This window comes from Girardinichthys multiradiatus, chromosome 2 (genome assembly GCF_021462225.1).
Source record: "Girardinichthys multiradiatus isolate DD_20200921_A chromosome 2, DD_fGirMul_XY1, whole genome shotgun sequence".
Lineage (NCBI taxonomy): Eukaryota > Metazoa > Chordata > Actinopteri > Cyprinodontiformes > Goodeidae > Girardinichthys > Girardinichthys multiradiatus.
Window position 1 is genome coordinate 22,171,749 of NC_061795.1, and position 118,821 is coordinate 22,290,569.

General features: G+C 39.7%; 2 protein-coding genes and 1 long non-coding RNA gene across 4 annotated transcripts; all 3 read left to right on the forward strand.

Annotated features, from left to right (window-relative positions):
• The first annotated feature begins 1,329 nt into the window (after positions 1-1,329).
• LOC124861557 lies at positions 1,330-6,686 on the forward strand. Its single transcript, XR_007036666.1, has 3 exons — positions 1,330-1,387; positions 3,573-3,600; positions 5,409-6,686. It is a non-coding gene; the product is annotated as an uncharacterized LOC124861557 (long non-coding RNA).
• Positions 6,687-11,316: 4,630 nt separating this feature from the next.
• On the forward strand, positions 11,317-23,494 carry si:dkey-29p10.4 (E3 ubiquitin/ISG15 ligase TRIM25). Its single transcript, XM_047355339.1, has 7 exons — positions 11,317-11,620; positions 15,096-16,039; positions 18,196-18,291; positions 18,660-18,908; positions 19,001-19,023; positions 22,302-22,456; positions 22,568-23,494. The coding sequence occupies exons 1-7, from the start codon at positions 11,371-11,373 to the stop codon at positions 23,110-23,112; spliced, it is 2,262 nt and encodes a 753-aa protein (XP_047211295.1). The 5' UTR covers positions 11,317-11,370; the 3' UTR covers positions 23,113-23,494.
• Positions 23,495-53,528: 30,034 nt separating this feature from the next.
• On the forward strand, positions 53,529-111,807 carry LOC124859917 (tumor protein p53-inducible protein 11-like). Of its 2 annotated transcripts, none has more exons than XM_047352817.1 (7): positions 53,529-53,678; positions 94,991-95,128; positions 104,810-104,868; positions 104,987-105,035; positions 105,379-105,475; positions 108,425-108,526; positions 110,581-111,807. In XM_047352817.1, exons 2-7 carry the CDS (start codon positions 95,000-95,002, stop codon positions 110,712-110,714), a joined length of 570 nt encoding a protein of 189 aa, XP_047208773.1. In that variant the 5' UTR covers positions 53,529-53,678; positions 94,991-94,999; the 3' UTR covers positions 110,715-111,807. The 2 variants fall into 2 exon arrangements, with proteins under 2 accessions (XP_047208773.1, XP_047208783.1); XM_047352827.1 differs by having other exon boundaries at positions 110,555-110,684.
• The last annotated feature ends 7,014 nt before the right edge of the window (positions 111,808-118,821 follow it).

A 118,821-nucleotide genomic window follows, 5' to 3' on the forward strand; every position in this document is an offset into this window, starting at 1 on the left:
GTCAAGTACCCACAGTCAGTGATGGTCTGAGGTGCCGTGTCAGCTGCTGGTGTTGGTCCACTGTGTTTTATCAAGGGCAGGGTCATTGCAGCTAGCTATCAGGAGATTTTGGAGCACTTCATGCTTCCATCTGCTGAAAAGCTTTATGGAGATGAAGATTTCATTTATCAGCACGACCTGGCACCTGCTCACAGTGCCAAAACCACTGGTAAATGGTTTACTGACCATGGTATCACTGTGCTCAATTGGCCTGCCAACTCTCCTGACCTGAACCCCATAGAGAATCTGTGGGATATTGTGAAGAGAACGTTGAGAGACTCAAGACCCAACACTCTGGATGAGCTAAAGGCCGCTATCGAAGCATCCTGGGCCTCCATAAGACCTCAGCAGTGCCACAGGCTGATTGCCTCCATGCCACGCCGCATTGAAGCAGTCATTTCTGCAAAAGGATTCCCGACCAAGTATTGAGTGCATAACTGTACATGATTATTTGAAGGTTGACGTTTTTTGTATTAAAAACACTTTTCTTTTATTGGTCGGATGAAATATGCTAATTTTGTGAGATAGGAGTTTTGGGTTTTCATGAGCTGTATGCCAAAATCATCCGTATTAAGACAATAAAAGACCTGAAATATTTCAGTTAGTGTGCAATGAATCTAAAATATATGAATGTTACATTTTCATCATTACATTATGGAAAATAATGAACTTTATCACAATATGCTAATATTTTGAGAAGGACCTGTATAACCTAATACAACAAAATCCATGTTTTCATGGGTTTCAGACACGTTTACTCCATGACCCCTCAGCTCTTGTATTTTGGTGTGAGTGTTGTTGTTCACTGGCTCTCCCAATTTTTCACCCGCTGCCAAAAGGTGGGAACAAAAATCAGTGTGATAAATGCAATATAACACAAGGAAAGTAGAAGCTCCATGGAGCAGATTACCCCAGAAGACATTTCCTAAACACTTGAGATAATCCTTCCTCTTCTGCTACTCAGTTTTCCAACTAAATATTATCTATAAAATCAGTTATCAGGCAATCCATGTAATTTAACTAGTTAGCATGTTTTATTTGTCTTATTTTTTCTTTACTCCTCATGCCCTAATGTTATCACCTCAATCTTCTCTCTGCCTTCCACTGTAAGGTGTCTGTCTTGTACTGGGTTGTATGATCTACCCCGATGGCTGGGACAGCGAAGAGGTTCGGCGGATGTGCGGAGAGCAGACAGACAAATACAGCCTGGGAGCTTGTTCAATGCGTTGGGCTTACATCTTGGCAATCATGGGCATTCTGGACGCCCTCATCCTCTCCTTCCTGGCCTTCGTCTTGGGGAACCGTCAGGATGGACTGATGACGGAGGAGCTGCTGGCTGAAAGCAAGGGTAAAGATGCATATGACTGATGTGATGAAATTTGATGCTTTATCTCTTTTAGGAAAAGGATATCTAGTGGTAGGAAAATATTTGGCTTCTGTTACTCTGTTGAAGACAAAATCACAGAAGGAGAAGTGATCTTCAAAAGGTATAAAAATTACATACGTTAAGCAATTTTATAAGCAAGTCTGGAAGGAGAGCACATAACAGCACTGAAACTACAATAATCAGGAAAATATAGGACCTCCCTGCTTCAGCAGATAATGAGTTTGTCTTCTGAGATCTTATGCCTGCGTTCGACACTAAAGATCAAAGCATCTTCATCTGCAAAACATAATGTGTCAAAGTTAGGTGAATCTTGACTCAAACTGAAGCAGAAAAACTGGCACATGCATTTATGACCTGCAGACTTGACTACTGCAATGCAGTTATTGGTGGTTGTCCATACGGTTCCATTTAAGTCCTTCAGTTGATACAGTGTTGCAGCGAGAGTTCTTACACGACCCGCAAAAAGGTAATGTTTCAAATGTCTCCTTTAAGTATCATCACTACTCTTGTAGTACAAAATACTTCTAAATACATACAAACCCCTACATGGTTTAGTGCCATCATAAGACTTTCTTATTGCCTACTGCTCCAAGATGCAGGTTTATTTGTCATTCCCTGAATGTCCTACGCTAGAGTAGAAGGCAGATCTTTTAGTTTTCAGGCCCCTTTTCTCTGGAATCAGCTCCATCCTTTGGTACTGACATGCTCCAAAGTTTCAAGCATCTTTTTTATGTCGTGGGTTTTATGTTGTGGGTTTGCAGCAATTTTATTTATGTTTGAAACATGCAATAGATATAAATGATAAAAAATAATTATGGGGATCCAGTACAACCCATACTTTCTCAGAACCAAGAGGTTATGTCCGAAACCTTCTTTCATTATAAGAAAGTAACCTCCAAGTTCTTGGACACCAGGGGCTGTAGTATGTTGAGCTACAACATTTTTAAGTAAATTTCACTATTACATGTTTGTATAATGTTTAAGCTAGTCTGATGCAGTTTAGAAATGAATGCTGTGGACTTATTAAAAAAGCAAAAAACAAAAAAATGTTTCAGCCACAAATAACAACTGTATACTCGGAGGGAAAAAGGATTAAGAATTTTATTAAATAAAATGTATTGTTAAGTTCAAAGTGGACTTTTATTCCAATTGCATAATATCTGAAATACCCTTTAAAAGTGATAGCAATCAGAATGTTTTGACCCAATAACAAATAAAAACAGTCATAACCTCAAAAAGTGAACACATATTAAAATTTTCTACAAGTTTAGACAAGGATAAATATTTTAAAAAACAACATTTTTCACAGCAAATTGTGAACATTCCTTAGCTGGGATATCAACTGACTCAACACTTGCTAATTGTGCTTGTCAGGGACTCATTAGCACAACTTCCAGATAAGTTGAAAGCCTTGGTTAGATGTTGAGAGTTCACTGAGTGCTATTCAGTGAGGTAATATGAAGCCAGTCAAAGACAAAAGCATAGCCTTATCTTAAATGTGGTTGTAATTGCTGCTTGTGTAGGGACATAAATAGGCGAGAAAAAAGACAGCAGTGTTGTTTGTATTGATTTCAGCTCCACACAGAACGGCTCCGGTCACCGACACTGGTGTTGATCAGAGGAGAGTTTATAAGTAGCTAACATACAAGAAGTTAAGACTGACAAAAGCATATACACTCAGAGGAAGCAAGAATATTTCAAATCATGCATTAAGACTAGTCTTTTGATTTATTAAAACTTATGCGGCTTTCATCAGACTAAAAATGGAAAGTACATACAAATCAGAAAAGAAATAAAACATTAAGCAGTCTGCCAAATAGACTCAGTGAGCTGAACCATAAAATATATGGTGCTATTTTGTTTTTATGAGCTACAAAGCAAACCATGCAGCCTCTAAAAAAGTCTATTTTAATTTAGAGAAGGTTAAAAGTTTCATTTAAAACGAATTAAGGGAAACACACAATTTGTACATGTTTTTTTTTTTCATTTACCCCTAAAACAAGACCATCTCTGCCTAAGACAGTTCTCATGAATCAAATTCAATGCTGCATTTACAATTACATCGAAATCGAATCGAAAGTATCCCTCAAAATCTAGCAATAACCCTTATTGTTCTAATTTTCTCTGTATTTCTGCTTTTTCACAGAGGGAGGAAATGCCTAACAGATGCTTAGGTAAGTTTAAGGGTAACGTTATTTATCAGGTAGACAGAAATGTGTTACAGCATGTTACAGCATGTATTCTTAATCTGTTTAGTGCACATAAATAGGTAGATTTAGGCATCTAAAGTACTAAGGACATTTTTCAGTTCAATGTGAGCAACACCTACAACCGCATCCATTTATTTCTCATACAATAATATGTGGTGCAACATTCTGAGCTATTGTATAAAGAGATATTTTTAAAACTCAGAGAGAAAATTATACAGAGCATTGCAACATGTTTTCAAAATCTGTAACTTTGCATAATGACGAGGCAGAAGGGGAACAATACGTGGTTTGCAAAATATTTTTACAAATAACAATCTGTAGTGTTGCATCCATTTGTATTTAGTCCCCCAAAATGATGTTTTGAAAACCACTCCCCAATGGAAAATGAAATCAACATCTCCTTAGAGCTTGTGAGCAGAAGAAAGCACGAAGTGTTCTAAAATTTGCTAGTAGATGGCTGTGTTGACTGTGGAAAACACAGTGGACCAACACCAGAAGTGACACGGTTTAAATGGATTTTGGTTGACAATCCTCCCAAGTCATTCCTGTTGCTGGTCAACCTTTTCCTACAACACATTTTCCTTCCACTTAGTGATGTATGAGTATGCTTGGAGACGGCACTCTGTGTACAACCACCTTCTTTAGCCATAACATTTTGTGACTTACCCTCCTCATAGAGGGTGTCAATGGCTGTCCTTTGGACATCTGCCTTTGGACAGTCTTACCCATGGTTGTGTAGCCCACTGACCCAGACTGAGAGATCATTAAGAGGCTCAGGAAACCCTGGTAGGTGTTTTGAGTTAATTAGCTGATTAGGATGTGACACCAGGAGTTTTCAATATTTCACTTTTTCACAGTATTCTAATTTTTTCTGTGACACTGAATTTTGGCTTTTTGTTATCTGTAAGCCATAATCATCAAAATTACAAGAAATAAAGGCTTGAAATATTTCACTCTGTGTGTAATGACTCCATATAGTATATGAGTTTCACTTTTTGAAATGAGTGACATAAAATACTGAACTTTTTGAAGATATTCTAATATTCTTTGGGATGTTCTTGTCGAGACTTAAATGTTTGGCCAGTATTTTTTCCAAAAATTCTTGCCACAAATTTTTTATTAGATTTTGGTCTGCACTTTCACTGGGCATTTCTGGGCAACATGTTTTGATCCATTACACAATATAGCCAGAGCTGCAACCCATTGTGAGCGCGCAACCCCCCCCCCCCCCCCCCAAAATCACAAAAATCACAGTCACACATTCCTACCCTCACGCATAAACATAAAAACACTCACACCCACACATCCAATGTAAAGACAAACAACAATGGATGTTGTACGCTCACTCACACTCCCCATACATACTCTAATTTTGGCATCATCCTGACAAATCTGCTGTGTTCCTTGGTCTTTTTGAAAATGATTGTTCATTAAAGTTCTCTAACAAACCCATAAGAGTTGGATTTCTACTAAGAATAAATGACACACAGTTATACTTCATTTACTATTTAGGTGACATCTGAACACAAGTTAGTGTGCTGGATTTTATTTAGAGGAATCAGCACAAAGGCTGAACTAAATGCATACATATAACACACTTCCACTTCATAATTATGGTACAATGGCATAATTCAGGTACCTTGTGTGAATCTATCACATCAATTCCCGATAAAATAAAATCAATAGAAATAAAAAGTAGGATTAAAGCGCTTCAGTAAATAATGTCCCCAACTCAGTAAAACAAATCTTGCTCTTTCTCTTGTTTCTTGCAGGTTCCCTAAGTTCCGATTGTCCTTTCCTATAAAGTACCAGTCATTCAACATCTTATTTGAGGAAAGCTGACCGACTCAAGGATGAAGTGGGACTCTGTAGAACCCGTCAGACTTCCTTTTCACCAGTGTAACCTATCTTTGAAGTTCATCCATCCTTCCTACAGCCTCCCTTCATTGTTTCCAGCACATAGACGGAGCCCAGAGCACCGTCTTCGACTTACCGTACATCTAAGGAGCTAACCCTTGCACAGCAATGCACAGACCATGGCAAGGGCAGAGACTGTTATTCTGTGGAGAAGAACAGATATATGTATGAAATATCCTTTATCTAACTACCTGAGAAACGTTGACACTGACACACTTTCAACGCAACCACACATCTTCCAACTATCACACAGGTCTACACTAATAGTAGTACATTCAGATGAAAGACTTATAAATAAAGTTGTGTAACTACATGTATTAACCTATGTTAACACCAAAATGTGTTTCACCGTCAGAATGAGTATCTTGTTTTGTTTGTGAAAAGAAAAAGAAAAAAACATTATATCGGATTAATCTGTAGTGTTTAGGTAAAACAAAGTTAAGGTTTTACTTTATTCTCTGCTCATATGCTACTTTCTTTCCCCGAAAAATATATTTAAAAGTGTTTTATAGTTATAATAGTATGCAACAGAGACAACTAAAATTACAAACTGTGTACAGAGAATATTTAATAAATAGAAATATTTAAAAGTGATCTATAAGGATTTTAACTAAACCCATTAAAACACCCTATTTACTACCCAACTTTGCACAGTGTTCAGGTTTGAGAGGGGACCTAATATTTTGTAGTGTATCTACACTGTGATGGTGGCTATCAGAACTGCCAGCTGCAGGACTCTTAGCTGCTACATGAGTTTGACTCTGTATGTAAGTGTGTTCCAGTGAGAGCATGCACACACAGCATTGCTGTAAGTGTGTTGTGTGTAATAGTTTGCCAGCCTCACACAGCTGTCCTCTTGTGAATCTTATATCTGTCTTTGTCTCTAGGTGGGTCTTTCTTTGATGACCTTGCTCTCTTTGTTTCTTTGGGACGTACAGGGTAACCTGATGGAGCAACAGGCGTGTCTGACATCTGAACTCAAGTGAAGATGAACTTTTATAGCCTGTCCCAGCCTCACTCATACACGTTATTGTGTAAATAGATATTCTGTAGATATTGATAAGTCAGTACATTAGAGCAACTAAAGAGATTCCTTTAAGAATATGTACACTTAATAAAGGTTTTCACTGTAAGTCTCAGCTGTGCTTCTATGCTTATCTTAACAAAAAGAGGGTTATTCTACCGGCTTTGTTGATTTTAATAGACATTATAGTGCCGCAAACACGCATGGCAACCAATGCTGAAGATATGCAAAAAAAAGTGTTACATTTTTAAGTTGATCAGGGAGTCTAGAAATTTCCAATTGGTATTTCAAGACTTTCTTTCCCTGCATGAGGTATAAATATGATGTGACACAGAAGCCCATTCCTTTTAGCCAGTAACCTCAGCAAGGATCCAATCAAGCAGGATAATCTGATGTCTACAAGCTAAGTAGCTGCTTTGGGGTGTTGAGAGTAAGATTCAACGTTTTAGCAAAAACATTCCATGTGGTTGTTGTGTCAATCAAAGAATAAATATGTTGTAAAGTATGGAGGAGGATCTGTGATGCTGTGGTCCCATTTATCTTCCAAACCCCCAGAGAGCCTTGTCGGTATACATAACGTTTTGAAATAAGAGGGGATTTTAAACAAATATCTGATTAACTCTACCAGAAAAGGGGATGCTTTTGTGTCTTGCAGCACTACAATGATCCAAAAGTTATGGCCATATCAAAACATAGGTGAGACATGTTTTATCTGACACAAAACCATATTTGTTGGTGATCACAATCCCCAGATCTAAATCCTATAAAAACTTTGGGTCACGGACACACACTCATTCACACACCTAAGGGCAATTTAGGGAGACCAAGCCAGAGTGCCCGGTGAGAACCCACACATGCACGGGGAGAACATGCAAACTCCATGCAGAAAGACGCCTGGCCAGGAGTCAAACCCAGGACCTTCTTGCTGCAAGGCAACAGTGCTACCAACTGCACCACCGTGCAGCCCCCCCTCACTAAACATATTTCCTGTCAGGTTTTAAGTGTTGAGAGTTCGACCAAACTGCAGATAGGAACTTTGGACAAGCATTGTGACATTTTAATAACAATAAAAAAGAAAATGTATGCAAATTGCACAATGAGAAACAGGATATTAAGCATGGACTGAGTAATAGACTGTTTATACAGTGAAATGGAAGAATCTGGCAGTGAACAATGAGAAAACAGGCGCTTAAATAAAGAGGTAAGAGCAGAAGATGACAAAGGAACCAAATGAACTGATCAGAGGAAATGTGGAGCAGCTGAGGCAGAATGAAAGCAGGGAAGCTGAGGAAGATAGACTATTTAACATTAATTGAACCGATATACAAGGAAACACTTCACCAAGGGGAAAGATAAATACAAACCTAAAGGAATAAGCTGGAATACACAGGCAACAGAATACGAGAAACTAAATACGGGATAAACTAAACACCTAACTGACAAAAATAAACACAGACAATTTAACTGAATACGGCAGGACTATATAGAACATAACACAGAAATGGTGAGAACACAAGTGAAAACCAAAACCTTACACCATCATAAAAACAGCTGGACAAACAAGACGGCTCTGGAAAACATGGTTGCAATGGCTTAAAGAGTCCTCAGGGTTCACCAACCTTTTTTGGAAAAAAGTTCAAGATGATATTGATGCTATTGAATATAAACCTTTTATAGCAAAAAATGTAAATTTGAGAAAATGTTTAAAACACATCTTAATGTTTCTTAATGTAAATTCATCCTGTTCACACAATTATTTTAATAGTTCTCACTACGTAATTACTAACAGAACCATGGAGACATCTGAAGGGTGATCAAGAGACATCATTCTCTCAAGAAAACAAAAATGACTAAAATTCAGATTTCTGCCTAATAGTGATGATGAGCAGAAAGAACACCATCATCACCATGATGTTAGAAATTCCTTCCACGTGCTTTTTAATCTCCTGCCATCTGGAGGATGATATCACTTTCCATCAGGACATGATCAGCCCGAAATAAATAAAATCTATGCAGTAGAATTCTGCGTTAATGCATATATTCATTTGCCCTGATTTAATTTTAATTCATTCTTAACACTGATAATATGAAAACACGCTTGAACTTCATTGTGAGCTTAAAATTTCCCCATAAATTTAATCACAATTTAATTAGTGATGAATTCCCCCCTAGTGTGTTTTTACAAAGAATTGTTTTGCAGTTTTCCATGTTCATAGGCCAACAAAAGCTTGTTTTAGCCTAATTCAGTGTAGGAATTGCATGAGGACTGATGACAATCTTTCTATTTTGGGAAACGTTTAGTACAATATGGAAAATATGGAAAAAATGGAAGACAGTAAAAGAAAAACAAAAATAACATTCATCAGCAATGATTTCCTTGTCTGGATGTTTGAAACTGTGTGTAATGGAGAGACAGAACACAGAACCAAAGGGAACCAAACAAAGGTGAAGTCCAATGTAGAGTAACCAGTTATCATAAAAGTCATGCTTTTGGACTGAGAGCATGCAAACTTCATGCAAAAAGAGCCCGCAGGCCGGGCTTTAAACCAGGCCCTTGATGCAAGAAACCATTTAACCTGCACACTACACTGCTTTAATCTGACAAATTAAATGGCAATGTAACTCTCTTCTTACGAATACCATGCATTATGATGCTTTAAAAATTAAAGTGATTAACATTAAGTTAAACTTAAAAAAGATCCACTGATATGTTCTCATAATAGTGTATATGATCTGATCTGACCAGTGATTTATAGAAGATTAACTTTCCTTTCACCCAAAACGACATTTTCTACTTCGAGTGATTATTTGGGTTTCATTGTTGTTTTTACACATTCTAAATGAGATACTGCTAAATTCTCACATCTTAGCAGATTTTTCATGAGTAGACCTCTACACTGTTTTGCTCATCGGAAAATTGCTTTCCACTCCGAAATATACAGTTTTCCCCATTATAATGCCCTGGTTTATACTCTGTCTACTCAGAGGAGGAGAAAAAGACAACTTAAAAAAAATAAACTGATTTCTCTCCAGAATTTCAGCTTTTGTATCCTTCTTTGTACCCTCAGTGGTAAAAATTTTGCCATACTGTCTTTCTTAAAAACAACAACTGTTGTTTATGTTTTTCTTCTTCTGCTAATGATCGTTTTCTTTATCTGATGTTTGTTTGATGAGACCCTCTGACTGAGAATACTATTTTTCCTGACAGCACAAACAGTCACAGCAGGTGGGCTTCTGCCAAGTCCTGGCAGACCCTAAAATGCAGGTACAGATGGCACACTGGCTTTTCTGTCTAATGGATTAGGAGGTATGAATTAGGCCTAAGGAGGGCCAAGTTGCTCCAGTAACGAGCTTCAGCTCGTCTGAGAATACTCCATAGACTGTCTTTGTCAGGCGTGTTTGCTGGCAAGTCAAGCAGAGTGGCACCATCAATTTCCATAAACCAGGTGTTACTACATTTAGTAAAGTGGGTAGGTGCCAAGCCCAGCTGGAAAATTAAATCTGTATCTTCCTTAAAGCTTCTCAACCAGAGGCGCCACGTGATCTTCCAGAGTCCTTCTGATCTGAGTAAATCATTGCTCAACAGATTTAGACAAGTTGAGACTGGTGCACAATAACTTCGCTTGTATTAAAAGCACTGAATGGGATTGAAAAGCCTGCATGAAGATTATGACATAGAGCAAATCCTTCATCTCTAGTACATTAAAAAAAGTTAAACTTTTTGAATTAATTTACTGAAGTATATTATTCCAATTAACTGAAATGCCCGCTTAACCCAAACTTTTTAACTGTGCATCCATCTCTTTGAAATCAGCCTGAGAGTATATTTATCTATGTTCAGCTTAAGAAGCAAACAAACCAATCTTATTATTTCACCCCCGATGTTCTGCACATAACTCTACGTGTTACTTATTTCTTATTTCGCCTTAAGGCAGGAGAAAACCTTATTTGTGTTGTATGTCTTTTTTTACCAGTTCATAAGCACTTTTTCTCGAAGGCCATAAACATAAATAAGTATTACATACTTACCATATATGCACAAATAGGTAGGGACCTCAGAACACATGATCCTGAGCTATTAATATGTTGTCTTTTATGTATTTAATGTTTATTTTTACATTTGTGTTTATACACATCAAGAAGTTGCAAACAGTGGCAGACACACATATTCAAACCAGAACATTTTCAACATAATTTTCAACCAAATGTACAAAACGTTACTTTTTTCACCACCACAACTACATGTTCAAATGACAGCGCAGTATGTTAGACATAATTTTAGTCTTAAAATAATTAATGAGACGCTGTCCATTTAATTGAAGAGTAGGCAGTCATAGTGAAGCAGTAGAATCAAGCTGCCCTTCCTACTTTTGGCCACCAGATGCCACCAAATAAATCTTCCTTTTAAAACAACTTGCTGGGCATTAGGCTTAAATTTTATTTTCTACAAGTATTACTGCTTCTTCTTCCGTACTTCTTGAGACATATTTCAAACGTTTTACCAGAAATTTTCTTTCTTTCTTTTTTTTTTTTTCTGGTTTTTTATTATTATTATTATTATTGTTATTTTTGTTGTTTTGCTTCAGGATAACAACAACAACAAAAATAATTCAAACCAGCCAATGAAAAATGTAAACAGGATGCGAAAAAATGAACGAGCTCATTCTGAGACGTCTCATGTGGACTGTACCTTTAAGACTCGTACGCACGGAGAGCGGGATTCAAACCTTGACTCCGCCCCCATTTCTCTTCTGTCATCGCGGAAACAGAAATTAAACATTAGCCAAAACAAAATGGGGTCAGCTCTGGATACTCCAGCGAAGTGTCGTCTCTGCGATGTTATGACCGCTAATCCCGTCACCCTGAAATGTAATCACCGGTTCTGCCAAAGATGCATTGGAGACTTGTGGAGCATTAGCCCGTCCGGACCGTACCACTGTCCTGAGTCGAGGTGTAAAGTTGTATACCAGACCCTTCCGTTCGATAAGAGTTTCATAAGGCCGACTACCCCGAGTCGACAGCCGCCTCCACGCAGTGCTGCAGGTAAACTGGATAAACGTATGATCGGTGACCGGACAACACCCCATAATATTGCTAGTCTGCTGTGTTTTACCGGTAACTAAAAGAAGCTAACCTAGCTAACGTTCGAGGTCTTCCGCTCACATCCTGCTGTTCGTTAACATGTTGGGATTGCTTTGACATTCTTATTACCAGCTTGTAACACAACGTTCCTGGGCAGCTCTACATTAAACAAAGTTAAATGTAGAGCTGTTGGTGTTAAAACGAGTTGACTTGAGTTCCTTAGCGGTAGAAACCAACAAATTAATTTAGACAAACCATTCTTCGTAGTTCATTGATAGTTTCAGCAGAATGGTAGGCAAACTGAAGGAGCAATAAAGCACAAAAGCTAATCACTGATCTAACCATTATTTTAATGCTTAGCATTGTTTTGTTTTTTTTTTGTTTTTTTTTCAAAGTACCTTATCAGTTGTTGTTTTTTTATGTGAAACGTTTGTAGCTGATTTTGTCATAGACGCGTTGAAGACATATAAACACAGAAATTACATAAAATCTGGATTTTAACCAGAAAACATGTTGGGGAGAAATGAGATTACTGAAAACAGCAAATTCATTTACATTGTTAAATATACGTGAAATCCTTGGCATAAATCAATCTTTTATTGCAATGACATAATCTGACATTGAAAATGTTAGAAAAATCTAACTTTTGACTTGAGTAATTTGGTAGGAAATAAAATCCAGTTTTAAAATGTTTTTGGTTAAATAATAATAATAATGAGTACAACAGTTTTTAGCAACAACCTATAAATAATACAATAATAAGCAACTTTAAAAATTGTTAATGTAACTTTCAGTCAGTTGATGATTTTTTTGTTCCTACGGGGTCCAAAATGATGTAGCACAAAAGCTAATTTATTTTAAAGGTCTACAAAATGGGAAAGACCAGAGAGCATGCCCGTTGTATTTGGCACTTTGCATTTTGTGGACCTCGCTGCATCTGTTTTGCACTGTGCTGAGAAAAGTGCGAGAGGGACGACCTCCTCCTCGGCAGAGGCTTTGATTGCGGTCTGCTGTGACTCATACTCTCGTTCAGTTGAGACAGGTTAGCTGTCAAACTGCTCATGTAGCCAGTCGAAGTAACACCAGAGCTCATTCACAAGCCTTCACGCTGCTCTCTGGATCATATCATGCATCACAGTTGTTTCTGTTTGCTGTTTCTCTTCTGGTTTGTATTATTATAGCAGGAGTTAAGTTGTTGATTTTACCACAAGGCAGCAGGTAGCACAGCAGCTGTGCACTGAAAACATCTCTATATTGTGTTTAGTTTAAACGCTCCACCTCTTCTCTACTGCTGTGTTATAAAGAGTTTACTGCTGACTCCCCATGCTGAGCTCAGACAGTCAGTCATTTTCTACCGCTTCTTTCATCGCGGGGAAGCTGGTGCCTAGCAGGGCAACACAGACTCGTGTCTCGTGTAGGTGTGAACGCGCACTCGTTCACACCTAAGGGCAATTTTAGAGAGACTAATTAACCTAACAGACATGTTTTTTGGACTGTGGGAGGAAGCTGGAGTACCTGGAGAGAACCCACACATGGACGGGGAGAACATGCAAACTCCATGCAGCGAGACCCACGGCCAGGAGTCGAACCCTGGACCTTCTTGCGGCAAGGCAACAGTGCTACCAACTGCGCCTGTAAACATGCCCGTGTCTACAGTCAGAGCAATGATTATAAAGCTTAAAACAACTGGAACAGTGACAAACAGGGCCGGACAAGGACCCAAGTTCATGTTGTCATCACACAGTCAGGAGGACAGGAAGGGGGGTTATAAGAGTTGTCAGTTTTGCAGATATGCTACGATATACTGCAGGAAGAAACTGCATTATTTTAAGGCTTTTTATCTTTAGCAGGTGTGGCAGGTATTGTGGATGTTGTACATATATTTCATTTAAATGTAAATATGCTGCAGACTCGATACAAGACAAATGTACTTAAACCAAGACTACTTCTAAAGTATAATACACAAATTATCGTATTTTATTAATAGCAGACAGGCTGAGAGAAGCTAATCAACTGGAAAACAGCCTTACATATACCTCAACCTGCTTTCCTGCTCTTTAAATATTACTCATTAATCATTGAAAAGTCCTTATCTGACAAAAGCGAATCTTATCCACAACCAAAGCCTGTTTTGCAATAGTTGCTCCATGAAATGTCGTCTGTTCCCCGTTAAAAGCTAAATACATCATGACAGGCCTTTCTTTTCTCTTTATATAATAAAAAAAAATGACTACCTACACATACATGTACATTCAGCTCTTTCATTCTTGTTTTTGTTTTATCTAAAGTTTATATTTATATAATTAATGTCAGTACGATGTAAGCACTGGCAACAGAAGTCAAATTACATGTTTGTGCACACAAACCTGGCCAATGAAGCCTTTTGCTGATTCTGGTGTAGATAAACTGTGAGTATCACCAGTCCCTTTCTAAAGCGCCAAGAAAACTAAGGACGTAAAGATTATTTGTTCAAAAGAGCATTAAGTGCAAATGAGTTTGACCTGAAATAATTTCAAAATAATTGCTCGATTGCAATTGTTTGAGCTGGCTTTGAAGTTGTTCACATGATCTGCTGACCTACATGTGCACAGCTAGATTAAATAGTTTAAATAGTCAAAGTGTGTGTCCTTGGTCCTTAATCCATTTAACTGAGTTGAACCCTCTACAGGAACAGGAGTTGAAACAGTGTTATGAAAAATAATTTGTCCCATTGCATATGTCTTCTGTTTTTGCTTTTTTTGTCACACTGATCATCAAACAAATCTTTATATTAGACAAAGATAAAAGTAGATACGATAATACTTTGATTTATTAAGGAAAGAAAAGCTATCCAAACCAACCTGACCCATGTGAAAAAGCAGTTGCCCTCCTTGTTAAATCTTGAATTGACTGATTATTTGTCATTTATGAGAAAGCTGGGTTTAATTTCTCTAGCCACACCCTGCTACTTTACTACTGACCCATATAATGAAGAAATTGGTTAAATAACTGACTGAAGTAGGCTAAAATATCCAAAGAAAAAGTCATTTCCAAGGCTTTGGAACTGCAGCGAACCACAGAGGGCGCCAGTATACCACAAATGGAGAAAACATGGCACTGTGGTGAATCTTCCCAGGGGCGCTAGGTGACAAAAAATACTCCAAGAGTGCATCGATGACTCATCCAGGAGGTCACACTTCACGATTGAACAGGGTGGTTGTCTACTGTTTCATACAAGACCATGTTGGTTTGGACCCTTAAAAATAGAATTCATCATTTAAAAACGGCTTTCTGTGCTTACTCAAGTGTCTGATATTGAAATGTGTTTCATGGATTAGAAACTTGTAAGCAGAAACAGTTTTTCCTCAGACTGCAGTCGTTTATATTTTGTTTAAGTTTCCTTTAGTCAGCCCTATTTCTAAACAGTGTTGTCTTGCTTGCATTGTATTTGGTACAGGGACATCATCTAGTCAAAATGAACAAAGTACATCTGCCTCCGGCTTGAAGAGAACCTCACTGACCAGCCGGCTCCTTGGGAAGAGAAAGGCCAGCACTCCTGTTTCAGAGGAACATGTCACAAAGCGAACAGCTGTGGAGTCTCCATATGACCGGTCCAGAACCACTGAGACTCCCACCACCTCCTTATCAGATGAGCCCGGGCATTCAACTGTGGGGATGTCCACAAATGACGTGGACCCAGAATCCACACTGTCTGCTAGGGGTGATAGCAAATCCCCCCCCAAGAACTCTGACAGCAAAGTAGCCGAAAACGATGTGCCTCAAGATGTCCCGGTGAAGCAGAACCAGCAAAAAATAGAATCATCGGATGATTCTGACAGCTCCAGTGAAGTGGATCTCTGTTATGCTCCAATTACTGCCACTCCCAAGAGGGATGCAAGCACGGCAGGAATTTACATCTCGCCAAGGAAACCTGCCTCACCTGCAGTCTCCGATAGCCGTCCTGCGGGCTTAAATCCAGGGAAGGAATCAGCTCCTGTCAACAGGACACCTTTGATAGCCACTAAAAGCCCTGCACCTGCTTCGGGTTCCTCAAACCATTTCGGGCTCTTCTTCAAACCAGAGAAGACAAGCACCAGCCCAGTCCCCTGTCATTACTGCCCTAAAACCGGGTACCAGCCGGCTGTAAAGACCTGCCTGGTGTGCGGGGCATCCATGTGTAAAGAGCACCTTCGTCCTCATCTGGAATCGCCGGTGTTCCAGAACCACACCCTGGTTTCTCCCGTGGAAGACATTTCCCTCTGGAGATGCCAAGAGCACCACGAGATAAACCGCATCTACTGCAAACAGTGTGCGGCGTGCGTGTGTACTGTGTGCACGGTGATTGGCTCCCACCGCGACCATGCGTGTATCAGCATCAGGGAGGCGGAGAGAGAGCTCAGGGTGAGTGCGGTTCAGCAGGTTTACTTGGAGTTCTAAAAAGTTTCTGAGACCAAAACTAGGTGTGGGCCGGGTATGAAATTCTCTCAGTATGATGGACTTGACTAAAACTACCTCAGTTTTAAAATATCACAGTATGTACACAAAAAGAATCTGTTTTAGTTCCTTTTATTTAAAACAGAAAACAACGACTATTCCTACGGCTCCTGAAGTACTTTTATGTTTTGTCTTTTTTATGATTTTGATGCATAGACCTAAACATAAATTTAGAAATAAACACATGCTAAGTTTAGTCAGGTTTCAAGTGCTTGTTGCTCAGAATGTTTTACCTTTTTACAGTTCTACTCTTCGCAGAGTCGAGGTCTGCACGTACTCTGCAAGAACAGAAAAGGTTGCTCCAGAACAATGTTCTTTCTGGTCTGGCCTCACAAGAACTCCTGGGAAGTCCTCATAAGGTCTCTCCCACAGCATCATTTGTCAGAGTAGTAACCCGACCTACTTCAAATTTCTGACCAGTCGCACTATATTTGTCCCAAACCAGGGCTTCAAGAACATAATGATGTCAATTTGTCTTAAAGCCCTGAACAAATATCACCATGTTGAGGCCCTATCACAATTTCTTTTCTGTTTTTTTTTTTTTTTTTTTTTTTTGTCACCCATCAATGTTTCAGATCATTAAAACAAATTTTAATCAAGCAATCACTAAAACAGAATCTGTCTGACAACATGAAGTCGGCTAAAAGTAAAAAGCTCCTTATACCCAACACTGGAGACATTCAAGAACATTTAAGAATTAGTTTAACCGGTTGTTAGGAAGTTGTTTAGGAAAATGATGCAGAGCAGGTTAGTCCAATCTGCTGAAATGTCAGCGCAGCAACCCTAAATGGTACTCAGTAGTTTGTATGGCTCCCACGTGCTTGTATGCATGCCTGACAACATCAGGGCATGCTCCTCATGAGATGATGGATGGTGTCCTGGGGTACCTCCTCCCAGATCCTGACCAGGGCATCACTGACCTCCTGGACAGTCTAGATCTAAACATGATATCCCAGAGATGTTCTATTGGATTTAGGTCTGACGAGCATGGAGGCCAGTCAGTGATATCAATTCCTTCATCTTCCTGGAACTACCTGCATACTCTTGCCACATGAGGCGGGGCAGGAGGCACCCAGGACCCAGTGCACCAGCGAAGGATCTAACAATGGCTCTAAGGATTTCATCCCGATATCTATTGGCAGTCAGGGTGCCATCATTTATCCTGTGCAGATTTGTGCTTCCTTCCATGGATGTGCCTCCCCAGACCAACGGTGACACACCACCAAACCGATCATGATGAACAATGTTGCAGGCAGAATTTATCACCGCAGCTCCTGCAGACGTCACGTCTGTCACCTGAGCTCACAGTGAACCTGCTCTCATCTGTCAAAAGAACAGGTTGCCAGTGCCGAACCTGTTTTCTTGTGAATGCTGGTCAAGCCAGCCAGTGAGCACAGGGCCTACTAGAGGACGTCAGGCCGCCCTCATGAAGTCTATTTCTAATGGTTTGGTCCAACACATTCACGTCACTTTGTAAGGCTCCAACAGTTCTCATCCTGTCCCTCCTTGCACAAAGGAGCAGATACTGGTCCTGCTGATGAGTTAAGGACCTCCGACGGCCCCGTCCAGCTCTCCTAGTCTCCTAGTATCTCCTCCGTGTTCTGTAGACTCTGGTGGGAGACACGGCAAACCTTCAGCCAATGGAATGTACTCAACCTTAACCCTCTGTCATTGCAACCTTTGTAAGGTCAAGGTATCGCCTCATGCTACCAGTAGTGACACTGACCCTGGTTGAATGCAAAAACTACTAAATGCAGTCAAAAAAATTAGAAGGGAAAAATATCTGGGGCCTCCACTTGCAAAACCATTCCTGTTTCTAGGGTCGTCTGATTGTTGCTTCGTCAGTGCACCTGTTAAAACAAAAACACTGATTAACCCCCTTTACTACTTTTACTGACTAGATCTATATTCAGGTTTACCTTATTAGATTTCATACCCTGAATGAAAGGTGTTCCTTTCATTTGTTTGAGCAGGGTATATCTATGTGTATGTGTATTTAGAGTTGCATGGTGGTGCAATAAATTCTTTATTAGTTTTTAACCCTGGTGGCTGTGGTTTTCCAGGCAAGCCTGAAAGAAGAGATCAAACATCTGCAGGAGGCTGAACAGCAAGTGAAGAACAGAGTGGCTGAACTCACAGAGAAGAAAGAGACTTTCAGAGTAAGAAGAAACTTCTGCTTTTAATAATTTATCATAGGCATAAATGTCATATATCATTCTTGTGGCATTAGAACCAGTCTACAGTCTCCTTGCTTTCTGAGCTAAGAATTCTGGCTATATGTAATTTTGACTAAATGTTTATTAAACCCCTGTAGTTTAATACACTTAACAGATATGTCATTGGCAGAAACATGCGAGTCTTCACCATCAGTGTCTGGTGTCCTTTATGAAACGATCTCGGCTCAATAGTTCCCTGATTCTCAGTCAGTCCTTTGCATCCGGCTTGGAGGAGTTTTCCATTGCACAGACAAGCTTTAACTCAGGACTGCTCGATTACATGACGCTGCTGTATTTGTTTCCTTGTCCAGGTGGTTTTAACTGAGGCACTAGACGGAGTAAAGCAGCAGTACAGAACCATTAGAGAGGCTTTAGAACAAGAGGAACAATCAGCTCTTTGCTGTGTGATGAAGGAGGAAAGCAGGGTACTGGGGGGTCTGGCGAAAAAACTCTGCATCCTCCAGAGCTCACTGCAATCCATCCAAAATGGCCTCCACACACTGGAGGGTCTGGCTGATGCCAGGGCGGACACACGTGTTCAGGACCAGGCCTTCATTATGGTCAGTTGAAATTCTCTGTGTTAGAATGCCAAATACTTGCCACTTTTATTTAGAATAACACAAGAAATGTTTTATTCTCTTTGACTTTGCAGGAGTACAGCCGGATTTCTCAGCTGTAAGTGATTTGACTTCTGCTTTTTCTTGTGTTTGAAAGTGATTGTTATCTTGCTTAACATGCGAATGGCAATAGTTCCATTAGATATACGAAAGGTTTAGGAGATCTCATCAGGACATGTGCTTTTACACAGTGACCCTGTCGCAGTATACAGGTCCTTCTCAAAATATTAGCATATTGTGATAAAGTTCATTATTTTCCATAAATTTAACATTCATATATTTTAGATTCATTGCACACTAACTGAAATATTTCAGGTCTTTTATTGTCTTAATACGGATGATTTTGGCATACAGCTCATGAAAACCCAAAATTCCTATCTCACAAAATTAGCATATCATTAAAAGGGTCTCTAAACGAGCTATGAACCTAATCATCTGAATCAACGAGTTAACTCTAAACACCTGCAAAAGATTCCTGAGGCCTTTAAAACTCCCAGCCTGGTTCATCACTCAAAACCCCAATCATGGGTAAGACTGCCGACCTGACTGCTGTCCAGAAGGCCACTATTGACACCCTCAAGCAAGAGGGTAAGACACAGAAAGAAATTTCTGAACGAATAGGCTGTTCCCAGAGTGCTGTATCAAGGCACCTCAGTGGGAAGTCTGTGGGAAGGGAAAAGTGTGGCAGAAAACGCTGCACAACGAGAAGAGGTGACCGGACCCTGAGGAAGATTGTGGAGAAGGGCTGATTCCAGACCTTGGGGGACCTGCAGAAGCAGTGGACTGAGTCTGGAGTAGAAACATCCAGAGCCACCGTGCACAGGGGTGTGCAGGAAATGGGCTACAGGTGCCTCATTCCCCAGGTCAAGCCACTTTTGAACCAGAAACAGCAGCAGAAGCGCCTAACCTGGGCTACAGAGAAGCAGCACTGGACTGTTGCTCAGTGGTCCAAAGTACTTTTTTCGGATGAAAGCAAATTCTGCATGTCATTCGGAAATCAAGGTGCCAGAGTCTGGAGGAAGACTGGGGAGAAGGAAATGCCAAAATGCCAGAAGTCCAGTGTCAAGTACCCACAGTCAGTGATGGTCTGGGGTGCCGTGTCAGCTGCTGGTGTTGGTCCACTGTGTTTTATCAAGGGCAGGGTCAATGCAGCTAGCTATCAGGAGATTTTGGAGCACTTCATGCTTCCATCTGCTGAAAAGCTTTATGGAGATGAAGATTTCATTTTTCAGCACAACCTGGCACCTGCTCACAGTGCCAAAACCACTGGTAAATGGTTTACTGACCATGGTATCACTGTGCTCAATTGGCCTGCCAACTCTCCTGACCTGAACCCCATAGAGAATCTGTGGGATATTGTGAAGAGAACGTTGAGAGACTCAAGATCCAACACTCTGGATGAGCTAAAGGCCGCTATCGAAGCATCCTGGGCCTCCATAAGACCTCAGCAGTGCCACAGGCTGATTGCCTCCATGCCACGCCGCATTGAAGCAGTCATTTCTGCAAAAGGATTCCCGACCAAGTATTGAGTGCATAACTGTACATGATTATTTGAAGGTTGACGTTTTTTGTATTAAAAACACTTTTCTTTTATTGGTCGGATGAAATATGCTAATTTTGTGAGATGGGAATTTTGGGTTTTCATGAGCTGTATGCCAAAATCATCCATATTAAGACAATAAAAGACCTGAAATATTTCAGTTAGTGTGCAATGAATCTAAAATATATGAATGTTAAATTTTCATTACATTATGGAAAATAATGAACTTTATCACAATATGCTAATATTTTGAGAAGGACCTGTATATTCCAGAGACTCAACCGTCTCAAAGAAAGTATTCGTATCCTTATTTTTCAACTACAGACTTCAGTGTGTTTTAGTACGGTTTTACATGACGGACCAAATCAAAGTGGCGCATAATTATGAAGTGGAAGGAAACTGATTCAGTGTTTTAAAAATCATTAACAAGTAAAATACTTTAAAAGATTGTCATGCATTTTTTTTTTTTTTTTTTCAATTACTGCTGCAAGTCTATCAGGGCATATATCTACTAGCTTTGTACATCTACAGACTGAAGTTTTAGCAAGCAAACATTATCAAAACAGCTTAAACTCAGTCCATTTGAATGGAGAGCTACAGTTTACAAGTCTTGCCACAGATTCTCAATTGGACTTTGACTAGGTCAGTCTAACACGTGACTATTCTTTCCTCCATTACGGCCTTGGCTGCGTGTTTGGCGTTTTGCAACAGCGAACTTGTTTGAGCAGCAAGTAAAATTTTTGTCTCATCTGACAAGAGCGCCTTCTACATGTTTAATCAGGCCTTTACATGGCTTGTGGCAAACTTTAAATGAGATTTATTTAAACTACGGCTTTCTGTTTTCTACTTTTCCATAAGCGCCAGATTTGTGGAGAGCACAACTTATAGTTGTGTCCACAGATTTTTCCCTTCTGAGCTGTGGATCTCTGCAGCTTTTCCAGAATCACCGTGGGCCACTTGACTTCTTCTCCGATTAATGCTCTCCTTTGCCCAGCCTGTCATATTAGGTGAACCGCCATGGCTTGGTAGGTTTGCAGTTGTCACATTCTCTCTATTTTTGGACGGTGGTTCTCACTTTGCTCTATGAGATGTTCAACCTAACCCACCCTAAACGTCTTTACATTGACCCGTCTGCGGTGTTCCTTGGTCTTCATGATGCTGTTTGTTCACTCATGTCCTCTAACACGCCTCTGAGGCCTTCACAGAACAACTGCATTTGTACTAATAGAAAATTAGGCATACGTGGACTCTGTTTACTAATTAGCTAACTTCCAAGGGAAACTGGTTGCACTGGACTCTTATCAGAGTAAAGGAGGAGGAATTCTAATGCTTGTTTTTCTATACTTAAAATGTGTTGAAAAATACGTGTCCTTATCCTGTCACATAAAATCCCGCTCAAATAAATGGAAGTTTGATTGCTTTAACAAAACAAAAGCTGAAGAAGTTTAAGGGGTTTGAATGCTTTCCTAAGGCACTGCATCTGGAACTATAAGTGCTATCTGTGTGTCATTACATGCATTAACAAGACTGCTGTTTCTTTATAGTTAATCATCACAAGACTGTGATTTTCCTTTTTAAATTATGAAGCAATTATTCAGCTTTATTATGATCACAATTAAAGATATTTGGGATTTTATGCTGGACTCAAGCTGGCACTATGAAGCTTATTTTTTTATGTGTACATTTCCGTCCTTTTTTGTTGGGTTTACCTCTGTTTGTAAAGCCTCTGGTTGTAGTTTTTTTTTTTATTGGCCCAGTTGTTGTAATCCTCTGTACTGACTGCTCTTCCCCACCAGCACCAGTGACATGGGGAACTGTGTTGAACAGTTTGAGCCCCCAGAAGAAGTGGACCATGACCGTTTGAGCTGCCTGCAGAAGTGGACAGAGAAACGACTGGACTCCGTCATCATCACCATGCCAGGAAAAGACAGAGATCTCTACAGGCTGCTGTGTAAGAAAGACAACTGTTGCTTAAGCACTTCTCACTAGGGAATGACTGCTAATTAATTAAGGATAGAAAGAGCATCCTGAAACAAAAAACAATCTTCACTTCTGTGTACAGATGGCACCATTCCAGCCATGGATGCAGATACGGCTCATCTGAAGCTGCAGCTTACTGATGACAACAGGAAGGTGGCCTACAGCGAATCCCCGCAGGCCTACACAGAGCACGAGGCTCGCTTCAGCTCCTTCCCACAAGTCCTAGCGTCTTTCGCCCTGGAGCAGGGCCGCTGGTACTGGGAGGTGTCTGTGTCCATGGACGACGGCCGCTGGAAGGTGGGTCTGTGCGAGGGTCAAATTGAAAGGAAGGGCCAAAAGGACAGCTCTCGACTGGGCTTCAACAGCTACTCCTGGTGCCTGGCCTGCGACAAGAGGAAGCTGGAGGCTGTTCACAACAAGGAGACGGTTCCTTTAAGGGCAGAGGGGCTGCAAAGGGTGGGAGTGTTCCTTGACTTCGAAGAGGGCAGCTTGTCATTTTTTAATGTGACACTAGGGGGCAGTCTTGCTTTATTGCATTCTTACAAGCACAATTTTTCTGAGCCTCTTTACCCTGCTCTTTCTGTGTCTAAAACCCAGCTGACCATCTGTGATCTGTTCCATTCATAAATCAAGCAGCAGTGGCATCTCCGCTCTGTTGAAGGTCCTACAACGTTTGTTATAGCTCGTGCCTTTTTATAGAACTTTGAATATTTTTATTCTCATTTAAATGTGACACTTCTTAATATCGTTAAGATGATGATTCTATATTTTGCTAAACCCAAAAAATGCTTGGGTGTGATTTCTAAATGATTTGTTAACACTGGAACTGAACCAAGGTGACCTACACTTTTGACAAGTTGTAATATTTTCTTTTTGTCTGAGATTTTACCTAAAAGGCAGACCATGCATGCACAAACTTGGAATCAAATTTGTATTTAATTGCATCTTATTTTCCATCTTCAACCTGCTGTGCTTCTGTGAAATAAAATGCCGGCTTCAAAGACCAAAATCAAGCCTTCATTGCTGGGATTCTTCCCATTTTGAGTTCAAATAAAAACACAGGTGTGGGTGGTATGTTTTTCCTTGAGCAGGTGCTAACTTTGAAACCCCGCTTCCCCCGCAGCCTTGCTGAAAACAAACGCCGCCTTTGGCTTAAACTCGTCATGGTGTCACAGATCTAAACAGATGTGAAATTGTCCTTTTCCTTGAAGTATTTGGCTCATTTATTCTGACCTGGGGGGGTCCGCACAGCTGACGTCATTAAGCAGGGTAAGAGTGTTTACCAGAACCCCTGGATGTTAAGTTGAGATTCAGAAAGGCTCCTGTTTGTGTCCAGCTGTTCCTGGATCACAGCGAAGTCAAGCTTATTACAGTAATATAGTTGAAAAGGACTTCATGAAAAGTCTTTTGTGCCTGCACAATAGGTCTCATGGGAATGGAGCCTAGTAAATTGTAACCACCAGTAACTAATCACCCCAAAATGACTACCTCCTCCTTGTATTTGGCATAATTCCAAACAGTTATTCAGGCTTTCGTGCACACAGGTGCACCATTCAACTGTAACAATAATTTCACACATGGAGCCTCTCGATCCTCAGGTAATCACAAACCTTTTGCTTTCTGTTCCCCCACCTCCCCCATCAGCTGGCAGACGAAAGCAGGAGGAGGAGGAAGGGGGTCGGAGGGCTTTAACGGAAAGTTAATTAAATTTTGCTTTTCCTTCTCATCCTGTGGCTCTCTGAGTCAGCCAGGCCCTCTCTCATAAGGAGTTTTTTTTAGACTTGTTGCTCATAGTGTGCTGGCAGAGGAAAAAGTTGGACAGGTAGCTGTGATGGAAAGGGGAGGTGGATGTGTAAAGATGATGTAGTAAAAGCTCTAGACAGCTCCACGGTAAATCAGTGAGGCATCACTAAGTGAAAGGACAAGGTCTTCATTAGAGGACTTGTTCATCTCCAATAAGGGCTCATAACCTCCCACTACCCTGTAATATGTCTAACTTCTGTGGCGAAATCAAATCATGCAATCAATTATTTAAAATTATTTAAAATTATTTAAATGTCCTCTGCATTCATTTTCACCATATGTCTAAGCTAATGTAGTCACTGTTGTTGTTGTTGATTTAAATGGCTCCTAATTGTTAATATAAAGGAAGCAGACCAGAAGAGGAAATATTAGCTGTTCATAATAATATTTATTTAAGACAGCCATTAAAATAGCCCCCCTTTGTCTCTAGATGGAAATGTTTTTTGTCTTCAGGTAGCAGGCTGAAGTGATTAAATGAGTGGGTTGAAAGTGGACTTTCTTGTAAAGCGCTCTCTCTTAGATTACGTGCTTTTACCTCTAATCACAGGAAAGAAAGTGGAATGGTGTGAAATTAGCAGGGATCAGACGGTTCACAGCAAAGCTTCATCTTCCAAATGACACAGAAAGTCACTTCGGCTTCACTCTGACTCTTTGATGGGGATGTTGTGCTAATTTGATCTGAAGTTAGATAACTTTGAATCGACGTCTAAGGTTTGGACACCAGCCAATAAAGTCTAATTAATTTGTACCTTAAGTGATTCTAATAATGTCCAGTGTCAATTAGAATGAAATCCTGGACTAGTGAAAACACCATATTAGCTAGGCTATCTGCTCTGGTAGCCATCTTGCAGTCAGACAAGCCCCTCATACCTTGCCAACTGTAGTTTTAAATTAGTGCTGCCCAGTGAAGAATGAAGCTCCTTTTGTTCTGTCACCATGACTGACAGTACTTTTTGTGACCTACAATATTTCCAAAGATCTGAAACTCTTTCCTGATAGTGAGGGAACATTCCAGTTTATTTATACAGCGGCGATTCAAAACATATGTCATCTCAAGGCACTTTAAAGACACACAGATCCAGTTGATATACAGACATACATAATCAAATGAATCAGATAGACAGATTTACATTCAATTAAAGGCATTCAAATTCAATCCAGAACAAAACAAATGGTGCAGGGGGACAAGGGAGGCTCGCCCAGGGGGCTATTTATCCAAGAACCGCCAATGCCAGTCTGTCACTTTGTATTTCAACTGTTCATCCAACATATGTTTGTAAATCAGGCCAACTCTAAGTAACTAACTGGGGGTGTGGCAGCAGATTTACTTCTAGTGAAACCTAAGCACTTATTCTCGCAGTACTATCAGCCAACTTAGTTTGGTATTAGTGCAACAAATGATTGCATTATTTGTCAAACGAGGATGGTTTAAATATGGCCATGAACACAGTTATGTTTAATATGCCGCATATTACTGCTGCAAAACCAGCAATATAGTTGAATATTTTAGCAAAACGTTTTAAACATAGTGTTGCAAGGTCATATAATTCAAACTTTCGATTGAATGACGCCAGAATAATTGAAGCAGTTCATACAAAAAGAGCAGAATACAGGCCAGTAGAGCAGGATGGGTGGGTAGGTTTTCTTCTCAGATGTTTTGAAACAATAGAGTCTATATAACATTGAGCTATTAGCTTGATTTTACCACTGCAGTGGGTGTTTTCAGGGACTTTGTAATGTGGGAAACCGCTTTCTTTCAAGACCTTATTTTCTATGCATGTGTACCTAGGGGCTGCCACAGTGTCAACATGCACCTATATGGCCGTGTCATGTGTTGGCATGACAACAGTTGGCGAGCTCAGGTGAGTTATGAGTCTCACATATCTGACCCGGTCACCTGCCAGACCTGGCACCATCCAGGAGAAATCAGAGACACAATAAGAGATCAGCCTTTTGTTGGCTTATGTGCCCATTCTTTTGCTTCGGTTTCTCCAGAAGTAAATCATTTCCATCTTATCTCTGTACTCCAAGAGTCGTGGTTGCACGGATAAAATATGAGCTGATTAAAAACCATTTTTCACACATCTGCAGGTTTTCCATCAAGGGCTTACAGTTCTTCATGTACTTCCATGAGCCTATGATGAATTCATCTTTTATTGCAGATAACTGATCTCATGCTGAACATTTTACAATTATAAAAGCAATTTTAGTTTGACTACATTCATATAGTAGGAAAAGGTCCAACATTACAAAATAATTTAGTTTTTTCCTAAATCACCAGACAATCAATCAGTCAACTGGAAACACTACAAGCAAAGAAGGATGTGGACCCAAGTTTATTTGCCAAATATCCCAGTGAGGAGAATGATATGAGAGGTGAAAATAGAGAATATCCAAAGCTCACTGTAAGAGAACTGCAGACAAAATGGGTAGTTTGGAGTCACCAAGTCTTCATAACAACTAATACAGACTGAATGCATCCCTTCTGGTTGTTTGGGAGCAGTGGGAGAAAAAAGCCCTTTCTGTCCTTCCATCACCAACATGTGGAGTTCTGCTGGGACCATGAGCTATGGTTACATAAAACTAAGATTGTGCTTTTCAGAAAACGCTCCAGGTGGGTTTGGGGTGAAATGAAGGAAAAATATGTGGAAAGACACCTCTACCTGTTAAGTATGGTGGAGGCCAAGTAAAGCCATGGGCCTGTTTCTTTTCTAAAGGTTCTAGGGTCTTAAGGTGCATGGGCTCTTTGAAGTACTCTAAGATTTTGAATAAAAACTTGCAATCTCAGCTAAAGAATGACAAAATAGCTTAACGTCCTGATAACCAAATCTAAACAGAAATGGTTTATTAAACAAAAAAAAAATAACCTTGTTCCATGGCTACCTTAGCCTCTAGATCTAAACCATGTAGAAAACCTGTAGGCTGAGCTGGAATAACGGTGAGAGGAGTGAAGAGAGAATGACCAAGCTTTTGAATAATTTAGAACGTTTGTGAAATGACTTCTGGGATGCCAACTGTTCTTCTACTTGTGATTTTGTTCTAAACAATTCATTCTTAGCATAGGATTATTTTTATTTTATGCTTGAATAAATATTCTGAACTTATATGCAGATTTTTTCAAAAATGCTTTTAATCGGGTTATGCTATTTCAATTAAGGGTGATTTTTCTTCCCTAAGGCATCTTTACTAGAGATTCCAACAAATTTGTTCATGTTTGTTATTCTGCCATCCTCTGTTGACTTTCTACCCTGAGCTCAGCATTGCCCTTCAACCATTCACATGTCAGCATATTTTCAGGGAATTGTTTTTCACAATCTCTGCTGTCACCTTTGGTGCCTGTCTGTCTTCTCTTTCCCAAACACTTTCCTAGTCTCCTGATAACTGCCCAGATAATCAGCGGTAGCTTTAACATTATGTATTTATATTTCTGTCCTTGTGCTCTTTTTACTTGGCATCTCTGCAGGGAGGTTATAGTGCAAGTCAGTGTCAAACAAACCTCAAGATGTGATGGGAAGTCATTGTCTGGGACAAAAATGTGTTGAAAGAATTACGGCTCTCATGAAAGACCTATATTTAATTTACCCTACAATGGGACTTTTTCCTAAATTCTGTTTCTTGTTATTTAATTTTATTTAAGTTTTAGTTTTTTTAATCTAATTTATGAAATGCTAAATGCTAAAGGAAAAGTAGATAACAGGACTACTGCTCTATTGCATTTTGTTTTTCTCAACAATTGAGATGGATACGGGTCATATGAAAAACATTAGGAGACCTTATTAAATATCCATCCATCCATTCATTTTCTTCCGTACAAGGCCGCGGGTATCTCTATCTATCTCCAGCGGTCTACGTGCGAGAGGCAGGGTATACCCTGGGCAGGTCACCAGTCCATCGCAGGGTAACACAGAGACACACAGCACAAACAATCATGTACAGACTCAGTCACATCTAAGGGCAATTTTAGAGAGACTAATTTACCTAACAGTCATGTTTTTGGAGTGTGTGAGGAAGCCGGAGTACCCGGAGGGAACCCATGCATGCACGGGGAGAAAAGGCAAACTCCATGCAGAAAGACCCCTGGCCAGGAGTCGATACCAGGATCTTCTTGCTGCAAGGCAACAGTGCTACCAACTGTCCCACTGTGCACCCTCATTAAATATTTCCTTCTTTATTAAAAGAGTTTCACAATTTATTGTGTAGTCTTATTTTTAGTCTTTTGGATCCAACATCCAAAAGATTAACTTTGTTTTACTCACTAAACAAAAGGTAATAACAAAAGTGTGTATTTTGAGGAGGAAATAAGGACACCCTACCGTCTTATCACTAGTATTACCCCTTAAGGCTGAAATAATGAGATACTTGTTGTAGCTGTCTACCAATCTTTAATGTCTGTGGAAAGTCTGTGCCACTTCTCACCTTTAGCTGTAGAGAGGTTTCTTACATGCACACCCTGTTTCAAGTCACCCCACAACATCTTAACAAGACTGAGATATGGGCTTTGGACTCAGGCCAGGCCTTTCCATTTCTACGTTTTCAGCCAGTATGTTTTGGGTTATTGTCATATCCTATGGTTCAATTTTGCATTAGCATCAAATTTTTTTTATTTAGTTAATACCAAATGTGTTCTATTTCGGTGTCCTGATATATCATTTTACCCATTTAACCATCATTTGGACCCTCATCTGTCTAAACAACATAATTCCAGAAGTCTTGGACTTTTTGTTGTGTCTGGCAAACTTTAGTCTTTTTTTTGGTAAACAAATAGCTTTTTTTTATTACATGTAATGAATCTTTATAGAAATGTCTTTCTTCAGTCTTTATAGCTTATTTACATCACATTCATTTTTAGTATCATATTAAATATCCATATCCCCAGATAAATTGTAAAACCACTCGGTGATGATCTTTAGGATGTTGGTTTTTTATTTGCTATATTTTGACTATTTTTGATTTTGTCAGGTGTGGTATTCTATATACAGACTCTAATTTCCATTATTTTTAGCCTTTCTTTGAGCCGATCTTTTCATGCTCTGTTCAGTTTCCTTCTGTATTATGTATCTGTATTTTATCCTTGTCATTTTCTCTCAGTTGAGTCCAAAACCTGAAACTGAAGAATAAGATTTTAACTTGAAAACAGCGAATTTTAATATGAAAACTTAAAATCTTAAAACTGAAACATAAAAAAACATTTTAAATAGGAAATTGTATAAAAAAAATTTAGCTGAATTTAATCTTCATTCAAATTGGGAAAAAAAATTGTTTTAATTCTTTTTATTTGAAATATATTTCTGTACTTCAGACTTCAAGATCAAAATTTGACATTCAGTTTCAACTTTTCTTTTCGGTTCACTGTATCTTCTGTTTTTCAAATATACAGAGAAAATAGTCCGTTTTAAGCTCCATCTGCATGTTGCCCTTATGGCAGACATTCATTCTGCTAATTAGACCCATTTGTGTTCACTCTAACAATCACCCTCCCCGATATTTAAATCTTTCAGCCTCCCTCATTCACAGCTGGTTGTGCCTGCCCTGGTTTCCTGGTTCCTCTGTGTCTGTAGGTTCCTCTGTTGTCACCCTTAACCTGTTACTCCACCACGCACCTGCTGCTCTCCTGCTTACATCTGGCTCCTCTCCAAACTTCAAATGAGACACACACTTTTGAAGGGTGTCCTATTTTTTTACACAAGCCCTACCAAGTTTAAAACTTCTTTCTTGAAATGGGGAGCTGTGTAGCTGTGACTATTTATATTCTAGCAGTCAGTGGGTGTGGATAATTATTGTATTTGTTTAAAAGTATTCTTGCATATACTGTGTACTTGCTTCTCATTTTGATTTCTTTATCGCATATTCTTTGGAGAACATTCAAGGTAGAAATCTATAGCACATTAGAAAAGCCTGATCTAACCTATTGTGTTTAATGCTTAGGTTGTTGGCATTATGAACATTTACTTTGAAAATCTACAATTGCACTTGATTTTAACACGAAATCCCATTTTCTTTGTTTATTAAGAGCTGTAGGCCATGTTTCATGAATAAAAGACAGAAATGTTTTTTTTTTTTTATTACATCTTATTCACATTGCAGCAGTCTTTCTCCAGTCTGTTTAGGAGTCCCTATAGATGTGTGTCTGAAATATAAAACTATTGATCACACAAAAACAGAATAGTTATTAACATGGCAGAGCTCTGTGTTTACATGTATTACATTTCTGATGTCAATACTATCCAGATGTTCAAAAGCAAGAAAACATGGTGGCTCAAAAGGAAGGACAGAAGGACTTGAGGCTGATTGTAAGGGGTTTTGCTCTGACTGAAAACTAAAACTTGTCAGGAGGCTGATGACTGATGTAGCCCAGCTGGGAGAGTAGTCACTGAGATATGGAGTCAGGGCAAGCATGACTGCAGATGACGAGAAAACTGTCTGAATCATGGAAAACAAACATTAACCAAAAGCTTTGACTAGACCAATGTTTTTCTTACATGCAATAAGTATAGTTTAGCAAAGTGGAGTTGGTGTAAATTCAGATTATTGGGATTAGATAAACTTGCGGATGTCTTACTTTGGATCCAAAGAACAGCCTCTAGTTCTGCAGCTGAGCACATCGACACTTGCCACACACAGACAGAGAATTTGCCAGTTAAGGTGCGAAAACAAGTCAGACTGACCCAGAAGCAGATAGAGCCAGTGAATAATCCATAAAACTCGCATGAGTATGTCAAATTTAGTTTACTGTTGTTTAATAAACCTACGTTTTTAAAAGGAAAATTTATAAAATCCTGATTGAAACATCTATTGCATGGGGATTTTTCTTCGAGAAATGTCACACATATCCAAACCAAAATTCAAAGTGTCGGTTTTACACATAAACAGTGATTAGAGCTACATCTAGTTTGGATGCCATACATGAAAACTGCAGCAAAACAGCAATGCAACTTCTCTAAGGAAAGCACCTAATTTGCACAATTAAGCATATGAATCCCATTGTAAAGATACAATATAGGAGAAGGAAATAAGGCCGTGGGAAAGGGAAAAGTGAGTAAAAACGAGCTTAAAATATATTTAAAACAACAAATTAACTTTTTTTTCTCTAATTTCCCTGTCTGCAAAATTGGCCCAAAAGAGACAATATGATAAAAAATAGTAAAAAGAAACCTGGGTTGGTTTGTTACCCTTATGGTACACACACACTCAACATAAACAATTTAAATGGATCAAAAAGAGACAACCGAAATGCAGTGATTTTTTTTGGAAAATGTAACATTTAGAGCCACACCCCCTCAGCCATGACTTGTCCTTCACACATAGCCAGTCTGAACGACTAAGATGGGCCATATTTCTGAGACTGTTTTCAGACACACGAGGAGTCTACGACACTACTCACTGCTCATTGAGAAGAGTACGAAAGATACCTTCTTTGACATCAGAGTTTCCAAAGGCTCTCAAAAAACCACAAAAAATCCCCTAAATTTGTCATTTTTTCGAAAAAGAGTTTTTGAAAGGGGTGGGAAAACTCGCTAAATAAAGCGAAAAATTTTCCAAGCTGGCCACACTGAGGGAAAGTTGCGGATATAAACAGTTTTTTGTTTTGCAAAGTTTTTATCTCCGCTGAGTCTTACAACTTTGCTTTGTGAACATGTTCTCGTACTCGTACTTGTACTCGTCGTCTTCCGTTTTATCCGGGACCGGGTCACGGGGGCAGCAGATTCAGCAGAAACGACCAGACGTCCCTCTCCCCAGACATTTCCTCCAACTCCTTCGGGGGGAGCCCAAGGCGTTCCCAGGCGAGCCGAGAGACATAGTCCCTTCCGCGTGTCCTGGGCCGTCCCCTGAGCCTCCTCCTGGTGGGACGTGCCTGGAACACCTCCTGAGGAAGGAGTCCAGGAGGCATCCGATAGAGATGCCCGAGCCATCTCAACTGGCTCCTCTCGATGTGGAGGAGCAGCGGCTCTACTCCCGGATGGCCAAGCTCCTCACCCTATCTCTAAGGGAGGAAGCTCATTTCAGCCGCTTGTATCCGGGATCTCGTTCTTTCGGTCATGACCCAAAGTTCATGGCCATAGGTGAGGGTAGGAACGTAGACCGACCGTTAAATCGAGAGCTTGGTTTTTCGGCTCAGCTCTCTCTTCACCACAACGGACCGGCACAGTGCCCCCATTACTGCGGCAGTCGCATCGATCTGTCTGTCGATCTCCCGCTCCATTCTTCCCTCACTTGTGAACAAGACCCCGAGATACTTGAACTCCTCCACTTGAGGCAGGAACTCCCCTCCAACCTGAAGAGGACAAGCCACCCTTTTCCGGTCAAGAACCATGGCCTCGGACTTAGAGGAGCTGATCTTCATCCCAGCCGCTTCACACTCGGCTGTGAACCGCCCCAGCGCATGCTGTAGGTCTTGGCTAGAGGGGGCCAGCAGGACAACGTCATCTGCAAAAAGAATAGACGAAATCCTCTGGTCCCCAAATCAGATCCCCTTCGGCCCTTGGCCGCGTCTAGAAATCCTGTCCATAAAAGTTATGAACAGGACCGGCGACAAAGGGCAGCCCTGCCGGAGTCCAACATGCACCGGGAACAGGTCCGACTTAGTGCCGGCAATGCGGACCAAACTCCTGCTCCGCTCGTACAGGGACCGGATGGCCCCTAATAAAGGGCCCCCGATTCCATACTCCTGGAGTATGGAATCGGGGGCCCCCACAGGGCATCACGAGGGACACAGTCAAATGCCTTCTCCAGGTCCACAAAACACATGTGAACCGGTTGGGCAAATTCCCATGAACCCTCAAGCACCCTGTAGAGGGTATAGAGCTGGTCCAGTGTTCCACGGCCGGGACAAAAACCACACTGCTCCTCCTGAAGCCGAGGTTCGACTATCGGTCGGACTCTCCTCTCCAATACCCTGGCGTAGGCCTTACCAGGGAGGCTGAGGAGTGTGATCCCCCTGTAGTTGGAACACACCCTCCCACCACACCACCCCAGTCTGCCACTCCAGAGGCTTTTTAGCCACCTCTGTGACTTCAGCCTGGGTGATGAAAGAGTCTAACCCCGAGTCCCCAGCCTCTGTTTCCACCAGGGAATGCGTGATGGCAGGATTGAGGAGATCCTCGAAGTACTCCTTCCACCGCCTGATAATGTCCCAGTCGAGGTCAGCAGCCTCCCACCCCCACTGGCAACAGTGTTGGCGATGCACTGCTTCTCCCTCCTGAGGCGCTGTTGTTGTTGTAGCTCATATTATGCAGGTTTCTTCAAAGAGCGGTTGTAGATGCTGATGGCTGTGGGCAGGAAGGGTCTCCTGTAGAGGTCTGTCTTACAGCAGATCTGAAGAAGCCTCTGACTGAAGGCACTCTGTTGTTGTACAACAGCCTCATGAAGAGGATATTCAGGGTTCTCCATAATGTTCTTCATTTTATGAGGAATCCTTCTTTGCACAATGATCTCCAGCCTTTTTTATCAGCTTGTTGAGCTTTTTTAAGTCCCTGGCTCTGATGCTGCTATCCCAGCAGATGATGGCAGAATATATCACACTCTCCACAGTAGACTTATGAGTTTGTTTGCAGATAGTCTTTCTTTTTAGGGCTGCAATCAGTGATTATTACAAATGTTCAAAAAATAGTATGAAAGCAAAGCAGAGAGGAAAAAGCTTCAGAAAGTTGTGTAGGGCTCTGACTGATGGACTTAAACCTCATTAATCAGTATAATGAAATGCAAATTGTCTGTTAATACAGTATGTTGCTTTTAAACAGCAGACTTTTTTTCCAAATCCCTCCTAGTTTTGCATAAAAAGTAATAAGGTATTACCCAAAATGTCTGATTTAAAATAATTTTATAGCTGCATAAAAAACTGGATCAATAATAGGCACAGATGTCCAGTTTATTAGTAAACAACACAGTGTACTTGTATCCGCAGCCAACCATTAGCAGGCAACTGCAGTTTAATTTTAAATGTATGTGGAAGTCATTTATTAAAGGCAGCCATAAAGAACAGTCTTAGAAAGATCTTTATTTGTTGCAGTTAATAAGTAAACTATGGTAAATCAAAACAATAACTCATTTATTAGATGACAAAATAATAGCTAATGGTGAATCTCGGAGATATTTCATCACAGTTATCTTCCAGTTGCAATATGAAAGTATATTTTCAGCTGTTTGAAGGTAAGGTAAGGTAAGGTAAGGTATGGTAAGGTACGGTACGGTACGGTACGGTACGGTACGGTACGGTACGGTACGGTACGGTACGGTACGGTAAGGTAAGGTAAGTTCATTTATATAGCGTTTTCAGTAACGAGACACTCAAAGCGCTGTACATACAATTGCAATACAATCACAAAGAACACAGAAAAACAAATCAAATGCTAAGAAATCTAAAAATCTATGAATCCTTCTGAGAAATCTAATAGTCTCATCATTCCACTGAATTCTTACTAGGGAAGCTGAGTCACTGGTACAAAACAGTTTTAATCCACATTTTCAGGTGCTAATATTATATTGCTTTTACTGGTACTGAAGTTGAACTAAGTAATAACAGTCCATTGTAGTCTAATTAAGAAAGCTGGGTCATTGGTGTAAGAGCAGCTAAAGTCCAAATTACTAATAATATTTGGTTTTCACTGGTAATCCTTCTAATAAAACTAAAAATCAATGAAAAAGTAATGATAGGAGGAAAGATAGGAGGGAAAAAAATCATATTTCAGACTCTATTCTTAGCAGAATAGAGTCTGAAATAGTACAAAAAACCTCAGCAGGGGGTAAGCAGCACACACATAAGTAAAGATTTAGCAAGGGTACGGTGGAAACTTGAGGGTGCGAACATATAAGTCTGAGTGTGTTTGCAAGAATTAGACTGTCAACGCTGATAGAAGTGCCATTGTCCTTGAGAAGAGAGGTGGAAGTTTTATCAATCGGCCTCATAGTCCTAAGTTGCCAAGGCCACATTGGGGAGCCAGATTTAGAAAAACAATAAACGTTGTGGTTCAGGCAGTTGTAAATTTCCATCTACCTTAAGAGTTGGAAACCTTGAATAGTTTTCCTTTGCTGATGGAGGTGAGGGATGGGTTTGCCAGTTTGGAGGTAATTGTTATGCTGCAATGTGCGCCTTGCTACAGAAATGTTACGCATGCATCAAGACATTCTGCCGTTTTTTTGTTTTTTTTTATGAAGGCCAATAACACCAGTAGTTGACCTATTTATTCGAGCCATCTCAGTGATGCCATTTCTTTATTATGTGCCGAATTGTCCCATCTCTGTGAGGAGTAGGCTATTATATGTGGCATGTGCAATAATGTCAAATATGTTTGTGCTATTTTCTCTTTTCCCCTGCCTCCCAGCAGAACCATCCTCATTAAACTGAAATCCTTGCCCTCCTCACAGTTCATTCCCTTTGCTGCTTGAACTCTGTTATGCTTTTTGCCCATAATAAATTATCTCAATTCATGCTCTCCATCTTCCTCTCACACTCTGTAATCTATCTCCTTGGAGCTTTTGCTGACTTGGGTGATTTGTTCACATCTCAAATTTAGTTTGGTGGTGAAATGTGAATGGCCTCTCACAGCTGAATACATTTTGAGCCCACGTTCTTCCGTCCCTGCCTGTCATTTTAAAATGACTGAAAGTGATCACAAAGAATATGTAGGGCCCTGACTAATGTTAGACAGCCTTACATATCACACCCAGATCTCACCCATGCTGGTTTTGCGGGCATATGTTGAGCAAACCTTTAGCCACTGAAGTTCCTTAAGTGCATTATGTAAAAACAGTATATATTTCATAATACTATTTTAAAGCAAAACCTGAATTGAATCACACCTTAAGGTACATGACTGAAAGGCATTTATAAGGGATTCATAAAGTTATGAGGAGGTAGATGGCAGTGTTTTTTAAGGGGTCAGTCTGATAACAGAGACATTTTTATGTGCTATGTTAGATTTACAGCAGACCACCTCAGTTTGAAGTGCTGTATGGAAGCATTTCATTTATATATCATTGCCAAACAGCTGATTAAAAGTTTCTATTGATGCCAGAAGAGAACCCAGGAGTCCTCAGAGTGATTCATGCCATGTTGTTAGTTTGAAAAATGATTTCAGTAACACAGTAATATAGACAAAAAAGTAATCTACATGTCATGTTTGTCACACAGCACTTAGGGAGGGAGCTGCACTTGTTATATGTTTTGATGCCCAAACAGCAGAGAAACTTGTCTAGGCAGTCAGTGTGCCTCCTAAAAGTTAGCAGTGTCTCAACCCCAACATACAGGGGTTGGACAATGAAACTGAAACGCCTGTCATTTTAGTGTGGGAGGTTTCATGACTAAATTGGACCAGCCTGGTAGTCAGTCTTCATTGATTGCACATTGCACCAGTAAGAGCAGAGTGTGAAGGTTCAATTAGCAGGGTAAGAGCACAGTTTTGCTCAAAATATTGAAATGCACACAACATTATGAGAGTTCAAAAGAGGACAAATTGTTGGTGCACGTCTTGCTGGCGCATCTGTGACCAAGACAGCAAATCTTTGTGATGTATCAAGAGCCACGGTATCCATGGTAATGTCAGCATACCACCAAGAAGGATGAACCACATCCAACAGGATTAACTGTGGAAGCAAGAGGAAGCTGTCTGAAAGGGATGTTCGGGTGCTAACCCGGATTTTATCCAAAAAACATAAAACCACGGCTGCCCAAATCACGGCAGAATTAAATGTGCACCTCAACTCTCCTGTTTCCACCAGAACTGTCCGTCAGGAGCTCCACAGGATCAATATACACGGCCGGGCTGCTATAGCCAAACCTTTGGTCACTCATGCCAATGTCAAACGTCGGTTTCAGTGTTGCAAGGAGCGCACATCTTGGGCTGTGGTCAATGTAAAACATGTATTGTTCTCTGATGAGTCCACCTTTACTGTTTTCCCCACATCTGGGAGAGTTACGGTGTGGAAACGTCCCAAAGAAGCGTACCACCCAGACTGTTGCATGCCCAGAGTGAAGCATGGGGGTGGATCAGTGATGGTTTGGGCTGCCATATCATGGCATTCCCTTGGTCCAATACTTGTGCTAGATGGGCGCGTCACTGCCAAGGACTACCGAACCATTCTTGAGGACCATGTGCATCCAATGGTTCAAACATTGTATCCTCAAGGCGGTGCCGTGTATCAGGATCACAATGCACCAATACACACACCAAGACTGGTGAAAGATTGGTTTGATGAACATGAAAGTGAAGTTGAACATCTCCCATGGCCTGCACAGTCACCAGATCTAAATATTATTGAGCCACTTTGGGGTGTTTTGGAGGAGCGAGTCAGGAAACATTTTCCTCCACCAGTATCACGTAGTGACCTGGCCACTATCCTGCAAGAAGAATGGCTTAAAATCCCTCTGACCACTGTGCAGGACTTGTATATGTCATTCCCAAGACGAATTGATGCTGTATTGGCCGCAAAAGGAGGCCCTACACCATACTAATAAATTATTGTGCTCTAAAACCAGGTGAAGGTAAGGTAAGGTAAGGTAAAAGGTAAGGTAAAAGGTAAGGTAAAAGGTAAGGTAAAAGGTAAGGTAAAAGGTAAGGTAAGGTGGGGTAAGGTAAGGTAAGGTAAGAGGTAAGGTAAGAGGTAAGGTAAGGTGGGGTAAGGTAAGGTAAGGTAAGGTAAGAGGTAAGGTAAGGTAAGGTAAGGTAAGGTAAGGTAAGGTAAGGTAAGAGGTAAGGTAAGGTAAGGTAAGGTAAGGTAAGGTAAGGTAAAGTAAGGTAAGGTAAGGTAAGAGGTAAGGTAAGGTAAGGTAAGGTAAGGTAAGGTAAGGTAAGGTAACACAGAAAAACAAATCAAATGCTAAGAAATCTAAAAATCTATGAATCCTTCTGAGAAATATAAAAATCTCTGGTCAATATTACAATGATACAGATAACATTAATAATCCTTTGGGTTTTACTGGTAAGAGCTGGTTCTAAACCAATCTTTCTAAAGAGGTATTTATATCATTAAGTCCTCTATGTAGGGGAAAGCATCTTGTGCTAAGAAGTCTCATCATTCCACTGAATTCTAACTAGTGAAGTTGAGTCACTGGTACAAAAAAGCTTTAATCCACATTTTCAGGTGCTAATAATATATTGCTTTTACTGGTGCTGAAGTTGAACTAAGTAATCTAATTAAGAAAGCTGGGTCATTGGTGTAAGAGCAGCTAAAGTCCAAGTTACTAATAATGTTTGGTTTTCGCTGGTAAAATCTATGAAAAGTAATGAAATCACACATTTAGGTAAAGTAAGATAGGAGGGTAAAAAAATCATATTTCAGACTCTGTTCTGCTAAGAATAGAGTCTGAAATAAGGGTAGAAGCGCCATTGTCCTTGGGAAGAGAGTTGGAAGTTTTGTCAATCGGCCACATAGTATCAGCACACAGCTGGTAGGGGAGTGCTGGGGAAGAGCATTGTGTTTATATAACATCCAGGAGATATTTTGTCCATAGTCAGTTAGTAGAAGTTGCCAAGGCCACATTGGGGCGCTGGATTTAGAAAAACAATAAATGTTGTGGTTCAGGCAGTTGTGAATTTCCAACTACCTTAAGAGTTTTACTGGTATGTCTCAATTGCGAATCCAAATAGCCATATTTCTGGTATTTTCCGCAGATCTGGAGCGTACAACTTCTCCAAGATTATATCCTTTAACCTCTGAGTCCAAATGCTGTCGGGCTGCGATTCTGTTCAAGAATCGTGTCCAGCTTGCAATTCTGCTCTCTTAATATTTCAGTCTGAGTGTTGATCGCTCTACAGACTCCATCCAACATCGCAGGCAGCTTTGGAACGCTTTGAACAGCCGCCTACGTTTTGCGAATCACTCGATAAGCCAGGTAACGACCAACTCCAAAAAGCAGATATCCTGTTATCAAAAATCCAAATATGTACACATTTTCTACGTCCTTGACTGACATCGTAGTCAGGCACACAATCTTCCACTGCTGCCAAGAATCCATTGTGTTTCTAGAGAAGAACGGCCCGCCTGGACAAGAGGGTCTTACCCTGTCTTCCCGTAGGAAAAAAAAATAATTGACCAATTACGTTGAGAGTCCAGCTGACCAAATCCATAATTTACAAGTTTGGAGGATATGCAAAGCGAGGCTCTGAGAAAAATACAGACAAAAGCAGAAGCAGGGATCAGCAGGGAGAGAGGGAGAGAAAATGCTTGTGTCTTCCACCGAGAGCAAGATAAAAAATAAAAAAAAAGACACTGTTGTTGTAGGACAGTCTCATGAAGAGGATGCTCAGGGTTCTCCATAATGTTCTTCATTTTATGAAGAATCCTTCTTTCCACAATGATCTCCAGAGGTTCCAGAGGAGTCCCCAGAACAGAGCCAGCCTTCTTTATCAGCTTGTTGAGCTTTTTTAAGTCCCTGGTTCTGATGCTGCTTCCCCAGCAGATGATGGCAGAAGAGATCACACTTTCCACAACAGACTTATAGAAGATATGCAGCATCTTGCTGCAAACACCAAAAGACCTAAGCTTCCTCAAGAAGTACAGTCTGCTCTGTCCCTTCTTGTCACGTTCAAAATGAGATGATTGTTTCCACACCATGCCCCAAAGCGGTCCACCACCTTCCTGTACTCAGCTTCTTGTCCATCTCTGATCCACCCCACGACTGCAGAATCATCCGAGTATTTCTGCAGATGACAGGAGTCTGTCCAGGTGTTTCAGTTTCATTGTCCAACCCTGTATGTCCACAGTCTCCATGGCAACCAATTGCTATATTAGCCTTACCGTAGTAGTGATAGTTACTAGCTCTTTCAATACAGCTTCAGGTCTTAGCTCAGAGTTACTTTGCAGACACAGGTCAGGTCATGCAGCAGACTCTCTCTCATAGGGATGGCAGGAGAGGTTGATGGCCTGCACTTGATAGAAATCAAGGGCAGGCATAGAAGGAAGGGCCTGGTAGGTGCTAGGGTAGGAGATGCTCGCTGTAGAGCTGGGTCGTTAAAGGTTTCTTAAGATAGATAGGGATGTTCCTGCACTGGTAGCCCTTGGTTGTCGTAATGGGTTGTCGAACGGAGCCGGAGTGCAGAAAAATGCTTGGAAGCAGCATGGTAAGTTTTAGAATCTCTCTTTTAATTACAAAAATAGTAGAACTTACACGGGTCTCCAAAAACCTTTGACAACTACATGGAGCAGGAAAAACAGCAGGGAAGTAAACAGGAGGACCAAGCGAAGAACAATGACAACAACCAAACATATATACTGAGGGAAGTGGAGTGTGAGCCAATGAGAGAGAAGGAGTAATCAGAGGAAAATGGGCAACAGGTGTGGACCGAGTAGCAGGGAACTGAGGGCAAGTGACTAATTACAACAAATGAGATTGGGCTGCTGAGGGAGAAAACAAACATGAGGACTGAACTAAAGAAATAATACAAAATGACAAACCCAGGGAACACAGATCTAAAAGAACTAAAATGAACACAAGAAGCTAGAAAGTAATAACTAACAGAAGTAAACAACAAAACACCTAACAACGAAAAAGGTAAACAAAACATAACTCCAAAAAAGGCAGAGCATGACATTGGTAGGTCATTCCACCATCATTGAACGACACATAAAAAAGAGTCTAGATTGTCCTCAGCGTGGTGTAATGTAGCGATAATCCTTCAATGACTGGAGTGACCGAGTCGCAAAGGCATATGTTTGATGTTAAATGTTTTCGTTGTCCGATGAGCTAACCCCTCCCACCTACTTCCCCATGTCTAAAGGGATTGCTCAATCCAGCTCTCCATCCAACGGGTCCGGACTTCCCCAAACCTGAAAGGTCTTATTAAGCAGGTTTACTGAAAGTTCTGTTTAAGCTGGTGTCAGGAAATGACTCGCCTAGCCTCTGACAGCCTTCATCCAAACGTCTCGCCCTTCTATTTTGACAATGTTGAAATCTAACATATCTTTCCTTTGACTTCAACAATCAGTCATAATTTTCTAGTATTTACCAGTTTGCTCCTGCTTTAGCTTTCTGGCATGTTATTAATGCTTAGGAGACTGACTACCGTCAAATATATATACCGATATTCAGCACCCCACTCCATCAGCCCTTACCAGCAGAGGGACTGAGCTTTGATCTCTGTTTCATGACCAAAGGAGTTTTTTGCCTATTTCCTCAAACTTAGGTTTATGCACCTCTCCCTAGATTAACTGATGGAAATGTGAACACAAAGCTACTGGGTCCTGTATGTGAGAATATAGAAATGTGACCAAACAGGTTTAGATCTTTTGGAAAATTCCTTCCTTTTCACAATCTAGTGATTTCAAAAAAAAACATTTGCTGTAAAATGAGAAATAGTTAAGTGAGTATTATTTTAAAATACAAACATTGAAGGGCTGGTCACACTGGCTACCTCAAAGGAGAGATGCCTGACCCACAAATGGAGAACTGGACAGAGAAGAGTGAAGTATCAGGGTGTCAGGGAAGTTGTATATCTCATTCCATCCTTTGAAAGCTGCTATGTTTTATTGGTAGCCTGGGATTCATATCCCCTGCTGATAAAGGGGAAAAGCACAATACAGTACCCCCAGTACTCACCTGTCCTCATAAATACAGAAACTGACCTTTTTCAGCAGGATGCAGGACAAATCAATGTGGGCCTTTGCATGAGAACGTCTTTGATGAAGAGAGGAGCTGATAAATATGAAGCAGTAGAGGAGATGGCCTAAATCCAACTCCTCACTCAGCACTTTTATTAACTTGGCAATTTGTTCATGTGCAGAAACAAGACTGGTTTATGACCAATAAAACTGAGAGTATTTTTTCTTTGAGAGTTGCAATAAAATAATGCTGCTCCATTGCCCACCACTCAGCTCTAACTCTTCAAACCTGTTATTTTTCACTCTGACAACTTTCTTTCATCCCATTACAAGACTTAGCTTACATTGTGCTGCACACTTGCACCTCCTCTGGCTATTACTTATTGAATAAACAATATTATAAACTTTTACGGTCTCATAATAGTTTTTATTTTACTTCACTTCAAGGAGAAAGAAATATAGTTTTACTTTTTCAAGCAATAAATTGACGCTAGCAAAGTAGCATTTTCTATTTTCCTTCCTGCACACAATAGATTTCAAAAAATGTTGTTGACAGTTTAGGCTTTTAACAAATTTAATAAAAGACAGATAATAATGTTGACATTAAACTATAAGTAAAACATAAACCAACAAAAGAATCTTTTAAAACAACAACCCAGCAATATCAGAGGATCATCAAAGCCGGTAAGGGACAAAAACTTGTTGAGACCATGAATTTCTATAGAAAAGGGTTTTTTGGTCCATAGCACTCCTAATGCTGACATTTTTCCTTTAATAATTCAACCTGCTGGAAGCAGTAGAAGGGAATCACTATTTGAAGAACCATATATATGTTTTATAATAGCCTGTAGTGGCTTAATGGTTGGTGGCTTTTGCTTCCCAGCAAAAAAGGTTCCTGGTCTCAATCCCATATGACTTGACCTTTATGTGCAGAGTTTATGTGCAAGTTCTTCCTGTGCTGGGATGAATTTCTTGATGCCTTCTCCTACTTTCATCCACAGAGATAAGCTTTATAATTTAAAAGAGGAATTTATCCAATGCTGAAACTGATTAATCCTTTTTTTCTGAAAGGTATTCATTTTATGATTTCATGCCAGCAACATATTATTATATTCTGCAAAGGTGTTCTTCTTTAAACGACACTGCATTCTTTAGTTCAACAGTTCACAAAATGTGTTTAAGGATAGAAGCTGGGCACATTTCTTGATTGGGTTCCCTGTCCCTGTTGAATAACAGAATTCCCACAGCATCATGCTGCAACCACAGTGTTTCTTATTGCATGTAGGCCAAAAAGTTTTTAGTTTTGGCCAGAGCACCTTGCTGTGTCCCTGACAAGCCTAACATAACCTGACAAGCAGCAAAATAAAATGGTTGTGGCTTTTTTTTAACCATGGCTATCTTTTCTGAATTTCCCCATAAAAGCAGGATTTGTTGAGCCTACACCTAAGAGTTATCCTGTCAACAGATTTTCCAACCTACACTATGGATCTCTGCAGCTCCTCCAGAGTTACCAAGTACCTCTTGGTTTGGTTGACTTTATTTGCAAATTTTGCTATGTTTAAAAGCAATTTGTTAAATACCATTTAAATGTTTTAGAGTTTCTGTTTGTAAGGTGAAAAAATAAGAAAGGGTTCAGAAGGTATGATCATGTTTGCATGACACTGTACTTCTAAATTCTTCTAAATATATTGAAAAGAAAGATCTTTTCTATATATTTCACTATTTACAGTATGAACCTGCAACAATAATTGGATTAAGTGTTAGTTTGGCCACTATAGCATAGTTTCAGATTCAGATTAATTTACTGCACACATAGTACTGTTCAGCCCAATACAATATAATACAGTCAAATTCAGATGATCATAAGTTGCAAAAACAGTTGTAATACAAACAAAACACATTTTCTTTATTTCACTCCATACTGCAGAGTGTGTGCTTCTCCACATTTCTTTGTGAAGGATGGGGCGAAAGTAGCCTGCACATTATTCAACCCTTACAGCAGGCATCTTTCTTCAGCAAAAATGTATAAGCAACTAAGTGGGAAAAGAATATATATTAATTTTAGAACATAAGTAGAGACTTGATCAATGTGAGAAATACCTCCCTGCCTTTGAGTGATACCTTGTGTGATGCACAACAAATGCTCCAGGTTTCTGTTTGATCAATTACAGTTACTTTTATTGGTATAAAAGGTTTGAGCACCATTTTTCTCTCCCTGTATTTGTACACCTATTGAGTTGATGGCACAGTCAGCAACTCTTGCCATTTCAAACCAGAATCAATCTTTTGTTTATCTGTTTTCAGTAGCATCATTTGCATTTCTTACAGCCTTACAGTCTGGATTGTTATTTAATGCTTTGTTCCACAGATCAGTGCAAGATCAGATAAAAAAAAAGAATTATTCTGAAAGGGAAATTATTATTTGTGGAATTGATTTACTGGCTATGCAAATCCCCAAGCTGGTAGAAGTCAGGTCAATAGAGGTGCAGACAGAAAAAGGGGATGGGGAGAGACGAGGCCTGGCTCAGATCTGCCTTTGACTAATAACTGAACCTTGCCTTTTGAGCAACTGTGGAGCCTCATGGCAGATTGGAACTAGCAAGCAGACAAATGAGATGCACTGCTGACTACTGTTTGTTGTGCACCCTCCAGCTCCCACTTTTCTCCTCACCAACCCCCACATTTGTGTTTACATTTGCTAAGAACTGAGGCCACCAGGGCAACTGTTCTCCCAACACAGTAAACTATATAAATAACAGCAAAGTGCTTTGAAAAGATCCTCATCCTCCTTGAACTTTTTCAAGTTTTGTAATGCTACAACTACAGACAATATATTCTATTGAGATTTTAAGTGATCGATCAGCACACCTGAAATTAGCACATATTGTCATGTGAAGGAAAATGATACATTGTAAACCTTTAAACCTTTTTCAACAAAAAACATTGCTTAAGCTCTCATCCGACACTGGAACGGTGGTGGCAACATTATGGTGTTGGATGTTTTTTTGAAGCAGCAGGAATATAGAAGCTAGAGTAATAGGAAGATGGAACAAGCTTAGCTGCAGTGCATTCTCTGTAGAAACTGTTGGAGGCTGCAAAGGCCTTGGTGGAGAAAAGGTTAATCGGCAGGGCAACAACCCTAAACATACAACCAGAGCTACAGTGGAATGGTTCAGATCAAAACACATCTATGTATTGAAATGGCCCACTCAAAGTCGAGACCTAAATCCGATTGAAATTATGTGACAAGTCTTAAAAACTGAATGTATCACAACCTCTCCATCCAACTTGACTAAGGTTGGGCAATTTTGCCAAAAGGATGGATAAAACATTCAGTCTGTAAACATGCAAGGTGTCATGCATTGCTGAGGTTTGGTAGGACCAAAGTGAAGACAAGAGGATGGTAGTCGCATGGTGAGTCAAAGAGTATTTAATAATAACTTAACAAAGAACTTACAGAACTGAACATAAGCTGAGTTACAAGCAGGAACATGGAAACATGAAACAAGGAGGTAAGCAGGGTACTATATAGGGTAGACATCAGGAGGAACCAGTGGCAAACAATGAAAATAGGGGAATATATGTAAGTACTGAGGAAGGGAGAAGAATGAACCAAAGAACAAAGGGGGTTATTGAGAGGGAATCGGGGACAGCTGGTGGAAGAGGAACTGAAGAGAACTGAATGAGAGGGACTAATTAACACAAATGAGTATGGAGTGCAAGGAGGTAACAGGAAACATCTGAATAAACAGAAATAAGTAAACAAACAACAAGACTAACTAAACATAACCTGGGAGGAATCTGATCTATAAGGAAATATAAACTAACACATCTAACAGGAATCCAGGGAAATAACAAAAACCAAACAGAATGAATCTAATAAACCTGAATGAACTGAAATGGAACAAGTGAAAAACATGGCAGTGCAAAGAATGTAAACAGAACTCAAACCCAAAACCTAACATGGGTAGATTATGACACAAGGATGCTAGAGACATACCCCACAATACTTTTCAGTTCTAATTGCAGCAAGTATTGAGTCAGCAGGACTAAATACATGTTCATGCCACACTTTCTAGATTGTTCTTCCACTACACAATGATGCACTTCTTTGTGTTGGTCAGGCAAAAACACTCCTAATAAATTACACTGAAATGTGAGGTTGTAATGTGACACAAATATGAAAGAGTGATGGTCAGGAATACTAATGCAAGACAATTTATGTTCCTTTGACAACTGAAAATGTGGGGGACAACTTTCAGGCTATTTCAACAGGGTTTATCAGCTGTGAATAGTATTGGCTGATTCTTCCTCTTTTCCATGTTGTTATTGATCTTTTTCCCAGTGTGGCTGTTAGGAAGACTGCTGCCCTCAAAGTGAAAGAAATCTCACATGTAGTTCTGCTCTATCCTCCTGTCTTGATGGAAATAAAGCGGTCTCCTCTTTAGAGCTAAGAGCTTATAAAGGGTTTGCAGGAAATCGCTTGTATTTTTAAATAGATTAAGAAGCGGGGGAAAAAATTTTAACAAAAGACATGAAAGCTGTTTACTATGATTGGCTGAGGAGGCGGGATGTCTGGAAGGGAGCTGATAACAAGACCTTGGTGACACTGAGAGGTGTTTTAGTTATGTAACTAGTGACCCACGACATTCCCAAAGGCTTTGCTGAGTAGGGTGTTTAGTCCTCCTGTCTTGTTCCTACTGTCTTTGAGTAACAAACAGCATAACACTGGCTTGAATTCATTCACAGAGGCAGCATTTTGTTTTCAGATTTAATTGACTGTTCAGTACCTTGATTCCCCTGACTTTCTGTAAATAATCGTCCATAGTATGGAAATGACAAGTGATAACAAGCTCTTTTAGGAAAAGGAGGCATGCATCATTTTCTATTATCGCCACTTTCTTCACTTATAAAAGAAATGAATGACAAAACACAAAATGGGATTTAGAGATTCCTGTCTTTAAACAAAGTAGAGAAACACCTTGTTCCAGACAGTCCCAGTGGGATGGGAAGATGGGAGAAATTGGATTTTGTTACGCTGACACCTGATTGGTTGAATTGTGATGGGGGTGGACGAAGAGTGACGTTCATTTGACAGGTCTGAGTGAAGACAAAGCACACATGCCTCCCCCATACATGCAAGCACCACCACTCCTCTCTTAGAGCCCACATCTACTTATTTATTGCACAAATTCCACAAAGCATGCGCACACAACGATAGTCCTGCAAAAAAAAAATAAATAAATGCTGTGGCTCAAAACATCACATCTTTTTCTTTCTTCTGTTCATTCTTATTTTGTCCACTCACACCTGTCCACCAGCCAACAGCAATCTCTACAATGTCCTGCTTTTCCTATGCCCTGAAACACCCCCATTATCTTACAGCATTACCTACCTCCATCATTTCTTCAGCTTAAATGTCACAGTTTCCCATGAGTGGCCTGTAACCTGGCAAACAGAGAGATGACTGTCATAATAATGCATGTGAAGAAACATGTCATGCATTTTAATGTTCAGTGGTCTCAGTATTGCCACAGCAAAATTACAGAAGAGCTTTTGTGAGAAGTGCAAGTAGATGCTTACAGACAACATGTTAAGCAATTCCTTAAAGAAGACTAATCTGGTAATGCACAAACTTGGGTGCATTATTATGACTGCTGCAAATACAGTGTGCTAACAGTGCAAAATGTATCAATTGGAAAAAATCCCAACTGTCTAAATCCCCCACAAAAACCTAAATCTAAATTATAATAGACAGTGCTTTGCAAAAGTCTTTGAACATTTGAACATGTTTACATTTTGTAACATTACCACTAGAAACCAGTTTATTTCTCTAGGAAAGAAGAAAGAACAGACAGATCATGTAAGTAAGTTTACAGCTGAGGCAGCTTATAAAACAGTATCCAAAGCTTTGAACATCTCAAGGAGCACTGGTCAGCCAATCCAGCCAAAAATGGAAAGAGTTTGTCTAGACATTAAGTATACCAAGAAATGGCCATCATCACAGATTAACCTGCTATCAACTCAGAAGGAAGAATATGTCGAGAGGACAACTATTAGCTGTGCACTCCTCATATCCTGCATTCATAGAAAAATGGCAAAATAAAGCCATTGCTGAAAGGAAGCAAGGAAAACAAAACATTTGCATTTTTTCATATTTTTTCACAAGTTATGTTGGAGACACAGCAAATAGGTGGAAGAAAGTGACTGGTCATCACTCAGGACACAGTTGCCCAAGAGAGACACGGTAGTGGCAGCATCATGTTCTGGGGATCCTCCCGTTTAACAGGGACAGGAAAACTGGTCAGGGCTGTTGGTAAGGTGGAGGGAGCTAAACAGAAGGCAATCCTGATGAACACCACTACAGTGCAATGTAGTTTAGCATGTTCTTTGTTAGAATGGCCCAATCAAAGTCCAGACCTAAATCCAATTGAGAATCTGCGGCAAAATATGAATACTAATGTCCAGAGACACACTTCATGCAATCTGACTAATCTTGAGCTTTTTTTGAGCTCCAGTTTAATTAGATCTGAAGAGTGAGCAAAAAAAGGTTTTGTAGACTTACTAAGCTCATAGTCACATGCCATGAGGTGTAATTATGCTGGATACAAATGCACTCCTTCTCTTTTTTATTGTCATTTTTATTTTTAGTACAACAAATGTAAAAACCGTGGATCCTTTCCCTTATCACTTCACAGATCTTGACTTTGTGTTGGTCTTTCACATAAAATCACAATAAAATACTTTAAAGTTTGAGATTGTAATGTGACAAAATGCGATAAAGTTAAAGAGCGTGAATACTGTTAAATATTAACCAAAACAAATCATTCCATCAAAGCTGCTGTGTGTCAAAGCTAATTTTGCAATGCAAAATGTTCAACTCAGGGTATTCCCATTTTACAATTTCACTTTTATTGTTATTTAAATCTGGTTTTAATCATCTTAACACATCGATCAGATGAAACATTTATCCATCTTCTCACCTTCTAGTTTTCCCTGCATTACAGCAGAAATTCTAAAATGAACCAGCTCCTGCTCGTCCTTGTACTGAAAATGTTTGTTAGAAATATTGCACAAATGGTAATATTGTTAGAGCAGCATTCAGGTTCGGCCCACTCAGCCACAATTCAGAAAAACGATCCTGCATCTTCATCTGAGAACAGCCTCCATATATTATAAATGACAAACAAGTGAAAGACGTCAGAGAGCAAACTAGGATACTAAGTGATTTCCTTCGGGTCATCGCATCAAAAAAGATCTGAAAACATACATGAGCAAAAAATAAAACAAGATTTTTTCCCACCTCCACCTGCAATTAAAAATATACAGAGATGTTAGAATTGTTTTGCCCAGAGAAATCTGTTTATGTTGCCATAGAGCTGTTCTATTTAATGTGAGCTACTTCATCCTGCTGCCAACATCCAGCAAATCCTCAGTGGTATTTTCTCCAACAGTAAACCAGCACCTCTTTGTAAAGCGGGGAAGCTTGTTTTATTAACACCTGGATGAGGACTCTAGATGCGGTTACAAACACAGGAGATCACAGACAAATAACCCTTCGTGTTTCGTTGCAAAACCTATTTTCCTTTTTAATGTTGCTTCAATGCCTTACAAAAGTATACATATCCTTCACCCTTTTTTCACATTTTTTAGGTTACAACCCAGAAAATCCCTTGTAAACTGTTAAAGTATATGGTTGTCCAACATTTCTAGAGTTAAGTTATTGCTAGGTTGATTTTTCTTCAATTCATAAAAGTTGCAAGAACACCTTGAACCAAAGATCCTTAGATCAGTCTGGAGGGCGTGTGACATAATTAACAAGCGAAAAATATTGTCGTGTTCAATTATCTGAGGTGGACCCACAAGTCCTTCCTGGACAGCATACAGACGCTCCTTTATACTTCAAACATTACGGCAGATATTTATACTGTGATTTCGTTCATTGTGGATTGGAGCAGTGGCTGTACATTCACTTCAGAGTCTCACTGTGATATGGCGGTGTGCAGAACTACAGGGGTTGGACAATGAAACTGAACCACCTGGTTTTAGACTACAATAATTTATTAGTATGGTGTAGGGCCTCCTTTTGCGGCCAATACAGCATCAGTTCGTCTTGGGAATGACATATACAAGTCCTGCACAGTGGTCAGAGGGATTTTAAGCCATTCTTCTTGCAGGATAGTGGCCAGGTCACTACATGATACTGGTGGAGGAAAACGTTTCCTGACTCGCTCCTCCAAAACACCCCAAAGTGGCTCAATAATATTTAGATCTGGTGACTGTGCAGGCCATGGGAGATGTTCAACTTCACTTTCATGATCATATAACCAATCTTTCACCAGTCTTGCTGTGTGTATTGGTGCATTGTCATCCTGATACACGGCACCGCGTTCAGGATACAATGTTTGAACCATTGGATGCACATGGTCCTCAAGAATGGTTCGGTAGTCCTTGGCAGTGACGCGCCCATCTAGCACAAGTATTGGGCCAAGGGAATGCCATTATATGGCAGCCCAAACCATCACTGATCCACCCCCATGCTTCACTCTGGGAATGCAACAGTCTGGGTGGTACGCTTCTTTGGGGCTTCTCCACACCGTAACTCTCCTGGATGTGGGGAAAACAGTAAAGGTGGACTCATCATAGAACAATACATGTTTCACATTGTCCACAGCCCAAGATTTGCGCTCCTTGCACCATTGAAACCAACGTTTGGCATTGGCATGAGTGACCAAAGGTTTGGCTATAGCAGCCCGGCCGTGTATATTGATCCTGTGGAGCTCCCGACGGACAGTTCTGGTGGAAACAGGAGAGTTGAGGTGCACATTTAATTCTGCCGTAATTTGGGCAGCCGTGGTTTTATGTTTTTTGGATACAATCCGGGTTAGCACCTGAACATCCCTTTCAGACAGCTTCCTCTTGCGTCCACAGTTAATCCTGTTGGATGTGGTTCGTCCTTCTTGGTGGTATGCTGACATTACCCTGGATACCGTGGCTCTTGATACATCACAAAGACTTGCTGTCTTGGTCACAGATGCGCCAGCAAGACGTGCACCAACAATTTGTCCTCTTTTGAACTCTGGTATGTCACCCATAATGTTGTGTGCATTTCAATATTTTGAGCAAAACTGTGCTCTTATCCTGCTAATTGAACCTTCACACTCTGCTCTTACTGGTGCAATGTGCAATCAATGAAGACTGGCTACCAGGCTGGTCCAATTTAGTCATGAAACCTCCCACACTAAAATGACAGGTGTTTCAGTTTCATTGTCCAACCCCTGTACCTTTTCTGCCACATGTAGCGTTTTATATGCAGATTAACTGTTTATTTTTGGCCCAATCTGACCAGAGCACCTTCTTCTGAATGTTTTATGCGCCACCAAGTTGTGGCTACCTGGCAATCAAATGTGACTTTTCATGGTGGGCTGCACAGTTTCACAGTTGCTAGCACTGTGGCCTTGCAGCATGAATCCCAGCCTGAGATGGTTATCACTGTGCATTAATGGGTACTCCAGCTTCCTCCCATAGTGGAAAAACATGAGTGTTCAGTCAGATGATTACTTGAAATTGAAGTATGAGTGTCTGCATGCATGGCTGTCAGTCCTGTTTGCCTCTGTGTTGTCATGTGATGCACTGGAGACCTGTCCAGGCCATACCCTGCATTTTGCCCAATGACTGCATGAGATAGGCACCAGCCTCCCTGTGATCCAGAGGGGACAAGTGGGTGTGGATGATGGATGGATGATTCTTCTTATGGCTTTGTTTCAGTTATAGATTTGCTCTGCTGGGAAAATTTGTTTTAAAAAATAACACTGCTTTAAACGTCTTCATAACTTTACCCCTGATCTTTCTGGTGTCTTGGCTGGTCTTCATGAAGCTGTTTTTTTGCCAGTATTGTCTAAAAAAAACTTCTAAGACTTTTACAGGTCCTTCTCAAAATATTAGCATATTGTGATAAAGTTTATTATTTTCCATAATGTCATGATGAAAATTTTACATTCATATATTTTAGATTCATTGCACACTAACTGAAATATTTCAGGTCTTTTATTGTCTTAATATGGATGATTTTGGCATACAGCTCATGAAAACCCAAAATTCCTATCTCACAAAATTAGCATATCATTAAAAGGGTCTCTAAACGAGCTATGAACCTAATCATCTGAATCAACGAGTTAACTCTAAACACCTGCAAAAGATTCCTGAGGCCTTTAAAACTCCCAGCCTGGTTCATCACTCAAAACCCCAATCATGGGTAAGACTGCCGACCTGACTGCTGTCCAGAAGGCCACTATTGACACCCTCAAGCAAGAGGGTAAGACACAGAAAGAAATTTCTGAACGAATAGGCTGTTCCCAGAGTGCTGTATCAAGGCACCTCTGTGGGAAGTCTGTGGGAAGGAAAAAGTGTGGCAGAAAACGCTGCACAACGAGAAGAGGTGACCGGACCCTGAGGAAGATTGTGGAGAAGGGCCGATTCCAGACCTTGGGGGACCTGCGGAAGCAGTGGACTGAGTCTGAAGTAGAAACATCCAGAGCCACTGTGCTCAGGCGTGTGCAGGAAATGGGCTACAGGTGCCGCATTCCCCAGGTCAAGCCACTTTTGAACCAGAAACAGCGGCAGAAGCGCCTGACCTGGGCTACAGAGAAGCAGCACTGGACTGTTGCTCAGTGGTCCAAAGTACTTTTTTCGGATAAAAGCAAATTCTGCATGTCATTCGGAAATCAAGGTGCCAGAGTCTGGAGGAAGACTGGGGAGAAGGAAATGCCAAAATGCCAGAAGTCCAGTGTCAAGTACCCACAGTCAGTGATGGTCTGGGGTGCCGTGTCAGCTGGGTGCCAAAACCACTGGTAAATGGTTTACTGACCATGGTATCACTGTGCTCAATTGGCCTGCCAACTCTCCTGACCTGAACCCCATAGAGAATCTGTGGGATATTGTGAAGAGAACGTTGAGAGACTCAAGACCCAACACTCTGGATGAGCTAAAGGCCGCTATTGAAGCATCCTGGGCCTCCATAAGACCTCAGCAGTGCCACAGGCTGATTGCCTCCATGCCACGCCGCATTGAAGCAGTCATTTCTGCCAAAGGATTCCCGACCAAGTATTGAGTGCATAACTGTACATGATTATTTGAAGGTTGACGTTTTTTGTATTAAAAACACTTTTCTTTTATTGGTCGGATGAAATATGCTAATTTTGTGAGATAGGAATTTTGGGTTTTCATGAGCTGTATGCCAAAATCATCCGTATTAAGACAATAAAAGACCTGAAATATTTCAGTTACTGTGCAATGAATCTAAAATATATGAATGTTAAATTTTCATCATTACATTATGGAAAATAATTAACTTTATCACAATATGCTAATATTTTGAGAAGGACTTGTACAGCTGTATAATGAAATAAAATTACACACAGGTGGAGTCTATTTACTAATATGGTGGATTCTGAAGGCACTGTATTTTATTTAAGAACAACAGAGTAAAAATGGGTGAATACAAATGCTCACCACACTTTTCAGATCTGGAAATAAAAAAAAGAAAACATTGCAAACTATTATTTTTCTTCTTTAACAAGCGTCCAATACAACAAATTAAAGTTTGTGATTTCTTTTTATTCATAGATTTGAGCACTTCTCCTTTTTACACGTTTTTTCCTGTGCGAACTCGCTCGGATATTACGGTAACAGCAGGCAGGCGTGCTTCTCCATCCTCGTTGCTGTGGTGTATTACGCTACGGCATCCGTGAAAGCACCGAGCGCCTCTACGAGCTTCCCCACAAACCGCTCACCGCACTCCCAGCGAGCACGGCTAACGTCCCCTCAAGCAAACTCTGGATCCCGCTCCGCTCCCCGCTGTAAGTTACTTCTTTTTCACGCTCTGCCGGTTTTCGCCGTGTTCGTCGGTCTCTATACATCCAACCGCACTTTTAATTTATGATGCTTCACGCTTTGTTTTCGTGTCCGTCCACATCTTTGTACGTGGGGTGGGTTAAATATTAAACTGCTAGCTTACAATGTAACTAATTCGTGGCCAGGAAATCGTTGAAAGGAGGCTTTATTTGTATCAGGTGCTGAAGTTGTTCAGAGGGCTTTATTTATTTATCTGTGTTAATTTTCTTTCTTGAAAGTATCCCAGAGTAACACAGCTGGGTGACAGAACTTAAGCGAAAGCGGCAGGGCTGTTTGGTTTGTCTGGCTATCAGGAGCGCAGATTAACGCTCGGTACCGTGAACACATCGCGAAGCGTGTTCTCTGCGGTTCTATTTTTATAGCTTTGCTCCGAATAAACGCCGGAGCCGCTACCCCCACCCAACAAGTGTGAAGTTGCAATAGAGCCGAGACAAAAATGTTACCGAGGAACTATTCATTTTTATGCCTAAGTTAAGGTTCCTGTCGTTTCCTTAATTTCTTACACATTCTTTGATTCTTTCAGAAATTAGTAGTTGGAAAGGAAAAAATAACATTTCCTGCTTAGAAAGTAAATTATTCGATTTGCTAGTGCAGTGAAAACTAAAAAACAAAAGAAAAATCAGTTTTTAAATATTTATCTGATTCATTGAACCAGTTAGCGGGGCTGCATTTTTATTTTTAAATTTTTTTTTTTTATGCTGCCACACCAGCAGGAAGAGGGAAGCTGTGCTTATCAGTGTGCTGCAGTGTTTGTGTTAAAATGACATGACCTGTGTGTATATTCCTGCCACTTCGCATGCTGCGCTCCCCCCTAAACTTAAGATGATCATTAAATCAGCCAAGGCTATATATGCTGCTGTGGGTTTGAGAGAGGTAGATCAGGCTGTTTGTGCGAGTGTGCACCAGTTTCTTCTCAAGCCTTCGGTTTGTCAAGACTTGTTCTCATTTTGTCTCATGTTGTCAGGGAAGACGAGCTCTGATCTGTTTCTCATGGGGCGATCTCTCTTATGAGGGTTGTATTTTATGTGTTTCCTCCTGAATTTGTTGTTTGTTTTAGTGAATGGGCGGTTTTGTATTACTTTCACTCAGTGTACTCTTTAGCACCTGCTTGTGTTTTGACATGTCCATGTTTGTAGCGCCAGCCCGCAGTTGATCACATAACGAATATGGAAGCAAATCTTCCATATTATTACCATATTTCAAATGAAAAAGCATTTTCAGAAATGCTTTTTCATTTTAAGAATGTGGGTGCATTGTTTGACTCATAAATGAAATTAGTAATCAATAATCCTATTTGCATTTTAATTTTCTTCTTCAAGACTGCTCATTCTTTAACTAAATTAAAATGAAAAAGACATTTGAGATTTATTATTCAAAATGTACCCCAGCAAACAGATACCACAATTCAATTTGAAATGTAAAATTTGAAAATGAAAACGCATTTGCTGAAATGCCTTTTCATTTTAAGAATGTGGCTGCATTATTTGACCCATAAATAAAATTAGTAATCAATCATCCCATTTGCATTTTCTTCTTCACGACGGCACATTTTATGCCATAATCACAAAGAAAACAAAGCAGACATTGCTTTTTCGTTTTCGTGGTCTGCCCGCAAAGTACTGCCCAGAACTCGAAAACGAAAAAGCATCCCGAGCTGCGGGCGCAGAAGAGTGACGTCAGCAGCCGCTCTTCCTCAGCTCCCTGCTGACCGAGCTACCCATCTTGTTCAGTAGGGGGCGCTGTGCACGTCTGCATTGCATTACATTGAAACGATTGAATTGCAGCAGGGCCGAGCTCAGTTTGTGGCAAATTTTATTTATGGGTCAAATAATGCAGCCAAATTCTTAAAATGAAAAAGCATTTCTGAAAATGAGTTTTCATTTGAAATATGGTAACAATTTGCTTCCATAAATGAAACCTAACCTGAGATGCCGGTCTAGGTCAGACACATGTGGATAAGGTGATCCAAGCAGGGTTAAAGGGAAATGCATGTGGAAAGAAAAACGCAATGCAAGATTTCACATTCAGTAAAGCCAAAGTAAAAAAAAATAAAATGACAATGATAAAAGGTGGGGAGCAGCCAATTTTCCCTTAATCCCCTCCGAAAGGAGATCAGCAGGTCAAACACTGAAAAATCTGATTTTTTTGTATTATTTTACCAGTTCATTAAATGCATCCACACTAAAAACACCCATAATTTATTGTGTCTAACGCATCAACTAACAGCATGTACTTTGACAGACTTTTTGGGTAAATATTTAGATAAGGATTAGAAATGGAGTTGCATAATATATTCAATTGCAGTCGTCAAATAAAGCAGTTTGTGGAATATCACAGTTTTCAGCAGTTTTCTGCTTGGATCCAATATTTGGTAGGATATTAACATTTTGAGTGTCAGACATTAACGCTTGGCATTTTTTGCCAGTTTGATAAACTCTAACTGCTCTTAATGCCTACACCTGATTTATATATTTAGTGGGTGAGATGCTCAAACATGGGTTAATCATGAAAAATATTGTCAGTGCAATTTTCAGCAGCAGTATCATAAACAAATATTTTTCTTATGCAGCCAGTTTTTAGTAGCATATGCCAAAAAAAATGGACACAGACTTACAATTCCTTCATTTTCTATCGGATTCTCTCAGAGAAGCTGCTGTAATTTTTGTTTCTGTTTCATGTGTCATAGTTCTGAGAGGAAAACATTAGCAGTCACTAGGTCAGACATGAAATAACACTAGAAATCAGTATTGGCCTGATTGGTGTAACCTCTAGTAATATACCGTACATGCTAGTGCATAAAGAGAGCGGAGAACTTTATTTTGTGACTTCTGCATAACTGAATTTGGTTGCTATGTTCTAGATGTTCCCTTGTTTCGGTGTTACAGCACACCCACCTCTTTATGCGGTTGTTGATAACGTACCTTGGATCACTATTATCATTTAGACATGGACGTCTTACTGGCCCAGGCTGAAATGATGGTAGTGGTTTAGGCTGTACTGCAGATGGAAGCATGGTGGGGCTCACTGGTTTGACCCAGCCCACTGTCAGTCTGTCGTCTTAGAGATCCCTCTTGGGAGCTGTGGTGGATATGTTCAACCAGTGTATGTAGTTGGTTCTTAAGAATCTAATCTCGGCGCTCCAGTGTGCCCTGCTCCCTCTTCACAAACTGCATCCATGTCTGGTTTGTTGCCAGGTTATCAGGAAACCTACATAATGTTCCCACTTACCACTCATGGGATGTTGTTGTAGGTGTATAGATTACGAGTAAGCACCATTAAAGAACAATTTTCAGTTAAAAACTAAATCGTTGTACTTTGGGCGTACTAGCGTACTACCTAACAGTACTCCGTTCTGTACACTAATGCCATCTCTGTCGTCTCTGGGCAACGTACACAGAAGGTAGAAGTCTGTTTGCTGTTAGAGTGTAGTTTATCCAGTAAAACAAAAACGAAACTGCAAAGCAAATTTGAATTCTGTTTTATAGAGGACAAGCAACATGTGTTCAATTGATTTTAAAGCCCAGTTGAGCCAGTAAGCTGAAAACAGTTTAAAATGAAGAAGGATAAAATTTAGTTTATAAGTTCACATTTTAGCATCAGTTCCCTGTTTGTATTTCCTTCATTTCTCATGTCTTATTCTCATGGTAGCAGTAACACCTTGTTCCTCCAGTGAAGAATCAGCATAAGATCCAGGTTGTGTGGGTGAGCAGGAGTTTCTAATTGGCAGAAGAACCAGGAGCTTCCATCTCTGCTCTCTCTACCAACAGAAACAAAGTTCTGAGCTCTTTAAAAACATCAAAAAGTAGCTGTAGAGCAAGCTGCTGATTATTGTGCTTCATGTGTTGACTTAGCCATCAGCCATTTCTTTGGCTTGGATATTTCAAAGGCCTCTCTGTCCTTTTAGCTATTTTAACCACCAAACCATTTTATGTTTACATTGTTTAAAAAGCGGTGTTGTCAAAGGTGGGAACACTAAAAGGTCTGGTAAAGTTATCAGACTGGACTTGGTGATGACATTTTTGACCTTTTTCTCTCTGAGGTTCGGGTCATCAAAGACACGTTTTGTCACCTTCGGAAACCCTTCAAAGAACCATTCAGCTTTTATTCCAAGTTTCCCTCTAATGGCTCCAATGTTGAACAGGCCTGTGTTACCTATGCGTGCTAGACAAATGGAAATGTATCATGACCTCACATTTGCTGCACAAAGTATTGCAGCTGGGCATTGCACCACTCCAGATTGAGGGTTAGGCCTATTGAGGTGGGCTGTGAGGCAGAAGTACTCCTCAGGGAGTTACAGTAGCCCATAGATGATGGTTGTGTGTCTGTTTAGTTTTGTCAGAACCCATTGAGGCAGCCTTTAGGACTGAATACAGCGTCGGGGGGGTCTCAGGGGTCCGTCACACTCTTTGTTTGCTATGTGTTGGATGACTAAAGCTGATGATAATCCCCTTTTTAAATATAACTCCCTTTTTAGATTATCACAGTCCACTAACAACTCAGCAAACCGACTATGTCTTAATTTTAATGCACGCTCTAAAGATGAGCATAAATACGTTTGCAGGCCTTTGCACGCAGAGATTCTTCATGCAGAATGAGGTGTTATTCTTGGACTTACACTGCAAGTCAGAGGTTTACATTCACTCACCATTGGCATGAACGGTATATACAAGTTTCTGATAATCCAGACACTTGTTGAAGGCATTTCAAAGTCCTTGCATGGTTCTGACTGAATACAGGTCCTTCTCAAAATATTAGCATATTGTGATAAAGTTCATTATTTTCCATAATGTCATGATGAAAATTTAACATTCATATATTTTAGATTCATTGCACACTAACTGAAATATTTCAGGTCTTTTATTGTCTTAATACGGATGATTTTGGCATACAGCTCATGAAAACCCAAAATTCCTATCTCACAAAATTAGCATATTTCATCCGACCAATAAAAGAAAAGTGTTTTTAATACAAAAAACGTCAACCTTCAAATAATCATGTACAGTTATGCACTCAATACTTGGTCGGGAATCCTTTGGCAGAAATGACTGCTTCCATGCGGCGTGGCATGGAGGCAATCAGCCTGTGGCACTGCTGAGGTCTTATGGAGGCCCAGGATGCTTCGATAGCGGCCTTTAGCTCATCCAGAGTGTTGGGTCTTGAGTCTCTCAGTCCGAAAAAAGTACTTTGGACCACTGAGCAACAATCCAGTGCTGCTTCTCTGTAGCCCAGGTCAGGCGCTTCTGCCGCTGATTCTGGTTCAAAAGTGGCTTGAATAAGGGTGGCTGCCTTGCTGAGGTCTCTGCTTTTAGTTTCCCTCTCTCAGCTATGACACTGAGTTAGCTATAGTTCTAAGTAGTGAATCTCCAGCAGGCATACCTCTGTTTATTCCCCATAGAGAATGTTTGACAGGTTGAGTCCATATGTTGCATTTTAGCCTTGGCTGAATTATTGCATTTAAAATGCATGAGGATGCAGAAAAGCTTTTAATGCATACATGTGGCAGATTATCTGTCAGTGCATCTGTCCTTTTTATTTAACAATTAAAAATCTCATTTTGGATTCATTATATTTGAGCTCTTGACATTAATTCATAACATTTAAAGCATGGTTCCTTTTTTTTTTTTTTTTTTGCCCACATCCTCTTGTTTTACATGTATTTTAATAAATAAAGAAACAATTTAAAAGTAGTTTTTTAAAAGGCTTACAACCATTTTAAAATGAGCAGTATGCAGGCAGAATTGGATGGCTGTGTATTGGAGAGTGCCGGGGCTGTTTTCAGTCGGTTTGTTTTCTTATTTACGGAGGAATATTGTCATTGTTTTGGCTGCTGGCTTGTGTTTGCCTCTTCCAGAGCTCATGCTGGATTTGTTCCTGTAAAAACTCTGTTGTGTGTTTTCATTTGTCACTCAAATGATTTGATTTTTTATAGATCTTTTTTCAAAACTGTTAAATGTTTCTTATCATTTTACCAAAAAATAAGAGTTCCTACCCGATCAGGAGTGGTATAGGAGTTGATTGTTTTGGTTTGGATAAGTATGGAAAAAACAAATCGTGTAGAGAAAATACAAATTTAATTCCTGATCCATCCTTCCTCTATGCAGTAGTTTTTCCACCCAGCCCACCATCTGTTTACATTTCCATTCATCCAACAATCTATTAATCTATATATTTATCCATCCATCTATTCATCTATTTGTAGATGAATAGTAGGGTGCTGTCTATCCAACCCACCATTCATGTGCTTGTTTATTTGTCAATCCATCCATTTGTCTACATCCATCCATCCATCCATCCATCCATGTAAAATATGTAGGAACCCTGTAGATGAAGTTTATAGGTCAACGGTGGATGATTTAAAAACACAGTTTAAAAAAACCATACAGGTGAATGTAAACAGTGCAATATTACAGTTAAACTTGAATAACAATTTACATGAAGATCATTAACTTTGCTGATGTCATAAAGCCTCACCTGAGCTCAAACGTTCCTCTGAAGGCTGGAACCCCCACCCTGCTGCTACAGTGGGGTCTTATGCACCACTAAGCCCATCGTTTTGTACTCGGGGCACCTTTCTCCCAGTGAAGACGTGATCAAGAGTCTGGTTAAAAGAAAATCTGAATTTTGAAAGCATTTGTCTCATTATGAGAAAATCCGACTATATGCGCTCCCTCAGAGTCTCAGACAGCGGCATAGTGATCACAGACCTACAATTTCTAACACTTCAGAGCGCTGTCAGCAATGGGATATGGAGATTATTAGAGAAAATGGTATTAAGGTCAGTGAATTTGCACTTGCTCTGGAAGGATCCATATCTTGACATATTGTTATAACACTTGCAATGCAGTCCCCAAATTTATTACAAATGACCTCCATATCTGTCTTTGCAAAACCCCCGAACATTGAAATTTCCACCATCAAATAAAAAAAACAAAACCTAGACATTAAGTAGACGTTAACGCAGACTTGCCGTCAAGAGGAGAGGAGGTCTAAAACATATACATGAGTGATCATTGACAACGTAGGACGTTACACAGCAGTTTATTAATACACCTTAATCAATAAACTATAAATTTCAATATAATTTATTTGCCTTTTTAGTAATTGACTAACTGAAAGTAGTGCATAGCAGTGATGTGGAATAAAATGACAGATGGTTTTCTAAGTTCTTTATAGAAAAAAGTATGGAATTCAACACTCTTTAGTCTCATATCCCTAAATAAAGGCCAGTGTAGTCAGTTGCCTTCAAAAGCCACCTAGAAACCAAGGAACAAACTGATCAGGTTAAGGACAGTGGAAAGATGATGACACAACTGAAAACCTACCAAGACATGGCAGTCCACCTAGACTATTAGGCAGTGTGAGGAGAAAACTGATCTGAGAAAGAACCAATAAGCCCCAGGTAACGTTGGAGGAGCTGCAGAGATCCATTGATTAGTCCCCTCTGCGTCTATTTGGGGGAAGAAGGGGCTCTCGTCAGAAAACACTCTGAACATACCAACCCCTCCATGAAGCATGCTGTTGGGCTGCTTTTCTTTAGTAAAATCAGTGATGCTGGTCATAGTTGAAACAGAGGGTGATACTGAGAGAACACCTGTTAGATGCTGCAAAAGCCTTGACTGACTGGGGTGGACTGTTTCATTCCAGCAGGACAACAAACCTAACCCTCCGCCCCACAGTTACCATCGACTGGGTTATTGACTGGAACGTCCTTGACCTAAATCTGACTGAGAATATGTGGCAGGACTTGAAAATTGCTCTCTATCCAATCTGACTTCGGATGAGGTAGTTGGCAAAGAAGAATTAAATGTTTGCAGATGTAATTACAACGGAAGGTGGGTGCTCAAAGTGTAGACTGAGTGAATATAAGTTAGAGGGGTATTAATACTTTTGTAATTTGCTGTACTTGCCCACATAAAGAAACAATATGGTAAATGGAGGTTAATGCGACCTCTGCCCTCAACAGTGATAATTTTGTTGTCAATAGTTTCACCTTTCCTTTGTGTCATTTGGATAAAATATGTTTCTTCTGCACTACTCTTTAATAAGGCATAGCATTCTAAATATTTATCTTGCATACTTGGTTAGCTGACTTCGGGGCAAATTTTACAGAAAGTTTCAGACAGACGCAAAATATGAAGGAAATATGTCTGCTGTTAAATGTTGAAACTTCAGACAGTAGTTTCATCTCCCAGTGAGGTACACTCTGTCTACTCGGTGTGTACTTGCACATGTAGCTGAAATCTTTATTTTTCACTGATTTAGTTTTCAAAAGGAATACCTTGATGTTTTCAGTGTCTTTTGTTTAAGAACATTTAGTTCCCACTGAACCCACAACTTTAACTGGTTTCCTCTTTGACTGTTTGCCTAAAATCTGTATTTTATTAAATGTTTCTCTTAAGTAGTTTCCTTCTGATTGACCTAGAAGACTGCATATTTAAAGTGAAAAGTGGAAAAATCAATCACAGTTTCTTGTGTGTGATGTGTGACCATGCACTAATCTGCTCTTGGTCTACACAGAAATTGGATGTGCCAGATTACAATTTGTTTAAGAGAGATTTTCAAGAAGGGCTTGTTCCCTGACAACAGGATGAGCTCGGGGAGGTCATTGCTTTTCAATCCAACATAGAACCAGTTGCTAACCTGACCAGCTGGAACTGAGACTCTGAAAATCTGTAATTAGTGAATTAACTTTAAGAATTAAGTGCTTGTTGCTGCAGAATAGTTACAGGTTAATGGGTTACGAGCGAGGCTCATAGGATAACAAAAACATAAGATTACTGTGGATTATAAATCAGTTATTCTTAGAATAAATGAGTTATAAATTAGCATTGGATACACACAATTATGCTTCATGCTGTTAAATGGTGAGTGGGCTACTGCCTTTTGTTTAAAAGCTTGTCTTCTAAGACTTAAAAAGTCCAAATAATTTATAAAGAGCATTTTACAAGAAAGGATGTTTACCTCATAATGGAAATTACCTAAAATAAAAACTTTGGGGATTGTTGAACATCAGATTCAGTAGAGTCAATGTTACTATTGTTGTGGTTGCAGAACTGCCAGGAGGAAACGTTCATGGGGGTTTTAATGGGTTGGACTGTGAGAGTATAATGTGCGGGAGTCGCTTTTACTTGCTCTCCAGTCCCTTGTATAAAGCAAGAGCTGTATGTGGATTCTTAGCACAAAGTCAATCTTGTTTCTAGCAAGATCTCAACCAGTGCTGCTTCTCGTCACTGATCCTGTTTGTGGTGTTCTTATGCATTCATTTTTTCCTTTAGTACATTGCGATTGGACCTGCAGGAAAAGTATGTGATTTAGAATAATGAGTAATGTGTTTTCTCTTCCTTATTCCTAGATCATTACCCTTGACAAACGTTTTTGGCTCAGACTTTTCAGTGTCAAAAGATTGGTTCTTCCATAATATGTGCGGTACATTTAATTATATAAACATTCTGTCAGTTTGCATATAAATTACACCTGAATAATAATAAAAAAAACACTTACCAAATTTGACAATGCTAAATTCTCAAAGTTGCTCATAGTTAAAAATCCACCAAAAAGTGCTCTTTGGATATAATTATTTTGGACTCTTGAGTAATAATATTATTTTAATTATTACGTTCTGTTTATTAGTCGGTGTTAACTGATCACTTTTGAACTCGTGATGGAAGGATATAGTTCTTTTTTCTGCCTGTCAGCTTCTTGTATGTAGCCATGTGAAGCCATTGTTTGCTAAATTTTCCCTGGTCCTGTCCAATCAGGTAAAGAATACTTGAGACATGAGCTCTACTAAATGTAAATTAAGGAAAAGTGGGTAATGAGCACATAAACTCTGACACTTTACTGATCCCATTTTCATTCAGTCTCTCATCCAACATCCAGACTATTATACACATAATTCACACCAGTGCAAAATGTGCTCTAATAAATAAGCAGCTAACCTGATATTCAGATAATTGAAGGTATTTTTCAGAAATACCATTGTTTAACAAACAATGATAAAGCAATGTGAGTCTGTTCTGCTGTGACTATCTCATAGTTGATGTGTCTTTGATTATTTTCCTATGTACAGAAACGGTGCGTTTCACTTCTTGAACTTCTTTTTGGCTACAGTGCTTTAATCCACTGATATGACTGCTGCTTGGTTTTTTGTATTGATTTATCTGATAGAAAGCTATTCTATGACTGCATCTCTTCACTACTGCTTTGGGGCCATTGTCTTGTTCCCCTCGTTTAGCAGTAGTTTGTTGCGTTTTTATTCAATATTCCAAATATGATTTATTTACTTTTTAGATGCTACGCTGGTAAAAGTCTCTACTAATATTAAGTGTTTGTTTAAATGAATATTGGTCAGGTGGTGCTCATCTGGCCTGCTTAGTATTAAATAGCTCTTACAAGAGCTGTCTTCTGTTTTAATCAAAAATAAGCTATGTGAATGTTTTCAACCCACAATTCTTGGAGCAAAGAAGTTGTCATTTGGTGGCGTGGCTCTTTAATTGAGACTTGGTTGCAGTTGAGTGTCCAAGCTGCCATTTTCACAAATATTCATGTGATCACATGAGTTTGTTTAGACCAATGTGATTCTCACTGTGTATAGTAAATCTCTCCTAGAAGTTCATCATATGATCTCTCGGTACAATTTCCAGAAGGCTGTCTGTGTTGCGGCTTTAGGCTGTTGATAAAGATTAATTCTGTCTGTGATTTTTAGAAACCTTTTCTGTTGATTTGTTTAACAGATTCACTTCTACATTATTATCTATAAATATCTTAGATAATTAAGTGGAATACTTTAGTCTTTATTAGGTTAGTACGCAGTTCTTAAGCATGAAAGAAAAATTCTTGGCTTTTTCTGGTAAACCTGTTTTGTGTCATTCACACAGTAAATATGCTGAGGGTTTTTTTTTTTTTTTTTTTCAACCAAACATAAACAGACAGTAATATAAGTCGTATGTGCTTTCTCGTGACACAAGGTTTTTAGAGCCAAAGCCTCTAAAGGAACTAAATGAGGACGAAAATACATTCAGGCTGAAATGAGCCGCAGCCTTTTTCCTGATTAAATGTATGCTTCTTGGGGCTGTTGCACCAGCCAACCTGTTCAGGCATTGATATGCCACTGGCTAAGGTTGATTGCTTCATTTGTTTCTGTGTAAACTCTGCATGACATTTGTGCTGCTTGGTAAAAACCTGATTAGCAAGCTCTCATTTACCAAGAAGTGCCTCTGGAATGTCCGAAGATAAGTTCACTAAATAATTTGTGATCAGGGACGTAGGAGAGATCCGAGAACATTGATTTTTTTTTGTTATCTGAGGACAGAACATTCAGAACATAACAGAACTGCCATACGTTTACCTTTCAGCAATAACCCAGGCAAGATTACATTTCCAACTTAAATGAGTGTGCATTTATGTGTTGGTTAGGGCTGGGCATTAATATAGTACAGTACCTCGGAATGTGCACAAATACCAACAGTATAGTTCTGAATTCGTCATTAAAATCTCTGCAGCAATTTTAAGATCCAGCTGTTAGCAAATGAGTTAAAACTTACATACATGTGTGTATGAAGGTAGTATTTCCTGTACAGCTCTTCCTCTGCAGCAGCTTTTTGTTACTTTCAAAACCTGCTGTAAAAAGGGAGGGACTGTGATAACTGTAACAAACGCGTATAAACAATAACTTCACTATATTGATGCTGCAACTCACCATTTTATAGCTTGTTACAAGTACTTAAATGTTTATGTTGGCAGAACTTTCTGAAACTGACTCAAATCTATCAGAACAAGAAGAGGTAGCTGCATCATTTCCTTTGCACTGTTTGCGCTTGCCAGGGCCTGTTGGTCTTATTGTGTTGGTCATGATTATTTGCCTAATGTCACACCGGTGGTGGTTTAATGATTCATACTTAATTTTTGAAGAGGCCTATTACAGATAAAAATTAAGATGTACCGAAAGAAAAACCATAGCTTTAAACTTTCTCTCTGAAATCTGTTAACTGGTCATACTTGGCTGATTCAGCTCCATAGTGTACATAGTTAGTTGAATTTATACCTGAAATAACCTAAAGGCAAATTTGCACTGTCTACTACGGACATTTCATACCGACCATGCCACAGTCATCTGCATGGGCGGTTTGTCAAACCTGCTTTGAAAACTGATGATTTCAAGAAACATTTCGCACTCCACTCAGATTTTGACCAAATTCCCTTCCAGTAGTACACTATCGTATTTCATTAGACTGTTTAACGGTCCTTACAGGGAAGATGTGTCAGAATTAATGGAAAATAGGGGTAAAGCACATATTATACAATTACATTATATGTGAGATTTGAGCATTTTTAAGACTTTATTTCTATAATTCATGAAAATACTTTAAGAATGCTAAACTGATATCCAATAGCTTAAGTACATCGGTGTGAAATATCCTTTAACATGTAGGAAATGGGCTGCAAAGAAGGGCCAATGTGTTGTTACAAAACAAGAGATTTTGACCAAAGTATTTTATGTTTTCATACATTCTAACTGAAAGCAGATTGCTATATATCAGAATCAGAATCAGAAAAGCTTTATTGCCAAGTACGTTTTTGGACATACAAGGAATTTGTTTTGGCGTAGTCGGTGCAATACAGTACAAATTAAACAGTATAAACATATCTACAATATAATATAAATATATGTGCACAGTTTTAAGTGAGTGAGAGTAAATATAGAGCAGTATAAGATGCAAGAGCAATCCAACAGTGCAGGTGATCATTGTGCAAGTATGGCAGTGCAAGTAAAGCAGTGCAAGTAAAGCAGGAGTCCAAGCTGAGCATTAATGTAACGCATAGAGTTACAGGTTACAGGTGTCCTGTCAGCAAAAAAGGGGGGGTGTGGGGGAAAGGGAGAATGTCAGGGTGGTTTCCGGGCTTTGTTAACCAGGCTAGTGGCAGATGGGAAAAAACTGTTCTTGTGGCGTGAGGTTTTGGTCCAGATGGACCGCAGCCTCCTGCCAGAGGGGAGAGTCTCAAAGAGTCTGTGACCGGGGTGGGAGGGATCAGCCAGAATCTTCCCTGCCCGCTTCAGGGTCCTGGAGGTGTACAGTTCCTGGAGCGACAGTAGACTGCAGCCAATCACCTTCTCAGCAGACCGAATGACACGCTGCAGCCTTCCCTTATCCTTGGCTGTAGCAGCGGCGTACCAGATGGTGATGGAGGAGGTGAGGATGGACTCAATGATGGCTGTGTAGAAGTGCACCATCATAGTCTTTGGCAGGTTGAATTTCTTCAGCTGCCGCAGGAAGAACATCCTCTGGTGGGCTTTCTTGATGAGGGAGCTGATGTTAGGCTCCCACTTGAGATCCTGGGAGATGATGGTTCCCAGGAAGCGGAAAGATTCCACAGTGTCAATTGTGGAGTCACAGAGGTTGATGGGGGCAGGTGGGGCTGGGTTCTGCCTGAAGTCCACAACCATCTCCACTGTCTTTAGAGCGTTGAGCTCAAGGTTGTTCTGGCTGCACCAGTCCAACAGATGGTCCACCTCCCATCTGTACGCAGACTCGTCACCATCAGAGATGAGTCCGATGAGGGTGGTGTCGTCCGCAAACTTCAGAAGCTTGACAGACTGGTGACTGGAGGTGCAGCTGTTGGTGTTACAGGGAGAAGAGCAGAGGAGAGAGAACACAGCCTTGGGGGGAATCGGTGCTGATGGTCAGGGAGTCAGAGACGTGCTTCCCCAGCCTCACGCGCTGCTTCCTGTCAGACAGGAAGTCAGTGATCCACCTGCAGGTGGAGTCGGGCACACTCAGCTGGGAGAGCTTCTCCTGTAGCAGAACTGGGACGATGGTGTTGAAGGCAGAGCTGAAATCCACAAACAGGATCCTGGCACAGGTTCCTGTGGAGTCCGGGTGCCGGAGGATGAAGTGAAGGGCTAGGTTGACTGCATCATCTACAGACCTGTTGGCTCTGTAGGCAAACTGCAGGGGGTCCAGGAGGGGGTCGGTGATGTCTTTTAGGTGTGAGAGCACAAGGCGCTCAAAGGACTTCATCACCAATGAGGTCAGGGCGACGGGTCTGAAGTCATTAAGCCCTGTGGTCCTTGACTTCTTGGGAACAGGGACGATGGTGGAGGACTTGAAGCAGGCTGGCACATGACATGTCTCCAGTGAGGTGTTAAATATGTCTGTGAAGACTGGAGACAGCTGATCAGCGCAGTGCTTCAGGCTGGCTGGTGAGACAGAATCCGGACCAGCAGCCGGGGGTTCTGTCTCCTGAAGAGTTTGTTGACGTCCCTCTCCTGGATTCCTGGATGGAAAGAGCCGTCCTCGGCGTGGGTAGGGGGCTGGTGGGTGGGAACTTCAGGGTGGGGGTTGGAGGTGCCAAGGCCCCTCTTGAGGTTGGGGTGGTGGATTGTGGCGGATTGTGGCTGCAGCTGTTGGGGGGCGTTGTGGGGGATGGTTGCAGGACTGTCCCTTTGTCTTTCAAAGCGGCAGTAGAACTTGTTCAAGTCGTTGGCGAGGCGTCGGTCGTTGATGGAGTGGGGGGCTTTCGGCTTGTAGTTGGTGATTTGCTTGAGCCCTTTCCAGACAGACGCAGAGTCGTTGGCTGAGAACTGGTTTTGGAGCTTCTCAGAGTACAGTCGTTTGGCCTCTTTCACTGCCTTGCCAAACTTGTACTTCGTCTCTCTGTATATGTCTTTGTCCCCACTCCTGATGGCCTCTTCCTTATCCAGTCTTAACCTTCTGAGTTTAGCTGTGAACCAGGGTTTGTCGTTGTTGTAACTCACCCTGGTGCATGATGGTACACAGCTGTCCTCACAGAAGCTGATGTAGGAAGTCACAGCCTCTGTGTACTCGTCCAGACTGTTGGTAGTAGTCCTGAACACATCCCAGTCTGTACAGCCTAAACACGCCTGGAGATTCTCCACAGCCTCACTGCTCCACTTCCTTGTCGTCCTCACAACAGGTTTGCAGAGCTTTAGTTTCTGCCTGTATGCAGGAATCAGGTGGACCATGATGTGGTCGGATTGGCCCAGTGCAGCACGTGGGACGGCGTGATAAGCGTCTCTGATGGTGGTGTAACAGTGATCCAGAATGTTGTCCTCTCTGGTCGGACTATCCTTCCTAAACTAATGGCCTAAGTAATTTTTTCAAGTTTTTCAGTTAACACAAAAAAACTTCACTAAATATATATGTAATATTTTTTTTAACAATTTCACCCCAAAATGTAATAACAAGTGAGTGAGGTGAGTGTTGACATAGCCATTTCTTATGGTCCTTTTTATTAAGCTACATATCTTTCTCAATTAGACAATATAATGTGGAAAATTAAAAGAAAAACAGTTGATGAAGTAATCTTTAAAAAGAAAGAAAAGAGTTGACAAAAGAAACGATTACTGGTTACAGCCACAGGTTCTGGAGCTCTTCCACTCTTTGCTCAATGCTAGCTTTATGAATGTAGCTACTTTGTGGACAAAAGTGCTGACTGAAGGACAGAATTATTAATTATTAATGCTAAATATCTATGAGATTTAATGCCTAGCCTATATTGCAGTAATCCTCATCACTTTCTAATAGGTGATGAGCCCTGAATTATGGAAATGGCTTCGGTGGCTGAGTAGATTTTGGTTTTTCCTGAAGTGGTCACCATTTTGAAAAGCCTGTAAAACTGTCTAAGTCACAATCTTCACATAGGCCATTATACAACAGGCATGGAATTGCATAACTTCCTTAACTGAGGATTTAGACAATTTTACAAGAGGTGGCTAGCATCATGAGATGATTTAGGCAAAAACAAAATTTTTTTTTGCAAACAGTGTCTTAGGCTGTTATTTTTAGGAAGGTGACGATGTTATGGAGCGTACATCTAAACGTGCAGACATATTAAATCTCTCGTAAATAATTATAGAGATTGAAAAGCGGATGTTACCATGTCAACCTCGGGAGATGCTGGAGTTGTGTAGCTCTCTGGTTGCTCAGAGTGGGACTGCTCTTCCCCTGTAGCTGCTGCTACATATTTGCAACTCAAAAGCCTTCAAAACTCATCTTACTTTATTGCCAGCTTGTCGCTTGAGATGTTGGTACTTAACCTGCTGCTGTATCTGAGCTGTGGATGCAGCAGGAGGTGGGCTACACGGGGCGTGTCGGCTCATGCCTATTATAAGAAATCTGTAAGAGGGTTAATCCCTATTTTATTGCACAGTAGATGTGCCATGTTTTGAAGAAAGCAAAAAAAAAAACCCTGATAGTACCTGATAGATGCAGTAAAAAGGTATTTTGATAAATAACTCTGTCATAATATTATTTTATTTTGTAAACCAATGGCACTATGACCTTTTGCTTAATTTGGCCTATAGGATATATTGAAAGTTATGTTTGTAAATAAATAATTAAATAAATTTGTCTTACTGTGTTGACAGCTCTCATATCCCATATGCTTATGTGTCAACAAACCTCTTCTAATGACATCACAGTGACAACTTTGCTTTAGAAATGGCAAAAATCAACCTGCCAATCTGTCAGTTAACCTCCACCTTGTTCTCGTATAGGTTCCTCTCCTTTAGGTTATCATTACCAATTAATGTTCAGTGTAAAGGTTTTACTGTCCTCAATAAGATTAATGCAAACATCACTTCTACTCAAATGTTTTGTTCTGACCCCAATTATCTTCTGCTTTTTAAATATTTTTTTCCTCTCAAAGTGAAAGGAAAAGTGATTGAGTTAGCTTCAGTCTTCACACACTGCTGGGGTTATAGGCTGCTGAGCAAAGTCTCTTCACAATTAAACTAAGTGGCTGTTCTTTTCTGGCCCTTTATTCGGGCTTGAATGCTCCATGACATTCCTACTTGAATGGCATCACACATGTACGAACTTCAGTTCACATGAGGTCCTCAAGCCTTTTTGAAAAGCTGGTGAGGTTTGGGAGTCTGGTGGGTCTTTTGCTGCAAGTTTTAGGCAACTCAAGTACCCTTTGATGAACAAAGCTTGCGTTTATGCCCATCGGCTCACTTGAAAAGCGGCTTGTCTCCACTACCTCTGGAAAGCTCTAGGCTATGTTCCATTTCCTGTGTACATACAGGACCAACAGAAATGTACAATTAATTGTTGCCACTAACTACAAGCTTGGTTGTCATCGTATGGCATGATGCTGGCATGCGCTTGTCATAGGTAAAGACTCAGCAGAGAAAGGCAGAAGAATTTTAAGCTGATTATAACTAGCACAGATCCAAGTATTGATTTTCTGTCAAAGAGAATTGTTCTTGTTTGCACTCTGTCGGCTGTGGAGCAGTGGATGACCAACCAATCACTTTAAATTTCAACAGGATGGGTGGGTGAGCATGCTAACATGGATGGAGCTGCTGTATTTGTATTAAGTTAATGGAAGCAGCCTTGAAAAACTATTGATATTGGATCAGGGCTGTATTACAAGGAAACAATTTTGTTCCATGAAGTATTACAATTATTTAATAAACAAACTTAGGAATCTAATTAATTTAGAGCACTTTAGGGAATTTCTGATAAAAAAGTTTAGCCAGTGTGAGTAATCCAGGATCAAGTAGCTGCACAAATACAGTCTCGGTGACTGGCAAAAATATTCAAATTTTTCGCATATTGTGACATTACAGTCCCAAAGTTCATTGTATTTCATTAGGATTTTATGTGTTAGACCAACACAAAGTAGCACACAATTGTAAAGTATAAGAATAATGAAACATGGTGTTTAAAAACCTTTTAGAAATAGAAATGTGGGGTACGCTCATGTATAGCTCCCCCTAAGCTAAAACATTTTCAATCCACCGTTCTTTCAAGACTGTTCTATATTTAGCTGAATCAGTCTTCCTATCAAATATTAGAGACTTCCCTGTTCCTGCTCAACACATTCCCACAGCAAAAATAAGTAAATTATGGTGTCTTCTGACCCTAGTATGTTCTTACACATTGGCAGTGTATATCATTTATAATCAAGTCTGAGGTGGTAATGTGACAAAATGTGAAAAGGTTTAGAAGTTGTGAACACTTTTGAAAAAGCTCTGTATTGCACAACTGCCGGAACATTAAAAGTTATTAAAATCAGTGCCAATGAGTTGGCCTCAACTAGCCACAGTGTCTGTGATCCTGCGCTATAAGAGAAACGCCTTGTGCCAAACCAGCTGGAAGGCGTCAGATGTGGTCTTTGCTATGAAGAATCCACCATCAACCTTTGCTTTAATCATGTTTCTGACATTATCACAGACACTAAAACAGACATGCTGCTTGTCTCCTTTTCATCTGCTGAGCATCTGCTGATTTAAGTACCAGTTTCCTCTGTTTTTACTCGCTCTGCTCCGCGAGATCCACAGAACTGCTGGGCATGCAGCAGTTCATGCTTTCAGCCAATGAAGAGATGAAGAGTCAATTCAGTGTGCACTCAGGTTAAGTAATGACATCGGACAAGGGTTAGAACTGCAAATGGCTGTACTAAAACCAATCCCAGTTTTATGTGGTAATATGCCTTTTGGGAGGCAACAACATTTTTTACATAGCTGAGGTTGCGGCGTGTTAAATGTGCAAGGTTAAATAATGGTACATCTGCGCTGTGTCGGCTGAGGGAAATTAAACGTTTTGGTTAAAATTCAGCTGACGTATGAAATGAATAGTGTTAAAAGAGACTCTGCCTCTATTCCCCACCATAATATGAAATCCTGGAATTGTTTTGAATTTTATAATAAATTGAGGAAACTTTATTAGTTAGAATTTAAATTTAGGTGAAAGACAACTGAACAAGTCTCTGGATGTTGTAGGGCTGTCATGGTTGACACGCCTCTTCAACATTGCGTGGCGGTCGGGGACAATGCCTCTGGACTGGCAGACTGGGGTGGTGGTCCCCCTTCATAAGAAGGAGGACCGGAGGGTGTGTTCCAACTACAGGGGGATCACACTCCTCAGCCTCCCTGGTAAGGCCTACGCCAGGGTATTGGAGAGGAGAGTCCGACCGATAGTCGAACCTCGGCTTCAGGAGGAGCAGTGTGGTTTTTGTCCCGGCCGTGGAACACTGGACCAGCTCTATACCCTCTACAGGGTGCTCGAGGGTTCATGGGAATTTGCCCAACCGGTTCACATGTGTTTTGTGGACCTGGAGAAGGCATTCAACTGTGTCCCTCGTGATGCCCTGTGGGGGCCCCCGATTCCATACTCCTGGAGTATGGAATCGGGGGCCCTTTATTAGGGGCCATCCGGTCCCTGTACGAGCGGAGCAGGAGTTTGGTCCGCATTGCCGGCACTAAGTCGGACCTGTTCCCGGTGCATGTTGGACTCCGGCAGGGCTGCCCTTTGTCACCGGTCCTGTTCATAACTTTTATGGACAGGATTACTAGACGCAGCCAAGGGCCGGAGGGGGTCTGGTTTGGGGACCAGTGGATTTCGTCTCTTCTTTTTGTGGATGACGTGGTCCTGCTGGCCCCCTCTAGCCAAGACCTACAGCATGTGCTGTGGCGGCTCGCAGCCGAGTGTGAAGCGGCTGGGATGAGGATCAGCTCCTCCAAGTCCGAGGCCATGGTACTCGACCGGAAAAGGGTGGCTTGTCCTCTTCAGGTTGGAGGGGAGTTCCTGCCTCAAGTGGAGGAGTTTAAGTATCTCGGGGTCTTGTTCACGAGTCAGGGAAGAATGGAACGGGAGATCGACAGACAGATCGGTGCGGCTACCACAGTAATGGGGGCGCTGTGCCGGTCCGTTGTGGTGAAGAGAGAGCTGAGCCGAAAAGCAAAGCTCTCAATTTACCGGTCGGTCTACGTTCCTACCCTCACCTATGGCCATGAACTTTGGGTCATGACCGAAAGAACGAGATCCCGGATACAAGCTTCTGAAATGAGCTTCCTCCGTAGGGTGGCCGGGCACTCCCTTAGAGATAGGGTGAGGAGCTCGGCCATCCGGGAGGGGCTCGGAGTAGAGCCGCTGCTCCTCCACATTGAGAGGAGCCAGTTGAGGTGGCTCGGGCATCTATACCGGATGCCTCCTGGACGCCTTCCTCCGGAGGTGTTCCAGGCACGTCCCACCAGGAGGAGGCTCAGGGGACGGCCCAGGATATGCGGGAGGGACTATGTCTCTCGGCTCGCCAGGGAATGCCTTGGGCTCCCCCCGAAGAAGCTGGAGGAAATGTCTGGGGAGAGGGACGTCTGGGCGTCTCTGCTGAGTCTGCTGTCCCCGCAACCCGGTCCCGGATAAGCGGAAGACGACGAGTACGAGTACAACTGAACAAATATATAGTTACCAGCAGTTGACAATTGCATTTTCCATAGCCCTTAGTGTAAGTCATGGCTATAAGATTAAAAAAATAATTCTTTTTTTTTTCTCCCAACTGTATTAAACACAACATTAAATAATAAATAATAAAAAAGTGTTCAGTCTAATTAACTCAAATGATACTGTTAGGTTTGTCAATGTAATATTTGTTTCTTAATTAATAATAATAACATATTCTTCAAAAGCTGTTACATTTTTGAGTATATGTAGTAAGGGTAGGTGATATTGCAAAAATATTACACATTTATTTAATGTGTAATGTAATGTTTACATCAGAGATCTGATTTGTCCATATGTTCCTAACAGAGCACTTCGTTCTCAGACTGCAGGTTTACTGGTGGTTCCTAGAGTCTCTAGAAGTAGAATGGGAGGCAGATATTTTAGTTATCAGGCTCCTCTCCTGTGGAACCAGCTCCCAGCTTTAGTCCGTGAGGCAGACACCCTGTCTACTTTTAAGGCTAGGCTTAAAACTTTCCTTTTTGATAAAGCTTATAGTTAGTGGCTTAGTTTATCAGGGAGGGAGCCTTCCTCCCTTCCTGTTGGATGGAGTAAGGGGGAGTCAGGTTTAGCTTAAACCGGCTCAGTTATGGTTGAGGTGCAAACACACCCTCCATTTCTGCTACCTGTGTGACCCCTTCTCTTTTCCAATGGTTATAATCAGTCTGACAGAGGGAGGTATCCCAATCCTTGTGGTTTTTAGTATAACAATGACCATCAGTGGGACCCTTTGTGAGGTTCCTTGAGACGACATTGTTGTAAATTAGCGCCGTTTAACTAAATCATCTGAACTGAAACTATCTGTGTAGTTATGCTGCTATAGGCTTAGGCTGCTGGAGGACATAATGACCACTTTCACCCTCTTTGTTACATTCTCACACTACTCTCCAATTTTCCATTATTTGCTGTTATTTCAGCTTTTAACTTTGTTCTCTCTATTCTCTTCCTAGAAGCTACACCTGGCCTGGCTCTGTGTCTACCTGTGACACCTTTCTGGAGAGGGGCATCATCCAAGCTTCTGCGGGCAACAACTTAATGCTCACCCTCTACCGATGATTCACATGGCTGTCTTTTAGTGTTTAACCAATTCTCTCCTAGACATGGCTACTGACTGAGCTTCTACTGTAACAAACTCTATGTGCTCTCTTTCAGACTCTAACCTTGAAAACTGCCTCAGAGTTTATCTGTTCTTTCTTTCTAGATGAAATGACTAAAGGAGCTACATCCATTAACATTTACTTTTCCTTCCCATAGAAAGTACTCCTGGATCAGTGCTTCTTTGTTCTCTTTGTGTCTCTGCTCTGTTCTCTCAAACCCCCAGTCGGTCGTGGCAGATGGCCGCTCACACTGAGCCTGGTTCTGCTGGAGGTTTCTTCCTGTTAAAAAGGGAGTTTTTCCTCTCCACTGTCGCTACATGCATGCTCAGTATGAGGGATGCTGCAAAGTCAACGCCAGTGACGGTCCACTGTCTCTACATGCTCATCCGGGAGGAGTGAATGCTGCAAGTCACTGACTGGATGCAATCTGCTGGGTTTCCTTAGATAGAAAAACTTTTTATCCAATTTGAATAAATAACTGAATCTTCTGCACTGTTCAATGGTTAGGATTAATTGGAATGTATGAACCTGACTGTTGTGAAGTGCCTTGAGACAACATGTGTTGTGAATTGGCGCTATATAAATAAAACTGAATTGAATTAATGTTACATTTATTCACAATATCAACACAATTTCCCTCCATAGCCTTGAAAGAAAAACATCTGAAAGCATTTAGGATGGAGAACATTTTTAAACACAACTAAATATGATGAGACAGGAATGACTTGAAGTAGAGCCGGTCTCAGAATGTTTATCCAAACTCAAGAAAGATTCTTTCATTTAAATAAACTTAAAAATTAAGCGATGACACCACCACTCACGTATGAAGCAGTCTAGTGACGTTAAAGTCTGTGAAAGTAAAAGAAAATAGATGCACAAGAGAATAGAACAGCATCTACTTCCCCATTCTGGGGTGATCCAAATAACAGTCCACTTTCATGCAACTGTTTTAACACAAGCTGTTTACATTTAGTAGGACAAACTGTTTAAAAAAAGAATGGGTGGAAAAATCAGAACGCGATCAGTAAAAATATTTTTATTAATAAATTGTCCTTAACCAGCTTTTCTTCTACAGTCATGTCTGTAGAGTTTAGTTGTTTTTGTAAAATGAGGTCTTTGTTCAAAGTTTGAAAGTCCAACACAACCAATTAAATTTCTTCCTTCTAGCAGTGAACGTTAACACTATTGTGACTATATTGGCTTTCCTCTTGAAGTTGCAGCAATGACTTGACCAGACCTAATTAGTTCTTGGCTAGTTGATGAGTTGTTGATCTGTTCTAATTTGGTACAAGTTAGTGATTAGAAAAGGGCTGACAGCAACTGGCTCCATCACCAAAAATTACAAGTGTTAAAAAAATACAGAATGAAGAAGCTTGCATCAAATGCACTGTAGTTTTAATATCTTAAGCAGATATCCACAATAATTTGTCTTTTGCATTGCATAGTGAAGCAACAGGACCACCAGTGGCACCAACACAACCAAGAGCTACCTGCACCTCAGATTTCTGCACAAGACGGTTCTAAAGTGTCTGCAAGACTGTGGTCTGTAGAGCATCATGTGCAAGATGCTAATGCCCTTGTAGAGCATCTGTGAAAATGTGCAGTTTTGGGGATTATATCTAGATGCATCAGTTTTCACATCGTTGCGTCAGTGGTGTAAAGATGCTTTATGTCTGTATGGTGTTTGAATTTTTTAGCTTGCATTTGTTTCATTTTATTCTTAATTTAAATTCTCGTACATTTTTTTTTACTATTGTAGGAAAAGGAACAAAAAATATTGCACATTAAATCCTGGTTTTCTAGTAAAGATTGAAAAAACCCTGAAAATCGTGTTTACAGAAATAAATAGGACTTCAGTCAATCACTGAGAACAGTAAATGTACTAGATGGCACATTTAATGAATGTTTACTGAAAGTTTTTAAATCCATATTACTTTATCAGGGTCCTGTGTCGAAATGAATCACAGCTATGGTTTCCTTTTATTTATTTTGTTCCCAGAGTTGCAGAGTATTTATTTTAGCGCTGATAAAGTCAGAAGAAAATGCGACGTTTCTAATCATTTCTTTCTGTTTTGTTCCACATTTTCTGTTCCTGTGCTGTGAGGTGCAGAACAGTCATCTGTTAAAGTGGCCACCTTTCAGATGCCATGCCAATAAATCCAATTTCTGAGGGAAAGACTTTTTGGACACATTTTGGGGAAAACATAGTCAAAATGTGCCTTAAAGTAAAGAAAAGAATAATTGTACATTACCACCAAACATTGTCCATGCTACTCTGATGGTGTGACATGTTCATGCATTGTGTTTGTGGAACATTGTCATTTTCATTCCAGCCCTCATGTTAAGAGATTAGAGCGTCCACGCTGGCTCTGTTAGTTGCGCCTCAGCTGTGACTCGAGCTGTGCTCCTGCCGCCTGCCATCTAGCCTGTCACTGTGAGGCCTGTTTTTCACAAAAGAAACCATCAGTACCAGTTCCTGCTTGACATAGATTAAAATATAGTCAACATTAGACCATTTCTCCATTGTAGCTTCATTGGGTTAACAATATTCCAGAGATTAAAAATATGTTACTACCTGCTGTAATGATGAATGTCATTCAGTTTGTAAAAGTAAATGTAACGTATCTCAAGGGAACAACCTCAGAACTCTCTGCTCTCCACGCAGGAATTACACACACATCAGGATATTTTAAGATCATTATCGTGGGAATTGCTATTATAATCATATTCAGAGCTCTTCTGTTATTCCTGCAGTGCAGCAAAAAAAGTACTTTGAGGTACAAATGGATGCAATGCTGAAAAAGGATTTTAGCAAAGCACATCCAACTATACATGCCAATTTTCTTCATTTCACAAACTGCAATTTCAATGTGTTGGATTTTAAAATGTTCAAAAAAATTTTCTATGCATTAAGTCATGAAAAGTGTAGCATGCATTTGTATTTGCCCTTCAGTAGTCTGATACTGCTAGGTAAACCCATTGCAACCAATTGCCTTCAGAGGTCAACAATTTAGTAAAGAGAGTCTACAAACAAAGATTTGGCTTTCTGCTGAATCTGACTTGCTGATTTAAGGAGAGCTGTGTAGGGGACACAGCGAACATGCTGAAGAACTTTTTTCCCTACATACAATTATATGCGTGGTAGAAAACTTCCTGCTAAATGCAGGGCATTACTGAAGGAAAACCTGTTAGGGGGGCAAAAGTTCCCCTTCCATAATATTCATGTGTAATAAGGGCCTAGTCAAAGTCCAGATGTAAATCCAATGATCCAGTCTGTGGGAGGACTTAAAAATTTTGGTTGAGACACTTTCCATTTAATCATGATTAGACATTTTTTAACATGTATCATTTCCACTGCCTTCCCTTCCACTTGACAATTATGTGTTATTTTGCATTTGCATATCACATAAAATCCTGATTAAAAAACATTGAAGTCTGAGGTCCTAACGTGACAAACTGTGAAACATGTATCCGTTTACAGTCTAGCACCCAGTTAAGATTTTTCCCTTTTTGATGTGATTTTATATCTTTGCTTGCCTGGGCAATGGCAGAAGTAGTGCAAATGTAGTCCCCTCTGGTCATGTTTTTAAGAATCTTATCAGTCCTCCAAAGCAACTTGTTAGGGAAAAGAAAATACCCTGCATACCTTGACAACTGTTTGAGTTCATTCAGACTACACAATAAAATATACATGCTTCGGCAGTTTATCACACTTGCCTTTCAAATGGATTTCTAAGCTAAGCTTTAGATAAACATTAAATTAGTGAAAGGTAGGATTGTTGTTGAATGTTCTACTGAGCCTGTTTTAGCAACCGTGTAAGCATGCGTACTTAATGTTTGCTTGCTTGTAAAACGGCCTTCATTTAAAGGAACCGACTCAGACTACACGGTCAGACGTTTTAGATACACTTTCTCACTTAATGGGTCTCCTTATTTTTATGACTATTCAAATTGTAGATTCTAACCAAAGGTAACAAAATGAATGAATGAATGAACACACATGAAATTAAAAAGTGCAAAATAACTCTAAACACTTTTATATTTTAGATTTTTCAAATAGCCACCCTTTGCTTTGATTACTGCTTTGCTCTCTCAACATTCTCTCCATGAGCTTCATGAGGGGTTCACCTGAACTGGTTTTTCAAAGAGTCTTGAAAGAACTTCCCAGACATTCATGGAGAGACAGCCAACGGTTAATATTTCAGTCATTACAGCACAGGGCGTCTACTTTAAGGAATCTAAAATAAAAAATATACCTAAAGTTCTACTAAAATTTGTCGTTTGCAACATGATTCCATATGTGTTCATTCAGTTTTGATGCCTTCAATGAGAATCTACATACAATGTAAATAGTCATGAAAATAAATAAAAACCATTAAATGAGAAAGTGTGTCTAAAACTTTTTGATCGGTGGTGTAAGTATGATGTGCCTGTTGTGACAATGGAGCCAACTCTCTTCTGCTGGTTGAGATACTTGGTAGTTGACCATTATCACATGCCGACATCACACACACATACATTTTAGTTTGAACTGTGTAAAACACCTGAATAACTGATAAAATTCTAGCGTGGAAAGAGGTCAACCCAAACAGATAGGACAGAGTAGACAGCAGCACATTTTCTCTGGTGGCTTTCGGTGTATCTTGAAACGCTGTTATACACTCGAGTTGTGCATTCAACTAGATGTTGATTTTGGAAAAGATAGGTGAATGCTATGCTGACAACCTCAGTTTTTGTTGTAAATGAGTCCATCTACTTCATCATATGTTTGAGCAATATCTTTTATTTTCCTGTTTGAAACATATAACCAAACTATTCCATTGTAGCTCTGGCTGTATGTGTTTTGTAGAGTCTTACAGGTTTTCTTCCAGGATTATCCTGCCTCTAGCTTCAACCATCTTCCGATCAACTCTGACCAGATTTCCCACTTTCTGAACAAACCTATGCTCACATCATGGTGCTACCTCTACCATGTTTCGCTGTGCGTTCTGAGTAAGAATTGGTTTTCCTGCCCCACAGTTTTTTGTTTGCATGTGGTCCAAAAACTTTCACTTTGCTCTCATCAGACCATACCGCCTTTTACCACATTTGCAGTGTCCTCTCCTTGGCTTGTAGCAAACTGAAAATAGATTTCTAATGGCTTTCTTTCATCAATGACGTATTCTTGCCACTCTTCCAAAGGCCAGATTTGTGGAGTGTTCAACTAATAATTGTCCTTTTGACAAATTCTTCCAACAGAGCTGTGGATCTTTGCAGTTCTTTCAGTTTAGGTGGACGGCCAAGTGTTGTAGGTCTAATGTTGTCCACCAAACCTCTAAGGCCTGCACAGTGTTAATACTTCAAATGGATTACACAAACACAGACTGTATTTGCCAAAAAGGTGACTTCTGAAGTCAATTGGTTGCATTGGGTTTTATTTGATGTCAGAGTAGATGGGAATGAATGCAAAAGCATGCCACACATTTCAGATTTTCATTGGTACAACCTCATGTGAACCATATCTTCTTTTCCATCCAGCTCACAATTATGCACTACTCTGTGTTGATCTGTCATGTAAATAAGCAATAAAATCCATTGACATTTTTGGCTGTAATGTAAAATAAAGTGAAAACATGAAAGGAAAGGGGTATGCATACTTTTGATTAGCAATGTATGCATACTGCAATGTGAGAGTATGAACTCCTGCTCTAAAATCTGCATGCAGGTCTTTGTTATGCATACATTGTCATGTACTGCCTCATTTGTGAAACCAAGTGTGAAGCAACAGCACTGCAGCTGCACGCTACATCCGTGGGTCTTCAGACCTAATAATGAAACGCTGACCTGGACTCCCATTTGCACATGATGCTGTTAGCTGTTGCTGCGACAGCCCTTGTTGGCTCATTTAAATTCTATAGACAATAGAAGTGGGATTATCGCTCTCCAAACCTGCATTTGCATGTGTCCATTTTCTTCGCTTAGCTGGGAATTATAAGCATGGCAGAACTTCCTCACGCCTTCAGGAGGAGAAAATGAGAGGCCACACGCGCGAGTGTTGACATTCTATGAAATGAACTACATGTTCCCAAATGGCAGACTAAACAGAACAAATAACAACCTATCAGTTATTTTAAGGATTTCATTTTGACATTCTGCCAAGCAATTAATTCCAGCAGAACGGCGACATGAGCCAAACCCTATGTGAGCACTCTCCATTATCGAGCATGGCTGCTTAGCAACCAGGTGAGAGCTTCGGTACACAAGGCAACCTGAGAAAGTAGGGATCAAGTTAAAGGCTAGACATAAATGTCCTGTGAAGGTTCCCAGGGTGTTCAGTTTAACTTTCTCATTTTCTTTAAAAAGTTTACCCTTAAGGTTATGTTAAGCAACGATGGGTAACAAATGAATGCTGTAAAAAACAAGTCACCCAATTTACATTTTAGACATGCATGGTACTTTCATCAGGAAGTTTGTCGCGATATGCATATTGTAAGTTTGCAATATATTGTGCAGCACATAAATATATTAAATTATTACTATATTAAGATATTATTAGATCCTGACACTATTTGTGACTACCTGTTTCACATTTTAAAATCAGTAAGTGCAACCCTGAACATATAAACAAGTTCAATATTTTTCATATCTGATTTGACAAAGTGAAACTTTTATATATGAAATAGATTCATTACAAGAGTGAAATATTTCAAGTGTTTATTTCTTCTAATTTTGATGAATATGACTATAATGAATAAAAAACCCAAATTCGGTGTCTCAGAAAATTTGAATACTGTGATTAAGATAAATATTGGAAATTCATGGTGTCACACCCTTATCAGCTATTAAAATAAAAAATGGTCTCTCTGTCTGGGTCAGTACGCTACACAGTCATGGGGAAGACTGCTGACTTGACCCATGTCCAGCAGAGAGTTACTGACAACAAGGAGGGTAACCACAAAAGGTCATTGCCAAAGAAGCTGTTTGTTCACAGAGAGCTGTATCCAAGCATGTTCAAAACAAGTTGAGTGTAAGGAAAAGATGTGGTAGGAAAAGGTGCACCAGCAACAGAGATAGTTGGAACCTTAAGAGGACTGTCAAGCAATATCCATTCAAAAGGAGGGGAGTGAGGCTGGAGTCAGTGCCTCTAAAGCCACCACACACAGATGAATAGTAGATAGGGCTACAAATGTTGAATTCCTTGTGTTGCGCCACTCCTGATCCAGAGACAATGTCAGAAGCATCCTGGGTCGAGAAAAAAATGAACTGGAATGTAGCTCAGTGGTCCAAAGTCCTTTCAAATCAAACATACACAACAAACACCTCACAGCCAGGGTAGTCAGCTACTCTGCTGGAAACAAATAAGCATACTGCTCATTAGCAACCGGCCTTCCCTTTATGAACAGTTGTTCATACTGCTCTTTGTTTTTATTTGTATGTTCTATATTTATTCCCAAAGTCTGGAGGAAGAGTGGAGAACCACAGAATCCATGTTGCTTTGAAGTTCCTCAGTCAGTGATGATTTCAGGTGCCATGTCTTCTGCTGGGGCCGTCCATTATTAGTATTTTCTGTAGTCCATAGTCAACGCAGCCAAAGATACCAAAAGCTGGTTCAGTGACAATGGTATTACTGTGCTTGACTGGCCTGCAAACTAAGGGTGATATGTAAAATTTTTCCAACCGCCATTAATCAGTCCAACAAATGGCGATGGACAATATATTCACACAGGTGACATTTAGATTTTCTTGTGGGCGGAGCAATGTAAACAGCCACAGATTGATTTGCCAATTTAGAACACAAACAGAGGAACTACTTATCAAAAAAATACAAAGTCATCTATTTAGGATTACTTTGGCTTTAAACTTGATGAAAGGAGTCAAACACGACGAACTTGCATGAGCATTTACGTGTTCACTATCCGGCTAAGTATGCTACACTATCACTGTCGTACTTGTGAGCGGCTGCTTGGAGCATTGTGGTACATATTAAACAGTTCGATGTGTAGATGCAGTAAATACTACAGGTGGAAATTGGTATCTTGTTTCAGAACTTGTTTCTGGTGAACAAACAAGGAAAGCTGCTTTCTGAACAATATCGCTTCTGTTTTGAACAAAAATCTGCCAGTAAAATAGAGATGGGAGATAGAAGTGCTTTCTAAAATAACTCAAGCATTCAGAACTACTAGACACCAATTATTGCAAACTTTTTTCTAATTATGTTCTAAAGCAAAGCTATTGAAAGGTTTCAGTTTATCTATCTATAGATTTACTTCATTTATATTCTTTAGTTGTTATGCTTTATTCATGTAAGCTTTGACAAAATTTGCAAATGAGAAATACCTCACTCGGCAATAAGAGAGAACAAAGTGGTGTTTCCTGTCTTTAAATGTGTGTCACAATTGTGGCCCAAGTTTTTTAGTACAATTGGGCACAAATAAAAGGACAATGTAAACATAAAAGCTGGAAGGTTGTCTGGAATGTGAGAGACTGTCACTGGAACCTTGTTAGATTTGTTTAGTTGCACTTGTTTCATCTACAATAATGCTCAACAGACCTGGTTTTCTTGGAGGTCTGACTTGTCAATTGCAATTTTGGTTGATTTTAATTTTCTCTATCTATTGCAATGATAATTGTGATTTAATATTGTGCAACTATAGTTCACATAATATATCAAATCACAATTATCATTACAATATGCCAACTTTAACAAAGCAAGCAACCATGGAACCATAAAGGACAATTTGAAAGCTCAAAAGGATAACACCTTTGGTGTACAACATCCTTCCTGTTGTCTGACAAAAGTCTTGCTCTTTCTCTTGGAGCCTAATCAACAGTCGACAATGCCAACATGGAAACCAGTTTCCTTTCAAACTGCTTCTTGCAACTCTGTGCTTTCTCTAGCTTTTTTTAAAATACTCCACTGATAATGCAAAGAGTTGACTTTGAGTGTTCGTTTCACAGTAACAACTTAACATTAAAGAGTTTTGTTACCTCAGACTTGTAGGGCTTAGTTATGGTGCATTCACGTATTATATATTTTTAGGTTTCTAACTATCCAGTTACCAGTGAGAGCTAGTCAAGTTGAAAATAATCAGATTCCACTAATTAGCCAGTTTTTGCATATCTAACCTATTTATTTTTACTGTATATCTTGTATAACAGGTTGATATTAGAAATAATGTCAACTTGATTTATTTGTCTGAATATGTTCCTGTTAAGGCCAGTTATAAATTAAACATCCCTCTCAGCAAGAAAAAAACAATCAGTTTACAGTCTGTTTATGGACTTTTGTTTGCCAAAGCACTTACAAAGATACAAATGCAACCAGAGTGCACATAACACACTACAATAATGATTATTCTGCTATTGTTTCCAAATAATCTATCTAGCAGCACTTTAAAGAGGCTTGGGGCTAAAAACAACATTAGACACTATAGTAAATTAATCTCTCCCCAAACTGAAATTAAATTGTGGAGTAGCTTGACCCTTTTTACTGTGATGATGTTTGTACTGTGAATGGTATATAAGTGGTATGATAAGTCCACCCCCAGGCATAACAGTTGGAAAGTCTTTCATTTCTTGAGATGTTCACCCTTTCTTCTCCAAATATGTCATTGCTCACAGCACCAACCAGAAAGTAGTATTTTTAACTTCAAACATCAAGTTTCTTGTGTGTCCTAGTGATGCCGCTCATTAACATCTGTTGGACGAATTGAGAATCTCTTTAATCTTCGTAAAAGATCCTACACACACACTCTCTCGGACAATGGTTTTCCACATTTTCACGAAGTTTTATATAGATCATTTTGTCTTGAAACCACTTAAAAATTCCAGAGAATGGTTATTTTCTTGGAGGTTGCCCAGATTTTCCCATTTCTCTGTACACTGTGCTAAAAATGGCAGATGAAGTTCAAGGTATATGTAAGTTATAAGTACCTCGCTGTTCGTGTGCCGAGATGGAGGTTTTTCACTTGCAGCCAGAATAATAAACTGAACTGAAAATAAGACTGTTTACATGACTGTCATAGTCTGTTTAGACAGGTTTTCTGCTGTGGGAAGTAATTCCTGCTGAGACTCTTGTTTACTTTTGTCCTCATCTTATGCGCTTCACTTTACGAGCCTTATCATATGTATTTCTTTACTTTTGGCTTTTTGTTGTATTTAAAAGGAATTTGGAACACTGAAAATTATATTTCAGAAAATTTTTCAGTTTCATTAAACTGTTTCTACACAGTTTTAATAAAGCAGTGTTTTAATATGTGGAGCAGGGCTGGAAGACTGTCTGCACTATAGGAGACCTGCTGGGAGTCAGCAGAGACCCAGCTGGACAATAACGCTGTAATCTTACTGATTATCCACAATCCCGACAGCTGAGATCATACTAGGACGGTGCCTGAAATTGTTGTTGTGGAGGAAAAGTATACAGTTGTGATGCCAATAATTTGGAAACTTTTCAGCAGAATTACTGCTGAGAATTGTTCTTTGTTTTACTATTGTTAGTTACTGGTGAGAGACCAAGCTTTTTGTTATTTTAACTTCCTAAGAGTATTTTAAAAGGTGTAGGAAACCCCTTTAATGACTGTTTTGGCTTTAGTCTACTAAAAGAGTGCTAAAAGAGTAAATTTCCTCACTGTGATGTAACAACTGAAAATTAGAGAGCCAACTGGAAATCCCAGTGATCATTACAGCCAGTTCATTCCACAGCAACTGTCCACGGATGATCTAACAGTATTATGTGTTTGGTTCTGCACAGTAATCTATTGATAGTACTGAGGAGCAATATCATTCAGCTCAGCTTTGTTTACAGGCCTTTTTTGTGTTCCATGCAGACTCCATAACATTCTTTGTTGGCCTCCTTTGACTTTGAATAGAAATTCACTTTCTCCCTTCACCAGCTATCCCAGGAACTACTTTCCACATTCATCTGTTTTTCTCTTACCTTGTGCTACAAACTAACCCTCATCTATAATTCACACTACACCAGATTCAGCATCTGTCATGCAGAAAACTCTTGCCTCAGGTGACTGGATGAAGTCTGAGTTGAAGCGTCCCTCGATAGATGTAGACAAGATCAATCCTTCCATTCACACAATATAATGACCCTCTCTGATCTACTTAGTTCCTTGGCTTCTTGGCTTCATTGACGTCACAATCGGGTAAATGTGAGGTGGTGGGCGAAGAAGAGGATCTATTTTATTAAAGGTTCTGCATGCTCGTGTGTCTCTACTTCTCTTTTGCATAAGATTCAGTGGCAAAGGCTTTTGTTAAAGACTGAACTTTAAACTGCAGCCAATGAGTTAAATCTGGCAGTTTTTTGTCAGGGTTACATCATGCCAGAGTTGTTCTATTAGTTGTCTTTAAGCCTACCTTGGTTTACGTTTGAATGCTGGAGTTAGGCACTACCACAACACCCCCTTCCAAAGTATTTCCTAAGTGCTGAGAAATTCATTAGTGTCTTGGTAGTTGCTCTGGGGTCTTTTAAAACATTGCTCGCTAGTTTTCTTTGGAAACATTTGCTTCCTACTAGGGGTGCACAATACAATACTGGACATAGCAATTTTTGTTGTTGAATATTGTGTTTTCTAAACACCAATTCCACTCTCCCTGAGCTTTCTGATTTTGGATACTTGTCTATGTCATTTAAAGGTATAATGTACACCAAACGTCCATCCTAGTGGCCCTTTTATATTTTTGGAAAGCAGAGCTTCAATGCACAGCTGTTGAAATATTATAGCCTACCCAATATTGCGTCCAAGCAGTCATTTGGCATTGTGTTATTGCATGCAGTAATATTGCAATGATTATTAAGAATCAATGGGTTTTGCATTTCCACTGTCTTCCCCTGCCGAATTTCCTCTGTGCTTCGTGACTCTCTTTGTATTTCTGGATGATAATTGTGAGCATACACTTTCTTTCTCAACTCATCTATTTTGTTTCTGGCTTGATACTTTCTCATGTGATAGCTCAAAGCCTTCCTGGAGTTCTCATACTTTGTGTAAATTGGGAGGAATCTCTGTTTTAACTTGAGCAATAAGCTTTGAGCATTATTGAACAACAGTGGTTTTAGCTCCTGTTCAATAAAATGTTCAGTTTTCTTGGGGGCTGTTTATTTTGTCTCTTTTGGGAAGTAATTTCCTTCCTGTGAGCAAAGTAAAATAAGACCAGTAACATAAATCTAGAATGTTTGAAAAGGCTGGATTAAAAATTCCATCTCCCTTATAAAATTTTCATAGGGGGCGTATGATTTTGTCCTCAACTGTACATCTGAATTAATGTATTCATGCGCATGTATTCACAGTGCTGACTTGTCTGTTGTGAAGCTGCTGTGGTGAAGCCTAATACCCGTAAAGTTATTATCTTTTATTAATGACTACCATATTTTTCTCCTTACAAAAGGAGTCCAACTCTTAGATTGCTAGATAGTTATTAGCCATGGAGATAAATGTCAAAGCTAATATCACAATACCCATTATGAGAATTGGTTATAAAATAACTAATTCTCATATTTGTTAGATGTGTGGTGGGTAAAAAAAATGTTTTTTTTAACTTGCTACAATGTCTTTGTGTCTCCAAGTGGTCAAGAATTTCTAGCTGAATTATTCAAAAGAAAGATCCAACTACCCTGCTTTTCGAGCCACTTTAAACATTGAGCAAGCTGAAATGAATGTATCTTCATCAGTTCAGACTAGGGCTGCAGCTATCAATTATTGTAGTAGTGGAGTAATTTCTTTTCCGATTAATCAATCAAGAAATACTCTTAGTAAATTAACATACATCAGTAAACAAGGGTGATGAACTTAAAAAAACCCAAAAAAACATTTATTGCACATTTTTAAATGCATTCTAAATGTCAATACATGTAAAAAAAAGAAACTCAATTCAATGCTCAGAACATGGCATTTTAATAATAAAGTCTTTAAATTAAGAACAGACACAATGCATTATGTTGTATGTTGCAAGGTGCACTCGATTGAATTATTTAGCATTGGGCTCTCTGCTTGGTGATGCTATTTCTGCAAACTACTAAATTACATATGAATTTATATTATAAGACATGTAGACAAAAGTTACATATGCAGTAATAAGATGGTCGTACTACTAATTATCTTTCAAAGTAACCTAAATATTTGTTCTGAAACGTTTAACTAAAATTATAATTAAATGCATTTTTTTTTTTTATAATTTTGCAGAGCAACAAAAATATTTTTAGGTATTATGAAAGCCACACAGCAATAGTGCCAGGAATTGTATAAGTTTTCTCTATTTGGTTTTGTTTGCCAGCAAAACATGTTTACTTGAAAGAAACTATGTTCCGTTACCACTCATTTAAACATCATTGTTAGTTTCCCCTCTTCCTGACAGTTGGCATTTAGCCTGAAGTGAAGTGTTGTGGACAAAGGTAAACACTGACCCTGTGATGGAAGCACGTCACCATATCATTATGTCCCCCGAGACCTTATCTTTGCAATCCATTCAGAGGTTTAAGACCTTTTTTTTCCTGTGCAATAAATGCTAATTTGATCTTTAAAAAGTGTTGCATTTGGTGAAAAGGTCTGTACATTAAAAGGTTGAGTTAACATTTGCATTTTATGGGAAATTGTAACCCAGTTTAGTATCAAAGCAGTTGGTAGGATTAGTAATCTTGGCACAAGGAAATTATGTCTCTGACACAAACACTCATGCAGCATCTGGAATTGAATAAAGGTCAGTGATGTCTGATCTGATTCTACAAGGACAGGCCACATCCTTTAACCTTAAGGTTACAGTTTGCCCTGCTGGAACACAACTATTTGTCTGGGCGATTAAAAAGTTATAATTATTATAATTATCCATGAAAGAAGTATTACCTAATTAAGTTGGTAAAAAATAGGCACTTTAATAGAAATGGACATGCTAGTTTCTCTGCCATAAGGTGCTGTTTAATATCCCAGACCTGGTAGTGGGAGTATTTACTGACTTTGTCCTGTTGTTTATTGGGGGGGGGGGAGGTGTAGCGTAACAAGGTCTCTCAGTCCTCCCTCTTATTTAGAGTAGCACGTTTGATCACAGTTGTTCTTCCACACACAGCTTTGTTCCTAAAATACAATCATTTTTGTAGAGCATCTTTATGGTTGCTAGCCAAAAATCTCTCAGGGAGTTCACACCTTTCCCACAATATCTTCCTCATGTGTTTAACAGATTCTCTTCTCTGCAGCACATACTCAGTCACAAATGTTGAAAAAGGAACCAAGGCAGTATGGCCTGCTGCTCATATTGTTCTTGCTTTTTTCTAGACGATAACGTCTGTAACACACTTAAGATGTTTGAGGTTCAGTCTCTTTTCAAGTTTTCAGTTCTCACACGAAATCTCTCTGAGAATCTGAAGTTTGTTTGTTTTGGTTTTTTTTGATCTTTTCAAGGATGTCAGCTAAAATGCCCTGGGGTCAGTAGTGGCCCCTTAACACGGACACACCTTTGTCAAAGGTGGTTTTAATCATGAAAGGGCTTTCAGTTCAGAAGAGGCAATTGGTCCTTTGGCAGTTGCTAGGCAACTGTATCAGCATTACTCTTGCAAGTCAAGAAGCACTGGTGGGGACACTGATGGAGAGAGACAGCATGCAAGGGTATTTGTAATGTGTAATCAATGTTGGGTTCTACCACTTAAAGTGACAATTGTGAACAGCATTTTTGAATGGGAATGTACAATCAGAAAAGTCTTTGCTGGAATTTTGAATGATTTCTGGGGATCACATACAACCCATAACCCTAGATAAGCCCTTTGATATGGTGATGAAAGAGGAGATTATTTCCCCTTTTACCTGTGACAAGGGGACAGCTGGTGAGTTTACAATATCAAAAGAGGTTTTAAAGTACAGAATCAACAACCTGTTTATTTAGCAGTGGTTTGGCAATTGATTCACAATGAATTATCAGTTTCCAGAACATAATGCAATATAATAAAAGCAATCGGGGGATAGGTCATCTGTGCTTCAGACTGACATTTGTTTGGGAGAAAACTGCTCCAATTATCTCTTCATTTAGAATCACTTAGAGCCTTCCATTTTAGCAATCACAAAGCAATTTTACAAATCTGTGTTTTCACAAAAGAATATTTTTTTCATTTTTGTTCTACTAATTTTGTCCTCAGCTTTGCAGCCTCTAATATCCTTGACTGGGGGTTAGCCCTCCACAATATGCAATAATATTATTGAATATTGTGATAATCTGTTAGTAAACGTTCTGCTTTTGGTTCATAGCAAGCATAGACCCTTGATAATGAGTAGTTACTCCATACAAAAAATGAAAGAAAATGCTCGATATCCATTGCAACAAGGTTTTAATAAAGTTGCTGCTTGGCCATCATAACAACTTGTCGTGTTCTGAGATTCAGGTTGACCAAAGCGCAGACAAGAGCTTGGCAGCAGCATGTTGTAAAAGTCTTCAATCTTTATTCCAAGGATTTCGAAAAACAAAGCACAGCACTGCAGAAACAAACAATAAGTCGAAAATCCAAAAACTTACGAAAGTATACTCTGCAGGAACATGGTTATACGAAGAACATAGTCGAGGGTAATGAACGGGAGGAGCCAGCGAAGAACAAACAAAACCAGTGAGCTTATAAACAGAGGGAAGTGGATTATGGACCAATGAGACTGAGAGGCAGGAAATCAGGGGAGATGGAAGTCAGGTGTGGACCAGGTTGTAGAGAACTGAGGGGATGTGAATAGTTGCTACGGTGACCGAACAGAAAACAAAGGGAACACGAGAGGAGCTAGACAATAACATAACCAAAAGGAACCTGACTACAAAACTATAAGTAAAGGACTGAAAAAACAAACTCGGGGAAAACAGATCTAAGCAAAACTATGGATGAAGATAAACAACCAAAAGAAACATAAGAACCTAGAATAATGATTAACTAAATTAAACTGAGAAACTAGAAGGAATAGAAGAAACACCAAAACCTAAATAATTAACAAAGAACCCATAAAGAAAAACCTCGACCGTAATAAACAAAACCTAAACCAAACACTTACTGAAGAAACTGGAAAGGAAACAGAATGTGAGAACAAGAATATGTGCAAAACAAAAGTAAACAATAACTAAAGCTAACCTTTAAGGGAGGCTGAAACTATAGAAACTAAACTAGGAGAGAGAACAAATACCTAACATAAATAAACACAGGGATACTAAATGAGAAACTAAACTAGAGAATCCAAGGAAGACAAAGAACTATAATAATAATAATAATCAACAATAACAATGACACACAATGTAATAAGAAAGCAACCATTAAGAAAACTAAGAATGAAAAAGGAGAGAAAACAACAAAACATTAGGAGGCGGTAGAGAGAGCAAAAGAACTAAACAATCATGATTACAAAACCTAAAATATCTAAACAAAGTCCAAAAATGTCACACCCTGACACAACTTAGTTTTTTCCTAAAGACTTGACCACCTCACCATCTTTTTACCTTCAGAAATGTTTTAATGTTGCATTAAACAACTAGTATCACCAAATATATTACAACATAGAGAAGAACCTGAATGCATGTTACTTAAATAATTAGCTGACACTTATTGCAGTCAAGACAGTTCTTGCATATTGCACACACACACATTTTGCAGGCCTAGTGGGGGTGCAAAAGATCTGCCCCTACCAGACAAAAATCCAACCAAACATCCTGAATTACATTCTTAGGAAATGAGGTTGTAAGAGCACAGTCACAATACTATTGCAGAACATGTAATACAGCTGACATTGAGTGGAAAGTTTAAGCCTATATCTGAAAAAATTTGTTTTTTTTATATAAAAATTTTAGGTTTGGTTATTTGTTTTGTTTATTCTTGTGTTTCAACAAATACAATTTATTAGGGTATGATAAGTAATTAATCACATTTAGACTGAGACACTATAAATTTAGAATGCCCATTAAGTGTTATTGTCAGAAATTAGAGTGAATTAGGCTAACAACACACAGTTGTGGGCCTAAAGCACCATTAAATTTCCCTGTAAATGGTAAACAATTTCAATAAAAGGAATTTGCTCATCACTAGTTGTTCTGGACCTCTGACCTTATCTAGAAATCAGATTTAGACCTTTGATCATGAACTATGAGAGGCCCTGATTTATGGCTTTGTCTTAAATCAATCGTGGCTTTCCTGATTCCCCAGGGTAAGAAAAATCATCTTGGAATTTGAACTACTACTCAGTTTGGAATGGCAGATTTTGTTGAGGCTCATTTGAGGAATTAGACCCTCACAGCCATCTCTAGAGTCCATTATCAACCAGCATAATTATGCCCTAAATGTACATGACAATGAAGAGCACTTTGATTGTAATAGTTTTCCCTGTGAATGTATTCACATCCAGCAGGGATGGAGAACAAAGTCTCTGATGAATCTTAATTATGTCCGTCTGCTTACAGGAATTTATTATTTCTTAGCTTTTTTCCTCATCATCAGTATTTTCCTTATGTTCTTCTTAATTGAATGTAGATATGGTGAAGAGCTCTTATCTTGCATGCAGGCCAGATTTCCAGTGGTGTGCAGTTAATAGCGGTATGAAAGTTAAAGGCATCAAGTTGTCACTCACATGCAACAATAGAAAGTTTTGCATTTTCAACTAGTATTGATAAAACATGTTCAAGTATTTTTGTTGTTTTTGTGTGAATTATAACACATTAAGCTGTTTTATCTGAATGCTAACAGTTATTTCCTTCCTGACGTGAAAACATTGTCCTTGTCCCTGGAAGTAAAGTTCAATAACTGCCCTTGTTTTTCTTCTCAAGACCACTATCCTGTGGTGTAGCCATCAATTTTTGGCTGTCCCTTCATGTGCATGAGATCACTCATGCTGGCACATGCGTTTTAGCCTCCCCTTAATTATGATGCAACTTATTGAGTCAGCATGGTTTCTCTCTTAGTGGAACTATTGCTTGTACCTGCTGAATCCAAAAGTCACTGTTTATGCTTCTCAACAGTGTCACTGTAGTAACAGTAAGGCAAGCCTCAAAGGAATTCCTTGTAAACTTTTACCCGACTGAATAAGCAGTTGAAACTACCGCTTGTTATTTTTGCAGTGGAGCTTTTTAGCTGGGATTTAATGTTTAATTCCACTTAGAAAGCAACACTGATTGACAATCAATTTCACATGTTGTTGTGCAAATAGAATAGACAACAGGGGGAAATCTTGGGGCAAGACACACTCAATAAAGGAGTGGTTCTGCAGGTAGGGACCACTGACCACTTCTCAGTACCTATGCTTTCTGGCTGATGTTTCGGTCACTTTTGAATGTTGGTGGTGCTTTCACACTCGTGGTAGCATGAGACGGACTCTACAACCCACACAAGTGGCTCAGGTAGTGCAGCTCATCCAGGATGGCACATCAATGCGAGCTGTGGCAAGAAGGCGCCACCAGGAGACAGGCCAGTACACCAGGAGACGTGGAAGAGGCCGTAGGAAGGCGACAAACCAGCAGCAGGACCGCTACCTCGGCCTTTGTGCTAGTAGGAACAGGAGGAGCACTGCCAGAGCCCTGCAAAATGACCTCCAACAGGCCACAAATGTGCATGTGTCTGCACAAACGGTTAGAAACCGACTCCATGAGGATGGTATGAGGGCCCCACGTCCACAAATGGGGGTTGGGCTAACAGCCCAACACTGTGCAGGACGCTTGGCATTTGCCAGAGAACACCAGGATTGGCAAATTCGCCACTGGCGCCCTGTGCTCTTCACAGATGAAAGCAGGTTCACACTGAGCACATGTGACAGACGTGACAGAGTTTGGAGACACCGTGGAGAGCGATCCGCTGCCTCCAACATCCTTCAGCATGACTTGTTTGACAGTGGGTCAGTAATGGTGTGGGGTGTCATTGCGGCCCTCCATGTGCTCACCAGAGGAAGCCTGACTGCCATTAGGTACTGAGATGACATCCTCAGACCCCTTGTGAGACCATATGCTGGTACGGTTGGCCCTGGGTTCCTCCTAATGCAGGACAATGCTAGACCTCATGTGGCTGGAGTGTGTCAGCAGTTCCTGCAAGATGAAGACGTTGAAGCTATGGACTGACCCGCCCGTTCCCCAGACCTGAATCTGATTGAGCACATCTAGGACATCATGTCTCGCTCCATCCACTAACGTCATGTTGCACCACAGACTGTCCAGATGCTTTAGTCCAGGTCTGGGAGGAGATCCCTCAGGAGACCATCCACCGTCTCATCAGGAGCATGCCCAGGCGTTGTAGGGAGGTCATACAGACACATGGAGGCCACACACAATACTGAGCCTCATTTTGACTTGTTTTAAGGACATTACATCAAAGTTGGATCAACCTCTAGTGTGTTTTTCCACTTTAATTTTGCGTGTGACTCCAAATCCAGGCCTCCATTGGTTAATAAATTTGATTCCCAATGATGATTTTTGTGTGATTTTGTTGTCAACACATTCAACTTTGTACAGAACAAAGTGTTCAATGAGAATATTTCATTCATTTGGATCTAGGATGTGTTATTTGAGTGTTCCCTTTATTTTTTTGAGCAGCGTGTGTGTGTGTGTATATATATATATATATATATATATATATATATATATAATCAAAGCTAAAGGCGGTCCAACAAAATATTATAGAGTGTGTGACCTTTTTTTTGGTGGCGACTTTTTTTTTGGCCAAGCAGAGTATATATACATATACTTCTGTGTGTATTTCTATGTGTGTGTCAGTATCACACATATTTGCAACCGCGTATTCTGTCTGCCCTGCTTCTTCCTTGATTTAGGAGACTTGCTTGTATTTATAAGAGTTGTATTATGTAATTGTGTTACGTAAGTCAAGTCCACAAGGGTATTACTATTACTTGTAGATTGGTAGATTCTAGTTCCTTACTAGGCCATTGGTTCTCCCTTTTTTTTCCCCACCAACAGTACCAACCATGTCTGTTGTTTCCTCTTGTGTTTCAGGTGTGCACCATGGCATCTAAAACTCATCCTCCCCTAATGAAGAAGCACAGTCAGACAGACCTGATAAGCCGTCTAAAGAGCCGGAAGATCCTTGGAGTTGGTGGTGAGGACGATGATGGGGAAGTGCACCGCTCAAAGGTCAGGATGCCTCGCATCAAGCCTCCTTTCTGCTGAAGTTCACACCAAAAGCGAGGGCATTAGGGCAACAAACAACTCTATTATAAATGAAAGCGGTTTAGTTAAACTATCATCAATCCAATAGTGCATAAAGAACAATGCCAGATGCAGTTTTTAACCCACAGAGGCATTTTAAGCCATAGTCGGCCGTTAATTGGCTCATCTCTCTGTCGTGGGCATTTGTCTCTCATGCTTCAGGGAATGTAGATCACGTTATGCACTAAGCTGATGCAGTTCCGCTGAGATATGACTGGCTCCCCTGGGAGACCACCAGATTACTTCCTCACATGTATGTGTCCATATGCATGGACAATGCATACCAAAGCAAAATGGCTCACATGCTGGTTTGTTTAAAAAGAAAAAACAAATCTCTTGATTTCATGCCACAGTTGCATCTTTTGAATAATTTCTCTCCTTCCACAGGACTAAAATATCACAATTTCTGGTTTTTTTTTTAATGTAAGATTTCATCACAATGTGCATAGCAGCACAAGACTGCACTGAAACATTAATCAGGGAAGCGAGCAAAGAGAACAGAACAGAAGGGAGCAGGCATACGGTGGCGGCTGATGGCTTGTGATGAGATGTCAGCCCCCTTTTTCTCAGCCTTCCTGACTGTTTGTTTTCTCTCTCAATGTTTTAGCGCAGACCCTAACCCAGACATCTGTCACATAAATCTCTTTCAGTCATTGTAGTCACGAAAACAGACGCATATAAAGGAAATCACTTATAACAGCTATGCATCTCTCTGTATCTGCCACTGACAATTATTTGATTAGAGACAGATTCTTCAGTAACGACTGGGCAAACCAGCAACAGCAGGAATTAAAGTAAAACAGTATTTGTATGTGGTTGGAACTGCAGGCTACTGTATTTTAGATGTGACATTGATCTAAATTTAGATTTAAATTATGTTTCTTCACTATTGTGTTACTGTTATTCTTCACTTCAACCTTGCCACAGGATTGTGTGGAGAAAAGGCCCGTGGGATTAAATCTAAAAGTAAACTTGGTCTGCTTAAGTTTAACACTAAAGGAAAAGGTTGAACTTAACCATGTGGGTCCTATAAACAAAGGAGGGAAGTGTAGTCTGCCAACGGTCTCTTCCTGACTCCTTCACTGATAAGATTATAACAAAGAGAACTGAGGAACATTTGTGGATTTGAATCTGTGCTGTCTTCTGTTGGTGCAAACATGCCAGGAGATGTTGTTTGTCTTGTCTATTGTTACTAACGGCTTCATTGACCCGAATAATGTTCTGCCCGGAAACAGTCACCACTCTATCTAAAGACTCTTAAAGGAACGACTCTCAACCAGTTTCTAACTTTTAGCTCCTTTAATCTAAGTTAAGGCAGAGGAATGATTACAGAGATCAGCGCTGAGGCTCCCGTCTCGGACCGTCGCAGTTTGTAAAAGGATGACGAAGAGCCTCGATAGAAGGTCACATGTAGTTTCATATCTGGCACTTCAATGCAATGTATGTGCCCTCCCTCCGTGATTATCAGTAGACTATGTGTCACCATTGTGGTGTCTATCTGTTAGATTGTGTAGTAGTGGGTGTCCATCCCTAATCGAAGTGTGCTGTGGCTTTCTAATCAACCCAGTTATACCGGCTGCTCCACTATCAAACCCAGTGCCCCAGCCTCAAGTTGTTCATGACAAACCTTGGGCCATTTATCCTTGTACTGTATGTCTATGAGCTTCTTATCCTATTGTAACAAAAGGGAAACATTAGAACTTATACTTTACCTCACTATGGTATAAATGGGAAAAACAGCTATAAGCATATTAATAAAGATTATTCCTAACAAGTGCTATGGTGATGTAGCAACAAACAAACCTTGACTCAAGCCCTCATAACACACCATACCTTAAATGTTTTGAGTATATTCTTCAGCCTCAGGGGCTTGACTGGGACACATGAAATAGCTGCTGCCATTTATCTGCTGTAATGCAAAACAGCTTACAGCAACACACTGCAGTCATAAACTTCATTGTGTTTTATTGGTGTTTTCCATAAACTAGCGTATAATTATGATGTGGAAGGAAAGGTGTGGCAAGCATTTGTATTTAGTCAACACTGTAGAAACACCTCTCACTGCAGGTACAGCTGCAGGTCCTTCTAAGTAAGTTTCTACCATCTTTACACATCTATATGTTAAACTTTTTGCCTATTCTTTGCAAAATAGCTTGAGCTCTGTCAGATTGGATGGAGAGTGTCTGTAAACATTGACTTTCAAGTCGGATCTAGGTGTGAACTTTGACAAGGTCATTGTAGCACACACTGTTTAGGGTTGTTCTCTATGTGCGAGGTTTAACACCCCCTCCAGCCTCCAGTAGGTTTTCTTCAGGATTGCTCTTAATTTAGCTCCAGCCATCTTCTCCATCAACTCTGACCAGCTTCTAAAGAAAAGCATCCCACCATGTTTGCCAGGATGGCACATGGCTTTGCAGTGTCGGCCAAAACTAGTGGTGTCCCGATCAATCGGCCACCGATCATTATCTGCCGATTTCCGTTAAAAAGTATGTAATCGACGTGTGCCGATCAGTGTCTTTCATTACAGAACCCGACCACATGTACCTCATACTTTGCAGTGTAGTGTAGCTCCCAATGTCCTACAAACTGCGCAAGCGCGCGGCGGCAAATCCTAAACAAACATGTCGGCTGTATGGAGCTTTTATACGGTCTGTGAGAGTGATGTGAAGTTTGCGTCCTGCAACACACGCAACGGTAAAATACCTCGAGGGGGAAGCACGTCAAAATGCTTCAACACAACAAATTTAATACGACAGTTAAAGAACAAGCACTTGGCAGAGTATGGTGAGTTTTCGAGGCTCACTGCAGAGAATGAAAAGAAGACAACCGGAGCAGTCAGACAGCAGTTAACGCACCCCACCATTGCCAACACTCGCTCGTATGAGCGTGACAGTGAGAAGGCTAAGGAAATAACCCAAAAAATAGTTGAATTCATCGGGCTAGATGACCAGCCTTTCTCCGTGGTGGAAGACGCTGGGTTCCGCCGACTGCTCTCACGCTTGGACCCCGCTGGGCGTCACCGGGACGTAAGTACTTCAGAGATGTAGCCCTGCCCGAGCTCCACCAGACAGTGTACTCTCACGTCCAACATCTCCTTAAAGAAGGCATCTCATCCTCTTTAAGTTTCACGAGTGATATATGGAGCTCGGACGTCAGTCTTGTGTCGATGCTAAATTTAACAGCTCACTGGATTGATTCGGATTTTCAACTTCATAAAGCTGTTCTGCATGCCCAGGAGTTTTCTGCTTCCCATACTGCTGTAGCTTTAGCCACCACATTTGAGAAAATGTTTCAAACATGGCATATTCCAAAAGACAAGATACACGTGATAATGAGAGATAATGCCAGAAACATGGTGAAAGCTATGACAGATGCTGGTTTACCAAGTTTGGGGTGTATGGCACACACCCTGCAGCTGGCCATCCATGAGGCAGTGTTGTCACAGCGCAGTGTAAGTGACATTATTGCCAAAGGGAGACGCATTGTGGGGCACTTCAGGCACTCCCCATTAGCGTATGCAAGACTTCAGAGTGTACAGAAACAACTCAGCCAGCCCACCAAAAGACTGCAGCAAGATGTCAGCACTAGGTGGAATAGCACTTATTATATGCTCCACAGTCTCCTTGAGCAAAACAAGTATTGGGCGTTTATGCAGCTGACTTTGAGCTACCTGCAATCTTTACATCTTCTCAGTGGAAATTGATTGAAAACATGACAACACTGCTGGAACCTTTTGAAGAGCTGTCTAAGGAAATATGCTCTTCAACCGCATCTGCTGCTGATGTCATACCCTCTGTGATGGTTTTAAAGCGTCTTCTAACCAAAGAGACTGCAGCAGATCATGGTTTGAAGACAACTAAGGACACGTTGCAGGAAGCTGTCACCAAAAGATTTGCTGACATTGAAGATGTTTGGCAACAGTCATAGACCCAAGGTGAGCTAATCATCATCAAATAATGATGGATTAAAAAAAGCATTATAGAAATTATAAAAGCAACATAGTTAAATTTTTTATTCTCAACTGGCCTGAAAATGAATGTGACCCCCTCCCCTAAAGGTACAAAGACAGATTTTATTCTGAAGTACTCAAGACCAAAACACACAAACTGCTTCTTGGTCCGATGACAGAAGCCGCTCAGAGGGATCCAAACCAAGAACCTGAAGCTAACAGCACAGGGGAGCCAGCAGAGAAAGTGCCACAACCAGGATCTTTGTCTTTAATATTCGGTGAGATCCTGGCAGAAGAAACCCCGCAACAGGCTCACACCGACAGTCCAACACCATCAGAGATGATAATCTACCTCTCAGAGCCACCCATCTCTTTAATGCACTTTAATTTTACTTGTGCTGTTTTTCTGTTTCAAGATCTTTAAGACCATGTTAATGTTGTTTAAGTTGCAAATTGGCTATTTTATTTTATATATGAAGCAACAGACCCATTGTATTGATTTGTTTAGTAAATTATAAGAAAGGTAAACATTTAGTTTTTTTCTGACAATCCACAACAGTTTGCTCATACACTCATGACAGTTTATTTGAATGCAACCTGCCTTTGAACAATTCCTTTTTTACTTGACATAATTTGATTTAGGCAATGTGAGATTTATTTGACTTACTGCATTATTCGCCTAGAGGCTTAATGATTTAACTCTGTTAAAGATTGCATTACTGATAGCAGGTTTTTCAGTTGTCCTTTTCGCTGAATATTTGCTGCATTGTGCCTACAAGTTTTTTGCATTTTGTATTTTGAAAAAGTAACTAAAAACAAGTTTTTCATCTAAATTAAGGTGATTCTATGGTTCCTTTTTTCCACATCATGTAGCCAGTAGTCCTTATAGCTAAATTGAAAAATTTACTGCCAATCCATGTGATCGGCAATGATCGGAACTCATGGATGATCGGTATCGGAATCCGCAGCAAAAAGCCTGATCGGAGCATCCCTAGCCAAAACGCTCAACTTTGTTTTCAGCTTCGGTGTGTCTGCTAAAGAAAATCATCCCCTCAACATAATACTGCCATCACCATGTTCTGATGTGTGGTGGGGATGTTGTGTTCAGTGTTACATGCAGTGTTAGTTTTCCACTCCTCATAGCATTTTGCATGTAGGCCAGAAAGGTTCACTTTAGTCTCATCTGACTAGAGTTCTTCCAAAGTAATTGTGAGCTTCTGGACTGATTTTGATTAAAGCTCTTTTTGCTTGGCTTTTTAGGACCGCTGTATTTATACTAAGGTTAAATTACACAGAGGTTAAGTCCTTGTATAATTTAGGTGACTTTCGAAGGTCATCATTGCACTGGATTTTATTTAATTCTGTCTAAAGAGGGCTAAATACAAATGCACACCGCACTTTTCAGATTATTATTTCAGAAAAGATATGTATACCATGTATCATTGTTCATCCATGTAATAATTTTTACCCTATTTTCTTTTGGTATATCACATGAAATCCCACTGATGTGTAGCTGGGATGTAACAAAATGTGAAAAAGTTTAAACAGTGTAAATACTTTTGAAATTTCCCCTTAAAACTGACTAATATATTTGAATAATGTTTATGCTCTGTGGCTAAAAAAATAAGCCAAGTCCTTTTTGGACGTCACTGACTGACTAATGTGAACATGAGCTGTAATTAGGTCTGTTTGTATCTCTTTCCTGTTTTTGTTTTGTTTTTTTCCACACTGCCAGCCAATCCAGTGCCATTGGTGAACTCTCAGTTCCCTTTCAGTATTTGTCATGGCGTTCATGAATATTTATGTGTTCCTGTCAAAACCAGCCCCTGGAACCGTGGCGCAGGAAGGCTGATTCACCTGGTCGTGTGTTCACAGCTGGTGCACAGGGACTCATAAACGGATGCGTCAGCTGCAGAGCAAGGAAGGATGTGATGGTTTCAGAGTGCAACTTTTCATTTCAGCAATTTTTAGGGTTTGGCTTCAAGGGAGTCTTCTCTACGTGTTCAAAGAGGCCGGCAGCACCCAGGGGGGAAATCTTTAGAAATAATCTGAAGGTTTATTGGCGTTCTTGCTTATTCGCTGCTCCTTTCAAGACAGCTTCTTGTACATAAAACATAAACTATAAAGGCTCTATTGTTTAACATAAATGTTTTAAATTGCATGTTTGTATATAAATAATGAAAATCTAAACACTGAATCTAAAAAGATGAAATAAAGCGATACATTTAAGGCTAAACCCTTCTATGCCATCTTCTTATGTCTGAGTATAAGAGTACTTTTTGTTCATTCACTCTGATATTTCACAATGTTGTCAATCAGAAAATTACTTTTCAATTGATGGTGAATTCCCTGTAAACTGCAAGCCAGAAAATGATTCATCCTTTCTCTCCCATTGGGTTCTCCAAGTTTTTCTTGTTTCGGTAACGCTGTCTGACTCCCAACACTGCACTTCTATTAGAGAAGAGGCATTTCAGGATGAAGGAATCTGATTGATGTTGGAGACGCAGTAAAAGCTGTTTTGTTTTGTGATGTTTGAGATAATGTCTGGTTTTATTTCTCGATGTAATGTGTGATTTTTTTTTTTTTTTCCTAGAGATTATAAAAGTAAAGAAAAAAAGGGTAATGGAATTTAAGAAGAGTTGTTTGGGTAAAACCTGGCTGTGTTTTAGTATTATTACTCAGCTTTTTTGTGAGGAAGTTTCTTGACCCCTTGCCCTTCTCTATCCTAGGCTGAACAAGAAAATCTAAATGGGTCAGTGCATTTCTGAGAACATTTTCCCACATAAGGACAGAGCTTGTGTTCTTTGCATATGAGAATTAGCTGTCACTTAACTTTTCTTAACATACAGCTATACACACAGTAAAAATTTAAATATTGAACAGAAAGTATTGAACATCTTAGATGTATGTTGAACGAATGACACAGTGCTCCATCAAACATATTTTGGTTTTTATTTTTTCATTTGATTTTGTCCATCTGCATCCTGTCCTTATATGGACATTACATGATGGCTGTAAGTTGTTGTTTTTAAGAATAAATGTATTACTCTTTCCACAAGAAATCATTTGTAAATTGTCACATGCTTCAGTTTCAGTCATCAAATCAATACACAGATATTATCTTAGTTGGTTTTATTAAATGCAGGGTTGTTCAGAAGTGCATCTATTAGAGACCTAACCAATATCTGATGACCCGAGTTTGTAAAACTCTGACCTGTAGAACCAATTTCTGGGTCATTTTGATTTCTCTTTTACAATTATTATGAGAAAATATTGCTTTCAATATGGTAGATAGGTTGATATTTTACTTGTATTTAATACAAAAGTGTTTACAGTAAAATAAAACTGTATTTTCTTTATCAAACAGCCCAAAGTTAAGTTTAAAATCCTATAAATACAATAAAATCCTCCAGGTTAAAGGACAGAGGTGTCTATTAGTGAAACTCAACCAAATTAATTAAAAAAATAATAATTGTAGCATATCTCTTCAACTTTACAACAGATTACAGCTGTGTCCAACTTTATATTAAGAGGAAAAAGCTCTGACTTACTCTTATGTGAGATAACTAACATAATAACTATATTAAAGCCTTAAGAAGCCTTTCTGTGATTACTGTAATTATGAATTATTTATATTAGGAGTAGAGGCGACATCACACTGTGTGTATGTGAGAGCATTCAGGGTTACACTGCTTTGCTGTTGAACAGGATTTCACTTTTATTTTAGAACAATTAAATGACTTCAGGGTTGACATTTTAAACTTCCCTCTATGTCATCTCATATTATCACACTTAGCATAACTAACAGCAGTCACTGTGTGTATTTCCTGTAGAACAAGGTTGTCAAACTCCTGTCCTTAGGGACCAGTGAGCTGCAACTTTTAAATGCAGCTCAGCTTCAGCACACCTTAATTAAATAATTAGGATGTTAGCAATACTCTCTAGTATTTGACTGCATGCTGGGGAGACCGTTCAGCCATTTGATTCAGGCGCCTTGGACGAGGGACAATAAGTTCCCGGAAACCAGCCGTCAAAGACTGGAGGTTGACAGCCCTGCAGTAGAGCAAGTAAACTCTTACATTAACTTTGAGATTCCAAAAGACTGCCATCATTTCCTGATCCAACATCCTCTGTGACAGTTTGACTCTTCAAAAAGATAAAACAAAGCATCTTTGCTATAATACATCCAGCTTCCTATTTAGTACTGAAGTCTGAAATACTGAAGTCTCACCTGTTTAAAAGCAGGAGCCTTAATAACCGTCTGACATCTCTCTGTACAAAACAGTTTGGTTTCCGGAAGCTAGTTCCAGCTTCATTATGTACACCTCACTACACCAAGTTGTTTCCTCACTATCAACTTCCACACCAACAGTGTTTATAGCGTAGCCTGTTAGGCTCAGTATGGTGCATTCAGTGATGGATAAAAAAGATTGGATTTTTACTTTACGACGGACCAGTTAGCAATCATAGTTGATCTAGTGTAAAATCAACCGATCGATTTCTTTTTTTAGCTCTAGTGTTTGCACATTTTCTGTATTTCTTAAGCTGCTTTAAGTACCACGACCTTCCTTAATTTTATAAACTGAAAAATGAAACCAACAGGATTATTTGTGTTAATGGGCCTGCAGTGATCACTCTACTCCTCCTTGGATCTGATGTGGCAGAGTTTGAATATAGTTTCAGGAAATTTGTGTTCTGGCGTCTTCTAAAAGATATGAAAGGAAATGCTTTTCCTGAACATGATAACCTTTGACTTGGCTTTCTCAGTATTAGTGCATGACATTTGTTTTAAGTGGCATCATGTAACAACATGTTTATTAATGGTGTTGATCAAATCTTTGTAAGATAATGGCCGTCACTGGTGCAGTTATTTGGTTTCTCCTACAGTTTCTCTGGATCGGCTACAGACTTTCAGGAACAGTTTGACATTTGTGTGTTTATCTTGTATCATACCTCTTGAACCTTTTGCTCATTCTGTTGCATTACAAGCACACACTTTAATGTATTTTATTGGGATGCTATCTGGGGTGGCTGTCTGTCGAACTATCTGCAAACTGTGGCATTCATATGTGTTCAGCTTCCAGGGTCAAAACTTTGTACAACTACCTGTATAAAATGAAAGCTATGTATCTTCTTTGTTGTAGTTTACAGGTTCTGCACCACTTTGTGTTGGTTCATCACACAAAATCCCGATAAAATAGAGTTCAGTTTGTGTTGCAGTTATTTGGTTTCTCTAAAAGTTTTTACTCTACACACAACAGACTTCCACAAATACCAGTTTGTGGTTGTTTCTGTTTCAACGTTTAATTTTATTTCACAACGATAATGTTTTCTTTTGGCGTAGCAACAGCCCTTGATTATCCGTTAAGAATGCGTTGTGAGATGCTGTTATGACAAACAGGTCATTAGGAGGTGAGGACTTTTAAAGTCTCTAATTAACATAATTATCTGTTCTTCCCCTCCCCGAGGTTGATTTAAAGTGCCTCTTTTTAATAGCTGCACAGCATTAAGTACAACTAAAGAGTCATTTCCATCCCTGCTTGTTGAGGATTAGGAGATGATGAATATCTGGTTAGATGGCAGGATTGTGATAACATTTCCCCTCTTATAACTCATTTCCCTTTTGTTTTCTCCTCTGTTGCCCTGTTTGCTCACAGATTAGTCAGATGCTCGGAAATGAATTGAAGTTTGCGGTGCGAGAGCCGATAGGGCTGAGGTGAGACTTAAAGTGCTCTTTGACTTGACATCAGAGCAGCATCCAGTTCAACGCAGTGTTGTTTCTATTTGTTTTAGAACTGATTCATAAGGGGATGCTTTGTTTTCTCTCCTCTTAGGGTGTGGATACTCATCTCTGCGGTGGGTTTCACAGTAATGGCTGTAACAGTAAGTGTTTTATCATAACCTAGAAGTCAATCAATTTTATTTGACATCAATAAAAAATGTGCAGATGAATGCAGGAAAAACCACAGGTTTGGGGAAAAAATGGAAGTAGGATTTTGCTAAATCAGGCGCTCAGCTATCTGCAGATTCATGTCCACTGTATTGCTGAGCGTTATCTGCACACACAACTCCCTCTTTGTCAGCACCGCTATCAAATTCTCAATATCCCCAGTGTTCTTGGCATGAACAATGACACTGACTCACAAACCAAAAGACTTTGGGAAGCACAGAATGCTACTGTGTTGATATGACAGAGCTGTGTTAAGCTTTTCTTTTCCCCAAACAGGCTCTGGTGTTTCCCAACCAGCTCTACGAGCTTGTTTTTGAGGAGGAGCTTTTCACAACCAGCATCTCTGTCCGCCTTTATGGGGCAGCCTTGCTTAGTAAGTATCAAAATGCTCTCAATTGCAAGGAAGACATGCAAAAGGCACCCAAGGTCCCATCATAGGCAATGACTGTACTGAATGCTTTCACGATATTGACACACACAGTGTTTTAATATGTATTTATACAAATACAAAAAATATACACTGCTCAACCACTGCATGTTTTTTCTTGCCATAGTGGTTTCTAATGCATTCATTAGAACTCACACACACACACACACACACTCTTCATTCAGAGATGACATAAAGAGTTCTCTTTCTGCTTCAAGAATCTCTCCTTCAGGCTCCAAACAGATGCTGCTTTAATCTGATACAGTTCAGTTCTCCATAAAGGCATGCTAGAGGCATGGAGAGCAGTCCTCTACAATACTAACAACTAATGCTCCAGTCGCCTCTTCTTTCTGCGGGTTCATATGTCAAGTTTAAATCTTGGGGGAACTTGGTGAGAGATGCCAGGGCTGTCTCTGTGGATAGTTTTGAAACTCAGACAGAAGAAAATGTGCTATGCTCCGTTTCAGTTTTGCAGCTTGCTGACTCTAAACCCAGTGAATTGAGGTTTATTTAGTTTTTATTCTGGGTCTTTTGTGCCAGGTCCTTTACAGGCAACAGACATTGATTATAAATAAGCCAGGTAATTATGCTGTTTGTGCTTTGCTCTGCTCTTAGACAGAGTGTATTTTAGAGATAGACAGCAATCATTTTAATGACCCTAATTTGAGACGGGGCTGTCTGTCAGTTGATTAAAAGGCTGTGATGGCTCCGTAAAGAGGGGCTCACAATGAATAAAGGCCAGGTAGCGCGAGAGGGAGAAAGGAACAGATGTGAGTAACCAAAGGCTGTGAATATATCTTACAGCTAAGTTCTCTCTTCTTCACAGTGAGACCCAGCATTTGTCAGAGAACCAGCACTTTAATGACTGTCCTACCTCTGCTCTAAAACCAATAGGGGACATCCACTGTATACTAACAGTTTTTGATTAGAAACAAGAGATGCACTGGTGAGAATTTTATGGTGAGCTTCCAGTCAAATTTTTAAAAAGCTCTGACCTGCTGGTACCAATTTTAGCTGATGTAAATTTCTCCTTAGGAAGTAAATTAGACAAAGATATTGGAACACCATTCAAACATTTTTTCAGCTCTTCCTGTCATGAAGAGCCATTATGTATTTATTAAAGCTGTTCAATATAGCAGACCACACGGGCATCATCGAAAGGAAAGATTTATGTAAGCTAATCGTAACTGTAATTGTAGTTCTAGTATATAACTTCAGCATTGGGATGTGATGCAGCTTTGTGAGAGAGAGATAACTGTAAAAAGGGATTTATTATACTAAAACAGACATATAATAATGTAGTTCACCAGCTTATAAGCACGATTAGCACTCCTACAGCTATGAAAATGGCCCTCTTCGTGTTTATTTCCAGACAGTGTAGATCTTTACACTAATTATGTGTATTGCAAACACTGATATTGCAATGCGGATTGCGATTTGATATATTGTTCAGCTAAGTGACTTCCCCATGAGTATTCCTCTAGAGGGTGTAGCTTAGCTTAGCTAAGATTTCCAAAAGGCTGCATGCATTTTCAAACCAGTATATTTCAGGAGAGACTGAAAGCTCCAAAGGATAAAACGGAGAAACTTTCCTGTACGCCATTCAGCCTTTTTGTTATCTGCTGAAGGTCTTGCTCTCTCTCGCTGCCCAAGTGAACTGACATGTCTCGACATGACATGGAAAATATAGTGTCCTTTTAAAATAGCTACTTACATCTCTGTGCCTCTGAGTGCATTTTAAATGCCTCCTGGATACTGGAAATAGCTAACTGAGTGTTCTTCACTCTGTAACAATCTCCACACCAAAGAGAGTGTTGTCAGCCTGACCTGTAGAACTTGTTCATTTCATGTATGAAGCATGCTTAGACACATCCTTTTTAGAGTCTTGGCAAAATAGTACATCGCTCCTTAGATTTTAGTGCTTTATTAACATGACATAACAAATGTAAAACTAATCAAAAATTCATCTTAACACATGATACATGTGGGAAGACAGAGCCCTCCACAGTTATTGGGATCCCTGGAAATTGTATTTAAAAAGTTGTAAAAATAAATGAATGTTTATTGCAGTAGCATAATCTCACAGGGACAATTAAGACCCCAGCCTTTAATTTTAATACATTTTTCAGTAAAGGGGAAAAAAAACATTAAAAAAAATATGGGTTTTAACAACAGTTAGCCACGCTTCTAAATGCCAAAGACAAGAGAACATTGAATAATCTAGATGTGTAGTGCAACATGGTAGCGCTTAGATATAAGGCTTTCACTGATATAATATGAGGTTTTTCAGTATCTCTATTAGAAATCTAAAATACAAACATCAAAAATCTCCGATTACTGTTTTGGTAAGATAAAACCATAAATGCTGCACTGCAAGGCAACATGCGAATTAATCAGCTTTGAGCTCCATAAGGCCAGCAAGAGCCTGGCTTCATTATGATAAATGTCAGCAGAGCTTCAGGGATTAGCAGAGAGGGAGGGGGGGATGTCTTGCAAGACAAGGTGCAGCAGCGGGGGTGAAGGATGGAGTCTCATCTGCCACACAGATGGATCCTGGCAGGGAGAGGATACAGTCCATCAGCCCTCCCACCTCGCTGCCCACCCTTTCTTCTTCCCATAGCCTCACTAGTCTGTCGGTGGGAGTGAAATACAGGAAAGTAGACCTGAGGAATACAAGATGACATTTTATAGCACAGACATTTTGAAGACTTGAATCTAATGAATGATGAGCTATCCTGTGTACATTTCGTTAAAGATTACAGAGCAGCTTCAACTGAACCGTTTTTCTCATAGATGAAACGCATCGCTCCCTTGAGCTTTCTCTTTGCTCTGTTTGTATTCCCAAGCCCCTAAACCCCTAACCTATAAATTCTCTTTCATCATATCCTTTTCTAGGCCTGGCCCTCATTATGTGGAATGGTCTCTACACAGCAGAAAAGGTCATCATCCAGTGGACTCTGCTCAGTGAAGCTTGCTACTTTGCTGTCCAGTTTCTAGGTAATTAACAAGTCTCATGGTGTAATATATGGCTTCATCTTTCTAGTGTTTCTGTTGCTGTGAGACCTGCTACTTCAGAGACCCTCTGTTTTTATATCTTACTTTGATAAACAGGGAATCAGTACAAACCATAGTGTCAGTTTTTATCAGTTATGGACATGTAGACAGCACCCTCTTGTGTTAAGCTTGGAAAACTACAGCTTTGAATTACTAGGAATATATACCCACATAGATGACTATTATTTGCCCTGTTGTCATATTCATTGTAAGGTTTCAACAGTTATCTACAGTGCCTTGCAAAATTATCCACAACCCCTGAACCTTTCCTCATTTTGTCATATTATAGCCAACGCTTTGATGTTTTATTGGGATGCGATAAACTAACACAAGTACTGTATTAATGTGAAGTTGAAGATAAATGACACATGATTTCTGAAAGCATTTATAGATAGAAAACAAGAAGTGGGGCATTCATTTGTGTTCAGCCCCCAATACTCATAATTTCATCTCAGCATAAATCCAGCTTTTCTAACGGTTTGTTTGAGAATAGTAGTGTTGTGGAGAAGTTGAAAGCAGGGTTAGGTTTAAAACAACATCTGAAGCTTTAAACTTCTCTGAAAGAACTGTTCAGTTCATCATTAAAGATGGAAAATGTACAAAACAACTGCAAACTTACCAAGACACAACCTTTCCCCTAAACCAGGGGTGTCCGTTGTGCCGCCCTGGACTGATTTTGTACGGCCTCCGATTGCAGTTTAAGAAGGATTTGGTCCACCAGCACAGGTGGTTGATGCAGATGGAGACTTTTTTATTTTTGATTAGGGCAAAATTATTACAGACAAGTTAAAATCTTCTTACAAGTAAAAATGTTAGGTACATCACAAAGTATGCGTCTTTTCATAACCACACTTTTGACATTCTTATTCATTTCATAGTAAATAGGACCATATCTACCCAACGACTTTTACTCAAAAGAAGACTGTTTTTAAGTAATTGTTAAAATTGGCTAAATACAAAAGGTTTGAAAATCCCTGCCCTAAACAGGTCTATTAAGGAGAGCATCAATCAAAGAAGCAGCTAAAAGGCCTCTTGTTGCACTGCAAGAGCAGCAGAGATGCAAAGCTCAGGTGGAAAAGTCTGTTAGTTGTGCACTCCATAAATCTCTCCTGTCTGGATGAGTGGTAAGAAGAAAGCCACTGAAGTGTAGAGTTTAAAGTTTGCCACAAGCCATGTCGGAGAGAAGGAAACCTGTTAGAGGGTGTAAAATACCTGAGACTTGGGAAGAAGTTCACCTACCAGCAGGAAAACCCTAAACATGCAGCAAGAGTTACAACAGAATGGTTTAGATCAAAGCATATTCATGGGCTACAGTGACCCAGTCAAAGTTAAGACCTAGATTCAATTAGAAAGTTGTGATAAGACCTGGAAATTCATAGTCACAGATTTTGCTAAAAAGATAAAAAGTAAAGGATCACAAACCAAAATGTAAATTTCAAGATATACTAGAGGCTCCACACAGGAAACTCTCCAACAGATCAAAAATACACTTTTGTCCATTAAGTTGGAATAGTTTTGTTTTCAGACACAGTCATCTTTTAATGGTGGTTTAATTTTTACTGGCGTATGTGGGATATGTTGGGAGAAGATTGGTCTGTCATTTTTGATTAATATAGATTTGATCTGTCCACAATAAATCACATTGCCACAATTGTGTCACGATGACTGTTAGTTTGTCATTTTCTGTCAAATTTAGAGCAAAAGTGATTAGCTAATCATTTTAAACAGATGTTAAATGTTTTAAAATAAGATGTGAACAAATCCAATCTATTCTGTTTGTTGTATTTTCTTTGTTACAAAGAAGTGTTTTCTTTTCTGTTACTTGTTCTCCTATTTAGGTCAGTTGAGTCATCATGCAAGAACATAGTACTAAAAAAACCCTACAAATGTTGATGTTGCATCCTTGATTTGTGAAATGTAAATTTTCATTACTGTGTATTTGAGACCCATTCATCTATCCCATCCCTTCAGGAAATGGTGTCCCTTTGTGTTTTCAGTGACGTGCATCACCCTGATGGAGATGGGCATCCTGCCCAACGGCGCCATGCTGCTGCTCCTCAGTCGAGTTCTCTTCTTTGTGGTCACCATCGCTTACTACTACCACCTGGGCCGTAAGCCAAAGAAGATCTGAGCAGACTGTGTGACACTTCAGTGAGGGGGTGTTTGAGCACAAATCATAACTGGGGTTGGGGGGGTCTAATTACTTTGTAAGTAAATGCCCTCATTACTCCTTTCTGTGGGACCTAGCCTACTATAAACCCCACCCAGGTGATATTTAACAGATGAGCACAGCGTCACATCGACATCCTTACAGCAAGAACAAGAAACCTCATCGTGACATTGAGCTGATCATTAACTGGGCTGTTTAGTTTTGAGTGCTGGTGTTAAAAAGCAGGACCTTAGCAGTATGCTGGTAATTGTGTGTCACCTAGATGTATAATTTTGAAGTGCACAGGACAGACTGCTTTATACCACCTCACGATATTTCTGTACAGTTATACGATGTCCAGATGAAGTATTTAGTGTTTTACCTTTCATCTAAATCCTTTATCATGCCCCAGGGTTAGTGCTATGATTAGTTTTTTTTGGCTGTGAACCCGTTTTTTTATATCTGAAAATGAGAGGTCTATGAATGCCTTCCTCTGAATCTACTAGAATAATCATTAGCTGTCTGATTCAGATAAGATAAGATGGATGGCTGACAATGAACCTGCTGATGGGCTTCCTGTCCAGCAGCATGAGGAAGCCTTTCTCTTCCTCTCTGTTGATGCTTTCAATCAAAACCATTAATATTATTAGTCTTTAGTTTAAAAATTGTTGTATTAGTTGTGAAATTTCTCAGAGTTTCAGCCTAAACCTTTTAAAGCACAACTAACGAAATGTCTTGTTGATACGTGTACCTGTAAGGTGAGTCGTACAAGAGAAACCATACAGTTGTCTCTGCTGCCTGTGCACTATTAGGAGGGACCTGCGTGAAAATCAAACCTTTAGTTTAGCCTGTTTTGATCTGTTAGTAATGTAGCATAGTTTTTTTATTTTTTTATGTCATGCATCATATCCATAGTCTTGCCTTAAAACAACTTTTAAGAACAGTCATCAGCACTGCGTTCTACTCCTTGTATATATGTAAATAAGTATTTAATATTACATGGTGTTTTTGTGAACCAAACAGGGAACTTGTTCAGTATTAGTCAATGATTATTAAAGGTTAATCCAGCCCTTAATGTGTTTTATTTTTGTGACTATTTAAAGGACATGTTCTGTTATTATTGCATTGTAATACACAGTTATTTGCACACCTGGTAAAGATCAGTATGAAAGCTTATCCTTTTTTATTAAGTTTGATATTAAAGAAATCAAACATGTATCAATTGTGAACAAAAGATCTCAATACAGTAACACAATAATAACTAAACCTAAACTTAATAATAAAAACATTAGATAAAATCAGAGTGGCTGCCAGCCATCAACAGATTATCTAGATACAATAAAACTGATGATCAAGATCACAAAATATCCGTAAAATAGGAGAGAAAACCTCTCAATGGAGATGTACACCGAAGCCATAAATTATTCATATTGCTGTCAGATTTAGATTTTAAATTATTTTCATTAAACCAAGAAGTTTGTTTCTTTTGGAAAATTATACAATGTAAAAAGAGTATTGATTTGAAAAAGATGTATTTATATTTTATTACACTAATCTTTAGCTCCTTCGGCAGATTCTCTGTCAGAGTCAAGTCAGATCTCTGGCTGGAGATGAATTTATGCTTTAGCCTTTTATGCATCTTTCCCAAGGATCCCAATACATATGCTATAAATCCCCCCAAACACGTTTGGCATGACCTTGGCAGCCATCCTATCAGATTTATTGACAGCAAATGGATACAGTAACCAAAAAGGAAACAGATCAGCACAATGGTGAGAGAGTTTAATTACGCATGTCTAAATCAAATATAAATATTTGTAAATTTTTCTACCTCTGAATACTTGACAGGTCTGTTGGAAAGAGAACATCGCTGAGTTTTAGAAATGTGCTGGCAGGGCTTATTTGTCAAACTCAATTTGAGTGCCTGAAGTTTATCCACTGGATAAGAAACATAGTTTGATCAGATTGTAAGATTGAAACTTGAGACATAAAAAAGATTGATACAAGAAACGAGAAGTTCTCCAGAGGTGGTCTGTTATGTTTGCAGTTACCACATTAAGTCCTACCCTAAATGGGAGAGGTCCTGCGGTCAGAGGAATTTTTGGTCAGCAGCTGCAAATTCAGCACGGAAGGAAAATGTGCACCTTCCTCTGGGTGGTGAGGTCTCCTGTACCCATAAAGAGCAGCAATTATCTTTTCTTACAGTGTTTAATTAGAAGCAGCTCTCCCGAATAACATTGTGTGCTCCAGCCTTACACAGCACTGCTCTGCTCTGACTAGCATGATAATTATGGAGTAAAATAAGTGTCGTTCCATTTCCATCAGTGCTGTAGGCCTCAAATGATCAGCCCTGTGAAATGTTCAAAGGTCTGTAAGGCAGGTTTATTTTTGGAGAGAACAGCAATTTTGCTGAGCAGGGAAGAGGAGAGGAGGCCAAGGGACTCTTTCATCATCCCTGCTGGTGTAAATTAGAGAAATCAAACCTGAAACTAGTCTTCTTGAAGTTTGAAAATAGGTTAAAAATGTTTTGCAAGTCACTTCATTCCCTCATTCAACATATAGTGTCATGAACAGCGTATCTTGTTTAACTCTTTCAACTTGTAGCAAAGTGATTTTATGTATATATGTGGGATACTGTACATGGTAAATGAATTGTGTTGGAATTCTGATTATTATTTGAAATAAATAGCACACTTGTTTATTATTGGTGCATCTGAAAATGAATGAAGTTTTGTTACATTTCCTGTCTGCCTAATATATGAAGCAGATGATTTACTGAAGGTAGGAAGAATGTCAGAAGTCAGATCATTTATTTGCCTGGTAGACATTCACTCGTGTCTCAACATATGTCAGCAGTGAAATAACTTATTTTATACCTCAAGCCTAGAAACAACTATGCATCCCTGTAGAATCTGATTCTGACCCCAATAAAGCACAGGTTTTGTGGGGGGGGAAAAAAGGCAATAGAAAAGATAAAACTGATATAAATCCAAAGAAAGCTCCAAGGATTATTGCTCATGCTACCAAGGGTAAGCAAGTGACTCTGAAGGAGATGTTACATGTAAAATGGACTTTATTCCTGCTGGGGTATATAGTTAAGAAAAAACACAAGCTCAAAAAATCACACAATGCTTCGACCAGTTCAATGAAAATGAAAAGGTAAAAAGTAAAATGCATGTTAAAGTGGGAATAAAATGCAATCACATTGATGCTCAACAGGTTTGCAGCCAATATCACCCAAATTGGAGAAAAACACCTTTAATGAACAGCATTATTAAAATGAGATACTGTTGCAGCTATCTGAGAATGCATTCCTAATATTGGTTCTGGTTAAACATTTTAATAAACTACTAATTGAAATTCTCCCTCATGAAAAGATGTCCCATTAAAAAATCTGTTTTATTGATGTGAGGTGTTTCCTCTAAAGTGTTTAGTTTGTTTTTACTTGTATTTGGTGCACAATATACTCTCTGTGGTCACTGTATTGTATGATGTCCTATTTCAGTCTCTCTGCAGCATGTCAAATTAGAGCCGCACAATACATCGCAAATTTATCATTACCGCAGGATTGCCATAACCAATATTAGTATGGGGAAGAACAGCTTGGACTGCTATAAATATGATCTAATTAAATAAATACCATGCCAGCAGCATATTTGCTGATGCAGGAAATCTTTTAGGAAGACATTAGGATGTTATGGTAAAGTCATTAAGAAATAAGCCATTTTCTTGCTAAAACTGCAACTTTTTTAATTAGACGAAGTTGCTGAAAGTAAAATGACATTCATTATTTTATTCCAATAGCTGGATGTGGTTCATATTTTTTTTTCAAGAACCCAAAGGCAACTGTGGCTCAGTAGGAAGAGTAGTCATCTTGCAATCAGAAGGTTGTGGGTTTGATTCCAGCTTCCTCCTGCCATATGTCGATGTGCCCCTGGGTAAGGCACTCAACCTCAAGTTGCCTACCGATCTGCGTATCGGTGTATGAATGTATGAGAGTTAGTGAGTGCGATTGGGTGAATGTGGCTCTAGTGTAAAGCGCTTTGAGCGGTCTGTATGACTGGAAAGGCGCTATATAAGTTCATTCCATTTACCATTTATTTACCAAAGCAGAATGACATCAATGCTGTTTAATTAAATATTTCTTTACTTATCACAAGTTATACCACATTCACCTATAATATTGTGTTTTCTTAAAATTCTGCAGCCCTATATCCAATCTTCACTGACTACTCACAGTTAATCTCTGTGGAGCAGCTGGCAGCGAGCAGTTTGGTGTTTTTTAGCAGTGGAGTTCTAACAGTTGAAATCTTTAGTGTCTCTGTGCTGACTCTGAGAACGTTAATTAACATTTATGCGCCTTTACTTCCCACGACTGTTAAGCTACATATCTACACACCTACATGTCCCTCTGCCAATTTTCCACCTAAATCAATAGGCCGTGACAAAAAATAAATGATGCATTTGCTGTGTTCATGATCTTTAGCAGGTCTTCATTTTGCGCGCTATTGGAAGTAGCACTTTTAAAAAATCTTCACGCTTCATTTGCACAAATCTGCAGCACTTTCTCTGAAGCAAGGACCATATCAGACGTGCGTGTACTCACACCATGCTTCCACAGAGCTCAGCAATGCTGCAGTTTGGCATTTTTCCAATAAACATGCAAACTAAAAAAAAAAAAACCCTGGAAAGTTGATAAATGCTCCAGAAGAAAAAATCTGAAATCTTCCACACCTCACCTTAAACTAGCCAAACTTAGGCTTATTCCTGTGCCTATTTCTGTTTTGAGACTGTGAAACATGTTCAGACTTGGATATCCACCTACCTAGACCTTGCAACCTTTCTTAAAACCTATAACAACCCTCTGCTTTCCACTTCCACAAACAAACACATGGCACACAGGGTAAAAAGGGACATCATGTGGCTGAGGAAATGAGTGTGTAGTGAGGGTTGTTTATGTCCTAAAAGCTTCTGTGTATCTGTGTGTACACATTCTCTTCAAGCTTTCCAAGTGAACTGTGTCCTGGCTTATTTCATTAGGACATGTAGGTAAACAGCGTTGAGTCATAATTGTCTAAAAATAGTTCACGAGAAACATGATTACTTTGAAATAAATCAAATGAGCACCAAACAAACAAGTTGATCCCTTGGATTAACTACTGGTGAAGAAAAAAGTTCTGCTCTGGGCGTGTTGTGAAGGCGTGCCTCTCTGCAGCTTCTGTACTGCTACCCACCCATTACCCTATTAAGACAGTGTCTCGCCCATAGCCAAAATTGAATAGATTAAAAAATAATCTAAAACAAGGAAATCAGGAAAATCTCACAGAAATAAACACAACTCAGATTAAAAAGAAAAATAAAACAATTAAATGTGGCTTACTGAACATAAGATCTCTCTCTTCAAAGACTTTGCTAGTTAGTGACCTGATTTGTGACAATCAGATTGATTTATTTTGCCTCACAGAATCCTGGTTGCAGCAAGAGGATTATGTAAATGAGTCAACTCCTACTAATTATATAAATTTTCACATTCCTCGAAATACCGGGCGAGGAGGAGGAGTAGCAACCATCTTTCAGTCCGATTTCTTGACTAGTCCCAGACCAATCAATAGCTACAACTCTTTTGAATATTTAATCCTTAGTTTTCCTCATCCAAATTGCAAAGCACTAAAACCACTTCTGTTTGTTGTTTTGTACCGTCCACCAGGCCCTTACTCTCAATTTTTAGATCAGTTTTCAGACGTTTTATCTGATTTAGTGTTAAATACAGATAAGATTATTATAGTGGGGGATTTTAACATTCATGTTGACACTGAAAGTGATAGCCTAAATATAACATTTAATGCTATCTTAGACTCAATTGGCTTTGCTCAAAACATTAACAAACCTACCCACCATTGTCTTCATTCTCTGGACCTTGTGCTGACATATGGTGTTGAGTGTAAAGACATAACAATATTTTCTCATAACCCTGTCCTGTCTTACCATTTTTTAATAACCTTTGAGTTTAATTTAACCGAGTACTCCACACCTGAAAGAAAATTTCATTATTGTAGATCATTATCAGACGATGCTGTAACAACCTTTAAAGAATCTGTTCCACTTTTAATTTCCTCATCGCAGAAAAGCACAGTGGAGGGCAATAATTTTGTTTCTTCCACTTCACAAATTTATTCTCTTGTTCATAGTGTTACTTCATCATTGCATGGTGCATTAGACAATGCAGCCCCCTTGAAAAAGAAGGTAATTATTCATAGGAGGCTAGCTCCCTGGTTTAATTCAGAGCTGCGTACTTTAAAGCACAATGTTAGAAAATTGGACGGAAAATGGCGCTCTACATACCTAGAGGATTCCTACTTAATCTGGAAAAATAGCCTACTGTTGTATAAAAAGACACTTCACCAAGCTAGAACAGCTTATTTCTCATCATTAATAGTAGAGAACAAGAATAATCTCTTTAGTACAGTTGCTAAACTTACACAGAGCCATAGCTCTGTTGAGCCATCCATTCCCTTAGCTCTCAGCAGTCATGACTTTATGGGATTCTTCTTAAAAAAAACTGATTCTATTAAAAATAAAATCTTTGACATACTCCCGAAGATGATTACTTCATCCTCAGCAAGTGAGACAACATTGGAAGTAACTGTAGAACTTGGTCTGGGTTTGGACTGTTTTGATCCTGTGGAGCTTCCTGAGTTATCAGAAATATTGGCTTCATCTAAACCTTCAACTTGTATGTTAGACCCAAACCCAAACAAATTATTTAAGGAAGTGTTCCCTCTGATTACCAGCCCCATTTTAGATATGATTAATCTATCCTTAGTAAATGGATATGTACCACAAGTTTTTAAGGTAGCTGTGATTAAACCTTTACTTAAGAAAACTTCGCTTGATCGAGATGACTTGAAAAATTACAGACCTATATCCAATCTTCCGTTCTTATCTAAAATTCTTGAGAAAATAGTTGCTAATCAAATGTGTGAGCATTTACACAGTAATGACCTGTTTGAAGAGTTTCAGTCAGGCTTCAGAGCTCATCATAGCACTGAAACAGCTCTGCTGAAAGTCACTAATGATATTCTTATGGCATCAGATAATGGACTTGTGCCTGTACTTGTCCTGTTAGATCTCAGTGCTGCATTTGATACAGTCGATCACAATATTCTCTTAAAAAGGCTGGAGTATGCTGTAGGGATCAGGGGAACAGCGCTAGGCTGGTTTAAATCTTATTTGTCAGACAGATTCCAGTTTGTTCATGTAAATGATAAATCATCTTTAAACTCCAGGGTTAATTGTGGAGTACCACAGGGTTCAGTACTTGGGCCAATTCTCTTTACTATATATATGCTTCCAATATGTCAAATTATCAGGCAGCATAGGATAAATTTTCACTGTTACGCTGATGACACTCAGCTTTACTTATCCATAAATCCTGATGAGCCCAACCAGTTAGATAGACTACAAGCATGTCTTGAAGACATAAAAACTTGGATGACTTTAAATTTTCTGCTTCTAAATTCAGACAAGACAGACGTTGTCGTCTTTGGACCGGAGTCTTTAAAAAAGAAACTGCTTAGTCAATCACTTAACCTGGATGGCATTAAATTGACCTCCGATAATAAAGTAAAAAACCTTGGTGTTATTTTTGACCAGGACATGTCATTTAAATCCCATATTAAACAGGTTTCTAGGATTTCCTTCTTTCATCTCCGGAACATTGCCAAAATTAGAAATATCCTATCCAGGAGTGACGCTGAAAAACTAGTCCATGCATTTGTTACTTCAAGGCTGGACTATTGTAATTCTTTACTATCAGGATGTCCACAAAATGCAGTTAAAAGCCTTCAGCTGATTCAAAATGCTGCAGCAAGAGTTCTGATGAAAATTAAAAAGAGAGATCATATTTCTCCTATTTTAGCTTCCCTTCATTGGCTCCTTGTTAAATCCAGAATAGAATTTAAAATTCTCCTCCTCACATATGAAGCCCTTAATGATCTAGCTCCATCATACATCAGAGATCTGATTGTTCCATATGTTCCTAACAGAGCACTTCGTTCTCAGACTGCAGGTTTACAGGCGGTTCCTAGTG

Excerpts from the sequence above, each read along its gene's own strand:
- si:dkey-29p10.4 (XM_047355339.1), top strand. The coding sequence starts at position 11,371 with ATGGGGTCAGCTCTGGATACTCCAGCGAAGTGTCGTCTCTGCGATGTT. Across the intron at positions 16,040-18,195 it reads AGGCGGAGAGAGAGCTCAGG|GCAAGCCTGAAAGAAGAGAT; the intron begins GTGAGTGCGGTT and ends GTGGTTTTCCAG. Across the intron at positions 22,457-22,567 it reads AGATCTCTACAGGCTGCTGT|ATGGCACCATTCCAGCCATG; the intron begins GTAAGAAAGACA and ends TTCTGTGTACAG.
- LOC124859917 (XM_047352817.1), top strand. The coding sequence starts at position 95,000 with ATGGCATCTAAAACTCATCCTCCCCTAATGAAGAAGCACAGTCAGACA. Across the intron at positions 95,129-104,809 it reads GGGAAGTGCACCGCTCAAAG|ATTAGTCAGATGCTCGGAAA; the intron begins GTCAGGATGCCT and ends GTTTGCTCACAG. Across the intron at positions 108,527-110,580 it reads CTTTGCTGTCCAGTTTCTAG|TGACGTGCATCACCCTGATG; the intron begins GTAATTAACAAG and ends TTGTGTTTTCAG.